General features: G+C 54.5%; 10 protein-coding genes across 19 annotated transcripts; 4 read left to right on the top strand and 6 right to left on the bottom strand.

The window, feature by feature from the left end:
* Positions 1-7471: 7471 nt before the first annotated feature.
* PRODH2 (proline dehydrogenase 2) lies at positions 7472-17394 on the top strand. 2 transcript variants are annotated; one of them, XM_004601015.2, is made up of 10 exons: positions 7472-7707; positions 7814-8010; positions 8250-8388; positions 8477-8563; positions 13984-14064; positions 14324-14479; positions 14556-14722; positions 16084-16194; positions 16567-16652; positions 17201-17394. In XM_004601015.2, exons 1-10 carry the CDS (start codon positions 7534-7536, stop codon positions 17368-17370), a joined length of 1368 nt encoding a protein of 455 aa, XP_004601072.2. In that variant the 5' UTR covers positions 7472-7533; the 3' UTR covers positions 17371-17394. The 2 variants fall into 2 exon arrangements, with proteins under 2 accessions (XP_004601072.2, XP_055002511.1); XM_055146536.1 differs by lacking the exon at positions 14324-14479.
* Positions 17395-20158: 2764 nt separating this feature from the next.
* Positions 20159-33996, bottom strand: ARHGAP33 (Rho GTPase activating protein 33). Of its 5 annotated transcripts, XM_055146527.1 has the most exons (21): positions 33840-33996; positions 31549-31646; positions 31386-31470; positions 30946-31026; positions 30703-30840; positions 30153-30245; positions 29350-29472; positions 29193-29270; positions 29043-29109; positions 28904-28963; positions 28652-28804; positions 28464-28566; positions 27282-27426; positions 27119-27201; positions 26927-27034; positions 25518-25663; positions 24749-24902; positions 24520-24665; positions 24368-24442; positions 21893-22567; positions 20159-21805 (listed from the first exon to the last, which is right to left on the bottom strand). In XM_055146527.1, the coding sequence occupies exons 1-21, from the start codon at positions 33843-33845 to the stop codon at positions 20553-20555; spliced, it is 3870 nt and encodes a 1289-aa protein (XP_055002502.1). In that variant the 5' UTR covers positions 33846-33996; the 3' UTR covers positions 20159-20552. The 5 variants fall into 5 exon arrangements, with proteins under 5 accessions (XP_055002502.1, XP_055002505.1, XP_055002504.1 ...); XM_055146530.1 differs by lacking the exon at positions 31549-31646 and having other exon boundaries at positions 33840-33994; XM_055146529.1 differs by lacking the exons at positions 30153-30245; positions 30703-30840; positions 30946-31026; ... (1 more) ...; positions 31549-31646; positions 33840-33996 and adding an exon at positions 29849-29872.
* A 4058-nt stretch (positions 33997-38054) lies between these two features.
* On the bottom strand, positions 38055-50659 carry PROSER3 (proline and serine rich 3). Of its 4 annotated transcripts, none has more exons than XM_055145905.1 (11): positions 50220-50659; positions 48924-49020; positions 48479-48687; positions 46267-46394; positions 46055-46164; positions 44190-44272; positions 43967-44106; positions 39552-39763; positions 38531-39455; positions 38349-38430; positions 38055-38190 (listed from the first exon to the last, which is right to left on the bottom strand). In XM_055145905.1, exons 1-11 carry the CDS (start codon positions 50228-50230, stop codon positions 38133-38135), a joined length of 2055 nt encoding a protein of 684 aa, XP_055001880.1. In that variant the 5' UTR covers positions 50231-50659; the 3' UTR covers positions 38055-38132. The 4 variants fall into 4 exon arrangements, with proteins under 4 accessions (XP_055001880.1, XP_055001881.1, XP_055001882.1 ...); XM_055145906.1 differs by having other exon boundaries at positions 46055-46161; XM_055145907.1 differs by lacking the exon at positions 48924-49020.
* Positions 50660-51120: 461 nt separating this feature from the next.
* On the top strand, positions 51121-53685 carry HSPB6 (heat shock protein family B (small) member 6). Its single transcript, XM_004601013.2, has 3 exons — positions 51121-51590; positions 52480-52602; positions 52688-53685. Exons 1-3 carry the CDS (start codon positions 51387-51389, stop codon positions 52859-52861), a joined length of 501 nt encoding a protein of 166 aa, XP_004601070.1. The 5' UTR covers positions 51121-51386; the 3' UTR covers positions 52862-53685.
* A 25-nt stretch (positions 53686-53710) lies between these two features.
* Positions 53711-59815, bottom strand: LIN37 (lin-37 DREAM MuvB core complex component). Its single transcript, XM_004600731.2, has 9 exons — positions 59585-59815; positions 55766-55841; positions 55563-55613; positions 55330-55359; positions 55170-55255; positions 54913-55079; positions 54240-54371; positions 54076-54149; positions 53711-53858 (listed from the first exon to the last, which is right to left on the bottom strand). The coding sequence occupies exons 1-9, from the start codon at positions 59616-59618 to the stop codon at positions 53777-53779; spliced, it is 732 nt and encodes a 243-aa protein (XP_004600788.1). The 5' UTR covers positions 59619-59815; the 3' UTR covers positions 53711-53776.
* A 1333-nt stretch (positions 59816-61148) lies between these two features.
* Positions 61149-62494, bottom strand: PSENEN (presenilin enhancer, gamma-secretase subunit). Of its 2 annotated transcripts, none has more exons than XM_055146020.1 (4): positions 62355-62494; positions 62067-62220; positions 61583-61687; positions 61149-61429 (listed from the first exon to the last, which is right to left on the bottom strand). In XM_055146020.1, the coding sequence occupies exons 2-4, from the start codon at positions 62125-62127 to the stop codon at positions 61290-61292; spliced, it is 306 nt and encodes a 101-aa protein (XP_055001995.1). In that variant the 5' UTR covers positions 62128-62220; positions 62355-62494; the 3' UTR covers positions 61149-61289. The 2 variants fall into 2 exon arrangements, with proteins under 2 accessions (XP_055001995.1, XP_004600789.1); XM_004600732.2 differs by having other exon boundaries at positions 62350-62485.
* Positions 62495-62546: 52 nt separating this feature from the next.
* On the top strand, positions 62547-65114 carry U2AF1L4 (U2 small nuclear RNA auxiliary factor 1 like 4). The gene is made up of 8 exons (XM_055145219.1): positions 62547-62681; positions 62829-62916; positions 63278-63344; positions 63434-63483; positions 63559-63657; positions 63819-63952; positions 64082-64177; positions 64840-65114. The coding sequence occupies exons 1-8, from the start codon at positions 62638-62640 to the stop codon at positions 64922-64924; spliced, it is 663 nt and encodes a 220-aa protein (XP_055001194.1). The 5' UTR covers positions 62547-62637; the 3' UTR covers positions 64925-65114.
* A 130-nt stretch (positions 65115-65244) lies between these two features.
* IGFLR1 (IGF like family receptor 1) lies at positions 65245-67735 on the top strand. Its single transcript, XM_055145218.1, has 5 exons — positions 65245-65378; positions 66035-66251; positions 66557-66744; positions 66915-67239; positions 67317-67735. The coding sequence occupies exons 2-5, from the start codon at positions 66098-66100 to the stop codon at positions 67673-67675; spliced, it is 1026 nt and encodes a 341-aa protein (XP_055001193.1). The 5' UTR covers positions 65245-65378; positions 66035-66097; the 3' UTR covers positions 67676-67735.
* A 198-nt stretch (positions 67736-67933) lies between these two features.
* KMT2B (lysine methyltransferase 2B) lies at positions 67934-88202 on the bottom strand. Its single transcript, XM_055145217.1, has 36 exons — positions 87649-88202; positions 86505-86577; positions 84241-86258; positions 83921-84034; positions 83676-83826; positions 82975-83254; positions 82760-82815; positions 82280-82558; positions 81901-81995; positions 81323-81421; positions 81082-81195; positions 80801-80947; positions 80618-80713; positions 79519-79636; positions 78961-79074; positions 78629-78813; positions 78452-78541; positions 78259-78363; positions 78061-78134; positions 77479-77600; positions 77297-77388; positions 77083-77220; positions 76334-76492; positions 75968-76088; positions 75815-75893; positions 75557-75717; positions 74369-74599; positions 72999-74289; positions 72623-72732; positions 70027-70164; positions 69878-69952; positions 69623-69800; positions 69048-69155; positions 68851-68934; positions 68601-68730; positions 67934-68517 (listed from the first exon to the last, which is right to left on the bottom strand). Exons 1-36 carry the CDS (start codon positions 88009-88011, stop codon positions 68242-68244), a joined length of 8064 nt encoding a protein of 2687 aa, XP_055001192.1. The 5' UTR covers positions 88012-88202; the 3' UTR covers positions 67934-68241.
* Positions 88203-89070: 868 nt separating this feature from the next.
* ZBTB32 (zinc finger and BTB domain containing 32) lies at positions 89071-91398 on the bottom strand. The gene is made up of 5 exons (XM_004600734.2): positions 90503-91398; positions 90180-90253; positions 90008-90076; positions 89722-89886; positions 89071-89532 (listed from the first exon to the last, which is right to left on the bottom strand). The coding sequence occupies exons 1-5, from the start codon at positions 91396-91398 to the stop codon at positions 89258-89260; spliced, it is 1479 nt and encodes a 492-aa protein (XP_004600791.1). The 3' UTR covers positions 89071-89257.
* Between the last annotated feature and the right edge of the window lie 21053 nt (positions 91399-112451).

Here is a 112451-nt window from a genome sequence, read left to right as displayed (position 1 = left end):
CTGACTGGCATTCCACAAACGCAGCAGCTAGAGGGCCTCATTAAAAATTTAATTAAAGTTTTTTTTAGCCTTCATGATATACTACAATACTGCTCATGACGGGTGTCATGCAGACAGGGTCCCAACACCCTCCACCATTGTCTCAGGTAACCCCACCTCCTCCATGCCTGCTGTGGTAAGCTCAGTTCTATAGACTGAATCTGAGGTTCTATTGTCTTTAGCTATTTGCTATGCCCTTCTTATGTTTTTTTATACCCCCCAGAGGACCTCTTTGACAGTAGTTTTGGGTTTTTTTTTAGCTTTTTGGGTCACACCCGGCGATGCACAGGGGTTACTCCTGGCTCTGCACTCAGGAATTACTCCTGGCGGTGCTCAGGGGACCATATGGGATGCTGGGATTTGAGCCCGGGTTGGCCGAGTGCAAGGCAAACATCCTACCTACTGTGCTATCGCTCCAGCTCCTCTTTTTTTTTTTTTTTTTAGCTTTTTAGGTCACACTTGGCGATTCACAGGGGTTACTCCTGGCTCTGCACTCAGGAATTATCGCTCCAGCCCCTCTTTTGACAATAGTTTTCATCAATCTTGGCACAGTCTTTCATCAGTCCCACTTGGCTTTTATGCCCTGAGCCAATAACTGTGACCAGGGAACAAATTATCCATTGATAATCTGTTTTTCCTTTTTTTTTTTTTGACAGGGGCCACACCTGGCAGTGCTCAGGGGTTACTCCTGGTTGTGCCAAGGATCATGCCTGGCCGGCTCTGGGGGCCATGGGGATACTGGGGATCTAACCCGGGTCGGCTTCATGCTAGGCAATGAAACACTACCCTCTGTATTATCTCTCCGGTTCCTCCTTTGACAATTTAATAACCCTCACACTGAGTTATTCAGCACCACATGACCCACAGGGCGAGGATCTCCAGAGGAACTCACTCACTCTGGGATAGGGCCTCCTCATTGACTTCCAACTTCTTCCTTGCTACTGTCTGAGTAAATGTAGTGGAGATATACTGCTTCTGTCTAGTCGTCATCCAGCTCCTCATACATGACACATATGGATACAGAATGAGATCAGTTCCTGCTGACTTCAAATCCTGCATCAGAGTTGCATCAGAGTGTCTCCTGGACTATAAATTTCCCTTTCTCCTGACCTCAGTCAGAGCGCTACCCTCACTTGGTTGAGATCATAATCAATCCTCTCCATTAATTGAATGTAAAGGGTCCTTTAATTAATTGGCACTGAAATATATAGCTCGCTAGGGAGTAGAAACTCAAACTAGTAGAGCTAAAAAAAAAATCACAATCTAAATTTTAATGCATATGTCTATATTAATCACTGTATCACTGCCCTCCCCTATATTAATAATTAGTATAATTATTCACTTTTTAAAAAAATCACGTGAATGTTTTCAAGGACATTTTTAATTGCTCAGCACACAGACAATGTCCAGTATTCCTGGTCCCTGACCCTGTTTCTTAAGTGGCAGCTATTCCTAAGTAATCATGGAATTTTCCATGTGCCCGCCAGGGGGCGCTACCACTCTATGTGAGAAGAACAGACCCTGCCTGTAATGTGAATGTGGCTGAATGTGGCTGTGTACTGGGGTCTATGGCTCAAGCGACAGGTCGGTCTGTGCCAGAGGTGTGTGTGGTGGGGAGGGAGGTGAAGAGAGAGAGTGCAAGTGTTAAGTCCCTCGCCTGCCAGGCTGCTAACCCCTTACTTGGGCCTTAGCACCGCATATAGTCCCCTGAGCACCACCAGGAGTGGCCCTAGAGCTTCAAGGCACAGGAGCACACAGTGGGGAGGGATTTTCTCAGACCTTCAGGTGAGTTAACCGTCATGGCTGGAGTGCTAGAAATTCTGGATAATGAGTTGGCTAAGGAGAAATTTTGTGGTGTTTATATGTCATAAGAAGTCTTTGAAGGGGGGCTGGAGTAATAGCACAGCGGGTAGGGCGTTTGCCTTGCACTCGGCTGACCTGGGTTCGATTCCCAGCATCCCATATGGTCCCCTGAGCACAGCCAGGGGTGGTTCCTGAGTGCAGAGCCAGGAGTAACCCCTGAGCATCGCCGGGTGTGACCCAAAAAGCAAAAAAAAAAAAAAAAAAAGAAGCCTTTGAGGGCTGGGGATATACTCAAATGTGAGAATAAGGCTTGCATATATGAGCCCTGGGTACAATCTCTGCTGCTACCCCCAGCCCCCCTGCCAGTACCTCCTACCCCATCACTTGAGAGAGCATCCTGATGCTGGGTGTGTCTCGCACAATAATATTTTACTATTATATTTTCTTGGTTTGGGAGCCACACCCAGCAGTGCTCAGGGCTCACTCCCAGCTCTGTCATCAGGGATCACTGCTGATGGGGATTGGGGGAGGGGCATATATGATGTCAGGCATAGAGCCTGGGTCAGTTGTGTGCAAAGTAAGTACTTTACCTGCTGCACTCTCTCTCCAGCCCTTGCACACCATTTTTTTTTCCTTTTTGGGTTACACCCAGTGATGCTCAGGGGTTACTCCTGGCTTTGCACTCAGGAACTACTCCTGGCGGTGCTTGGGGGATCATATGGGATGCCAGGGATCAAACCCAGGTTGGCCAGAAGCAAGGCAAATGCCCTACCCGCTGTGCTATCGCTCCGGCCCCTGCACACCATTTTTTGAAAGTCATTGGATAGATGAGACAACAGCAGACTGACAGTATTTATGAACTATTTCTACAAACTAACCCCAATTCTAAGGTTTTCATGGTGTGTGTGTGTGTGTGTGTGTGTGTGTGTGTGTCCTTTCCTGGGTCAGCACATGATGTTGATCTGCATCAACCTAGTGTGATGGCAATGTCTTGCAATTTTGCTTTGTTTTTATTTTGGTCACTGTGATTTACAATAGGATTCCATGCAAACATTCTAATCCCATACTCTCTACCAGAGTAACCACTTCCCTCCACCATTATCTCAGGGGCCCCTTTTTCAGCCCCCAGGAAGGATGCTCCTTATCTCCACCCCACCCCCACCCCATCTCCCTGCCACAGTAAGCTCAGTTTCATAGTTCAGTCCTCAGCTTCTGTTGCCTTTGGCCATTTGTTATTCCCCTAATATGTTCCCCCTACCTTTGTGTTTTGGGCCACATTCCCCGGTGCTCAGGGTTTACTCCTGGCTCTGCACTCAAGGATCACTCCCGATGGGACTCAGGGGACCATATGTGATGCCTGGGATCAGGGTGGCTGTGTGCAGGGCAAGTGCCCTACCTGCTGTACTATCACCCTGGCCACACCTATTATATATCTTTATATCCCACAGATAAGAGGTCATTCTGCCTCTGTCCTTCTCATTATGGCTGACTTCACTTAACGTGACACCCTTCAGGTCTGTCCATGTAGTGGAAAATTGCATGATTTTGTATTTCTTACAGCCAGGTAACATTCCATTGTGTATATGTGTTCCATAGTTTCTTTATCCAGTCATCTGTTCTTAGATACTTGGGCTGTTTCCAGATTTCTGCTTATCATGAATAGTGCTACAATGAACATAGGAATGCAAATGTCTTTTTCAAAATAGAGTTTTTGGTGCTCAGAAGTGGAAGTGCTGGGTCATAGGGAAGCACAATTCTTAGTTTTTGAGACATGTCCATAATGTTCTCTAAAAAGGTTGAACCATGGGCCAGAGTGATAGTTCAGTGAATAGGGTGCTTGCCTTGCATGTAGCCAACCTGGGTTTGATCCCTGGCATCCATATGGTCATCTGAGCACCACCAGAAATTATTCCTGAGTGCAGACCTCAGAATAACACTTGAGCGTAGTCAGGTATGGCCCCAAAACAAAACAAAAAATATTGAATCAGTTGACATTCCTACCAGCAATGGATGAGGGTTCTTTTTCCCCATATTCATGCCAACACTGGTTGTGTTTGCTCTATGTGATGTATGCCTGTCTCACTAGCGTGAGATGATATCTTATTTTGATTTGGTAAGTGGTAAAAGAGCATTTCAAAAATATACTTATTGGCTATCTGCATATCTTCTTTGAGAAAGTATCTGTTCGTGTCTTCTCCCCATTTTTTGATGGAGTTACTTGTTCTTGTGAAAGTTTGTAAGTGCTTTATTGGATATTAATTTTTTTGTCAGATGAGTGGTGGGCAAATATTCTCTCCCAATGTGGGGTGGAGGGTGTCTTTTCGTTCCGGTTATCATTTATTTTGTGTACGTTTGCTTTTTTTTTTTTTTCTTTTTGGGTCACACCCAGCGATGCTCAGGGGTTACTCCTGGCTTTGCACTCAGGAATTACTCCTGGCGGTGCTTGGGGGACCATATGGGATGCCGGGGATCGAACCCGGGTCGGCCGCGTGCAAGGCAAACGCCCTACCCGCTGTGCTATCGCTCCGGCCCCACGTTTGCTTTTTAATGTGTTATCTCCTGAAACCATCAGATTCACGCATAAATCCACGTGCCCTGTCACCCCGTGTCCACTCTTTTCCTGGTGACCTGCAGCCTTCTTTGGGAAGCAGCATCCAGCCCCCATTTCAGCGAAGGTTCCTGCATTTGGGTGTAGCCCACTCTATTCAGGGCTCCATGAATAGCTGCGTCATCAGCGGTGGCCAATCAGAGCAGAGTGCTTATAGCTCAGCTCCAGTGATTGGCTTAAGAGTGATCAGTGACCCCGTCGAACCAATGAGAGGCTCTGACCTTGTAATGAGTCTCTTGCTAAGAACTACGCCATTGTGGTAAAATTAGAGCCTCTTTCCCCCCACACAAGCAAAACTGACTATCGCCCACGAAAGGACCATCTGGGAGCTTCCTTCAGGAACCTTCCATGGCTACTGTCAAGCAGCTCAGGGTGCTCTGCCTGATTTGCTAGGTTCTCAAGATTTCTTACTTAGCTCCACCTGGCCCAGGTATAACACTCCTTCCCTCCATCCCTTCTTCCCTCCCTCCCTCCCTCCATCCCTTCTTCCCTCCCTCCCTCCCTCCATCCCTTCTTCCCTCCCTCCCTCCCTCCCTCCTTCCCTCCCTCCCTCCTTCCTTCCTTCCTTCCTTCCTTCCTTCCTTCCTTCCTTCCTTCCTTCCTTCCTTCCTTCCTTCCTTCCTTCCTTCCTTCCTTCCTTCCTCCCTCCCTTCCTTCCCTCCTTCCCTCAGAACTTACCCCTGCCTTTGTGCTCAGTGCTCAGGGATCACTCCTGTTGGGTCTCAGGGGACCATATTCACTGCCATGGATAGACGCGGAATTGATAGCGTCCAAGGCACACACAAGTGTACCCTTTGCTACTCTTTAGCCCTAGAAAACACTTTCACTTTTTCAACTGTTTTTCCCCCAGTCTATGAAAAAAGCCTTTTTTCCTTTTTTTCCCTTTTTGGGACACAACTCACGGTGCTCAGGGCTTACTCCTGGCTTTGCACTCAGGGATCACTCCTGGTAGTGCTCAGGGAACCATATGGGATGCTGGGAATCTAACCTGGATCCACTGCATATAAAGCAAGTGCCCTATCCACTGTATTATTGCCCCAGCCCCTCCAGCTTTCATTAAAATCTTCTGGCTTTAAACTGTATGTATTTATAAACAATTTTAATAAAAAATAAGTCACTGTCACTGTCATCCCGTTGTTCGTCCATTTACTCAAGCGGGCACCAGTAATGTCTCTATTACACTCAGCCCTGAGATTTTAGCAGCTTCTTTTTACTCGTCTTTCCCAACGATTGGAGGCTCTTTCAGGGTCAGGGGATGAGACCTATCATTACTGTTTTTGGCATATCGAATACACCACGGGTAGTTTGCCAGGCTCTGCCGTGTGGGTGGGATACTCTCAGTAGCTTGCCAGGCTCTCCAAGCGGTATGTATATATCTTTTAAAATACTTAAAAAATAAGTGAAGGGCCAGAGCGATAGCACAGCGGGTAGGGCGTTTGCCTTGCACGCGGCTGACCCGGGTTCGATCCCCGGCATCCCATATGGTCCCCCAAGCACCGCCAGGAGTAATTCCTGAGTGCAAAGCCAGGAGTAACCCCTGAGCATCGCTGGGTGTGACCCCCCCCCAAAAAAAGCAAAAAAAAAAATAAGTGAAGATCAAAAATATTAAGTGTATGTATTTAGCTGACGATGCTGCTGACACTGCTGGCACTGCGGTTCCTGGCTGTGGACCTCTCGAGGCTGCAGCCCTTTAGCTGTGGTGCCTACACATGTGCTCATGCTTTGAATTAAAGCCCGAAAAGAGTGGGGGGAGTCCCTGCAGTGCTCACACATATTTCCTGGAGGCTGTACTTCCTGGTGGTGATACTTCTGCAACCTTTAGGGTTCCCCTTGGGTTGCACCTATTTCTGTGGTGCTCAAACATCCCTGACTGGGGTTTAGTTGGAAATCACTTGCAGCAACGGGGTAACAGACATCAGTGTTGCCCAGGCTGGACTGTGTTGCCCAGTATTGACCAGTGTTGCCCAGCAGGACTGCCAGGATATCCTGGTGCAGGGCATATGTGGGACACCTGGGATTTGAACTCATGACCACACATTTTTGAGGCCCTTAAGCCCTTGTGCTATTTCAGTAGGTTGTTTTATTTTTTAATCTATGAGTCATAAGCATTTCTAATTAATTGCATTAAATTAGTCTGTGATAGACTTTTGTTTGTTTGTTTGTTTGTTTGAGTGGGGGTTGAGGGCCACACCTAGCAGTGATCAAGGCTTACTTATACTCTTCACTCAGGGATCACTCCTGGAAGGCTTGGGGTCAAATTTGGCTTGGCTGCATGCAAGGCAAATGCCCAAGCACCCTAGCTGGGGTGCTTTTTCTCCAGCCCCTTGACCTGCTTTTTTTTTTTTTTTTTTGCTTTGTGGGTCACTCCTGTTGATGCACAAGGGTTACTCCTGGCTCTGAACTCAGGAATTAGCCCTGGCGGTGCTCAGGGGACCGTATGGGATGCTGGGACTTGAACCCAGTCGGCTGCGTGCAAGGCAAACGCACTACCCGCTGTGCTATCGCTCCAGCCCCATTATACAAACTTGACAGCCATGTTCAAGTCCTCTAAGACAGTGGCTTTCAGTTCATTGTCACCTGCAGGTGATGACACTATTTGCAGACCAGCAGCTGGAAGCCAAGTGCTAAAGTGTGGGTTTAGCACAGGACGGCTGGATTATAGGTTCCGGATGTTTTCAGATGTGATCAATAGCACTTACGTTCTTACCCGTGTTAAGATAAAACAATTCCAGTGAGGGATTAGGGAACCCTCCCCACGTTATGGAACCACAGTGCCTTGAACCCAGCCCACACGCTCAATTTGCATTTAGTGGCACCTAATCCTTGGGAGCTCCTGGGCTGAGCGGGGGCTGGGGCTGCTACTGGGGGGTTCTTCTCCAGCCCCCTACTTTGAACTCTGTTCCCATCAGTTAATCATTAATGCCCCCGCTCACCCCCAAGAGCCTGCGATCCTGAAGATTTGCCTCTCCCTGGCTACTGCCTGGTTAATCAGTCACACTGGGTAACGGGGCCGACTGCCCCAGAGGTGGATCACCCACCTCCGAAGCCCCTTTGCTGAGTGTGGAAGGGCCGAGGGATTCAGGATGTTCCGAGCATGGCGAGTTTTGTGCTCCCGGGCGGGCCCCTCCGCGGGGCGCTGGCAGCCCCTGCGCTTTGACGGCGGAGCCTTCCACCTCAAGGGCACAGGCGAGCTGGCGCGGGCGCTGCTGGTGCTGCGGCTGTGTGCTTGGCCCCCTCTGGTCACCCATGGCCTGGCGGTGAGCAGAGACTCCGAGTCCTGATCTCAGGACACCTTCTCTCCTCACACCCCCCCCCCCCCACCCACAGAGCCTAGTTCTGAACCCCTGTGCCTTGTCGCCTCAGCTCCAGGCCTGGTGCCAGCGACTCTTGGGTGCGGGACTCTCGCGCGTGCTTCTCAGAGCCTCCATCTACGGCCAGTTCGTGGCTGGCGAGACACCAGCCGAGGTGAGGGGCTGTGTCCAACAGCTCCAGACCCTGGGCCTCCGGCCCCTGCTGGCAGTGCCCACTGAAGAAGAGCCAGACTCAACTGTCAAGACCGGGTGAGTAGGGGGCCGGAGCGATAGTACAGTGGGTAGGGGTCTGCCTTGCACGCAGCCGATCCAGGTTCAATCCCCGGCACCCCACATGGTCCCCCAAGCACTGCCAGGAGTAATTCCTGAGTGCAGAACCTGGAGTAACCCCTGAGCACCGCCGGGTGTGACCCAAAAAGAAGAGGTGGGGTGGGACAGCAGGAAGAGCTTTAGGGGACTTCAGGCCCTGACTGCTACTGGCTGGGCAGTGAGGCCTGGTACGAGGGGAACCTCAATGCGATGCTGAAGTGTGTGGACCTTTCACGAGACCTCCTGGAGACCCCAAGCCCAACGGGAGAGATACTCATGCAGCTGAAGGTGACAGCACTGGCCAGCACCCGGCTCTGTGTAAGGAACCGATGGGCAGGAAGGGGGGACAGAGCGTGGCTGTCCTCAGATTGACGCCCCCTCACTGTCCCACGGGTCACTGTTTCAGAAGGAGCTCACCTCATGGATCGGAAGGCCAGGGGCGCCCGCAGAGCTGAGCCCCGAAAGGCTGGCAGAAGCCATGGACTCTGGGCAGGTGAGGACCTCAGGTCTCAGGCGAGGAGACAGGGAATGGTTGGGTGGGGAAAGCGAGGGACACAGAGTCCCCTAGACTGTGGGGGCGAAGGGGGATGTTTAAACCATCAAACTATGGTTATTTCTGTCAGACTTAGGACAATTGGGATAAAAGTGACTTGGGTTGGAAGGAATAGGACATGGGTCATGTGGGGGCCTGGAGCTCTGGAGTCACATCGCAGTCACCCTGTCCCAATAGAAGACAGTGGGTCACATTCTAACTGGTCAACTCGAGGATGCCAGTGTGTACTGGTTGGCTGAAAGGATCATGGAATTGGTGGGTTGGGGCTCATTCATTCATTCATTAGTTCCTTTCTCTTTCTGCCTTCTTTTGTTCATTTTGTTTGGAGGCCCACCCAGCAGTGCTTAGGGCTTATTCCTAGCTCTTTGCTCAGGGATCACTCCTGGGTGCGGTGAGAAAAATCGAACCTGGGAAGTGCCCTACCCATTGTACTATCTCTCCTGCCCTTTGCATTAGTTCCTTTTTCTTTTATTATTATTATTGCTTTAGGGTCACACCTGGAGATGCACAGGGGTTATTCCTGGCTCTGCACTCAGGAATTACTCCTGGCAGTGCTCAGAGGACCATATAGGATGCTGGGAGTCGAACCCGGCCGCGTGCAAGGCAAATGCCCTACCCGCTGTGCTATCACTCCAGCCCATTTTATTATTGTTATTATTATTATTTGGTTGTTGTGCCATAAGTGATACTCAGGAGTTACTCCTGGCTCTGCCTCAGGACTTAGTCCCAGCAGTGCTTGGGGATCATATGGGATGCTGGGGATTAACCCTAGATCACCCACATGGAAGGCAAATACCCTACTGCCAGTACTATCACTCTGACCCATCATATTTCTGTCTATAATCCATCTCTCTCTTTTTAAAAACTTAATAAAAATCCTTAATTCTGCTAAGTGAAAATTGAGACTATGAAAAGCAAATTTTCCAATTAGATCATTCTATTTAATACCTGCAGAATCAGTGCAAATACTAATAAAAAAATAAACTAATAAAACTACTTCATTTACCCAGTTCAAGAATACTTTGAAAATACTCAGTATGCTAAATTTTGTTTGAAGTCCATATTAGACAAACAGTAGCACAGTATCAGGCACTGCCATTGTCTACCGCTGCCTGCTACCTAATTTATTTCATCTCGAGCAGCTAAACCTCCCAGTGCTGTTCTTTAAAGTGTATTCAAGCAGTGTGTTTACCTCTTCCAGAACCTATTTCTACACTCCCTCCCCTGCTTCAGTCAATCGCTTCATTCTCCGTAATGTGGGTCTCTTTATTTTGATTTTATTTTACCAAATATACGTTTCAGGATAGCAAACAGTGGGTCGGGCGTTTGCCTTGCATGTGGCCAACCCGGGTTCAATTCTTCCATCCCTCTCGGAGAGCCTGGCAAGCTACCGAGAGTATCCCACCCGCACAGCAGAGCCTGGCAAGCTACTCATGATGTATTCGATATGCCAAAAACAGTAACAACAAGTCTCACAATGGAGACATTACTGGTGCCCACTCAAGCAAATCGATGGACAACGGGACGACAGTGCTATGGTGCTACTGTTTCAGGGTGCATTTCCCCCAATATTTTATTGCAAAACATTTTAAACATAAACATATAGAAAAATTGAAAGGGTTTTACAGTGAATACCCATCTACCTGCCACCTATGAAACTGCTTAAAATTGGGGCTGGAGTGATAGCACAGCGGGTAGGGCGTTTGCCTTGCATGCGGCCGACCCGGGTTCGAATCCCAGCATCCCATATGGTCCCCTGAGCACCGCCAGGGGTGATTCCTGAGTGCATGAGCCAGGAGTGACCCCTGTGCATCGCCGGGTGTGACCCAAAAAGCAAAAAAAAAAAAAAAAAAAAAAAAAAAAGAAACTGCTTAAAATCATCCCAGTCCCTCTAGGCACCCCTCAGTCCACCCATCAATCTGTCTGATTGACAGTTTTTCAAGGAAGTTGTGAACCCCACCTCCCCCGACCCCCCTCTCGACCCCAAGGCCTCAGGATGCCAACCATCACCACTAGGATTTTAGTGCCTTATGGTAGGTCATTTGCCTTGCATGCAGCCAACCCAGGTTCGATTCCTCCACCCCTCTCGGAGAGCCCGGCAAGCTACGGAGAGTATATAGCCCTCACGGCAGAGCCTGGCAAGCTCCCCGTGGTATATTCGATATGCCAAAAACAATAACAACAAGTTTCACAATGGAGACATTACTAGAGCCCGCTCAAGCAAATCAATGAGCAATGGGATGACAGTGACAGTGACAGTGATTTCTTTCCAGGCAAAATGTATGCACATCATCGAACTGGGTAGAGTGAAATACACCCTTTGATGAGCACTGACAAGCACACACATCTGAGCAATTCAAATCGCTCTCAGGATGTAGCATCACCCACGTGGCACAGTGTTCCTTCCTCGTGCTTTCTTTATCTGGGGGCAACTGGGCAGCCACACTTTGGTGGGTCGGTTTGCAGTGCTGGGGTTTAAACTTCGAGCCCAATACGGGATAATCGCTTTATGGCAGAACAATGGACCCCTGGCTGTGGGCATAAATTTTTCAGTGGACACTGCTGGATGTTAGCCAGTCTCATTCTGCTGCTTCCTTCTCTACTAGGCCCTCTGTTTTTTTTTTTTTTTCTTTTTGGGTCACATCTGGCAATGCACAGGGGTTACTCCTGGCTCTGCACTCAGGAATCACTCCTGGCAGTGCTCAGAGGACCATATGGGATGCTGGGAATTGAACCCGGGTCAGCCGCGTGCAAGGCAAATGCCCTACCTGCTATGCTATCGCTCTATCCCCCGCCCCCCTTGGTGCTTCTGACTGTGTGACTTATCTCTCCCGGAAGAGACACGCCAGAGTTGCCACTGTCCCCAGACAATGCTATGAGGGGTGAAGCAATAGTACAGCAGTGCTCAGGGGACCATATGGGATGCCGCAGATCAAACCTGGGTTGGCTGCGTGCAAGGCCAGCACCCTACCTGCTGTGCTATCTCTCCAGCCCCGGCTGTATCACTCTGGACAAGAGCGTTCTCTGCTCTGAACCTCAGTTTCCCCTTCTGTAAGGTAGGGATATAATAGTAGTGTAAGTGAGGCTGGAGACATGAAACAGCAGGTAGGCCGCTTTCCTTGCACGCAGCCGACCCAGGCTCAATCCCCAGCATCCCATATGGTGCCCCGAGCATTGCCAGGAGTAACTCCTGAGCCTGAGCCAGAGCCAGGAATTACTAAACCTTGAGCATTACTGGGTGTGACCCAAACCATAACCCCCCAAAAAGAAGCTGGCGTAAATATTGGGCAAGTGTCTGGAACGGAACCTGGCACCCACCCTCTGGGAGGGTGACTGTCATAGATAGGGAGCTCCACCGTCAGCCCACAGCACCACCCGAGGACGCCCCAAGCCAGGAGACAGTTCTAGAATTGGAGAAAAAGTACTTGGGAAGATGGCTCAGCCTCCCTGCTCCCTGCTTCTGCTCCCCAAGACGGGAGGCAACTGTGCTCACGTCAGCCTGACCCGAGGAGAGGTTACTGAGTGGGGCCGGCCCTCTCCCATTTCCTAGTGGACAGACCAGAACTCAAGTCCCTAGCCCTCATTCTTCAACTCCCCAGCTCCTCTGGAATGGCCAGAGTCGCCCCTAGATCACTTTTGCTCTTTTATTGCCCCACAGAAGTGAGATAATGGGGGTGAAGAGATAATGCAGAGAGAAAAGTACTCACCTTACAGGCAGTCGACCTGGGTTTGAATCCCAGCACTACATATGATCCCGGAGCACGGCCAGGGTCACTCCTGAGCACAGAGCCAGGAACAGCCCCTGAGTACTGCTGTGTGTGGTCCCCAAAGAGAAACAGAAAACAAACAAAAAACAACCAGTGTTGGGGGTGGAGAGATAGTACAGCAGGTAAGGCACTTGCCTTGCATGCAGCTGACCCGGGTTCGATTCCTAGCACCCCCATTCGGTCCCCCGAGCCTGCCCGAGTGATCCCTGAGCACAGCCGGGTATGGCTCCAAAACAAAAACCAAAATCAAAACCAACCAGGAAGTTAGGACAATTATTTCCATGTTACAAACGAACTTGTTTCCTGACTGTTGATTAAAGCCTTAAGCAAGGACTCTAAACCATGCCCCTAGCCCACCCCTCTGAGGATCTGCTGAACCCCTGCCATGCCCCAGGTGCCGAGGGGACAAGGACCAGATGCGTCTCCCTCTGATACCACCTTGCTCCTTAGAACAAAATCTGAGCAAGTGTGGCACCAGTGAAGCATCTAGAAGCAGGGGAGAGTGATGGTACAGTGGGGAGGGCGTTTGCCTTTGGCATGGCTGACCTGGGTTCAATCCCAGCATTCCACATGGTCCCCTGAGTACTACCCTGAGTGATCTCTGAGCACAGAGTCAGGAGTAAGCCCTGAGCACTGCCAGCTGTGGTCCAAACTACACCTTAGCCCCGCCCCCCCACCGCAAAAAAAAGTGTCTATAAGCATCCAGGAAAAGGAGGCTGAGGAGGCAAGTTCAGATGAAGCTGTGAGGCAAAGCCGGCAGCACTGGAGCAAAGGCTGGAGAGCGGGGAGTGAAGCTGAAGGATGTGCTAGGCAGAAGGAACGGGCCGAACAAAGGCCCTAAGCGGGGCCTGGGCTGTACCTCCAGGGCCAAGCAGGAAGGCCTGTGCGGCTGCAGGTGAGAGCTGAGCCAATCGGGGGCTGCAGTGAGGCCTCTGCGGTCTCTGGAGCGGTGCTAGTGATGAGCCGACCACTGTCCAGGCACCTTCATTTTTTTTTTTTCTTTTTGGGTCACACCCAGCGATGCTCAGGGGTTACTCCTGGCTCTGCACTTAGGAATTACTCCTGGCGGTGCTCGGGCGACCACATGGGATGCTGGGAATCGAACCTGGATCGGCCGCGTGCAAGGCAAACGCCCTACCCGCTGTGCTATCGCTCTAGCCCCTGTCCTGGCACCTTCTACATGTTGATTCTCGGTCACTTCACTCTGACCTTTGGACTCCCGAAAGGAACACAGAACTAATCCTTGCCCCAGGACTCAATGGGCCCAGTCCCCTCTCACCTGTGAACTCATTTTTATCCACACAGCGAACTCCGTGGGGGTAGAGGATATTCATTTTACAGAGAAGGACCTGGAGGCCCAGAGAGGTTGTCTGACTTGCTCAAGGCCACACAGTAAATGGCGGGACCAGGATCCCAACCCAGTTTCTAGGCTCTTCAATCCTACAGAAGCCTCATGTGTTTCTGTACTGCCAGCGGCTTCTGAGCCGTTAACATTCCTCAACCTTCTCCTTCCAGGGGAGAGAGAGACAGGGGCCGAGGCCCTCAGGGGCTCTGGCAGCACTTGAGCCTCATTTCTCCTCCCCATGCCCCCAGGAACTTCAGGTTTCCTGCCTCAACTCGGAGCAAAACCGGCATCTACAGGCCTCTCTGAGCCGCCTGCACAGGGTGGTACAGGTAAGTCCCTGCTGGGACCCCCCCCCACCTGGCGCCCCTAATCCCGCAGACCAAGGCCCCCCTCACCCCTGCCCCCCCACCCCCGCAAGGCCCAGGCCCACCTCTGCCTGACGCTCCCCTGCCCCCAGCAGGCCCAGGACACCCCCCACCCCCCACCTGACACCTCTGCCCCCAGCAAGCCCAGGCCCCCCTCTGCCTGCCGCTCCCCTGCCCCCCGCAGGCCCAGGGTCCCCCCCACCTGACACTCCCTGGCCCCCAGCAGGCCCGAGGCCGGCGCGTGCGGCTCCTGGTGGACGCTGAGTACACGTCGCTGAACCCCGCGCTCACGCGGCTGGTGGAGGCGCTGGCCCTGCGCTGGAACAGCCCGGCGGAGGGCGGGCCCTGGGTGTGGAACACCTACCAGGCTTATCTGAAGGTGCCCGCTGGAGCCTGGGGTGCGGGTGGGGGGTCACACCAGGCGGGATCCCCTCCTCACCCAGCTCGCCCTGCAGGACACCCCCGAGCGCCTCAAGCAGGCCGCGGAGGTCGCGGAGCGCGCGGGCCTGGCCTTCGGGGTGAAGCTGGTGCGCGGCGCCTACCTGGAGCAGGAGCGAGCGGGGGCCCGGCTGCGAGGGACGGAGGACCCCACGCAGCCCCACTACGAGGCCACCTGCCAGAGGTAGGGCTGAGAGGTGGACAAAATAAGGGGCCACGAAAGCTCTCTGGTGGCTCAGGACCCCAAGCCCCAGGGCGCGCGGGTGTACCCCGGGGTGCCGCCCCTCTCTCTGGCCTGGGACGCCCAGAGAGGCAACCCCAAGCTGTCTGTTCCCACCCGCCTCCCGGAGGGCCCCTGGGCTCTGCAGGACCCATTTCCACGGACAGTGAAATAGGGGCTCAACTCCCCCAGCTCTGCTCTTCTTGCTGCTTTCTCAGGCCCCCTCAAAAACTAGAACAGCCTCTGCCCACTCCCTCCCAGATGCATTCTTCTCCCTAACACCGACCGATTCCTCCACCGCCGTCCCTCCCACGGGAACGTGGGCCCAGGAGCGCTGATTCGTGCGGCTGCGGAACTCCGCGCTTAAACTCTTGCCTGCTCCACGGTGACTGCTCAGAGCAGATCTGCCAAATGCAAGAAACAAGCCCGCGTGGGCGACCTGCTATTATCACCCCCATTTCGCAGGGGAAGAAACTGAGGCCCAGAGAGAAGGAATCCTTTACCCACAGTCCCGGAAGGTTTGCGCCTGCGCAGAAAGAAAGGCTCTCGAGCTCACATTTTTTGGTTAATGTTGTTGATTTGGGGGCCACACGCAGCAGTGCTCGGGGCTTACTCCAGGCTCTGCGCTCCGAGATCACTCCTGGAGGGCTCGGAGGACCAGATGGGATGTTGGGGATCCACCCCGAGTCAGCCATGTGCAAGGCAGGCAGCCCTCCCCGCTATCATCCAACCCTATCCGTTTCATTTCGGTAGCTGCGCCCAGCCCAGAGCTTCCTCATTCATTTTCACTCCCCATGGAGGGGGGAGGCCCAAGTTCAATCCCCAGCACTCCCAGCAGTGACCTCCCCCCCACCCAGCACCCCCAAGCCAGGAGTAGTTCCTAAGTACCACTGGGAGTGGCCAAGAAACAAAGAAAAGCTCATTTTCACCACTGGGTGGAGCCCCACTGTTCTCTGAGGCCCCCTTCATTCTCTCGGGGATCCCTGCTGATTGCAGGTAGGGTGGGGATCTCACCCGGGTCTCCTGCAGGGAAGGTAAGGCGGGTGCTCTCCTGTCAGTTCCCCGATGATGGGAGCAGGCAGCGCTGCTCAGAATTCTGTGCTACACAGACAATGTCACCTGCACTTGGACTTCTTTGCAGTGAGGGGCCCTTGTGCCCCCAGACCCGTCCGTCTCCCAACAGCACCTCCCAGCAGGTGAACCCACAGGTGCTGGTGCCGGGAGAGGAGACACCGAGAATATGACCTTGGGGCTGGTGCTGCTGGAAGGAAGGTGGGGTGTCCCTGTCTTCGGGGCCCCGCTGGCAGCCACTGCTCTCTTCTCAGTTATAGCCGCTGCCTGGAACTGATGCTGAGCCATGTGGCCCGCCGTGGCCCCCTGTGTCATCTCATGGTGGCATCCCACAATGAGGAGTCCGTGCACCAGGCAACCCAGCGGTACGAGATGGGGCACAGCAACGGGCCTCAGGAATGCCGAGCCCTTCCTCTTCCCTGTGCCAGGGATGGGCAGAGAGGGGAGGGGTGATACTGGCAGGGGTGGGAATAGGTGGGGCTGGTAGGTCCTTGAGGGGGTTGGAGGAGGATTTGCACAATGTTTACCCCCTGGCACCCCTCTAGATGCCAGCTGGGCAGGTCCTGGGGAGGCATGAGCAGTCCAGGAGGAGGCACGTACTCCCGGGCTGTAGTTGATGGGGGCTTGGGGGGGGCGGGGTGCTCAGAGCAGCAGCACATGATGCAGGACCCTAGAGCTGAGACAGCCAGGCGGTGTGGAGGGCTACGCTCAGATCTGACAGGTGGCCTTCTCCGCAGCATGTGGGAGCTGGGAATCCCTTCGGATGGGCCTGTCTGTTTCGGGCAACTTCTGGGGATGTGTGACCATGTCTCCCTGGCCCTGGGTATGTAACTGTGCGCACCCCAGCCCCCACCCCCACCCCGGGCCCTGATCCCTCCCAGCCTCATCCCTCTCCTCCTTCCCAAGCCTCACCGGGAAATTGCAGCAGGAAGTTTCTTAAGCCCCAGGGGTTAAGAAATTTAACAGATGCAAATTTGTGAGATTAACCCCTGGCTAAAGCCTCCACCACCAGATTGCTGTTTCTTCCCCAGTAATGCTCAATCCTCAATGGTGTCGAGTTGGGGGGTTTTCCTTTATTTTGATTCTGGGGGGACGCCTGGCGGTGCTCAGGGCTTACTCCTGGCTCAGGGATCTCTCGTGACAGGCCTCAGGGTATTATATGGGGGTGCTCAGGTTGGCCTCGTGCGAGGCAAATACTCTGCCTGCTGCACTATCGCTCCAGCCCTGCAGTGGAGAGAGTTTCTGTTCAACTATCCGCCAGTTTCTGGGAAATGGAAGTCTATACTCTAGATGGGGGGCTGGGGCGAGCCTCTCCCCAAACAGGAACCCAGCCCCTGCCAACATTCTCCCCCACACACCCCGCGCCCCCAGGGCAGGCTGGCTACGCTGTGTATAAGTCCATCCCCTACGGCTCCCTGGAGGAGGTGATCCCCTACCTGATCCGGAGGGCCCAGGAGAACCGGGGTGTGCTGCGAGGTGCTCGCCGGGAACGGGAGCTGCTCGGCCAAGAACTTCGGAGGCGGCTGCGGAGGGGTGCATAAGAGTCCTCCATCTGCACCACCTGGGTTCAGGGGGTCAATAAAGTTTCTCAGCAGTTCCGTCCTGCCCTGAAGCCACCTCCTTCCTGGGGGGAAGGGTTGTGCCTGGACCCCAGCCAGCCCACGCATGGGGGGCTCCGTAGCACATGAGGGGCTCCGCAGCTCGAGAGTTCTTTAGCTGCCATGCTATAGTTTAGCCAGGACATCAATCAAAGACAAAAGAGGCCTCCTCACCCCTGGGGCAATCCATCCGTGGGCCTGGGCGGGGCCTGCACTGTCTCCAGGCCAAGGGGTGCCTGGAAGAAGAGCAGACACAGAGGTCTTGCAGTCAGTCTACAGGCTGGGCTCAGGCCACAGATCCCCGGAGACACAGGAAGAGTCAGACCACTTAAGAAGCACTGTCTGGGGCCAGAGCAATAGTACAGTGGGTTGAGCACTTGCCTTGCTTGCAGCCAACCTGGGTTGGATCCCAGACATCCCATATGGTCCCCCAAGCACACCATGAGTGATTCCTGAATGCAGGCCAGGAGTAAACCCTGGGCACTGCCAGGTGTGGCCCCAAAACTAAAGTGCTGAGTGGGGTGTAGGTCTCTCCTCTAAAAAAGGAGATTATCGTCCATCCCTGCCCATCCCCTCCACCTCCCGATTTGCATACACCATTGTCTCCCTCTGTTTGGCTGGTTATTCTATTTATAACTTTTTTTCCTTTGGTTTGGGGATTACTCCTGGCTCTACACTCAGTAGTCTCTCCTGATGGCGCTTGCAGGACCATAAGGGATGCTGGGATCTAACCTGGGTAGGCTGCATGCAAGAAAAGCACCTTATCCTCTGTACCATCTCTCCAGCCTCCCCACTCAGTATTTTGGGGTTTATCCTGGAACAGAGCTCAAGAAACACAGCACTAGGGAGTAATCTGGTTTTTCGTAAACAAAACACATGCTCCAAGGGCTGGAGCGATAGCACAGCGGGTAGGGCTTTTGCCTTGCACGCGGCTGACCCGGGTTTGATTCTCAGCATCCTATATGATCCCCTGAGCACCACCAGGAGTAATTTCTGAGTGCAGAGCCAGGAATAATCCCTGTGCATCACCAGGTGTGACCCCCAAAAAAGCAAAAAAATCCAGCTGTTGAACTTGGATTCTGTTCCCAAGCACTGGAGGGTCAAGGAGGTTCTGAACTGGGGGGTTGGATGCACAGTCCAGTTAACTCCACTGAAGGCGTGGGAGGTGAGGACATGCAGGGACAGACTCGTCAGGCCCCATGGCTGCCACAGCCACCACAGGGTCACTTCTGGGGAGCCCGGGGCCTGCATTGCCAGAGTCTTCTAAATTGTGTCTGTGGCAGGTGCTTGAGCTCGTGCACCGGGACGTGCCTGCCACCACCTCAGCCTGCAGCGTCTGCTTCCTGGTCAGTGTGTGAGCCAACACCTGCCTCGTTGGGGTCCCTTACCTATTCGGATCCCCCAATCCTGCTTCCTTGCAGGAGAGCTGTCCTGGGCAGGGTGAGAGGGGCCTGAGGTGAAGGGGAAATGGGAGGCTAGTGAGAGCCAAGCCCTGGTCCTTCTCTTCCCCCTCCCGTGCTGGCCCCCTGCTGCCAAGGCCCAGGTGAGGGCAGGCAGCAGAGTGGGTGGCAGCTGGGAGCCTCAGGTAGGACCTGGTCCTCACGCACAGACTGTCCACAGGACTCGGTTTGAGATGAGCTCCTCTGCAGACTGGCCCACACAGCTCTGCACCCCAGGGCCCCCCACCAGGTTGAAGGGCAAGGTGATAGCCAGTGTTTGCACAACTGGACTGTGGCTCTTCTAGTCCCCCAGACCTGTCTCCATTTCTGGGGCCTCTTCTGGTCCCCCAGAGACACTGTGCTGTAGTTCCTAGAGCCAAGACTGTACCCCAGGCCATGCCCCACCCGATTGTGCCTGGGCTCCCCGCATCACAGATCAGAATCAGAGAAATGATGCTTATGGGGGCCAAGGGAGCTTGGGGGTAACTGGGCAGCCCTGTCCTCATTCTCTGCTGTCCCCCGGGTACTGTTGAGTGATGACTCCTGGGTTTAGGTAGCAGCTTAACTGAGCCTGCGTCTGCCAGTATGGCTCCCTGGGCACTTCCATCCCTGATACCCTCTTTTTTTTTTTTTTTGGCTTTTTGGATCATACCCAGCAATGCTCAGGGGTTACTCCTGGCTCTGCACTCAGGAATTACTCCTGGCGGTGCTTGAGGGATCATATGGGATGCCAGGGACTGAACCCAGGTCAGCCACATGCAAGGCAAACGCCCTACCCGCTGTGCTATTGCTCCAGCCCCCTCAGACACCCGCTTAGTTGGCCCCAACCCCTACTTCTCTGCTTCTCCTCTGGCCAGTCTCCCAACGGCCTCCCAACCATCACTGAGTCTGACCCCTGTCTCATCTGGGCCCTTGGACCATGGGAGGAAGTTCTCAGCTGAGGTGCCCTACTGTGTGGGGGCTGTTGTGGCACCCACAGGGAAAGCCGCCAGGGCAAGGGGAGCACTTCTGAGCACTCCCCAGGCCATGGGGGTGGGAGTGGAAGGCAGACTCGGCCTTGTCGGGGGCCGGCACTGAGGGTGCTGGTGTGGGCAGGAGGGGGCATCCATCTCCCCTGGCCCCACTGCTCCCCAGGATGGAGCTGCTGGAGGAGATTCTCAGAGCCTAGAACAGCCCTGCACTGCCCACTCTCCTGAGTTGGCGTCTTGGGACACCCACAGTCCCCTGTATGGCATGGGCCCCTGGCCTCTAGCACCCACTGCACTGCGTGAAGAAATGAGAAGCAGCCCGAGTCTGTCTCTCAGCCTTTATTCACGGAGCCTGGCCTAGCACAATGCTAGCAGCCACCTTGTCACCATTTTTATTAATTTTGTCAGATGGTTAGCGGGGCAGGGGAAGGGAGTGGGGTAAAAACTGTCCCCTGACCCACCCGCGTGCATGTGCCTGGGGCTCCTGGAGGGAGAGGGAGGGCGGGGTGTCATCCAAGCCCTCGGATATGGGCGCAAGCCCCAGGATGAAGAGGGCAGGGAGGGGGGCAGTGTGGAACAGGTTAGGGGCCGTATCAGAAGCAAGTTACAAAGTTAGAAACTGGAATAGGGGTTCGGAGCTCAAGAAAATATGGGCGGCACCAAGGAAGGGGGCGCCGCACCAGAAAAGGGGGGATGGGAGGCTGTGCCCACCTTGGGCTCAGCAGTAGCTTCGGGTCTGGCCCTCGGAGCGAAGAGACCAGTTGGGAGTAGGGTAGGGAGGTGGGGGACCAGCCCCCTCCCTTCCTGGCCCCCCATTTCTGTACAAGGAACCTCGGTGGTGCTCGCCCCCCCTGCCATAGGCTGGGGGGGATGCCCTGTAGAGCAGGAGAGGTTCGGGAGGGCCCCAAGGCCCAGGGACCCTGTGAGGGGTGTGGGGGCCCCAGGGGGCCCGCTGTTTCTGTGGGAGGCGGGGGGCGGGGGGCCCAGGATCTGAACGGCTTCGGGGGTGAGCAGGAGGAGAGGAGGAGGAGCAGGAAGAAGAGGGTGAGGGGCCTCTGGGCCCAAGGGCCAGGTTGACATAGAGGGGCTCGGGCCGGGGGGGTCGCCGCACAGAGTGCTGGGGTGCCGAGTAGACCAAATGGTCATGGGGAAAGCAGGAGGGGGGTGGGGGGTAGTTGAGCAGGAAGTCGGGGGAGCTATGGAGTGGGGGTGACTGGCCAAGCATGCCATAGGAGGCGTTGAGCCGATCGGGGGGCATGGAGCGAAAGGGACTCCAGGATCGGGGGGGACCAGAGTAGGGGGACCCCTCACCTGCCTCAATTTCATAGTACAGGTTCTCTCCCCGGTCAAAAGCTGGAGGGCCCAGGGGGTTCCTCCAGACCGGGGCTGGGGAGCTGGGCTGGAAGGAGGGAGAGCCCAGGGAATATAAGCCTGGCTTGGGCACCCCCAGGAAGGGTGGCAGGCACTCCCGAGGGGCTGAGAAGCTGGGCGTGGGAGCCTGGGAGGGGACAGAACACGAGAATGGGGCTGCCGTCTCTGCGACATCTCTGCCCCCACCTCCCCTAAGCTGGGCACTGACCTGGGCAGCGCCTCTGAGTCCCCTCCTGGAGGTCCCGGGAGGCCTCTGGCTCCTCACCAGGCTCCCATCACTCTGCTGCCTTGGAAGGGAGGGTGGGGGACCTGGAGCCCAGGCGCCGGGGTGGGCTAGGGAGTGGGGGGGCAGCCCATTCCCTGAGGGCCCTGGGGGCTCACTGCCCACCTCCAAGGACAGTGAGCGGCGGAAAGGGGAGCGGGAAGCAGACGGGGTGCTCCTGTGCTCCTGTCGGCTCTGTCTCTGGGCCACCTGCTGAGCCCGCTCAGCCAGGGCCAGGGCCATGAGGCGCGCTGGGTTCTTGGGGGGTGGGGGTGGGGCCCCCCCAGGGCGCAGAAGGGAGAGAGGCGGGGCCAGTCGTGGGGAATCCTGCTCGGGACCTGCAGGGAGAAAAGGGAAGGGAGTCAGCCGGGCCATGGATATTGGCCGGGCCGGGAGGGGCCCTGGGCTGAGTGGGGCTCCCTCACCTGGCTGGCCCTGGGCTCCCCGGGGGCCGGGCAGTGCCAGCTTGCTGCAGATCTCCTGTTGGCAGTTGTCGCTCAGCTGGGCTTCTGCACCACGCAGTAGCAGGGGGATGAGACGGGGACGCAGGCCTGGGCTGGGGCTGAGGGCCGGTGTTGGGGTGACTGAGGAAGGTGCTCCCCCTGCCCCCAACAGCTCCAGGACGGCAGGTGGCACTGAGACAGCCAGAGGCTCCGAGATGTCCAGGGCTGCTGGGGAAGCAGGGCTGGTGGGTCCTCGGGGGGACAGGGCCTTGGGGGTGGCCCTGGGTGGGAAGGCAGAGGCAGAGGCAGGGGGCGCTGGGCTGGCCGGAGGAGCAGGGTCCCCGGGGGTGGGGCTGCTGCAGCGGAAGGTGAGGGGGTCAAAGTCCAGGCCCCGGAGCCCCTCCAGGCAGCGGGGCGGGCTGAAGTCCAGCTCATCACCATCATCCAGCCAGGCGGAGGTGCGGTGTGACGGGGAGCCGGAGAGAGCCCCCAGCCCGGCTGCTGAGGACTCCGAGGAGGATCCGGAGGAGGAAGAGGAGGAATCCGAGGAGGAGGAGGAGGAGGACAGGCTCTCGCAGGAGCCTGCGGGAGCTGGGCCCACCGGGAATGCATCGCTGCTGGAGTGCGGTCGCCGCAGCCTGTGCAGCCTCTGGAGGCCTGGGAGGGCAGATGGGGGTCAGGCAGCCACTCCACACACCCAGGTATCACCGAGCACCTGGCACACATCAGTGTGGGTGGGGGTATCTGTGAACGGGCGTCTCCACTTGGGTGCCCAGGGCTACGGATGCAGGGAGAGGCACTGAGACTCGGAGGATGAAGGCACAAGTGGCAAGGCCAGGAAGGGAGCCTGTCTGGACAAGGCAATGATGCAGACCGGGGCCGAAGAGGCAATCCAGTGGTTAGGGCACTTGCCTCGCATACAGCTGAACCAAATTTGATCCCCCAGTATCCCATATGGTCCCCTGAGCACCGCCAGGAGTAATCTCTGAGCGAAGAGCCAGGAGCAACCTCTAAGCATCACGGGGTGTGCCACTCTGCCCCCCACCCAAATGGGGCGGGAACAATTGTGGCTAACAATTTACCTAGCATGCAGATGACCCCCCCCCACCACCACCACCACATATAGTCCCCTGAGCACCACCAGGAGTGATCCCTGAGCACAGAGTTAAGAGTAAGCCCTGAACACAAAAACTAAGTGTTACCCTAAAACCCCAAAACCAACCAAACAAAAAGTGCAGATGGGGGCTGGAGTGATAGCACAGCGGGTAGAGCGTTTGCCTTGCACGCGGCCGACCCGGGTTCGAATCCCAGCATCCCATATGGTCCCTGAGCACCGCCAGGAGTAATTCCTGAGTGCATGAGCCAGGAATGACCCCTGTGCATTGCCGGGTGTGACTCAAAAAGCAAAAAAAAAAAAGTGCAGATGGGCACGGGAGATGGTACAGCAGGTAGGGCAGCTCTGTTTGCACTGGGCTGACTGGGTCCTATCCTGGCATGTGCAAATGGCCCCCAAGCCCTACCAGGAGCGATCCTGGAGCCTGGAACCAGGAACCTGTAAGTATACCCACTGCAAAGAACTGGGGCCGGTGTATCTGACCCTGAGCTGCCCTCCAAACACACCCCTTCCTGCAAGTGTGGGGCATGAACCAGGAGTATGAGCACCAGCACTGCAGGGATGAAGGGCGGAGCTGTCGGGGGGGGGTTGGAGTAGGGGGGGCTGCAGCTGCTCACATGCACACGTGCTGGGCAAGCCAGGGAGGGAAGGCGTGGAGTGGGTGCTGCTGCCAGCCAGCACCGGGGGAAGATGCACACAGGGCGAGGAAGGCCCACCCACATGCCTTTGTTTATTTTATTTTATTATTTTTGCTTTTTTTTCGTGGGGGGGTCACACCTGGCGATGCACAGAGGTCACTCCTGGCTCTGCACTCAGGAATTACTCCTGGCGGTGCTCAGGGGACCATATGGGATGCTGGGAATCGAACCCGGGTCGGCCGCGTGCAAGGCAAACGCCCTAACCGCTGTGCTATCGCTCCAGCCCCCCACATGCCTTTGGTGAGCTCTCCTGGGAGCTTCACAGCAGTGTGTGGCATGCTGGCTGTGTGCATTCCTGAATATGAGGAAGGCATGACAGCCACGAAATCCAGAGGAGCGTCAGTGGGGTCAGGAAGTGCAGGTGGGAGAGGGGAGGGGCCTGCAGGTTGGGCAGTGGCTCTCTGAGCTCTGGCCAGTGGGTTCCGGGATGTCTGTCATATTGTTTACACTTTCTTTCTAAAGTGAAGAACCACTGGGAAAGGTGGCCCTGTGTCCTGTTGGTCTTGGTGCGGTACCAGCCAGAGATGCTTTATGTCCCTCACTGTGCAGATTAAAGACTTGACAATAGACACACCCAAGCCCCTTGCTCTGCAGCCCACGTGTGGAGGCCGAGGCTTCTCCCTCCACCCCGTTCCCCGTGCTCACCAGCCCCGCTGGCTTGTGATGACAATGACTCCTCACTCTTGGCAGACCGCAGTGTGACTGTGTCGGGGCGGCTACCTGCAAGGAGGAGGAGATAGGGGAGTCGTGGGCACAATCCACTGCTTCTTGGGCCCCTCAACTGCCCAGCCTCTGACCTGAAGGCTGTGCTGGGGTGCGGGTGCCCCCCAGCCAGGGCAGAGGCTTCTTCCGGGGGATGCTGGGGCCCCGGCCCAGGGCAAAGAAGGTCTTCCAGCTGCTGCCCCCGGGTTTCCGCTGCTTCTCTCCTCTCTCCCCCTTCCTCCTGGGTTGAAAGGGGAGATACAAGCAGTATGAGGAACTGGGGGAGCCTTCAGGATCCCTCCCCTCGCTTTGGCATCCCCTCACCTTTCAGCGGGAGAAGCTGGGGCCTTGGGAACGACGGGTTCTGTGGGTGTCCCCAGCCGGCCCTGGGTGCGTGCCTGGGCTTCCTCCAGTGTCAGTAGGCGGGTGGAGGGGCCGCTGCCCGCGAGGGACTTGGGCCTGGGGAGGAGGCAGCGGCCTGGAGAGTTGGGAAAGGAGAAACTCATCAGTCCGGGGGGGCCAGTCAAGGCCACGGGCAAAGCCAAGCTTGACAGCCCAAGCCCCGGCCCGACAGCGTGCCCACCCGGGCTGGCAAGGCAGGGGGCCAAGGTGGATCAGGCGGGAATGGGTGGGCAGCAGGCAGGCGAGGAAGGAGTGAGGCAGAACGAGCTGATGAGGAGGCAGCTCCCGGCAGCCAGCGAGGGCGGCGGCTCTGGCTTCAGTTACCTCGGGCCTGGGGGCCCTCCGACGAGCTGAATCCTGACTGGGCTGGGGTCCGGGGCGGGGTGGGGAGTCTGGGTGGGGCTGGGGGGGGTCAATCTGGGGACCTCCCACCTCCTCCCAGGTGGGACCACGGCCCCAAGAGCCCCCAGAAGCTACAAGGGGTGAAGGAAGAACGATGTCCGGGCCAAGAAGTGGGGATCCTGAGCGTAGGAGCTGAAATGAGAAGTGGGGGGCAGGGAGAGGCCGGGGCGGGGTCCTCAAGGGGCCAGGAGGGGGGTCCAGCTTCAGTGGGGTAAGGGCTGAGAGCCCCCCTGCCCTCCCGAGGCAACAGGGGCTACTAATCAGGCCATCCGGGCTAGGCCGGGTTCACCTGCAGGGTCCAGGCCAGCAGAGGTGAAGGTGTCGCTGAACAGGACATCCACGTGCGTGAGCAGGAATTCCACCACCACCGACTGCACCCGAACCTCCCGGAAAGCAGCCGCCCCGCCCAGCCCCACCGACTCCAGCTCCATAGACCTGGGGGTAGGGGACAGGTTCTGTGAGCCAAACGGATGGGGGGTTCGGCTAGGCAAGGTCAGGGCACAGCGGAAATGACGCCTCATGCAACACCCCTGACTTATCAAATTGATCACAGCTGGAACTGGGAACTGGAACTTTCCCGTCAGCTCTCTCCCCTCATGTGCTTGTTCTTCCTGTGGTTCAGGCCAAACACCCAGGACCGCCCTGGATTCCTCTGACCTGAGTATCACCTAGAGGTGACTCCTACCTCCAATCTATCCCCCAACCCCTAGCCCCTGACCCCAAATCATTCCAAAATTGAAATTTCCCCTATGCTGTCTGCATCCTGGTCTCCCTGCTTGTCCCCTCAACCTGCTCCCCATGCTCAGCCAGGGAAGCCTCTGAGACTGGGAGGGTTCTGCTGGCTGCCCCCTCCATAGTGCTGGTAAAAGTCAGTCTGCCATGGCTGCCCACCCCCTAGCACACCTCAGGGGACCCTGCATGACCTCTCTACCCCATCGCCTTCTCTCCAGGCCTTCTCTCCCTCCCTTCCTCAGATCCCTGAAGCTCCACCACCTCCACCAACTGACCCAGCCCCTGGCCCTTTGCCTTTGCTGTTTCCTACACTGACTAGCTCCTCCCCAGAGAGCCACATGCCTCTCCTGCCACCTGCAACAATTTATACAAATGCTACCCCCCAAATAGAATTTTTCTTAGCTAACTGTTTAGTTATGTGTATACTTAATTTTTGGGGTGCTGGGGCAAACCCAGGGCTTCACACGAGTAGCAGGTGCTTTCCCACTGAGCCACATCCCCGGCCCCCATCCACGGGGTGAAGAGATAATACAGTGAGTAGGCCACTTGCCTTGCATGTGTCTGACCTGGGTTCGGTCCCCAGCACCTCATATGGTCCCCTGAACCTGCCAGGAGTAATTCCTGAGCACAGAGCCAGGAGTAAGCTCTGAGCGATGCCAAGTGTGGCCCAAAATGAAAAATAATAATTTCTTTAAAATGCCACAGCACTGCGCACCTCCTTTTCCTGCTTCATGTCTTTCTCTTGCACCCCTCTCCCTCTGACGGCACCCTGAGTATCCCAGTGAGGGCCACTGTCCGATTCCCCCACAGAAACGTGAACCCCAGATCTTGCTCAAGTGGCCCCGGGGCTGAGAAGAGGGCCTGCCCGTGGGGAGTATGAACAAGGGTGTCCAAGCTGGGAGGGGAGATGGCAGGGTGGCTAGCCTGCGGGAGCGGAAGGGGCAGGCTGGTGAGCTGCCAAGTTACCGTAGCAGGTTGGGTGCCCAGACAATGGCCAGGTTGCGGGCATGCATGCTGGTGTTGGCGCTGTGTTTTGCCATACGTGCCAGGTGTCTCAGCAGGTATTCCAGGGTCCTGGAGGGGTGGGGATACAGAGGGACACTGAGCCCCAGCCCACCTCGGGCCCCACCGCAGCCCTCCTGTCCTCTCCTGACTCACCGGTAATGTGGCGGGGGCAGCTGCTGGATGACGTCATGGACCCGCACGAGGCGTTCCTCCTCCCCAGGCACGGACATGGCTTCCTGAGATTGAGGACGGGCATGCTGGGCACTGGGCCAGGGGCAGCCCAGCACCCACCAACCATGCCAGCTCCCTCACTCACACTGAACTTCCCATAGAGCTGGTAGGTGAGCAAGGGATTGGGCAGCTCCCGGAAGTAGAGTTTGCAGAGTGAGGACACGCTGTGGATGTCCTGCAGGAAGGCGGGACCCGACAGCTCGGGGATCCTCTCGCTGTCAAACTCATGTCTATGGCCACCAGGCCCAAGAGGAGGGAGAGTCAGGTCAGAACTGGCCCACTGGGCCATGGCCTTCGCCTACCCCCCAGGTGCCCACAAAGGGATGTTGCCCTTTTCCTCTGCGGGGCTCTTCAGTGGCAGAACCTAAGCAAACCCTGCAGCAACCCCAAAGCCAAATGAAGACGCCGCGTTTACAGAGATCACCCGATTTATAGAGGTTACGGGGCCAGTGGGACTTGGCCCTGCTTGTAGCCGCGCAGAGCTGCCTAACTCCGTAGTGTGTCCTGGTCCTTTCCGGGGGCCCAGCTGTCCTGGTTTAGAAAGGCCCAGGTGTGGGCACTCAGGACTCTACCCCCAGCTCTCAGTGGAGGCCACTGTCACAGTGGAAGCTCCTCATAGTGACCTCGGCCTGGTTTCTCACTGTCCCCAGGCTCCGGCTCTCATCTCCTGGCCACCCCCACAACCTGTGCTCTCTCTGCCCACCCTCTTGGTTCTGCCCAGAACCCTCTGGCTGTTCCCCATTGAGTCATGGCCAAAATCCTTGCCCCAGAGACCTCAAAGCTCTGTGTCTCAGGCCTCCTGACGCCATCTAAGGCTCTGCCCTTACGCGCCCCAATGGTTCTCCCTGTCTCCTCCGGAGCAAGTTCCCCTGTGGGGTGCCCCCATCCCCATTGTAACCGCAGCACCCTTCCTGATTATCATGCACAAGAAAATCCTCCTTCATCTCCCCTCCAGCATGTGAGACCCAGTAAGGGGCTTGTCTGCTCATCATCCTCATCACTGTGGTCCCTGCACCAAGTACTTGGCATGTGACAGGTGCTCAATAAAAGCTGACCCCTCCGCTTTGAATATGAATTCTTCTCTCTCCCCTCTCAGGCCTCAGATAGACTGCCACTTCCTCCAGAAAGCCCTCCTGGAAGCCCCTCATGAGCCCAGTTCCACTCTTCAACTTCCTAAATCCCAATAATTCTGTGTCCCCAGACAGGGCCTGGACTAGAGATGCTGCTCGGTGAGTCTGTGGAAGGAAGGGAAGGTGGCAACTCTCACCGTAGTCTCTGGATATTGGACGACACACCGGAGAGTCGGTAGATTCCGTCCACCACCCCGTGGGCCTCAATGAACTCGGAGCAGCAGCGAAGCACCTGGGGCACTGGGAGAGAGCAGCGGGTGTGAGGGCTGAGTGGCACAGACTGGGTGGGAGGGCTGGGCTGGGTGGGCAGGTGGGTCGGGCGCACCGTCCTGGCCGGAGTTGCTGAGGTGCTCCCCGAGGTCACAGCCGAACACTCGCTGACGCAGAATGCCGCGTTGCCGCAACCGCTGCCTCGAGGGCCGGGAGCGCATGAAGGTGCGAAGCAGGCCAGCCAGTTTCCCGCGCGGCCGGGGCACAGCTGTGGGGCAGAGGCCAGTCACAGGCTCAGTGCAGTGGCCAGCGGGTGGGGCAGGAGTGGGGACACACGGGGCAGGGCCTGGCCCCTAGTTCCCATTACCTGAGGTCAGGGAGGACATGCCCTGGGCAGCTGGGACACCACTCAGGGGACTGTCAGCGTCTGTGGGGGTGAACCGTGGGGAAGGGCTCAGCAGGCTGCCAAAAGGGCAGGAGGGCCCCTCCCTGCCTGTGACACTTACCCCCTTTGAGGCCCGGACCTGGCCGTTCAGTGAAGAGCTCCACACACTCGCTGGGGAAGAAACCAACCTGTGGGGGGGCAGATCAGTGACGAGGCCACCCCAGCTGGCCTGGGGCCCCCGCCCCACCTGCCCATCCCCAGCCAGGGTCACCTGGAAGCCTCGCTTGCCCCGCCACCAACTCCGATCTTCCGTGGGCGGCATGTCAATCACTGAGACAATGTCCCCCACCTGGCCGAAGGCAAGGAAGGAGGGTCAGAAGAAGCCGGGGCAAGGCAGCCCAGTCAGGTCTGCTCCCCGCCAGCCTTACCTCGAAGGACAGCTCGTCAGGGGCCTGCGCTGTGTAGCGCTTGACCACGTGGGCCGCGGCCACCGCTGGGACATTGAGGGAGGCCTCCTCGCTGAGGAGCAGGCGCCGGCCATGGTTGTCCAGCTGGGATGGACGGCGAGCAGCGTGCAGGGAGAGGCCAGAAGAAGGCAACAATAAATACCTTGGAGAAGGTTCCTCCGTGCCCATGGGGGTGACTGCCTGACGCCCCTCTGAGTGACACCCAGAGTGGCTGGTCACACACCTCAATTCCTGCCCCTTCACCCCCCTGCGTGTCCTGCAGCCCCGTACCCTCATCCTCTACCATGGTCTCGGCGCATTCTCTTTCTAAACCTGCTCCGAGCCACTCTAGCCAGGCATTCAGAGTTCAGCCAAATCCAACTATCTTAAACTAATATACCTTGAAATCTTTACAGACCCACAGCCTGATGCCTGCTCACACATATGCACACAACGCTTGCACAGATGCATATATACTCACACACATAACACGAGTGCACACATGCTCTTCTCTCTCTCTCTCTCTCTCTCTCTCTCTCTCTCTCTCTCTCTCTCTCTCACACACACACACACACACACACACACACACACAGAGACGGTTCCCTCCAGTCCTGCAGCCCAATGCCTGCTCACACACGTGCACGCACACGGTTCCCTCCCTGGCAGGCACCCACACAGACACTGAAATGCCAGCGCCGCCTCCGTTCCTGCTCGTTTCTTTCCTGTGCCCACACACTCCCAGCCTGCTCTGGCTCCCTCCCTGCCCCTCCCACACTCCCACACACCTCCATCCAGGTGAGCACAGGCCCACAGTTGAGGTTACTGTCCACCAGTCCCGACAGTGTCTCCAGGTACTGCAGCAGCAGCGGCACCAGCATCTGGGGGCAGGTTGGGAGGGAGGGCTCTTGAGGGGGGCGGCCCATGGAGAGCACACTGCCCTCCTCTAGTGCCTTAACTCACCTCTGGGTGCTGCAATTCAACCCTGAGTGCCGAGGTGGCGGGGGGGGGGGGGGAATCTGGTGTTCAGTAATGATGTACTGTCCTATCACTCGGGAAAGAGGTGGCATCTAGCTCTTCTGTGTCCCCCCTGGTCTGGTCTGGTGATGCTGACCCCCTCAAAAAGGATGCCCTGGAGTTTCCCCATGGTCCTTAAACTAAAGGCAGCTTCCAGAACTCTGCTGCTGTTCTTGGCCTCTCCACACAAGTTTCTGTAGAGCTGGTAGGAGTCCAGGCACCCCTGTGTTGGAATGTTTACCTATCCCTGACTTGGTGACTTCACACACGGCTGGTGCTGGGGTCAGGGGGAAGGCAAGGACGGGGGAACAAATGGATTACCTGGGCAGCCCTGGAACCTTCTGGGGGAGGGGGCAGCTCTGGAAGGCAGGAAAACCTCCTGTCAAATATGCATCGGTGGAGGTGGGCATCCAGGGAACGGAAGTCATCATAACTGCGGAGAACTGGCCAGGAGCGACCCTGTGTGATTGAGGGATAGAAGGGAGCCGTGTGCTTCTTAAAGTGAGTGGGGGGGACCATGGGTTCCAGTCCACGGGGTGACACAAGAAGCAAAGGTGCTCTCACCTGACAGGTCACCTGTACCCCAAACACCAGCTCATTCTCTCCAGAGAAGCTGGGGCCTTCACGCTCTGGAGACAGCAGGAGCTGCAGAGGGAAGCAAGGGCCCGGGTGAGGGCCTCCGGTGAGGGCCTCCTCCTGTTTCAGCCCTGAAACTCCGGTTCCAAATTAGCCCTGCCTAGGAATGATCTGTGTCCCCCTCTGGCACCTCCCCCAGGGCAGGCCCTGTTAAGATACAGGGTTCTGGCACAGAGCATACAACTAAGGAGAGGGAAAAAAAAAAAGTTGCTGAATGAATAAAGGAACGAATGAATTGCACTCGGATTTCTCCAACGGTCTATGCATACCACTGGAGCGTCTAGTCCCCAGGATAGGTTTCAGGGGGGCAGGGGCTGACACGGTTGCATGGGATCTCACCAGCCCATTAGCATGCTAAGCCCCCATACCTGAATGTGGCCGAAGTCTACGTTCTCGTAGTGGAAATGGGCACAGTCGGCCAGCCGGGGGAAGGGGCCTCGAGGAGCCGAGAGCCTGCAGGACAAGTGACACGTCACGAGCGCTCCTGCGCGTGGCCCCCCACCTAATCTGAGCCTCGCCCTCACCTCTCACCTCTTCCCAGGCTTCCCCTTCACACTGGGCCCCCCAGTGGGGGGCAGGGGCTGTACTGAGCCCTCCCCTGGGCCATCCAGGCTGTCAGTGCTGCGAGCCTTTGGAGCAGAAAGAAGAATCAGAGGCCCCCAGAGATGGGAGCAGAGATACAACGGGGGCATTGTTATCTGCCAGGCTGGGCAGAGGCCCGGATCGCGCCACACACTGCCCTCAGCGTGAAGGGTAGGTGGTGTGTGTGTGTGAGAGAGAGAGAGTGGGGGTCTGCCTCTTCATGTGTGGTCTATAGGCGGGGGGTTGGGAGCTTAAGAGCTAGGGCTGAAGGAGAGAGCACGATGGTGTCACAGTGCCCAGTTTAAAATCCTTAGGGTAGGGGGTGGGGGGTAGCTTAGTGGATCGTGAGCCACAATCAACTCACCCAGCCCCATCTGGAACACCTCCTCCATAGGAGGTCCTGTCAATCCCTTGTGTCCCTGTCTGGACATTCACAGCTTCCCTCTTATCAGTTTGTTCTGGGGCCACACCCAATAATGCTCTGGATTTGCACCTGGCTCTGCATTCAAGGATCACTCCTGGCAGACTCTGGGAACCATATGGGGTGCTGGGGTCAGGAGAGTAAAAGGCAAAAGCCCTCCCCACAGTGTTGTGGCTCTGTCCCTTCCCTCTTATGTTTTACGGTCCTGAGCTCCCCCCTTCTGCCAGGGGATTCAGATTTTCCCAAGTCACGACTCTGCCTCAATTGCCACTGATTTAGGGGCTTCCTAAAGTGTCCAAGGGAAGCTCTTAATTCCCTGGTGTCTGTTTGCCTCTCGGTCAGCCCCTTCTCCCCACTGCCACTCTAAGGTCTCAAAGCTTGAAGATTCCAGAGCTGGAGAGAGTGCACAGAGGGTAAGGTGCTTGCCTTGCACACAGCCAACCCGGGCTGGATCCCTGGATCCCATATGGTCCTCCTAGCACTATTAGTAGTAGTTCCTGAGTGCAGAGCCAGGAGAAACTCCTGAGCATCACCAGGTGTGACTCAAAAACTTAAAGATTCCAACAAAAGCACCATCTCTCATTTTTGTCTTTTTACAAAGGTGGTTCCCTCTGTTGGCACACGCTTCCCTATCCTTCCGACAGGCTCACTTTCCTGTGAGCTGTGGCAGGCCCCTTTTCAGGAATCCTGTAGGATCCTTGACCCCTGGGCTCTGTGAGGCTGAATGAGATGTCACTCTGATAAGACCCTTCCCCCCACACTGGAGCAGAACCTCCCCTGGAGCAGGCTCTGGGGCCAAGACCCCCGTTTCCCAGCACAAAGCTGAGCACAGAAGTGGTCTTCTCCTCGCATCAATCTTGACCCATCGTCTTGGGCTTAGTTTATCTTTCCTGAGCTCAGTGGGATAAAATCTGATGCATGAGCTGCTGGCTAGGGGGATTCCCCTGCCTGGACTTTTCGCTTCTGTCTCATGTCCCTGCAACCCTGAGCTCATCCTTGGGTCTCACGCCTCCTTCTGTCTGTCCCCTCCTGCCCTGGCGAGTCGTGCTCCGGTGCCGTCTGCAGGGGTCTGCACAGAGGTCTCAGTGAATGTCTGTGAAGCCAGCCAGGGAGGGAGGGAATGAATGGATGAATGAGCAGGAGCCGCTGGGTGGTGGAGGGAGATGGTGGGGGAGGGAGGAGGAGGACAAGAAGATGGAGAGGACCCAGCCTCCAAGTGGAGGCACTGGCGCTGGCCTGGAGTTGGGGTGGAGTGAGGAGAGGGGAGCAGCTGGCCGGCTGGGGGCACGGATTCAGGCTGATGGAGGGGTGGCTGGGATGGGGTGGGAATGACTCAAAGAAGAAAAGAGGCTGATGGAGCCGGTGGGGGTGGGGCTCAAAAAAAACGAGGGGCTGGAGGGGAGGAGGGGGCCAAGCCGGGTGGGCGAAGGCTGGGAGCGGTCGCTGAGGAGGGCTCTGGGATGGGGCTGGCGAAGGACCCACGGAGCTTCAGGGGGCCCCCGCCGCGGTGGGGGGGGCACATGGGGGCTGCGGGTCCTTCCCTGGTCCAGCCCCTCCTCCCCAAGCTCGAAGTCTCGGGCCACTGTCACCTCCCGGGAGTGAAAGGGGATGCGCGCTGAGGGGGCGGGGCCGGGGTGAGGGCAGGGGTCCGAGACCCAGCCGGGGGAGGAAAGGAGGGGGGGTCCGAGCGACCCCGATGCGGGGTGAGGGGCGGCGCAGGCCGCGGGCTCGGGCGGGGCCGGAGGCGGGGCGCGCGGGGCGGGGCGGCGGGCGGACAGACTGACACGCGGACGGACTGACGGCCGCGTGGGCCCCTCACCACCATGGTCGCGTAGCCTCCTCAGGCGCCGGCCGCGCTCGACCCCTCACTCGTCGTCCTCGCCTTCGCCGCCGCCGCCGCCATGGCGACACAAAGGGGAGGGAGCGAGCTGCGCGCGGGCGGCTGCAGGCTCCGCCCCTAACGGCTTCCCGTTGCCCAGGCGCGCGCTTCTTGGGGGCGGAGGCGGTGGGGAAGCGGCGCAGCTTCTCATTGGCTTCATCCTGGGTGTAGGGATAAGCCCCGCCCACCTGCTGGCTTTTCATTGGCTTCAGCTTGCCCAGACTGTGTCTCCCCGGCCCCGCCCCCGAAGTTTGACAGCGCCACGCCCATGGCCAGAGCCCATTGGCTGTCATTCACCTCCTCAGGCACACACCCCCCGGTCCTTTATGCTTCGCTTCCCTGGCCTCTAAGGCTAAGCGATCAGACCCTCTTCAGTCCGGCCAGAATGCGGCTCCTCAGTTATTCTTAATTGGATTCTCCCAGGGCCTCAGGACTTCTCGCCGCCCCCCAAGCAGCTTTTCAAAATCTTAATCCTTTATCTCCACTGTGTCAAACCTAATCCTGACCGCGCCCACAGAACATAGGGCGGTTTGCCTTGACTTGGATGCCCTATGGGACAGAACTCCGGAACTCCCCGCACTCCGGACTTGACCTCGCCCTAGCCCAGCTGGGCAGTTTCCTGGCCTCTTTCGCTACTTCTTGTTACAGGCCGACCTCCAGCCTTGACTCCCATTTTCTAGAAATGTGGTGGCTCCTCGGGCAAAGCCAATTTCAGTTTTCTGACTGCTGCCGACAGAGCCAGGCCCAGAAGACACTCTGTAACGATGTCTTTCCTAAGTGACTCTTTCCTTTCATTTCATTTCCGCAGTCATTTCAGCAGTCGAGTCTCGCCTCAGAAGGTACATCCTTAATCCAGTCATTCACTGGGGCAACAATTTGTTGACATGTCAGTAACTGAAAAAAGGCGAAACATTCTCTTTCTACATGGAGTTCAAAAGCTAGTGGGAGAGGACCATTTTCATATTTATTTTATTTTTTTTAATTTAATTTTTTTTTTTTTTTTTTGCTTTTTGGGTCACACCCAGCGATGCTCAGGGGTTACTCCTGGCTTTGCACTCAGGAATTACTCCTGGCGGTTCTTGGGGGACCATATGGGATGCCGGGGATCGAACCCGGGTCAGCCGAGTGCAAGGCAAACGCCTTACCCGCTGTGCTATCGCTCCGGCCCCCCATTTTCATATTTAAAAGAAACAAATGCCAAATATTAGGTGGGAAATTGTACGAAAGAAAGAAAAGAGGGCTTGAAGAAAGAAAACGCTGATGGGGAGGCATTTTTTTTTTGTTTGCTTTTTGGGTCACACCTGGCGATGCACAGGGGTTACTCCTGGCTCTGCACTCAGGAACCACCACTGGTGATGCTCAGGGGACCATATGGGATGCTGGGAATCGAACCCGGGTCGGCCGTGTCCAAGGCAAACGCCCTACCCGCTGTGCTATTGCTCCAGCCCTAGGGAGGCAATTTTTTTGAGGGGGAGTGCACACCCAGTGGTGCTCAGGGAGTAGTAATGGTGCTTTGGGGACTATGGTGTGCCAGAGATGAAACCTCAGCTTTCTATGGTAGTGTCTTTAATTCTGATACTTTGGGTGTTGGGTTTAACCTTTTTTTTTTCATAATATGCCAGAAAAATCTATACTAACTCCAATAAAGCAAGCCCTTTGACTTTGAATTAAAAAACAAACAAAAACCCTAAGGGTGGAGCAATAGTACAGTCTTGTTTGTCAAACAACCGACCCAGGTTCGATTTCTATCATTCCATTTGGTCCTCTGAACACCTCCAGAGCCAGGAATAATCCCTAAGCATAGCCGGTGTGGCTCCCAAAAACCCAAAAACAAAACCCTCAGCTTTCTGCATGCAAAACACGTACTCCATCTTCATATACCATTAATATTTTACTTTGGGGGCAAGGAGGGAGGATTGGTTTTTTAGCCACACCAGCTGTACTCAGGGGTCACTCCTGTCTGGCTCAGGGGACCATATGGGGATTAAACAAATCAGTCGAGTGCAAGGCAAGCACCTTATCTACTATACTATCTCCCTGGCCCCTATTATTATTTCATTTCATATGTATTATTACTGTGAACTCATTAACCTAATTTTAATGCATTTCAAGATAGATGTTAGTATTAAATATCTCAGCATGCACAGCTTTCAGAGTTTTGCTTCTGATGCAAATTCACGCACAATGTAATTTTAAAATTTCACTGAATTTGGACAAGTTCAGGCATCTGTGTAACCAATCTTCTACCCAGCATGGCAATTGAACATTTAAATGGCAACTCAGAGATTCAAGGCTAGTGTTGGGGGGAGAAGAGAAGGAGATGGAAATTGTAGCATCTTTTCTAGTTATTTAATAAATTAAAGTAGGATTGTTTCCTCTGCATGCCATTGCAAGTTCTTTTCCATTTCAAGGAGAAGTGACGCAGACTATGTTGCATTAGAAGTCAAGATGAAACAGGCTTTTCAATTGTCCAGACTGTTGGTAATGGTCTAAAACCCATGAAGGCAGGGGCAGGGGGATAAAGGGTTATATTCTGGATAGATTATTCTTTATTCTCCTCTCTCCCTCCCCTTCATTGCTGTTGCTGTGATGACTTGGTTGCACATGTGTCTCGCTGTAGCACTTTTTAAATTTCCTTTTGCTCACTGAGGATTCCCATCAGATGCCCCCCTAGTTTTATACTCCTTCAGTTGCAGTGTTTGCATACATGCTGGCCTGGGCAAACATTCTTAACCAAGGCTCACAGGCGTGGTGCATTGCAGGGGTTGCTATGGTACTCACTCAGAAGTTAGGTTCCTCGCCAGAGGTTGCACTTCCAGGCTTTGGTGCTCACCCATTTTAATTTTGTTAGTGCTTGCCAGGGCTCTCATCTGGGCTTACTCCTGGATCTACACTCAGGAATGACTCTGGTGGTGCTCAGGGGACTACATGGGGTGCCAGGGATCAAACCCAAGTCAGCTGTGTGCTAGGCAAGTGCCCCACCTGCTGTACAGTCTCTTCAGCCCAGGCCTCAGCCCTTTTAGTGGAGTTTACACGTATCTCACTGTAGTGTGAACAGAAAGTACTTGCAGTCCCTGGCTTGATAGACAGTAGCCTACCACCAGAAGCCTCAAACAGCAGTTGTCAGTATCATGCTCATCACCTATGGGACATGTGGGATTTGACCTCATAACTATATGCTTGTAGAACAGGAGCTCTGATCCACTGTGCTACTCCTCCAGGCCCACTGGATAGATGTCATTTTATTGCAGGGGCAAAGGGGGAGGAGGGGAGGCTTGGGACCATCCCTGGCAGTGTTCTGAATCTATTTCTGTTTCTGGGCTCAGGGTCACCACTCCTGAGTGGGTCACTAGATGGGGGGGCCATGGGCAGTGCTGAGAATTAAATCATGATTGCCACACAAGTGTCTTAACCTCTGTACAATCTCTCCAATTCCCACTGGATAGATTTTTAAAAAGAGATAGTAGTGACTGCTAATTAACCAATTGCAGATATCAGGGGAGAGAATTCAGAGGGATGCCTTTTGGCCAGCAGCTCTGTCGAGGCTTCAAAGAGCACAGGAGGAGGAAACTTAGGGGGAAGAATGGGATTTTGTTCAAGACCTGCAGAGTTCCAGATCTAGGTTCCAGTCTCTAAGATGTCTAGGTGGAGGTGAGCAGGTAGCGGGATAAATAGGCCTAGGGTTCTTTGAGGCCAGGCCCAGGTTGAAGGCAGAGACTAGGAGAAGGGGACTATCAGAATTAGAGATGGGGTTTAGAGCTATGAGCTAAATTAGTAGCACCTGGAAACGAGTGTAGAAAGACTTGGGCAAGCACTGGGGGTGACGAGAGGGCATAAGCAAAGATGTGAGCGGAAGGTGGGGTGTTGGCGGCCAGGACAGGAAATGCTAGGAGGGAATCAGTGCATCTAACGCTGAGTGTGTGGACAGAGGAGCATTCACTGTGTGACACTCTGATGGCCCCATCAGCTCCACAGTCCCTTTGGTCTCATGAGACAGGAAGATACACACTCCTTAACTCAGGTACACACTCACTCAGACAAGGTGAGTCCCAAGCTTGCCTGTCTCCCAGAAACCCCTTCCCTCAGGGAAATTGGCATGACCCTTGCCCTTTCCAGAACATCCCCTTTCTTAGACAGTAACCTGAAATTTCAGTAACCTGTGAAAATATTTTATTGGAAAAAAGTAGAATGTGTACAGTTTGAAGCCATCTCCTGGGCGCTAGGCTGGAGAGATCAGCATCCTGGTTCTTCAGCGTTGCTCAGTAGGCGAGACAATTGGGCTTCCACTTGCCTGGAATAAAAAATGTTGCAAAGAGTAGAGGCTCAGGTATGTGCCCAGCACGGGGGCTGGGGCTGTGGGCAGTTCTAGGAGAGGAGCTCAGGATGGCCACCCAAAGGCTGCCTCTGAGGACGTGGGGGTCGGGCGTCAGAGATTCTGGTGGTGGTCACCTTTTCTGGCGCCGCAGCTCTGCTCTCTGAACCCTCAGCACTCGCAACACAGGGTCGTCCCGGAACTCACTGCCGTCGGAGTCTGGAGGGAAAAGGGCGAAGTCTAGGGGCCCGACCTGGCTAGGTGCTACGGGGCCGGGGGGGGGGGGGGGGGGGGGGGGGACCCTTTGAAACAAGCTCACCTTCCGCTGCCTCCAGAATCCTAGCCGCTTGGGAGAGGAGGTCCTCCGAGGGGGCGTGGCCAATAGCGGACGAGGGCGTGGCCACGGTCTCCAGGGAACCCGCGCGGTCCGGAGAGGGAGGGGTTTGAGGTGGAGTGGGCGGGGCTTTGGGGCGAGTGGGCGGGGTTTGGGCGCGAGCCGACTCCTTCCCAACTGCAGTAGGAGGGATCTGGGCGGGTGGGTCGGACGCTCCCGCCAAGCGGGGCTTTCCGTCCAGCCCCACGTGGAGAGTCGTGGCCCTGGCCTTCCGAGCCCTAGATGACCCCTTTGGCGATTCGGAGAGAGAGAGCATCGCCTGGGTAGACGGGGGAGTGGCACAGGCTTCGAGAGACTGAGAGGGCGGAGGCGGCGGGGCCTCGGGACGAGGGGGCGTGTCCTCCAGACAGTCAGCGAACAGGCGGGCAGACACTACCTGACCCAGCGCTCCCCGAAGCTGGGGCGCAGGCCCCTCATCAGCAGCTCTGGCAGGCCCAGCTGACTCCCGACGCGGAGCTCTGCCCCTATGAGGCTTGCGGCCCTCCCCCTGAGCCTGGGGGCCGCTGCTTGGAGCAGGGGTCGAGGGTCCGTGGGGGGCGGCTGGAGGCGCCGGAGTGGAGGCTGAAGGAGCAGGGATAGTGGGGGCAGGCACTGGAGGAATAGGAGGAATGGCCCCGAGAGAGACCCAGGGTCCAGACTGGGGGCCCCAGAAAAACCCAGGAGGGCTAGGGCCCCAGAAGATCTGTGGCGAGAATGCTGGGGGAAAAGGAGGTCTACCCACGAAGAAAGGCTCTTGGGGGCACTGCGGGGGCACGCTGCCCCACAGTGGGACACAGGGAGGCTGGCTTCCAGGGGCAGCAAGGGTCGGCGCAGGTGCAGGCGCAGGCTGTGGGCAGATGGGGACAGCAACCTGAGAGAGAGACAAAGGGCCAAGTTGTCAGTTCCCTGCAGGCTTCTCTACCCTCCAACTGTCATTAGGCCTATGTCTCTTCTGTCCCCATCTCACTGGAGGGGGCACGGTGAGGGCCTGAGGCCACGTGCAGGCTCTGTCTTCTTGGCTTCCAGGAGCCTGTTGAGACTTTGGAGCCGGCTGGAGCTTCTGAGCCTGTTCAAGTTTTCGCCGCTGCCGCCACTGGTACAAAATGTCATCCTCTGGCCTCAGGGGTGTCTGGGAGGGGACTGGGGCTGGAGCAGGGATGGGGTCCGATGCTGGGGTGGCTGTGGGGTGAGCAGAGAGGAAAAGGGTCAGGAAGGGAAAGGAGATGAATAATCAAGGTTATTCAGATGGGCTCTGCAGACCCCGCCTTGACTGATGAGAAGTGGGGAATGGGGAAAGACACAGAGCCAGAGAAACTCAGGTTCATCTGCTCTCATTCATCACAACACTGAGTCTTCCTGTGTGTCGTGCAGGGTTCTGGAGGTTGTGGCTGTAGCCGGGAACAGATTCTGCACTTCTCCCACTTCTCTGCTGCCCAGGTTCCCACCCATAGCAGCCTCCTTCTGGTCCCCCCCTCCCCACTCCCCCCCTCCCCGTCTCAGGACCCCAGCTGCTCCCCACCTTCAGCAGAGGGAGAATGAACACATGCATCAGGCCAGGGTGCTCCTGCTGCACTCCCCAGGCTGCACCAGATAAGCAAAAGGCCGTGGCTGGTAAGCTCAGGGAGCTGCGTGCACACCTTACATGCAGAAAGCTCTGTCGGCTGGACCCCAGCACTGTGCTGGTGCCCTGAGCATCTCCAGAAATGACTTTTGAGCACTGAGCTGGGAGAAGCCCCCGGTACTGTTTGGTGTGGCTCCAAAATTAAACAAAATCCAAGCAAAGGCTTTTTGGTCACACCAGGTGATGCACAGGGGTTATTCCTGGCTCATGCACTCAGGAATTACTCCTGGCCGTGCTCAGGGGACCATATGGGATGCTGGGAATCGAACCCGGGTCGGCCACATGCAAGGAAAGTGCCCTACCCGCTGTGCTATCACTCCAGGCCCAAAATTCAAGCAAAGGTTTTTGTATTTGTGTTCCCTCTCCCTAGAATGCACTTCCCTTGCGCCCACAGGGCTCATTCCCTCAAAGTATCAGCTTTTCAGAGTGGACTTCCCAGCTTAGCCCATTCAAATGTGTAACACTCCCAATCCTACCATTCTCTGTCCTCTTTTGAGGTTCATTTTCTTCCCCTTAGCACTTACAACCATATACACTAAATACGTGCTTTGCTCTGTAGTTCATGTCTCCCTAAGACCAGCCTCACAAGGAGGCTGGTTTGGTTTGGTTTTGGTTTGGGGGCCATACCCAGAGGGGCTCAGAGCTTATTCCTGGCTCTGAACTCAGGTGGGCTGAGCTCATCATCACTCCTGGTGGGCTCGGGGGACCATATGGGTTGTTGAGGATCAAACCCAATTCAGACATGTGCAAAGCAAATTCCCTATGTGCTGTACACAGCCCTTCTGTCTTGTCAACCACGTTTATATCCTCCAATGCCAAGAGCAGGACTGGGAGTGATCAGTATTGGGGGCATAAGTATGAAATATAATCTTCATTGGACTTCAGCCCTTTGTACCTAGCACTGACCTCGAGCAGGGCCACTGGCTGTCCTCAATCCAGCAGGGCAAAGGGACATCATTCCCCTCCTGCAAAGCACCGTGTCTTCAAACATGATGACTAAGGCACTTTCATTCTCTCTAAAAAGCTGGCCATTCTGACCCAGCACAGAGGACAGGGTATCACCCCAGATCGTTCTATATCCTGTGACGCTGCTTCCAAATCAGAATGCTTCCTTCCACTCTGCTCCAACCTCCAATGAGGTGCCCATGGCAGTGATGGTCCATGAGTTTGTTAGTGCCCAGGGAGGACCTGGTCCCACACACTCAGAAATCTTCCAGGCTCTTCAGCACTCATCACAACCAGATGTGATGGACTCTTCCATGCTCACGGGGCCCCTGCCCCTCTAACTCCCAGAGCCTGCTATGCCTAACCCTACTGTTCACATCATGCTCTCCACCCCAGCTCTTATGGACATGTCAGAGGGCTGCTCCACTTACACCTCACATCTCCTTATGGTAACCGGTTAGGGAGTTGTTCTCTGCCCCACACTCTCTGTGCTCTGAGGGTCCCAGAAACGGGATGACATGAGCTCAGCTCATTGTAGAACCCCCAATCCTTCTCACAAGACCTTGTAAATAGTATGAACATGTGAATTAGGGTCAGAGCAGTGGGTAGGGCGTTTGCCTCACAGACAATCAAACTAGGTTCAATCTCTGGCATTCCATATGGTTTCCAGAGCACCACTCGGCATGCAGAGCCAGGAGTAACCCCTAGCATCACTGGATGTGACCCCAAAAGAAAAAAAGTGAGAAGATAGTTAAACCGGGAAACCTGGGCCAGAGCAATAGTACAGTCGGTTGGGTATTTGCCTTGCATGTGGTGATCCCCAGCACCCTAGATAGTCCTGAGTTCGCTAGGAGTGATGCCTGAGTGTAGAGACAGGAGTAACCCCTAAGCACCGCTGGGTGTAGCCCCAAAACAAACAAAACCAAACCCTGAGGAGTCTGATGAAGTGGTATCCACTTTATAGATGGGAAAAAGGAGACTCAGAAAGGTGAGATGAAAAGGTGAAGAAAAGGTGAAGAATGAAACAGTGAATGCCTGGGCAGGATCACATAGCACCTCTCTCTAGTTGTGCTTGTCTGTCCCCATTCATGGCCCCTGTGAAACATGGGGCACCTATCCTATGTGTATCACTGCACCCCAAGACTTGCTAGGTATTGGGTAACAGTAACAACATTGGTGGCAATAATAGTAATTAGGGTCCCTATTGCCCTGTCTACTTTTTTAGTTTTTGGGGACACATCTGGAGGTACCTAGGGATTACTCCGGGCCCTGTGCTCAGGGAATCCCAGGTGGTACTGGGGGACTAAATCCAACATTCAGCATGCAAAGCCTGGGCTCCAGCCTATGTGCTGACTCTCAGCCTTCTCTGAAACTTCAGAAACAGGCAGAAATTCGAAAGTTTGACAGTTTGTCTGCATATTTAACAAAGTTCTGTAGCACACACAGTTTAGAAAGGGGTTTAAGTTGTACACCACTCTCTAATATACTAGTATTTGGTTAAAAAAAATGAGGTTGTAGGGGGGCTGGAGTGATAGCACAGCGGGTAGGGCGTTTGCCTTGCACTTGGCCGACCCAGGTTCTAATCCCAGCATCCCATATGGTCCCCTGAGCGCCGCCAGGAGTAATTCCTGAGTGTAAAACCAGGAGTAACCCCTGTGTATCGCCAGGTGTGACCCAAAAAAAGCAAAAAAAAAAAAAAATGAAGTTGTATGATCTACTGAGCACTGTCAGGAAAGATCCCTGGGCAGAGAGGGGAGTGAACCTGAGCAGCACTGAGTGTGGCCCCAAAACACCTCTGCAACATGGGAAAATATGAAATTATCAATATTTCCTTTTTTTTTTTTTTGGTCACACTCAGCGATACTCAGGGGTTACTCCTGGCTCATGCACTCAGGAATTACCCCTGGTGGTGCTCAGGGGACCATATGGGATGCTGAGAATCGAACCTGGCACAGCTGCGGGCAAGGCAAATGCCCTACCCGCTGTGCTATCGCCCCAGTCCCTAAACCATTTTTAAATCACACACGAAGACAAACATTTCATACGATTCAATATTATATAGCCAAAGATATGCATATTCACTGTTATATATCTATATTAATTAAACTATACAATTTATGTTATGCTATATATATGACATATACATAGTTTATAGTTTATAAATAGTTTCATGTTCTTGGGTTTGTTTTATTTTTCCTTCGGTTTTTAGGCCACTCCTGGCTCTGTGCTCAGAGGTCATTCCTGGTGTCCCTTGAGGAACCATATGAAGTGCCAGGGATCAAACAAGGGTTGACTGCGTGCACGGCAAGCACCTTACCCACTGTACTCTAACTAGCCGCTAGTTCCATAGCCTTTAGGGTCAGATTTTGCTGGCAAATCAGGTATGGTACAAAAATTGCAAATTGTCTTCTGATTTTGGAGCTTCATGTTCAGAGAGGAAGCAAAGAATCTGTCATGTTGGGGCTGGAGCGATAGTACAGCAGGTAGGGCATTTGCCTAGCACATGGCTGACCCAGGTTCGATCCCCAGCATCGCATATGGCCTCCTGAGCACCACCAGGAGTAATTCCTGAGTGCAAAGCCAGGAGTAACCCCTGTGCATTGCTGGGTGTGACCCAAAAAAGAATCTGTCATATTAATGCTGGGAACAGAGCTGGGCCAGTTCCCCACATACTCCCCAACTCCAGGAATTGTCCCAAGACTGGAATGTAAGTTTTAGTCCCATTGTCCAAATTATGGGAACTAGACCCCAATAGTTGTAGGGCAGAGTTGGCATCCACACCCACACTACCTTCAATCCTTGCTTCCCAGACCTACCAGATACCCGGGGGGTGCAGTCCTTGCTGAAGTCAGTGGTGAAGGCCATGGAGAAGGGAGAAAGGCCATCAGAGCTAACGGGCAGTGAGGAGACGCTGGCATCACTAGGGCTGAGGGAGGAGGAGGAGACCGAGGCCTTGCTGGAGGGAGAAGGTAGAGTGAGACGGTGGGGTCTCCATGATGGGCGGTGGCGGGGGGACTCTGGTGCTGCTGAGCGAGGTACCTGCGTTTGAGAAGCGTGTCAGCTCTGCTTTGAAGGCTCAGTGTCTCCAGGTCCAGCAGGGATGAGTTCCAAGTGTGGAGGCTCTATGGGCAAGAGGGGTCAGAGGTCAACCCTCACCCCCAAGCTTGGGAGAAAGGGGCTCTGGTGTGGCCAGCAGCAAGATTCTATCCTCTGGTTCACAATGATTGGCTCCAGGATGAGTGAATGAGAGTAAACCTCGGGGGGCTATATAGGGCCACGGAGAGAGCCTTCTCTTTCACTGGTAAGATGGAAAGTCTAGAGTTTGTGGGCATCTTAGCTAGTTCAGGGCAAAGCCTGCAGGATTGAGCCTGACAGAGAATATAGGTAAGGAGGACAGTTACCAGCACCATATCAACACGTAGGTCCATGGGGCTGGAGAGATAGTACAGGGTTGAAGGTGCTTGTTTTGCATATAAATGGTCCCAGTTTGATCCCCAGCACTGCATATGGTCCCCCAAGTACTACCAGCAGAATAGTCTAAGCACAGAGCTAAAAGTCGCCCCTGAGCACCATTTACTATGGCTCCAAATAAAAAATTTAAAGTACTTATAAAAAAAAAAAAAGGGGGTGGCTGGGGCTAGTACATGGGGAGGGGGCTTGCCTTGCATTCAGCAAACCCTTCTTCAACCCCTGGAATCCCTTATGGTCCCTGAGCACTGCCAGGAGTAATTCCTGAGTGTATAGCCAGTAACTCCCTAAACATTGTCAGGTGTGGCCCAAAAACAAAACACCAAAAAAATCCCCCAAACACAAAAGCACCTGGGTGCAGTCATTCTGTAAAGCCAATACTTTTAGATTTCTTTTTTTTTTTTTCCGCTTTTTGGGTCACACCTGGCTCTGCACAGGGGTTACTCCTGGCTCTGCACTCAGGAATTATCCCTGGCGGTGCTCAGGGGACCATATGGGATGCTGGGAATCGAACCCGGGTCGGCCATGTGTAAGGCAAACGCCCTACCCGCTGTGCTATTGCTCCAGCCCCACTTTTAGATTTCTTGATTGTATTAACTTAAAACAACAACTACTACAAAACCTTTTTCCAATTGCTTGTCTTACACAGCCTAAGCTGAAACACGTGTCATTGGAGCTGGAGTGGATGGACTGTTTCATCTAGCATTGCATTCTTGAACATAGAGATTAAGCCCATGAACTGGAGAGGACTGTTAAGCCCCAGTTTTCTTTTCTCTCTCTCTCTCTTTCTCTCTCTCTTTCTTTCTTTCTTTCTTTCTTTCTTTCTTTCTTTCTTTCTTTCTTTCTTTCTTTCTTTCTTTCTTTCTTTCTTTCTTTCTTTCTTTCTTTCTTTCTTTCTCTTTCTCTCTTTATTTCTTTCTTTCCTTCCCTCCCTCCCTCCCTCCCCCTCTCTCTTTCTTTCTTTCTTTCTTTCTTTCTTTCTTTCTTTCTTTCTTTCTTTCTTTCTTTCTTTCTTTCTTTCTTTCTTTCTTTCTTTCTTTCTTTCTGCTTTTTGGGTCACACCCAGCTATGCTCAGGGGTTACTTAGTACTTGCTCTGCAGTCAGGAATTATTCCTGGTGATGCTTGGGGGACCATATGGGATGCCAGGGATCGGGTTGGCTACGTACAAGGCAAATGCCCTACTCACTGTACTATTGCTTCGGCCCCAAGCCCAAATTTTCTTTCTGCCAGCTCTACCTCTTCCCTCTGATGGAGTAAAGAATCACAGAAACTCTTTTCTTGATCTTTTCTAGAGATCCCTTGAAATTACAGCTTGAAGCAAAACCATACGCTCTGAGAGCAGGTCCTGAATCTTCCTTGACCTGAGGACAGACTTTCATGTCAGGCAGGGCTGGGACTGTCAGTACAGAGGTAAGGGAGGAGACTGGGACTTACCTGCTTTATCTCTTGAAGAGGAACCATGGCCTTGGCCTGGGCTGCACTGTCCACCTTGGCAATAGCTGGAGCTGCTATGTTGGGTCTTCCTTCTGGTTCACTGGTTCCTGCTAAGAAGCCCCAACTTGAGTTAGGGAGACCACGAGGAATGACTGTGCAGGCACAGACCAGGGCAGGTTTTAGGCGAGAAGCGGGTGGAACAGAAGCAGCACCTGCCACAGGTTGGCTGCTGGCCTCCAGAGAGTCAGGCTGAAGCCACCAAAAGTCAGCTAGAGTTGGACCTGCAGGCTGGCGCTCCTCTCGGCTTGTTGGTTGAGCCTGGCGGAATCTGTTAATGTATCTATGAAGGAAGATGGGCAGAAGGGGCAAATAAGAATCTAATACCAAGCCCAGTCATGTTCCATTTAACACTGAAAAGAAAATAGAACTTATTTGCTCTTGGTTTTATTTATTTGTTTATTTTTTTTTCTTTTTGGGTCACACCCAGTGATGCACAGGGGTTACTCCTGGCTCTGCACTCAGGAATTACTCTTGGTGGTGCTCGGGGGACCATATGGGATGCTGGGATGGCCGTGTGTAAGGCAAACGCCCTACCCACTGTGCTATTGCTCCAGCCCCTGCTCTTGGTTTTAAAAGAATCTAGTTTTATTTGTTTTTTGTTTATTTGGGGGCCCCCTGTGGTGGTGCTTACTCCTAGCTCTGCATTCAGGAATCAATCATGGTGGGTTTGGGGATCACATGGTGTGCCCAGGATCAACCCTGGGTTGGCTGTATATAAGGCAGACACCCTCTCGGCTGTACTATTTCTCCAGCCCCCAAATCTAGTCTTTTTGTTGTTGTTGCTGAGGGTTGTAAGGCACACCTAGCTGTGCTCGAGGCTTACTCCTGGCTGTGTGCTCAGGGATCACTCCGGGGGGGGGGGGCCTGAGGGACCATATGGGGTACAAGGGATTGAACCAAGGTTGGCAGTGTGCAAGGCAAGTGCCCTATCCAATGTACCTGAGCAAAGATTCAAGAGTAAGTCCTGGGGTGTGGACCCAAACCCAAACCAAAAAAAAATATTAATAATCAGAACAGGTAGAGCTTGTTGAGTACTATGGCTGTGCCAGTAGTTGTCTTCCACAGCTACTCTCCTTTAGGATATGATAATGCAATTTTTTTTTTGTCACACCCAACAATGTTCAGGACTTACTCCTGGCTCTGCACTCTGGGATTACTACTGGCAGGGCTCAGGGGATCATTTGGGATACTGGAGATCAAACCCAAATCAGCCACGTGCAAAGAAAATGCTCCACCTGCTGTGCTATCCTCCAACTCCAAGGCAAGTTTTAGCTGGGCACATGACCAATCATTTGTAGTTATGTTTTCCAGGTATTCTTGTAGCCTTATGGCTGGATAGCTAGGTTCTTGACCAACCAAATATGAAGAGATGTGATTCTGGAAAGTGGACATGGTTGGAAGCCATTCTGCTCCAGGAATGTACAGGGCAGTGGCCTAGGAATGAGGAGCAACATGACAAGAGGATACGCCGCAGGAAGGGCTGCCATATTGATGCTGGTTACTTCTGCTGAACTTGTTGGGGAAAGGAGAAATCAATGCTATTTTGTTTCAGCCACAATGAGTTTGGGCCTTCTGCTACAGCAGTTAAGTTGTGGCCTACAAATCCGATTTTTCACTATGTGATGCCCACTGTTAGCAATGCTTTACAGTAGTTAAACACTGATAGCTTAAAACGAGCCCTAGGGGATAAGTGCTATTAATCTTCCCAATTTGCAGATGAAGAAACTGAGGCCAAGATTCCACTGAGAGTGATAGAGCTGGGATCTGATCCCAGGCTCATAGTAACACTACAAAGTACAGATGCTGTAAGAGGAGCCAGAGCGATAGTACAGCAGCTGGTAGGGCATCTGCCTTGCATGCAGCTGACCCGGGTTCGATCCCTGGCATCTCATATGGTCCCCTGAGCACCGGCAGGAGTAATTTCTGAGTGCAGAGCCAGGAGTCACCCTTAAACATCACCACGGTTGGGATCCAAAAAAAGACAAAAAATAACGGTTGCAAGAAGGACAGGGGAGAGTACTCAAAGGTCTGGCAAGGCATGCATTAGGCCTCAAGTTCGAGCCCTGGCACCATGTGTCAAGCTCTCTGCCAACTGTCCCCAGCACTTGGTGCCTCCTGAGCATTGCCTGTGTAACCCTGGTGGTCCCCAGCACAGCATAGTTGGGCCATGTGCCAAACTGTCAGGCCTGCACTGCAAGGCTGAGGTCCACTGGCAGTGGTCCCAAGCACCACAGGGGAAATACCATCCCCCCCAACAATAACAAAGCACTGTGTAAATACCTACACCTATTGATGATTATGGGGTGCCTGCCCATCCCCCCCAGCCCTAATGCTTCTCCAGCCCTTTTATCTGATGGCTCTTACTTGGCTACAACAGAGTCGTCCCCACTGTCAGTCAGGATGGGTGGTGGAGAGGCTCCCATCTTTCCTTCTGGGGTGCTGGGTGGGGAAGATGTCCCTGAACTGGATGGCCAGGACTCCTCAGTCAGCTCAGATATCCCGGGACCTGTGGTGGCCAGAGCCTCAGAAGCTTTTGGGAGCCTCGATTTTGAGGATCTGGATGAACTTGGGGGCTACAATAAGGGAGGAGGGAGAAGGAAAAAGTTAAGCCTGAGGATCATCCCTGAGGGTAACAGAAGTCAAGAAATCTCAGTTCAGAAGCAACACATATGATGGGAACAGTCAAGTGACAGGGGCACAATGGAGAGGGCATCCAGAAGATGGGGTGGCAGTTTTCATCATTCTTCCTTCTGCTTGCTCACTCCTTGCTACCAGGCAAGCCCACAGCATTCTCTGGGGATGTCCTCACCTTGGGGTGTCCGGTCTGGCTTCTGGATGGCCAGCAGTGGCTTTGATGAAGGGAAGTATCCCCAAAGGGGTGGTCTAGGAAGGAGGAAGCTGGCAGGCTGCAAAGGGAGAGAGAATCTGGCAGCAGAGCACCTTCCTGCAGCCCTGGGCTGGGAGCAGGGTGGAGATGGGGGCAGAACTGGACCATGATCATTCTCGTAAATTTTCAGAACGAATGGACTATGCAGTAGACCTACACAGTTAAGGTGATGATGTTACAGACATGATTCCCAGCAGCCCCTGAAGTCGTCCTGAAGAATCCAGGAATTGCCAGCAGGTGATCTCAACCCAAGAGTCTTTTTTTTTTTTTTTTTTGCTTTTTGGGTCACACCTGGCTCTGCACGGGGGTTACTCCTGGCTCTGCACTCAGGAATTATCCCTGGCGGTGCTCAGGGGACCATATGGGATGCTGGGAATCGAACCCGGGTAGGTCGCGTGCAAGGCAAACGCCCTACCTGCTGTGCTATCGCTCCAGCCCCCCAAGAGTCTTTTAAAAATACAGAAGCGCTGTTTGCGCCCCAGACCCAAATATCAAGCTTTTTTTTTTCTTTTTGGGTCACACCCGGCGATGCTCAGGGGTTATTCCTGGTTCTGCACTCAGGAATTACTCCTGGAGGTGCTCGGGAGCATATGGGATGCTGGGAATCGAACCCGGGTCCGCCGCATGCAAGGCAAACGCCCTACCCGCTGTGCTATCACTCCAGCCCCTATCAAGCTATTAAGTGGGTCTAGGCAGTAACTTTTTCGCAGTATCCATGTGATTTTGAAACGGCCCTCCGATTAAAATGCTTGGCTAGGGGCTGATGAGATAGGAACCTCGGCCAGCCCACAGCGCCGGACATTTCCAATCGGTCATTGGACACGAGGCCCCAAAGAGCAAATGAACTACAAACCCCATCTGTCACTGGTGTCCGCTTAAGCCAGAGTTCAAAAGCAACACCCCAGGAATCTGGGAACAATATCAAAATTAAGAAATGGACCCCATAGTTGCTAGAGGGAACAGAGGGGGTAGGGGAGAAAGCAAAGAAAAAGAAAATTCCACCAAGTCCTGGGCGACTTAAGAGACTGGAACATGGACACGACGGGACCCTTTTGAGAAGGTGAAAGCTGAAGGCTGAGCGGCCGAGGGCCGCGGAGCGTCTTGGGAGTTGTAGTTCAATGCCGCTGAGACCGCGGTAATCCACACCTAGGCTGTACGTCTCTCATCCCTCGCCTTCCCCAGGGTCCTGTGGCTCCCGGAACGTGAGCTCGGCCTCACCTGCAGTCCATCCCGCAGCGACCTCAGACGTCTGCCCGCTCGGTGCGTGCATCTCCGTCGCTTAGCAATGTCCAGTTGGCCGCTCCTCCGGGCGTGTCCGAGCGAGAAGCGCGCGGCCTCCAAGTCGACCAATGACAGAAAGGAAAAGAAAAGTGATGGGAAATGGTCAAAGGAACCTGTCTCACGACTGGCTGTAACGTCGGCCTGCCTGAGTGCACGTGTCTGATTGGATAGCCATAGTGGGCGGTGATAATTGTCATGTTTGTGGTCCAATGGAAAGGGCGTAAATTTGGCCTTGCGGTTAGAAGGAAACCGAGACTACGCTCGTTTTCCTGCACGCTCGGCGTACTACCACGCCCCCTCCTTCAGAAACTGTCTTCTGACTCCAAGTCTAACTACCGTTTTTTCCCGTAGAGAAACAGTCTGACAGCCTGTCCCCTTTCTGATCGCTGTCCTTCCCTGCGTGGGACCCGGCGGCCGGTTCCGCCCAATCGTCCCGCCGCTTTCTGGTTGCAGCAGGAGCAGCTGGTTGCACCGAGTGCCAAGCCTGGGCTCCCGGCCCAGGTGGCGGGATCAAAATGAGCTATTTCAGGAAGTCGGCGCAGGGCCCCCTTGGGGCCAGCCTGCACCCCTGGCTGCTGCTCACCTGGCCGACTCCGCTGTCCTACGCACCCTAGCTGAGTCAGAGGCACAGAATTAGGTCTGGCTTGCGTGGGGGCTGGGCGCGGGGCCCTGCTGAGACAAGAGCAGAGTCTGTTCTGTGTCCTGTGACAGCCTGGCCCCCACGCATTTCCTTTACCCGGGAATCTGCTCTTAAAACGGCCATTTGCGTCATACCCAGGACTGAGTGCGGGGCGGGAGTGGGTTAGAGGGACTGGAAACTCTGCGATGGGTTGTGGGCCCCCCTCTGGCAAGACGACTCCTCCCCAGCCTTAGCTTCCCCTTCGGGAGACTGAGCTCTTAATGACATCTCTCGAGCATTCAGCAGGAGCTTAGTAAACGGTCAAGTCATTATTGGGCTTTCTAAATAAGGCTCTATGAATGGCCGAGTCTGGCCAAGGTCCCGGTGTCCCCGGGCGGCCCGCCGAAGGACGGACACGGGACGTACTATAAAGGGGACGGCGGCGCACGCAGGGGCACTTAGAGCCCAGGACAGCGAGGAGCAGGATGGAGATCCCCGTGCCTGTGCAGCCGTCGTGGCTGCGCCGCCCCTCGGCGCCGATGCCCGGGATGATGCCCGGGATGCCCGGTCGCCTCTTCGACCAGCGCTTCGGAGAGGGGCTGCTGGAGGCTGAGCTGGCCTCGCTCTGCCCTGCTGCGCTGGCTCCTTACTACCTGCGTGCGCCCAGCGTGGCGCTGCCTGCTGCCCAGGTGCCCGCCTGGGGGAGGGGCGGTAACTAGCTTCCCAGAGCGAGGGGTCCTGGCCATCCTCAGCATGACGGCGGGGGTGCAGGGGTGCATGAAGGTCGCGAGGAAGAGAGCCCCGTTCCTCAGAGTTTCGGGACCTCTTAGTATAGGGAATCTCAGAAGCCAGGTGCTTAGTGAAGTGGGTGGGAGTCTCTGGACCTATGGAGGAGACTGATGGAGAGGGGGCAGTCGCTTGGATGGGTGGCTTGGTGACTGGTAAGTCACCAAAAGTCCCTGGATTGTTGGGGATTCAAGAGCTCTGGAGGAAGGGCCCCCCCCCAGGCCTCCGGAGGGGCAGAAACAGTGTTACTCTTCGATTATCCGAGGATGGACTAGTGACTGCTTCCTGGGGAGGTGGAAGGAAGGGTCCCATGACTTGAGAAAGGGGGCCCTCAAAAGGAGTGGGGTGGAGCATAGCGAGAACTGCCAAGGACATTAAGTGCTCTTGTGGCTGGCATGGAGGGTAAGAGGACTCTGGAGACAAGGCCTGACATCTGGAATGTGGGCCTTTGCTGATTTGGGGCCTAAGGGCTTTGGAGGGGAAAGTGGGGACTGGGGAGTCAGAGGCCAAGAGGGAAAGTGACATATAGTCATCAGTCCTGCCAGAGGGGACACCTCTGTGAGGGCAGAGGCCTGGGGAAGAGTCCTCATCCCTACAGCAGAGAGGAATCTAATAATTCCAGGGAGAGGGGTGATGGCAGCCATTCTGGGCCAAGAGGTCCTGGGTTGGGGGTGTGATGGATACAAAGGGATTCCTTGGTTCTGGAGTCAGCCACAGAACCTCTAAGGGTGAGTGGGCCTTACTAGGTCCCAGAGGCCTCTCCACACCCCATGACCAGCCAATCCTCCATAGGGCCCCACCGAACCCGGCCATTTTTCTGTGCTGCTGGACGTGAAGCATTTCTCTCCTGAGGAAATCGCTGTCAAGGTGGTTGGTGACCATGTGGAGGTGCATGCGCGCCACGAGGAGCGCCCGGTGAGCCCGCTGATGGGGACTGACAGGAGTGGGGTGCCTGCGGGGAACAGGGGGGGCCCGGACACTCAAGCCTTTCCTCTTTCAGGACGAGCACGGCTATGTGGCACGGGAGTTCCATCGCCGCTACCGCTTGCCACCTGGCGTGGACCCTGCGGCCGTGACCTCGGCGCTGTCCCCAGAGGGTGTTCTGTCCATCCAGGCTGCACCAGCACCAGCCCAGGCCCCCCTGCCGGCGCCACCAGCAGCGGCTGCCAAATAGGGGTCTGGGCATGTCTGAACTTCGGGGACCCTCTCAGGTCCCCTCTTTTAAAGCCGACCTGACTCCACCCAGCCAGAAGTCCGGAGTGTGCCAAGACCACCCTCCCATCCAACCTGGAACCCTGCCCTGACCCTTCCAACCTAGACCTTTCCGGGACAAGCCCCCTCCAGCTTTCAACACCCCAACACTCCGCCCCCTCCCCCAGCACGGCGCCCAGAGTCTGCAAACACTAGTCCTCAGCTTGGGATGTCTCACTGCCGTGAAATCCACTTTCTTGGCATATGACCTCATTCGAGAGTCCCTCCACTCACTTCTGAATCGCGTATAAATCCTCCTCAGAGACAGTCCCCACCTCCTCCCTCTGACACACAGTCCCCACCCGCTCGGGCCCCAGCTCTCATGGACTCTGTGCAGGCCTCCCCTCCGGATCACCCAGGCTGGGTCCCTGAGATCCAGCCCCTCATTCTTGCACCCTCCACTACCATCTCGCCTGAGACCCCAGTCACCCCCACTCCTTTCTTCTGACCCTTACCCCTCTCTCACCCACACAAGGCCACCCGGCACTCTTAAGCTCACAATGTACAATATCACCCCGTCTCCCCAGTCCCGCAGCTATCCCGGGTCCCTCACCCCGACTCTAACCAGAAACACCCCAGTCATTCTGTCTTCACCCCTCAGCCCTGGCAATCCATCATCCATACTAGTTCCCTGAGCCTACACGACCCAACCAGCCCCCTCTGATTCCGCACCTTTCTCCTGAGTCCCCCGCCCCTCCATCCCCGCACCCCTACTTATGCCCACCCCCAATAAATGTATGAAGCTGTGCCAACTGCTTTATGTCTGGGAGCGAAGGTTGGGCTGAAGCAAGTAGAAGCCAGGTGGAGGCAGGGAGGTTTATTGGGGGGTGGGGGACCATCACTGTCGCTCATACATCTCCCGGAGAATCTTCATGCTTTCTGAGTACCGCAGCTGGTTCCGATGAGACGCCTCCTTCCACCTGGGGGGTGGGAAGGGAAGGGAAGACTTAGCGGGGCTGTCTTTGAGGGGAAGCACGCTGGGGGACTCTCACCTCTGCCGGATGTTCTCTGGGGGGTAGAGGGGCAGGCTGCGGGACCCTCACCTCTGCTAGATGTTCTGGGGGGCAGGCTGTGGGACCCTCACCTCTGCCGGATGTTCTCTGGGGGGGGGTGGGGGGCAGGCTGGGGGACCCTCACCTCTGCCGGATGCGCTTCCAACGCTGCATGTTGCGGTAGATGAGTGAGGAAGCTGAGGGCTCGGGCTCGGAGGGCTGTGGGGATACGAAAACCAGGCTGGGTGACAAGGCCCGAGCTCTACCACGTATGCCCACCCCAGAGCCCTGGCCAGCCTGCACACCCACCTCATCCTCGGGGGTGCCCTGGGTCTCGGGCTGCAGCGGGGATGGGATGCGGGACCTGCAAGCTTCTCCAGGGGCTGTGGGCGGAGGCAGCTTGTACACATCCCGATTCTTGCTGGTGGTGACCTCTGAACCCTGCGGACATGAGCACCCAAACCAGGGCCAAGAGAGTCAGAGCAGAGGTCTGAGGTGCTTCACTTGCCTGTTCTAATACAAGAGCTGGGAAGTCTCACAAGAGGACTGTGTTTCTCTGTTTTTGTTTTGGTGCCACACCAGGCGGAGCTCAGGGGACCGTATGGGGTGCCGAGGGTAGAACCCGGGTTGGCTGTATGCAAGGCAAAAGCGATGTCTGAAGGGGGCACGTTAGACAGTTGGGGGGTCAGTTCTGTCTCTGGACTCCCTGTTCTCTTCTATCTCAAGTCACAGACCCCCTATTCCCCACACTCTAGCCAGGTGCCCCCCATTATTTCTTCCCCGCCCAGTTCAAGGAATTCCCATGAGTTCCCCTAGGCAAGAGGGTCACTATATTGGCATGAAGGTCCCTATCCTGCCCCCCAGTTCTTGGAGGTGATACCAACCACCCCAGGGAACTCTGGCCCCTCTCCCTCCTAGACCCGAGAGCCAGCTTTACCCCCTGGCAGGGGGCTGCTGGGGGGGGGGTCGCCTCCCATCCCACCTCCTCGTCCTCAGGCAGTGGCGGCAGCGGGGAGCCAGGGGAGCGCTCCTGCTCACGCACGGTGGGGCTGTTGCGCATCCAGGCACGGCAGATGGGGTACAGGGGGGTGTTCTCGCTGAACTGGGCCAAGTCCACACTCCGGTCAAACAGCTTGATCACGTATGTGTCTGGGGGAAGAGGGTGGGGGAGAAGGGGCGGAGGTGAACCCCTGCCTGTGGCCTCTGTGCTCTGTGCGCCCCCAGTCTCCCCCGACTCACTGGATCGCTGGGGTCCTCCCTCAGCCAGCCCGTCGTCCATCTCCCTCCTCTTCTTCCTCCGCTGGTGGGGGAAGCGAGCTGATGGCCTGTGTGGAAGCAGAAGGTGAGGCCCGGGGACCCAAGTCCCTCGCAGCTGCCAGCTGGGCCCGCGCTGCCTTACCGTTTGCCGGTGGCTGCAATGGAGCAATCCCTGTGGGGAGAGACGTGGGATCAGCAGGTGAGACCTGACACGCCTTCACGGACCCCCCTCCCCGAGCCCCCAGGGAATACCAAGGAATCAGGTCAGACACACTCACAGGGACCCCCCCACCCCGTCAGCCTTCCAGTCCCCCTGCTCTCTGGACACGGAGCGGAAGAGACACCCTCAGAAACACAGCTTGCTGTAGAACTTACTTGTTGTGGGGGTCTGTGGGGGTCTTCCCGGCTTCCTCATCCAAACGCTCCCTAGAAGCAAGAGAGAACTATGGGCTCACGGTTCCAAAGGCTCAGAATGCTGCACTGCCAAGGGGTCTCCCTCTGGGGCACCTGCTTCCCCCCAGCTAGCATCTCGGGTCCCACTCAGGACTAGAGGGTCCAGGGCGGGGCCAGCTCCCCACCTGTCCATATGACTCTTCTCCAGCAGACACTGAAGAACCGCATCCAGCTGGTTCCGGGCCTTCGCCATCTCCAACTCTGGCAAAGATGGGACAATACAGGAGTCAAGCCCCAGGGCCCCAACAAGTGGGCAGTGGACTGGGTGGGAACACGCTTGCATGTCCATCCCCAGCCCCCTCGGGCCAGCCCTATAACTGTAAGCCAAAGTACTGACTCCTGGGGCTGGAGCGATAGCACAGCCGGTAGGGCGCTTGCCTTGCACCATGGTCAACCTGGGTTCAATTCCCAGCATCCCATATGGTCCCCTGAGCACTGCCAGGGGTAATTTCTGAGTGCAGAGCCAGGAATTACCCCTGTGCATCGCCAGGTGTGACCCAAAAAGCAAAAAACAAAAAAACAAACAAAACAAAGTACTGGCTCCCACATATTCAAGCACGATGGGAGGCCGGGCCTCCCTTGTAGAGTCTGTTCCATCTTCATGAATATGGGTCTCAAAATACTCACCAGCCAGGGTGGTTTGGAGGTTTCAATAAACTTCTGATATATACAAATCTCTTGGAGGGATGCAATGACAATAAGTAATATGTACAGAAATTATGAAGCGCTGAGTAATAAGTAATATTACAGAAATTATGTTCACTGTTCTGTGAACATCAGACACACAACTCTGGGTGTAGGGGCCATACCAAGTGGCATGCAGGGGACTATGATCAAAACCCGGGTTTGCACGTGCAAAGTGTACACTTCAGTTCTTTGAGCCACTTCCCAGGCCACATTGCACATAGGAACCTGGGCTACTTGTCTCAAGGCGCAGGGTGACTGCCGGACTGAGAATTTGGATGCAGGTCACTGAATGGGGCAGCGGCTCAAATTAGGTAGAGAACCCATCCCCCAGGGGTGCTCTGTGTGTCGAAGAAGGGGTGTGATCTCATATCTGAATTAAATATGAACGAGCTGACAATATACAGTAACTGGGAGAACTTTACTAAAATAACCATTTTTTTTTTTTTTTTTTTTTGCTTTTTGGGTCACACCCAGCGATGCACAGGGCTTACTCCTGGCTCTACACTCAGGAATTACTCCTGGTGGTGCTCGGGGGACCATATGGGATGCTGGGAATCGAATCCAGGTTGGCCGCGTGCAAGGCAAATGCCCTACCCACTGTGCTATTGCTCCAGCCCCTAAAATAACCATTTTAAATCTCTCCCCACCCAAGCCTCCCCAAACAGGATCTGGGCTTACCGTCCCAGCCTGTGTCTGCTGCCCTCTGTTATAGAACCGAAGGAGGTGATTCGCTTCTCACCTCTTCCAACTAGTGCAAGTCTGGCCCTGCACAGGAGGATATTCGCCTGGCAGGGTCACTGGGGACAGGTTTGGTCAATCCTGAGGCATTCTAAGGAAACCTGGACACACAGATCACTCAGAGGAGCTGGGTGGGGAACTGAAAAAGGGATTCCCTGTTTTTTTGTTTTTGTTTTTTGCTTTGGGGTCACATTCGACAGTGCTCAGGGTTACTCCTGGCTCTGCACTCATGGATCACTCAGTGCCCTATCCGCTGTGTTATTGCAGACTGGCCCCAGGATGCTCCAGCTTTGAAGATTACAGCAAAGAGCCTTGGGCTGGAGCCCCAGGTCTGAGCTGTACCCACGTCCCTTTGCCTAGTCTCTGCTTCTACCAGGACCTCGGACTCAGGGTCCATGGGTATCAGAACACACTTCCCCTGGCTGCCCCCCAAGATCCTTTTATCTACTGACCCTGCACTGGACTCAGTGTCTGAGTCTGCCCCTCTGGCACTCCCCAGGCCTGGCCAGGGACACCTCTGGAAGGTGTCACAGCCTTCATGGTGCTTTCTCTTTTCCAGCTAGCACAGAGGTGGCCAAAATTATTTGCTACCTTTTAAGAAAAAAAATTATTTCGCATAGCCATGAAAATCAACCTTCTTTAGGGAACAAGCAAAAGTACCCCCTAATTTCATCCAAGGCTACTAATCCCCTGGCTTGTATTCTACCCTCAAGGATGGGGGCTGGTGCCCAGGTGCCATATGGGCCACCCTGAGAAACACTGACAGGTGCTCCTATTCTGCCCCATCGACCCCAAGACCTGCCCACTTGGAATCTCCACCCAACCTACCCCTTCCCTGCTCCGCCCATCTGGGCCCTTTCCTTCCCTCCCCCTGGCTCCCAGCTTCAATCTCCCATCCTGATTCATCTTCCACAAGGTGATCAGAAAAACCTTAAAATCAAAGTTAAGGGCTGTAGAATAGTGGCTAGTGCACTTGCCTGGCTCACGCACGGCCGACCTGGGTTTTATCCCTAACCCCAGCATGGTCCCCAGAACACACTAGGAGTGATCCCTAAGAGCAGAGTGGGGAATAAGCCAAACACCCCTGGGTGTGGGCAAATGTGTCCTTCGCCCCACATCAAAATTGACCCTGAATCCTCCCTGTCACTGCTGCACAATGAGCTTCTGGCCTGGTGTTTGTCAGCACCATCCCTCTGTCCACCTTCTTCAGTCTCCCCATCTCTGCTGCTCAGGCCCCCCTCATTTTCTTTTTTTGCTTTTTGTGTCACATCTGGCGATGCACAGGGGTTCCTCCTGGCTCTGCACTCAGGAATTATCCCTGGCGGTGCTCAGGGGACCATATGGGATGCTGGGAATCGAACCTGGGTCGGCCGCGTGCAAGGCAAACGCCCTACCCGCTGTACTATTGCTCCAGCCCCAGGCCCCCCTCATTTTCACATGCATAATTTTTGTTTCTATTTGGAGAGGCACCCTTTTCATTCATTCCTTGGTTCAGACCCTCCCGTGGCTCCCCATTTCCCTTAAAGCAAAAAGCAAAGTCCATGACCATCGCCCACCCTTCTCTCTCCCCAGGCACGCTGCCGTTCCTTGACTCAGAATCTCTCACAGATCACGGGCACTGTGTCTCATTCATCTCCTGACCCCGTTTTACTGTTTCACCACTTATCCCCTTTAAGACGCTCCCATGTTTGTTCACTTTTATTTATGTGTGTGTGTGTGAGGGAAGGGAATGAATTCTGTGCCCCTCCCACGCTCCTTATCACATCAGTTGTGGCGTTCCCATCAGTCTGCCCCACCCAAGGACCAGAGCGATAGTAAGTCAGATAAGAAATTGGCCTTGCAGGAGGATGACCTTGGGTTGTATCCCTGGCATCCCATATGTTTTCCCCCTGAGTTTGGCCAGGAGTGATCTCTGAGTGCAGAGTCAGGAGTAACCTCTGAGCACCACCGGGTGTGGCCCCAAAATAAAACAAAACATCTGCTCCGTTCAGGTGACGTCTTGAGCTTCAGTTCCTGGTACATTCCAATTTCTACTCCCCAGGATGGATAAGACATGGGCTGGAGCGATAGCACAGCGGGTAGGGGGTAGGGCGTTTGCCTTGCACGCGGTCAACCCGGGTTCGATTCCTAGCATCACATATGGTCCCCCAGCACCGCCAGGACTAATTCCTGAGTGCAGAGCCAGGAGTAAGCCCTGTGCACCGCTGGGTGTGACCAAAAGAAAAAAAAAAAGCAGGATGGATGAGACAGGCTAAACTGAAGGTAGGGAAACCTAGCACAGCCAAGACTCCTCATGCACTCGGGATCCCCCTGCTTTACCGTATCACACTGCCAAGTCACTCCCACCCATCTCAGCTGTCCTGGACACACACAGACCCGGAAGGTACCCAAGTGGGAGGAGTGGCTCGCGCGCGACACCGCGATTGTCAGGGGGCTGCAAGGAAAAGGCACCAGTCCACCCCATTACAGGCCTGTCACTCCGGGGCTCCCCGAAAGGCCCCCGACCTCGGGGTCCTCACCTGATTTCTCCACTTTCACCTTCACCGGGAACATGGTTTGGGTCTGGGGTCCGGCTCGCCGAATCCCAGGCGCGCTAAAGAGCCTAGAGTCACAAGTCAAGGAAGATCGGGGTCAGACAGCGAGAGGTCAAAGGTAAGCTTCGAAACGCGGCCAGTTCTCAGCAGAGATCACGACCGGCCGCCACCGCCACTGCCACCGCCGCCTTCTTTAGTTCCCCTTCTATGGGCGGGCCCTTTCGGCAAATCTTTTTTCCCATTAGTCACTGAGCTGTCGATCTCCTGCTCTGCCCAATGGACTGCAGCTACCGTCTGCTGTCCAGCTTTAAGTCCCACCTCTTTGGGTTCGGCTTCCGAAACAAACCAACGATATCCGGCAGTGACTTCTGGGAGGTGTAGTTCTAGTTGGCTGGAGAAACGGTTGCGCCTGCGTCGCGCGAGGCACGGTGGGAGTCGTAGGAGCTGAGCGTCGCATAGCCTCCTGGGATTTGTAGTGTTCGAAGCTTAGAGGGGCTGGTGCCCTTTTTATGCAGACTTAACCGGAGTCCTCTTGCCCCTAAAACGACGATGAAATCTGTAGGTAAACTGGGTTCTTCCTATAAACACTCATTAGGTACCAGTTACCTGCCAATTTATTTTCAAAGACGACCATAAATTTTATTAGTGTGCCATTCTACTTATTGAGGATATCGCTCCAGTCTGTAAGTTTGTATTTTAAAGGGTAGATGAAAGATAAATAAAACTTTTAGAATAAAATGTAATGACAAGCCAGAGAAGCAGGTAAGGTCTTTGTCTTGCACATGACTGACACAGGTTCAATTCCTGACAACCTGTAGGGTCCCTGGCACTGCCAGGACTGATCCCTGAGCACAGAGTCAGGAGTAAGCCCTGAGCACAGCCAGGTATGGCCCCCAAATCAAAACCAGACAAAAGAATATAATCTATTAAGAGAAAGAACACAGACTGATAAGGATATGGAGTGGCCCAATATGGGGAATTCCAATTTTAAATAGGATGGTGAAGGGAGCTCTTCTCTGCTAAACCACCCAGGCTGGCGAACTTCCGTTATTAAGTACGCTGTGGCCCAGTGAAATTCTAAGAGGTAGCACTGTGATCCTCATGTCAGATGAATGGGAAAATATTTCAAAATTCACACATTGCGAGTACCGGGAAAATGGCCCCTGGTAATGAAAGTACTTACTATTCCTTTCTGGGTCCTCTTGTAGAAAAAGCACTTTTTAGTAGTGAAGTTCCTATTTCAGAGGTCTATGAGTTTTCCGTGAAAACGTGCATGCTATGTGTGATCTAAGCCTAGCACAAAGTTTTTTAAACATTAATATTCAGGGCTGGAGTGATAGCACAGCGGGTAGGGTGTTTGCCTTGCACGCGGCCGTCCCGGGTTCAATTCCCAGCATCTCATATGGTCCCCCGAGCACCACCAGGAATAATTCCTGAGTGCAGAGCCAGGAGTAACCACTGAGCATTGCCAGGTGTGAACCAAAAAGCTTAAAAAAATTAATATTCAGTGTATGTTTTTAACCTCCAAAAGATCCCAGAAAAATCAATGTAGGAGAATTAGAGTCCTTTATTAAGGGAGGTCAGCAGAGTACACAGGGAGGGGAAAAGTCTTTAGGGGCTGAGACTGGGTTTAGAACATCGGAGCCCATTCTGGGAGAATGAGCAGGTCCTCAGGATTGTACAGAAGCTGTCAAGGGGTGCCCAGGGGTATGGTGAAGGAGAGGTAGTCCCCAAGGGCACCCCAACGGGGCCGGTAGATCTGGAAGATGGTGATCCAGGTAGTGAGTACAATCACCCAGAAGAGGAACCCCACAGCTGAGCGACAGACATCTGGAAAAGAGGACAGGCGTGGGGAAGTTGGCCTCTGCCAGCTCGAATCTCCCACCTCTCCACCACTGTGCCCCGGAACCCCCATCACCCCTCCCTCTGGGAGTCCCCCGTTTCTCCCCGCACAACCGATGATTTCCTTTGCTCTGGACTCACAGCCTTTGATTTGGCTCTGTTCGGTGTATGCGGGGACAATGAAGGCCTCTCGAAAGAACCAGAAGATATTTACCAACCAGAGAAAAGGTAGGAAAGCAAAGCCACCTGAAGGCGAAAAAAAAAAAAAAAATCAAAGGGGAGCATAAGGCAATGAAGAGCTCTCCCACATCCCAACTCCAGCACTCTCGGAGAACCTATCTGGAAGGTCCTTTTCCCACAGTCACGTTCAAACAGATCTGTTATCAGGGACCCAGAAATCCAGAACACTCCCCTCCCTCCGCCCCTCCCCCGCCCCGCACCAGCCAACTACCCTGCACTGAGGTCTCAACGGGCTCTTTCTGCAGGACCCAGATCCTTTTCTCGGAAGCCCAGTGCCCAGCCCCTTCTACCATTAGACCCAAGCCTCCTGGTCCCTGCTCCCTCGACTCAGTTTTAGTCCAGCAGGGCCTCTCTCTTTTTCTGAGACCCTGAGACCGGCCCTTACCCAGATAGTACTTCCGGCACAGATTCAACTTCTCCTCGTTGGATACCCGCTCCAAATTCATCGTTGCGCGGGGCTAGGTGGTCCGAGGGGCTGGCTGGGCCAGACCCAACCTCGATCCCAAGTGACAGACGCAAGGCTCGCGAACAACCACGCCCTATTACGACAAAACGGAGCCAGAGAGAAGGATGGGTTGGTTGGAAGCGGGGTCCCCCGCCCCTCCCGCAACAGGACTGGCCTGAGAAGCTCTGTGCCGGCTGTGGTGCGCTCAAGGACCCCCCCACACCTTACCTCGGCAGCCACTTCCTCCGGCTTGGCTGCCCCGGCCACAGCCAGCTGCAGACGTTTGCGTGAGATGCCGCAAGACGCTCTGGGCTTTGTAGTCTTGGTGGCGCGGCGGCGGTGCGCGCATGCGCCCTCCGACCCAGCGCGGGGCGGGCGCGGGCTCCCCGCACGCACGCGCATTGCGGGGTCCGTGCGCGCCCGCGGCCCAGACGCGACGAACTACACTTCCCAGAGGGCTCAGGACACAGACGTGACGCAAGGCGCAGGCAGTTGGAGGGTTCGGATAAAAATGGCTGAATATTTAGCTTCGATATTCGGGACTGAGAAGGACAAGTGAGAACGGGTGCAGGGAGTGGCCCCCTCGGGGATCCAGGAATGGGGCATCTGGTGCCCGCGGCGGCCGGGCGGCTTGGGGCGATGTTTCTGGGGTTTCCGGCCTCCCCAGCTCTCGATTCACCTCTGTCTTTGCACCTCTTCCAGGGTTAACTGCTCTTTTTACTTTAAGATCGGGGCCTGCCGGCACGGGGACCGGTGCTCCCGGCTTCACAACAAACCGACTTTCAGCCAGGTGAGAGCCTGCACGGAGCCTGGGGGGTTAACGCCTCCCAGCCCTTCCCCTTCTGTTGTCGATCATCACGAGGCCCCGCCTTTTCCGGCTGCCTAACGCCCGCCCCAGGCCGCCCCTTTCATTCTGGGACCACCCAGGAGCTTGGCCACGCCCCCGTCTGTCCTAGCCCCCTTCGGGGCTGGTCCTCACGGTTAGGTCCCCCTTCCTTCTGGTTTCCTTAGGCACAAGCGTCGCCGATGCACCCACGAGGTTTAGGCTGCATCGGAGGTGCTGGGTCCCGCCCCCAATCTTCATACCCCGTCCCCTTTGCATGCAGCCCCGCTCTTTGAACTCAGGCCCCGCTCCCTGACCTTCTGTTCAGACCATAGTGCTGCTCAACCTGTACCGGAATCCACAGAACACCGCCCAAACCGCAGACGGATCGCATTGTGAGTTGGGGACGGGGTATGCGGGCAGGGAAAACGGCGCATTGGAGGCCACTCCCTGACCCTCCCCCACCTCATCCCCTTTCCTCCAGGTCACGTGAGCGATGTGGAAGTGCAGGAGCACTATGATAACTTCTTCGAGGTGAGGGGCTGGCCGGGGTGAGTTGCGTTCCCGGTGGGCCTGGAGCTTGGCTGAGTTCCGCCTGGTCTTCCGCAGGAGGTCTTCACGGAACTGCAGGAGAAGTACGGGGAGATTGAAGAGATGAATGTGTGCGACAACCTGGGGGACCACCTTGTGGGCAATGTCTATGTCAAGGTGCCTGTGCTCCCCCATTAGCGCCCAGAGGCCAAGGCATCGCTGAAGCCTCACAGCTTGCCGGCCATCAGTAAAGCCAGTCCAGCCCCCTGCCCGGAGCGACTGACTAGTCCCCTGAAGATTTCTGAGTTTGGCTGCTGACCCTGCTAACTTTCCCCTAGTTCCGGCGAGAGGAGGATGCGGAACGGGCAGTAGCTGAGCTCAATAACCGCTGGTTCAATGGGCAGGCTGTGCATGCGGAGCTGTCCCCGGTCACCGACTTCCGGGAGTCATGCTGTCGGCAGTATGAGATGGGGTATGGCTACTGGGGTATGGCCGTGCAGTTGGGAAAACGACAGGGGGTTAGGCTTCTGGGACTCTGGGCCAGAGTGTCTGTGGACTGTCAGAGACCCTGGCTGCTTCCATCTGTCCGTCTTCTGCCTAGGGAATGTACCCGAGGCGGCTTCTGCAACTTCATGCACCTGCGCCCCATCTCCCGGAACCTCCGCCGGCAGCTTTATGGGCGGGGACCCAGGCGTAGGTACGTGAGGGTACCAGCACCTCACCCACCCTGAGCCCTTGTGCTCTGAGATGAACCTGATTTGACATGCCATTGACCTTGTCTCAGGCCTTTGTGTTTTAAAAGTATCCCAAAGAACCATTTCAACCCTAAAGCTAGCTCAAACCCAGTCTTTTAATGTTTTTGGCTTTTGGGCCATACCTGGAGGTGCTTGGGGCTTACTCCTGATTCTGTGCTCAGGGATCATGCTTACAGGGCTCAGGGTACCCTACATGGTACAGGAGGTTGCAGCTGAGTCAGCTGTGTGCAAGGCAAGCCCTCTGCCTACTGTATTAATAATGCTCTGGCCCTTGAACCCTGAATTCTTTTATTTATTTATTTTTTGCTTTATGGGTCACACCTGGCAATGCACAGGGGTTACTCCTGGCTCTGCACTCAGGAATCACCCCTGGCAGTGTTCAGAGGACCGTATGGGATGCTGGGAATCGAATCCGGGTTGGCCGCATGCAAGGCAAATGGCCTGCCCGCTGTGCTATTGCTCCAGCCCCGAACCCTGAATTCTTAATCCTAAAGCCAGACTGCCTTCCCAATTCTTGTTGTCCCGCCCTGCCCCATTCTAGAGTAGAGACTCTCCTCTAGAATGAGGGGTCTGTACTAATCTTCCTCTTTCCACTTGTCTGCAGGTCACCCCCAAGGTCCCATACCAGCCACCGCCCCCGGGAAAGGAACCGGCGGCATTCACCAGACCACCGGCATGGACGCTTTTGAATCCCTCATCCCCTCGCCCTCCACCCAACAGGCACAGAAGTTCTGGCCAGGACCCTTCCTCCTCCGAGTTCCTGTACACCCCCCAGGGCCAGTTTTTCCCCAGGCACTGGGGCTCGTGATGTAACCTGTTAAACACAGGGACTTCTGCCACTCCCCTAATAAAGTTCTGTATTAAGGGTTGTTAGCCTTGCCTAGTTGTGGGCTGGAGTTTCCTTTCAAGCCCACATTTCCTGACAGAAGCAGGGCTGGGCTCTGACCACAACATTGGTTGAGGCACTTCAAACAGTAGATCGGAAAGTAGTGGGACCAAGAATCTAAAAGCTTGTGGGGCATTTGGGAGGGCACCATTGTGCTAGAAACATCATCCTTTCCACTTGAGGCTTCTCAAGGGGGAGGCCTGCTTGTGGCAGGTTGGAGGACTCCAGCTCAGAGGAGATTGGGCTTAGGAACAAAGGTAAGATATCTGGGACCCAAGTGGGCACCCCTAGTGGGGTGGGTCAGGGGCCTCTTGCTGGCAATGCCTAAGATTTGTGAAGTTAAAATAATAACAGTTCCTGTGCTTTCTAGTAATTTTGTTTGTTTGGGCCACACCCAGCATTCCTCAGGGCTCACCCCTGGCTTTGTGCTGAGGGAATCGCTACCAGTGGTGCTGCCGGTGCTGCTGGGCACCATATGTACCATATGTATCATATGTGACCTGGGATGGAACAATTTTCTTACTTGGTTTTGGGGCCACACCCCGCGGTGCTCAGGGGTTACTTCTAGCTCTGTGATCGGGGATCACTCCTGCGGGTATTTCGAAGGTCGGGGTGGGGAGAGGTCATACGGGATGCCTGGGACCGAACCTGGGTGGGCCACATGCAAGGCAAGTGCCCTTACCCACTGAACTATGTGGCCCCAGATCCAAGTTTTAATTCTGTACAATAAGGCTCTGAGATAAATGCTATCACCTGTTTTAGCTGTGGGAAAGAGGCCGGAAGATGGCAGAGGTGGGCCTCTCCGAATAATGAATGGCCTAGGAGCTGAACTGGTTGGGGTCCTATCCCCCTCCTCCATACCTACTTCTGTCTCCTTCTGCCCTGTTTCCTCGTGCGTACATGCGTGTGATAGTGCGACAGAAGTAGGCTGGCTGCAAGTCCGTGTTCACGACCACCCCCTGGCAGGCTTTTTCCAATGAGTCCCCGATTCCTCCTGAAGGCCTTGCTGCTCCTGGCCGGGCCGGCGTCGCTGGAGTCCTCCCAGCACTGCGGCCGCCTGGAGTACTGGAACCCGGACAACTTGTGCTGCGGCAGTTGCCTGCAGCGCTTCGGGCCGCCCCCCTGCTCTGGTGAGGGGCTGAGCACGCGTCCATGCTCAGGCGTTGCTGCGGGGGCGCAGGGTACTGGGGAAAGGGCGAGACTGGGGGAGGGTCGAGGCGATGGCACTGTCCTAGCGGAGGGGTGCGGTCTGAGAAGAGGGATCTGCCGGAAGGCGTGGGTGGCGGGTGGTGAAACCCGGCGCGGGCGGAGAGGCAGCGCGGGAGGGGCGGGGTCTGGTCAGCCGTGCTGGGGACTGGAGGGGGAGCAGGGAGGCTGGAGGAAGGGGCGGGGGCGGCGCGCTCCGAGCTGCGTGTGAGCCCGCGTCTCCCACCAGGCTATGAGTTCTCGGAGAACTGCGGCCTCAATGACTTGGGCGATCACGTGGCGCATCCCTTCCAAGAGTGCCCTCCTGGGCAGTGCAACCCCTACGGTGCCGAGCTGTGCAGCCCCTGTGGTAGCGGAGCCGTGGGCCCCGTGCCCACCGAGAGTGCAGGGAGAACCGGGTCCCCTCGCTGCAGAGAGGTGCAGACTGGGGTTGGGGCAAGGATGCAGCTTGTGGGAGGTGGGCAGCACGCTGGGGTGCGGGGTCTGCGTGATGCCCAGCTAAAGATGGGGTGGTGCTATAGCGGGAGGGGGGGCAGAAAGTGGGCCTTGTCTCAACTTTACTCCACCCTGCCTCCCCCAATTTCCAGAAGCCGGTCCCCTCCAAGGAGCTCTGCCCTTTCTCATCTTCCAGTCTCCCGGTCACAGCTGGGCCTGTACCAAGTGTGCCCTTGCCAAGCTTTGTCCTGCCCATGGTGCTGGTTCTGCTGCCCGCTGGGGTAGTGGGCCTTCTGTTCATCCTGCAGAGACACCACCTTTCCAGAAGGAAAGGTGTTTCCTACCCCTGTCCAGGTTTTGCTTGCAAGGACCTTGACACCCCTGTCACCCAGTACTGGTCCACTCCAGGCTCCCTGGACATATCAGAGGCTGGAGATTCAAGGAAGGAGGTGTCCCCACTTACACAACTGGACGGAGGTTAGTCGGGTACATGCCAACGGGGGAGGTGGATTCAAGTTCCCCTTCCTCCCCTTAAGCCTCCCTTTGTCTCCCAGAGCTGCCGTGTCTGACCTCAGAGCCCCTGTCTCGGCTTCTGGATGAGTTGGAAGTGTTGGAAGAGCTGATTGTGCTGCTGGACCCGGAGCCGGGGCCTGGTGGGGGGATTGCCCGTGGCACCACTCGACACCTGGCTTCTAGATACGGCCTGCCTGCTGTCTGGTCCAACTATGCCTACTCGCTGAGACCCAGCCACTCACCTCTCCGTGCCCTGATTGAAGTGGTGGTGGCAAGGGAGCCCTCTGCCTCTCTGGGTCAGCTCAGCACACACCTGGCCCAGCTGGGACGGAGAGATGCCCTGCAGGTGCTGTCCCGACTTGGCAGATCTGGGCTTGTCTGGCCTGACACTCAAAATTAAGTTCCGCTGACCTGAGTGCCCACTGACTCCGGGTCTCCGTAAGAGGAGGACCCCACAGACCTCTCATTCTCTTTGGCCCCAGCTGCCACAGGGTGACCCTCTCAGATATAGCCCTGTTACCCCAGAAACGCTCCCAAGGCCCTAGTTGGATTATGAGGTTGGAAAATATAGTTCCACATTCAGTTCGAAAAAGCGGCCTCTTCCTTGGCTTCCCCCAGCACCATACAAACAGGAGGACCACTTTTCCAAACATTGACAGACTTTATTGTGGGGGGGTTTCCCACCTGGGATCCCACCCTCTTAAATAAAAAAGTGCATAGAAAAGAAGGGATTTAGAAACCTTTGTACAGTATCTACATCTTGGGCCCCCAGAGTAGGTAGAGGGCGATTGCTGGGTGGACTGGAGGGTTGGGGGCAGCATCAAAGAGAGGCTGCCACCAGTACGCCCACATCCACCCTGGACACGAGTTGGGGTGAGATGCTCTGGAAGGAACAAGGGAGCCCCTGGGCTAGGAGCAAGATGGCAGCAGGGATTCTGGGGTGTGCCCTGGCGGCAAACCACGGCTTCAGTTCAGGAAGCGACGACAGCGCTTGGCGCCACAGTTGCAGGGCAACTTGTTGCTGGCATCCTCGATGGGGAACTTGTAGTCATAGGTGAGCTCCTCCCCACGCAGGATGCGACGCAGGGCGAAGATGACAATGTGCTTCTGGCCCTCCACGTGGATGACCCGAGAAAAGCAGTTGGGCTCACACGAGTGGTTGATGAAGCGGGCGGCATTGCCATGCATTGTGGCATCTACCACATCAAAGTCATCCATGCGGAACATATAGCACCCAATTCCCTGTGGGGACAGTACAGGAGTGGTTAGGCACTGTGCCCCAGAAGGGCCCTGCTTCCACCTCATCCCATGACACGACAGCCTACCTTCCCGTCATAGAACTTCTCCCGTTTGTCAGTCAGCACAGAGCGAATGACAATACCAGAGTATTCAATGACCATCTCGCCTGCGTCGATGTTGCGCTTGCAGAACAGGCCCCGCCCATGGATGGCAGATCTGTAGGGTAGGATGGGCAAAGGGGTGCTCAGGGATAGGGGGACAAAGCCAAAAAGAACTCCTAAATAGGGTATCTATTCCTCCACCTAAGGGGTGTCCTCTCCCACGTGCCCCACTAACCTGTAGACACCCACTGCCTCTTTGGATGTCTTCTTGAGGTGACGAAAGCGCATGGCCATGGGCAGCTCCAGGCTGGTGGCACGTCTGATGGGGGACCGCAGTGTCATAGGCTCAGCAGGAGTGAGCTCCATGCCTAGTCCCACTCTAGGACCCTTCCAGCAGACAAGCCCGGGACCCTGACCAGCTGCCCTCCGTACCTGGTTGACCTGAGCTGCACCTCATCTTCTTCTTCATCACAGGTGGCTCCCTCAGGTAGTACTCGGTGCTGAGAGGCCAGAAAATTGAACATGTCGAAGGTGCACTTCCTGCAGGGAAGGAAGGAAATGAAGGGGGTCAGAGCTACATCTGCCGAGAGATGCTGTTCCGATAAGCTTTAGGGTCTGGGCCAGCAGCCTTCTGTGGGGAAGGAAGAATCAAAGCACTGCAGTGAATGCAGTGAATGTTCCTCTCATTCAAGACTACAGAGCTGGGGATTTTTCTTTTGGGTGGGAGTGGGGCGGCACATCCAGCAGGGCTCAAGTTAGCACTCAGGGGCAATTCCTGGCAAGTTTGGGGGATCATATGGGGTGCAGGGGATTGAACCTGTGTTGTCCATAGGCAAAGTAAGCTCCCCACACACTGTACTATCGCTCCAGCCCAGTCCGGGATTATAGGTAATTCAAGTAACTCTTGGTCTAGTGTCTTCTCAGGCCTCAGTTTCCAATCTAATAGCTAATTCCCACCCTTAAAAACTCCCACTGGGCTCCCTAGGCATCACCCCAAAATATCTCACCGGAGATAGACCTCAGCACGGGCTGCCCCATGGGGATTCAGGGGTGGTTCCTCCTGGCCCTCTCCCTGCTGGTGGTAGCGGAACTTATAGTGCTGGCAACGCTGAGCCCCAGGCAGTTGCTCTGCCAGGAAGATGACAGCGTCGTGGTGGATGCCCAGGAGCCTTGCCCCACTCATTCCTGGAGAGAGTGACAGGTTAGGACACACACCCAGTCATGCTCAAGTCCCAGCTTGCAGCCCCCTGCGGGACACTTACCACTAAAGGAGAGGTGTCTGAGGCGGGCATGCCCTCGGGCCTCCTGCACTTTCTCAATCAGAGTCCTCCACGCCCCTGGGGAGGATCCGGGAAGTCAGACTACTGTTCTCTGGACACCTTCCCACCCATTGGTGTTACTCCCCACTCACCCTCCAAGCTCTCCGCCTCCACACTGAATCCGTCTTCACTGCTGATCTCGAAACGCAGGTGTGGGCCAGCCCGTTTGGGGGCCTGGTTTTCTTTGTCTTCTGGAGATTGAGGCTCTTCCTCAGAGCTCGAAGCTTCACCTGGACCCAGAAAGCAGGTCAAAGCAGGTGAGAAATGTCCTTTTCTGGCTCATGCACAGGCACTGAGTCTCATGACCCCTTACTTGCATGGATCCTTCCCTCTACTGCCCCCTCCCAGTAGTCCCTTCGCTGCAGAAATGGCTAGGTGAGCAGTTGCAGTCATGCAGGACACTGAATTCATTCAAAACCAATGGACCATAAATACCCATCTACCCCTCATTCTTCTCACACAAAATATAAGAAACTGGAGAGCTTTATTTTGCTATTTTGTGTTTTTGTTTTTGGCCATGCTAGGTGGTGCTCAGGGGCTGCTCCTAAATCAGTCAGTGCTCCAGGGTCACTCCTGCCTTAGAGACTATGCAGTGCCAGGCACCAAAGCCAAAAATGCTCCTGCATGCCAAACACATGCTCCAGTCCACTGGAGCCACCTCCTCGGTCCTACACATGTACTTCTTCTCACAGGCAGCAGTTTCTGTAACATTTCTACACATATAAGCCCAGACATCCAAAATCAAGTATACAGACACGGTAAGATGTTTAATGGGTTTCTCAGTGTCTAAAGATTTTAAAGAGGGACATGAGAGGAAAAGGGCTTCATGGAGAACTGCGGCTTGAACAATCAGGAAGATAATTCTGCCACTACCGAATGGTAAAGGTAAGAGAAGGCCAAGTTTGGTGTGAATGGCATGAATCTGGCTGGTAGAGATGGGGAGAAGACAGCAGGGCACAGGAACCTGGCCAGCAATTTGAGGGCTATCAGAACAGAGATGGAGTTTAGAGCCCGGAAGCAAGATGAAGCTGTGCGAGTGAGAGGAGAGAAAGAAGCCAAGGGCAGGGTCCTGAGACAGGTCAAACTGGACAGGCTGGAACAATGAGAAGACAACCAGAGAAGTGAGGACAGGTCAGGGTTCTGGGAGCCAGGGAAGAGGGGTTCCAAGGAAGGAGGAAAAGCACCTGAAGGTTGCTACTGGCACCAAACGGGACGTGGCCCAACGGCCTGAAGTCTGGGCGCACACTCGCGGTGCGTTGCGGGGAAGTGTCTGAGTGGACCCTCCTTTAGGAGACCGGGCGGCCATTCCCCCACATCTCCAAACCCAACAGCGGGTGACCAGCATCTTCTTTAGGCCTCGGTCTCCATCTGGGTCCACCTGGGTCCACCTGACTTCTACTTTTTCTCAGCCTTCTCTTCACTCTGGTCTATGTCTGTACCTAGCACACTTCTCTCAGTCCTCACTCTAAGTTGCAAGTCTCCCTGATCTGTGTGTCTGCTCAGGGCTGTCACACTCATCTGCCACACTCACTGCCACACTCCTGCCATCTCAGATCCCCAGGCCTTTAAGCACTCCTGCTCTACCTCATTCCATTTCCACACTCTGCAGCTGAGCAGTCCCGAAAAATTCAAATGTCTGGACAAGAAATTCCTCAAAAGATTGTTTTATTCTTTTCTGGGGGGGGGGGTTGGAGAGTGGGGGCACACGTGGTGGTACTCAGGGCTTATTCCTGGCTCTGGGCTCAGGATCACTCCTGGCTGGCTCTGGGGATCATACGGGATGCCAGGGATCAAAGCGGGATCTGCTGCATGTGAGGCAAGTGTCCTGCCCGCTGTACTATTACTCGACCCAAACAATCAAGAAATTCTCAATGCTTGACTGTTGGCTTGTTTAAATGCAACCCATTGGCCTCATGACCAACAGTTTCACTTTCCTTGGGGTGTTGCACACCAAGGGCCCCATCCTGTGTATCCATGTCCTACAGTTAAACCTACCCCATTGCTCTGCCTCCTCTCAGGTCTCCTATTCACACCCAATGGCCATGCCTCCTCCCACCCTTTTTCCAATCTCTTTGTCCTCATACGTGGCTTTGCTGTCTCACCCTTCATACAAAACGTTTCTAAGCTGCTGCTACATCTCCTCCGCCCAGATGCTTAGCTGAGCTTTTGGCAAGGTGCCTGGGTATTGCAGTTCTGGACTCTGACACATATTCCCTACCCTGTGCCACCTGTCCATTCTGCACATCAAATCTAGGCCCCCAGAGGTTACGGGCCACTGCACCTGCTCACTAACTCTCTTCCCTAGCCCTCTGGCACCCCATTATGATCTTCTTACCATGCCCGCCCTATTCCTGGGTCCTAGGAGAGTCCCACTGTCTCTGGAGAAGTCCCAGAGCTTCATCTTCAGCTGATGAGGCACCGAAGCCTCTGACCTGGCACAGCCCAGGCTGAAGCCTGCCCTGGCCCACTGAATAGACAAAACACTTTCAGAGGCCTTCTTGCATCAAGTGCAGATTCTGCTCTATTGGGTTTTTGCGAGGGATGAAGGGCACCCACGGATAACTCTATGACTGGAGCACTCAACTTCAGGATCGGGGGATAGGGGGTGGCACACGACTCCAAAGGATGATACCCAGGTGTTTTCCAAATGGTTCAATTCTGTCTGTCAGGGAGGAAATGGCTCCTTACCTGAGTAGTGGTGCCACTGGGACTCAAGCAGCAAGTCCGGGGGGCCATCAGAGGCAATGGGAGGCCCACCTTCTGGAAGTGGCAGCAGAGGGGAATGGTCCTGAAGGGGCCTGTGAGAAGAGGCCTGTCAGAAGGGGGAGAGCCGAGGTCCCAGACACTCCAGGAAAAGGTCGATTGTTCACCTTGGGCTTTCCTCCCCACTGGGCTACCCAGGCTCCTCCAGGTCTAGAATTCCATGCACTGTAGGTGTTTTCATATAAACTCGGCTAAACCTGGGTGGGTAGGTGTGTGGGTGGATAGATGGAGCCCTATGAAGGTGAGTTCCCTCCTCTTGCCCACCCTCTGCCCAGTCTGCAGGCTCAGCAAACCAACCTACCTGCTGCTACTAAGCCCTGGATCTGGGGGGCTATCCTCCAAGGACTCCCCATCTTCCTCCAGTCGAGGGGTCTTGTTTGGAGGAGGCGCTGGTGGGGAACGGCCAGAGAAGGTAGACACCCTCTTGACACGGATGGCCTGACGGGGAGGGCTGGGGGGCCCACTGCTCAATACCAGTGTCAGTGGAGAGGGTGGGGGCGGTGGGGCAGGGCGGACCACCCCTACAACTGGCAATACACCCAGCAGGGGTGCTGAGGGCAGAGTCCAGGGAGTAGGGGCAGTGGGAGGGGTGGGAGGGGGCAGAGGGGGTGGCTTCACTGGAGGAGAGACGGGTTCACCCTCCCCAGCCATTTTCACAAACACTTGCCCCAGCTTATTCACAAGGATGATTTTAGATGTGGCAGGTTTGGGGGGCTCAGGAGTAGGGCCCAGGCTCAATACGCGGACCCCTGGGGCTCCTGGGAGCCAGGCAAATGTCCGGGTGGGATCCGCTGGGCTAGGGGACAGCCCTTGGGGGGCCTGGCTACCATTGGCCATGGGAGGTGCTGGGGGGAGTGGTTCCTCTCTGGGCCCAGCACCCCCTTCTCCAGGACCCCCTAGGTTCTTCAACACAAAATCCACTATTTCTGATGGCAAGTCCTCGGGCGGTCGGACCCTGTCACCCGAGGCCCCAATGACCCCGGCCCGGCCTACTGCTGGCCCTGAAGGAGGTGTCCCCTGGCCCCGAGGCTGCTGGACGGCCTCAGCTTCACTGTCTGTGCCATCATCCACTCCGTCCAGCTGTTCAATGCGGGGTGCTCCAGGGAGGGGGCCCGGAGCCAAGGCTGGGCCAGATACCACAGTCACAGGGAAGTGGACATAGCGGGGAGTGGAACTGGCCTCTTCCTCTGAGCTGTCTCCTGTGCCCCCATGGCTGCTCCCCACTGCCCCTGCAGACACAATCTCTTCCTGGAAGGGCTCAGTCCCCAGCAGGCTGGCTGCAAAGTCCAGGTCAGCAGCACTCAGTCCTGATACCACCTCCATGTCCTCAAAGTCTGGGCCCAGGTCTTCAGGGGGTGGAGGAGACGGGGCTGTGCCAGGGGGAGCCAGCTCCCCTGAGGTAGGTGTGAGGGCTCTAACTGAGGTAGGAGGGGGCACCCTGAGCTGAGGGGAGGTTCTGAGTGGTGGGGAGGCCCGCCGGGATGGTGGTAGCCTGGGAGCGAGGGGGCTAGGACGACGAGAGCGTCTGGGAGGAGCTGGGAAGTCCGGGTCTCCCACTGTTGGGATGTGATGGGTCAGAGAAGATGGACTTCCTGTGGGTGGAAGGGGAGTGTCAGTCAGTGCTGCTGCCTCACGGCGCACTGCCCTGCCCAGACTCGCCCAGATACTCACCAGGGGAGGGCAGGGGTCCAAAGGAGACGCCCCCCAAGGGCCTCCGGGATGGTGAGTAGTTGGGCACTTTGATTCGAGCCCCCGAGAAGGAGCGGGGGGCTAGAGGAGGGACACTGCCTGGATCTGGCCGAAGCGGGGGGTCCAGGTTCTGAATGGGTGAGTGGTGCTCAGGAACTCCTCCAGCGATAAGGACATCTGGATCTGGTAGGGGGTCCACATGATCTGGGGTCTCTAAAGAGGCATCAGAACCGCATCAGGGATGGAAGGGGCTGTCTGTCCAAGTCTCCAAACAAATGCCCGATTATGCTGCCTCCACTTGGGCCCCATCTCTAGTCACAACCAGGTCGGTTCCCAGCCACTGCTCAGGCCCACCTTCCTCTGTGACTCTGCACCACCTCTGCGCACCCTGCAGGCCACTCCCTTTGTGCTCCGTGCACCTCCATCTCACTCCTCCTCGGCAGCCCAGGTGCCATAGGGGCACTGTCCTCTCCAGCATGGCCAATCTGACCACCCTCCTTGCTCTGCATCTCCTGGCCACATGCAATGCGGCAGCCACCACACTCTGGTGTGCTGCCACTTCCTAACCCTGGCTCTGCCCAGCCGAGGTAAGTTCATCTCTGCCTCCTGCTCCTAGTCCTCCCAGTTCCCAGCCACAGGACAAATGCACCCTCTGTTCCTTTCCACTTTGTGTAATGCTCCACCTAGAACCCAAATCTCTTCCATCTCCATGCAAGCTCCAAGCTCTTGGTTCCTACAGGGTCATCCAAGGCTCGGCTGCATCTCTTGGTGCCAGCACAGGCGCCAGGTGGAAGCCAAGCTGACCACGCTCACAGCCTAGGCCCCCCAGGTGACAGGTGGAGAGTGAGTGTCCAAGGAAGCCTCACGACCACAGGACTTCCGCTTCCTCAGAGGGCTGTGGAGCATTGCTCGAGCACAGAGCCCAAGTCAAGGGGCCAAAATGCTCTCAGCGTGTCCAGAACTTGTCACTCCACAATAAGCTGGTACCGTGGTGCTCTCCCCTCACCTCCCATGAAACGAAATGAAGGGCACAGCCCCTGGCACCTAATGCAAAGCCTGGAAATCACTTGCTGTTGTGATTCACCACAAGGGAAAGACCAGCAAGAAACTTGGAGGTTTCTAGGAAAGGGAAGAAGGAGATGGGTGATTCATTTCAGAACGACACTGTACCTGAGGAAGGGGAGGGGCTGTGCACAATCGTCTGGTTCTCCTCTGCCGCCTCCAGGTGAACCGGCTCTTCCCTGGGCCCCCAAGGCCGATACTCCAGGATCCGGCACCGATACCAGCAGCGCCGCCGAGCATCCACAGTGCTCCAGTATAAGCGGGAGCACCTGCCAGGTGACATGGGGTGAGAGGGTCAGGAAGCCCTGGGGAGATGGATTCAGTTCTGGAGGTGCTAACCCCACCAAGGCCCCCAGGAGAGCTCACTGGTAGCCAATGGGGAAGAGCCGTCCCTCGCAGTCCGAGAGGTCCGACAGAGTACCCAAGGAATCGATTCGGATGGAGCCTAGGTTAAAGGGAGGTGCGGTCAGGACAGGCCAACAGCGTCACAAAGATAGAGGTGAAGGGCATGCAGCTTACCAATGAGCACATTGATGGCATCAGGCTCAAGCCCCGTCAAAAACTTGCGCTTGAAGTTGATGCCCTCAAAGTCCACGTAGACTCGGCGGAGAACATCAAACCCATCAGGGGTCACGATCTCCTGGGAGGTGGGTGGCGAATGGGGTTGCTGGATTGGTGGGTGGTGAGGGGGATGCGAGGGAAGGTTCTGGAGGCAGGGACTGGACAGTCGGGGGCTTGGCTAAAGGACACTGGGAGAACAAGGAGGAAACACTGAGAGGCAGCAGGGACCAGGCCTGAGGGGCCATGGGGGTGGGGTGGGGGTCCCTGAGTAGGCAGGCAGTGAGAGAGCAAGGAGGTGCTGTCTCCCTCACGGGGCAGGCCCACCTTGCCATCCAGCAGGTCTGTGTGTTTCTGGCAGAAAACTTTCTTGTCGTCCTGGAAGATGCAGTAGCTGGCCCGGGCACACATGAAGTGGAAGTTGCTGAGGCAGGATGACAGGCAGCATCCCACCGTGGCTCCAGGCTTCAGGCAGAGTTCACAGCGCTAGGGACAGAAGCAGCAGCTAAGGGGGAGCAGCTGTGTCCCTGGACATGTAGTCAAGGCACGCACCAAACAGAGCTTCTCCCCCAGCTGGTCCCAAGGCCCAGATACAGTAAACCTTCACCCAGGTTTTGGGAAGCAGAAAAAGACAGACAGCACCTAACCTCAGGTGACCTCTCCACCCTGACCACGCTGCTCTGATGTGAAACCCTCACTCTTCCATTCACCCCTCCTTTCTGCCCTGGGCTGCCACCTCTACCATCCCAGGTGCGGGCTACTGAGGACTTCTCCAGCCCCACAGCTCGGGGCACCAGCCCAGACCACGCCTCACCTCACAGGCACACAGAAGACCTAATGCCACACTGGATGGAAAGTGTCTAGCACAGGTTCAGGACACAAGTCTAACACTTAGTCCCCTGTGCTTCAAACTAAAGAAAAGAAAGCAGCTACTACTTAGCACCCAGGCCTTGGGACAGTAAAAAAAAGGAGGGGGGGAAAGAGAAACCCAGAACCAGCACTGAAAGACACAGGGAAGAGAAGGTGAAACAAGAACCGCCTCTTCCTCCTCTACCCTCTCTAGCCCTCGCCCTCACCATCTGCCTCCCTCGAGCCACAGCAGCGTGCACATTCTTGAGGGAGCCGTCGTTTTCCTCGAACACCTCAGCTGACCAAATGGCACAGTTGACATGTGTCCACTCGTTCTGCCCGATATACAGGAGCCGTCCTGCCTCCTGAGGACAGGAGTCGTGGTGAGACAGGAGGTCCCAGGGGCCTGAGGGACTCGGGGTCTCCCAATGTAGCCCTCACCTTAGAGTCCGCATCTCCGTACTTGAGGCAGAGCGCACACTGTCGGGGATCCTCTGGGTGTGAGAAAGCAGCAGGATCTTTGCCCTGGAAAGCTGGAAGGGGTGTGGGAAGGAAGAACTAAGAAGCAGAATCCAGGGCCTAGCCCACTGATGAGGGGGCACTGGCTACTCACCACCACTTACCATTCGTGGCTGACGGGTCCCCTGGGGGCTGCCCCGATTCTGGGGTCTCTGGTTCCTGCTGTCTCCACTGAGCATAGACATGGTCCAGGGATGGGGGCAAAACGGCATTGGGAAGGACTCCGCTGTGGACAAGCAGGGTCAGCTGCACTGGAGCCCACCCCAGGGTTAGCCTAAACATATGCCACACAGCCTCGACCCTCCCCACACGGACGGGTCTGTCTCCCAGTACGTGGGCTCCGGTAGAATACGGACCCACGAAACACTGTTCCCCATGCTTGCAATTTTCTTCCTCTAGATTTCTTCTGGCTCCAGCAGGCAGACCAGTCTGTGATCCCATGGGTCCCCGGATCCCCCAACATGGTCACAAAGCCCAGAGCAGCCGCCCTGCCCTGATCCCCTCATACAAAAGAAAATGGAAGTGAGCGCAAATGCCACAATCTGAGGTTCTGCTGCTCTGAACTAGTAGGGACCATCCCGGGTCAACCCCCCTTCTATGTCCTCATCCCTCCCCAGTCCATTGAGCCCTGGATTCCCAGGTGCCCACACCCTGGCCCTCAGTCCCTGCTACCCAGTCTTGCTCACTTTGGCAGCCGGGTACTCCGTCGCCAGTACTTGGGGTCGTGGGCGTCGAACCAGCCGAACGCAGACTCTAGCAGCTGAGAAGTAGGTTAACAAGATGAGGCCTGGCTGCCCCGGGAGCCCTGGCAGGGGCAGGCTCCGGAGGGGCGGCTGCGCCCCACCACCACTCAGCCACCCTCCAGGCATCCCCAAGGTGTGCACCTTCAGTAGGAGCCCCTTCGTCTGGCTTCCTGCCCGGCGCTCTGGGGTCTCTCCTTCTTCTGTGTGCCTCATCAGAATGCCCACCACGTCCTCCATGAAGCTGTGCTGTAAGGGGGCCTGTCAGGATGGGCGCCCTCATCTCCACCCAGCCTCTCCCCCTGGCTCCCACCTTCCTGCCCACAGACCCACTCACCACGGATTTGTAGTGGCCTTCCTCGAAGCGCTGACTCACAGCTTGCAGGTCACAGGGCCCTGGATGCAGCTGCTTTCCATCCTGCACACACTGCAAGGCGCCCTGCAGTCAGCAGAGCTAGAGCAGGGCCGTGGCCAACCCTGCCCCCTGCCCATCGTCCCCCGCAGCCCCCCAGACCTGAGAGCACAGCAGCAGCGGGCCCACCACCTTGGAACTCAGCAGGCCCTGGAGCACCTGGCGCAGGCCACCCTGCAGGGCCCCACTCAGGGCCTCTCGCCAGCGTGGGTGTGTGGCTCCAGCACACGGTCCGCAGGTATACAGCACCGAGTCCGGCAGCCCCGAAAGGATCTCATAGTCTTCATCTACATCGTCCCGGGTGAAGGAAATAAGGGCATGGGAGAACGTGAGAGCTCTGAACAGCCCCTCCACTGTGAGGGCCACTTAGTCCCCATGGCCTCTGGATGTCTGGGCGATTCAGGCAACACCCCAGGCACTCGGCCCACACACACCTGAGAGCCCTTCGCATTTTGCATGCACCCAGTGGTCACACTGCGCACACTGCATCATCTTGCTTTCGTAGTCGTTGTCTTCATAGCAGCGGGTGCAGATTGGGCAGTAGTTTCCTGCAGGGAAGGGGAAAGAGCAAGTCAGAGGGGATGAGGCCATGGTCCACTTGCTGAGCTGTGCCCAGAAGACCATTCTGGGTTCCCCACAGATTCCAGAAAGCCAGTCCAGGGAAAAGCCTTTGCAGCACCAATGCCTCACCAAGAGGAGGACCTGGTTATAGGCTTTGGGCAGCCCGGGTCTGCAAACTGCTCAGTGGGGACTGCAGGTTCTAGGAGGTTCTAAGGCTTAGGAACCGCAAGTTCTAAGTTCTGGGTTCCCCCAACCCATTCATTCCCACTGCCCTTTAAAGACACTCTCTGCCATGTGCCCTTAATGGCAGAAAAGGTTCTATGACTAGGAGATACTGAGTAGCATGAAGAGAATCAGTCTGACTCCCTGTCTAGGGGTGTGGCCCACTGCCCAGTGGCCCCCCAGGACCCAGTGCCCTGCCAGGTCCCCACCTTTCTCAAAGAGCTGGGTGCACCTGGGGCAAAGGCTGTAATCTCCGGACCACTCGACGTCCCAGTTCTTGCCTGGAGTGGCGCCACAGCTCCTACAGCGCACACAGGCTGAGCAGATCTGGAGGGCAAGGTGGTGTTAAGGGAGACTCACAGGGGCACAGAGGGGAAGTAGGCAGGAAACACCCAAGGACATGGGAAAGAAAAAATGCGTAGAAGAGGCGAGGAAAGGAAGAAAAGGAGAGAAAGAGGAGTCAGGCCAGAGGGGAGGGCTAGGAAAGGGCTGAAGGGAACACTGGCTGGAGAAGAGCGGAATAGAGGAAAGAAAAAGTGGGGGTTCTGAGCCCAGAGCTGTGGAATCCAGGAGCCTCTGAGACCATTTCATACAAATTCTCGGGGGGTGGGTAGGTAGAAGGGAACCTGGGACTTTGGTGGCGGGAAGAAGACACTGGTGGTGAAACTGGCTGAAACATAGTATGTCTAAAACTCAGCTGTAGGGGCTGGAGCGATAGCACAGCGGGTAGGGCGTTTGCCTTGCACGCGGCCGACCCGGGTTCGAATCCCAGCATCCCATATGGTCCCCTGAGCACGGCCAGGGGTGATTCCTGAGTGCAGAGCCAGGAGTAACCCCTGTGCATCGCCAGGTGTGACCCAAAAAGCAAAAAAAAAAAAAAATAAAAAAAAAAATAAAACTCAGCTGTAAATAAATTTGTAAATCACAGTGCTTTAACAAAATGTTTTACAAATTCTGCACATAAATCTTATCTGGGTAGTTTTTGTTTTTTGTGTTTGGGTCATACCAGGCAATGCTCAGAGCTTACTCCTGACTCTGCACTCAGGAATCACTCCTGTGGTGCTTGGGGGACTTAATGGGGTGCCGGGGATCCACCACAGTTGGCTGTGTGCAAGGCAAGCACCCTACCCACTATCTCTCTAGCCCTGGGTGAAGTTTTTGCAGAGAAAAAGTTCCACTTATCAAGTTCTCAAAAGGTCTCCAACCTTCCTCTTGTGAGTGCCCTGGCCTTGAGCTTTCGTGAGAAGCTCCAGTAGGTGGGTGACTGGGCATTAAGGAGAAAGCCGAAGTAAGGGTCTCATCTCTCACCCAGTGGCGTCGTTTGCGGGCAGCCCGGGTTGGGTAGCTGGGCCCTAGGCAGGCGGGGTGGTAAGCATGGCGGCAGCGCTCACACTCCAGGAGGTGCTATTGGATTTGGAGAGAGACAGCAATAGCAGAACCTACTGGCAGGACACCCCTAAACACCCACCCCAAGCTCCCCTGAGTTCCAACCTTGGATCCTCGGCCTTTGCGCCCACAGACATGGCAGAACTTGCAGCGGCGGCAGCACCAGGCATCGTGATGTTGGGGCTGGGGTCGCTCTGCTTCCTCCAGGCAGAAAGGGTGGAAAGGGTCACAGCAGACTTGGCAGAACACCAGCTGGGGAACAATGAACACGAGCACACGGTGAGGCCAAGAAACTGAGCAACAAGACCCTCCTAAGAGGTTACAAAAAATCAGCCAGTAAGAGCCAATGGAGACCTGGGGTCTGTGCAAAGTGTCAGAGATCCCACCTCATGCAGGCCTTTGCTGGCACATAGCAAGCACACCATCGGAGGGCCTCCTGGCACGGAAGTAAGGACACTCAAGCCACCCATCAGCCACACGTTCTCCAGGTCACAGTCCTCCTGAGGGACAAGGCCACAGATCAGAGAGCAGGCAGGAATACAGGACATTGTTAAAGCCCTGGTTCCTTGCACATTCTCTCCAAGTTTCTCTTACAGCACTTACAAATCTTGCTACTTGGCACTATACCTTAAAATCCACACGGACCCGGTGCACACCATCGGGGGACTTCTGTTTTCCCGTCCAACCATTAGGAAAAGCAGCAAAGGGGCCCGGGGCCAGAGCATCCTAGGAAGAACGAAGGTGATCAGAAAGCCACCAATCCCATCCTTAGCAGGTCTCGCTTCACTGCCCTCTCGCTCCACCTGCCTAACCCTGTCTTTTGCTCAATTCCTTCTAGAAGGACAGGTTAGCATCACCCCTCAGGGCGTCATCTGTTTGGACACATAGCATTCAGGTTAGTCCACGAGTGACTTCTCAAGAAGCTTCTTCTTTTTTTTTTTTTTTGGGTCACACCCGGCGATGCACAGGGGTTACTCCTGGCTCTTTCACTCAGGACTTACCCCTGGCGGTGCTCAGGGGACCATATGGGATGCTGGGATTAGAACCTGGGTCGGCCGCATGCAAGGCAAACGCCCTACCCGCTGTGCTATCGCTCCAGCCCCTCAAGAAGCTTCTGGAGGGTGAGCACCAGGCCTCTCTCATAGGGCTTGTGGTTGGAGTGTATGTGTATGTGGGGGGAGGGGCGCGGGGGAGGGCTGTGCTACCTTGTCCAGACGTCTTCGGGCCTTTAGCTGTAACACGGGCTGCAAGGTAGGTTTCCGGGGCCGGCTCTGCTCCTCAGGTTCAGGCACTGGAAACTCTAGGCAAGACACATCAGGGTAAGGTTCTCCCTCTTCCCTGACCCCACACAACACCCTCGCGTATTACCTGGATCCCCAAGCTTCCTTCTACTAATCAAGACCCACAGGGATGGCTGGAGAAGCTACTGGAAAACTTCACAAACCAGTTCTCCCTGTCTATCTCAAACTACCTCCCTATATTTAGCCACTTTCTCTAACAGACTCATAAAGTCCTGGGTCTGGGAGCCCAACCTTCCACACAGAAAATCCAGGACTGACAGAAGGAGCAACAAGTAATTCGCACCATTGTCTCGGGGGGTCCGACGCCGGGGAGCAGGGGGACCCCCGGGATCTGAGTCATCCGAGTCCTCAAATATATCATAGGAGGGTCGCTGTTTGACACAGCGTCGAGCCGACTTGCGCTGCAGTAGGAGGGAGTCCGGCTCCTCGGATCCTGGGGGGGCTGCCACGTCCTCCCGGGGGCCCCCAGCTCCTGCCCCACGGCGTGGGCCTGGAGGACCAGGAGAGGCCTCAGGAGATTCATCAGAATCCCAGGGCAGCAGCGTCTTCACCATGGTCCGGCCTGCGGGAACAGGGGATTTTGTAAAGTTTGAACTCAACCAGGGCCAAGGACAGTGAGATGGAGGAAACCAGAAACTGGGGCAGAAGAGAAATAAAAATCACACGGCAGCCAAGACAACATAGGCAGTTTGCAAAGGAACAAGGAGAAAAGTAAAGAAAATGAGGTCTTCCTCCACCCCAAGAACCTGAAACAGACTTTTACCTTTTTTAGCCAGCCGTTCCATCTTTCGGGCCTCTATCTTGTCGCACTTCCGGTATCTGGGGAGGGGAGCAGCAGGTCACCAGGGTAGGGGACTGTGGTCTGGGGGAAGAGAGGAAGCTCTCCACCAGGATGCCAACCCCTCTGCTCTGGTGGGGCAGGAGGCTGGGGTGACCGACAATCATAGTGAGAGTGGAAGCTGCACCCCAGCTACTCACACGCAGCACTGCTTCTTGGTGTTGGGACCCCCAAACTTGGGCTTATCCAGGCAGTTGACACAGGACCCGCAGTCCTGCACGCGCAGGCAGCCCCGACAGTGGCCACACCGTGCCATCCGCATCTTCTTGCCGTGGTGGGAAGGCAATGAGCGCCGAGGCGTATGAGCCAGGGTGGCTGCAGACCCCGCAGGCTCGGACTCTGCCCCAGGCCCTGCCAACTCCACCTTTTCCCGCTGGGAGCGTGAGGGGACACTCTCGGTCTCGGAAGCTGACGAAGTATCTAGAGCAGCAGAGAGGAGGTTATGAAGTAGCCATTCAGCCACCAAGCAGTGTAATTCTATTTTTTTTTTCCCTGTTTTTAGGCCACACCTGGCGAGGCTCAAGGGTAACTCCTGGTTCTGTGCTCAGGAGTCACTCCTGCTGAGGCTTGGAGAACCGAGAATTAAACCCAGGTGGGTAATTTGCAAGAGAAACACCCTCCCCACTGTACTAGCTCTCCAATCCCCATACCGCCTTTTCTTATTCTCACACTACATAGAACAGGTGCCCCTAGACCTGCTTCTCTAAGGCCTGACCTCCAGCTCATTTCTAATTAGCCCCAAGCACCCAACTAATCTCTCACTTTCCTAAGCTCCTAGTGCATTTCCTCACCCCCAAACGTCAGAACCATCAAATCTCCCCACAAATATATCTGCCCCTACCCTCAGTGGCGAGGTCCTGCCGATCCCGGAGAGGGAGAGCACTGAGGCGGGGAACATCCTCAGGCACCATAGCCCGGGCCTGACCCAGTGCCACAGCAGCATGACGACACACATGCTTGATGCGAGGGCCTTGCACAGGGGACTCGGGGCCCTGGGAAAGAGAAAGGAGGGGTACGTGCAGGGACTTGGCCCTGGGTTCCTGCAGCCAGCTGCCTCCAAAAGGAACCCTTCCTCCCACTCCGTACCGATGGTCTCTCTCTCTTAGCTTCCAACGCGTCATCTTCACACCTGACAGAACCTCGGTCTGGCATCTGTTTGACAGTCCCCATGCCCTCCTCCATCTGCCCGCTAGGGCTTGGCTGGGGAGGGAAGAAACAGGGTCAGAGGCCAGAAAGGGCAGAAAGAAGGAACCAGGGAACCAGCATGAGGACGGGATGGGTCAGGAGAAAGACAGGCTCTGAGAGTGCCTTAGGATGCTGGAGGATACCGAGGAGGAGGACAGGGGGTGCAGAGAATCTCGGCGAGATAACTGGGGGCAGGTGCCCCACCCAAACCCCACACTCACCGGCATCGAAGCTGCCACTCGCTGCTGCTGCTGCTGCTGGTCGATCTTGAACAGCTGCACTTTGGCTCTCTTGAGAAGGCTGAACATCTTCTCCTCTACACCAGACAGTGGTACGGGACCCTGGTTTGCAATCCGGGCTTTTTCCAGAGGTGTTGGCGGCTGTGGCAGCAGCGGTGGTAACTGCAGCTGGACCTGTGGCTGCTGTGGTGGCAGTGCCTGAGGCAGCAGCTGCGTCTGCAAGGCTTGGAGGGGTTGCTGTAGCTGAGCCTGCTGCCCATTGCTCAGGGCAGGAGCCCCGGGAGGGGGCACCTCGGCCTTAGCAGGAGTGGCGACCACAGGGGCAAATCGAGGCAGGCTGAGGTGGTTGGTGCGGCCCATCGCCCGTGGCTCAGGCTCAGCTGGAGAGTCATCGGCAGGGGGAGGCTCTGGCTCGGGGGCTTCTGGGGCCCCAAGAGGAGTAGTAAGCACCGATTCGTAGATCTTCAAGTGGGCTTCACTTGGGGTAAACTGAGGGGCCCGAAGGAGCAGGGGCCTCCGGGGTGGAGTGACAGGGGCAGGTGGTGGGGGTGGAGCGGGTGGAGGGGCAGGGGGAGGTGGAGGCAGTTCCCGGGTGAGTGAGGTCCAGCGAAAAGTGGGTTCCCTTAGAATAGACCTTCTCTTCTCAGGAAGTGGGACAGGTGTAGACGGGGGAGTTGGGGCACGAGGTGGGGAGGGAGCTGGTGCTGGTTCCTGGGGGGCAAGTGGGGAGAAGGCAACGGGAAGCTTCTGAGTTGGGGAGATCTCCACCTTCAGGGGCTTGGGGGGGTCTTCATCCATAAATCTCCGGGGTGTCTTGATGACACGGGAGGAGCGGGCACTCACCACAGGCATAATAAACTGCCGGATGTTCTTCAGGAAGGTGGTACTTTTGGGGACCACAGTGGGGCTATCTTCCAGAAGGCTGCCTGTGGTGGTGCTGGGGGCTGGAGCAGGAGGAGAGGTGCCCTCCGGGCCTGCCCGAGCAGCTTCCCGCTCTGCCCGCTGGCTGGGAGTCAGGGGCGGCCGGCCCCTCCTCCTAGAGCAAGTGGCTGGGATCGCGGGAGAAGGGGGTTCTTCCGGCTCCTCCAGGGCAGGAGTCGGGAGAGGGGACGGTAAGGGTGGGGGGGACACTGAGGGGGGCGGAGGGCAAAGCGGGGGTGGAGATGTTGAGGGGGGAGGTGGAGGTGGAGGTGGAGGTGGCGGAGGGACTGGAGGAGTCAGGGGTGGAGCGAGCAGCTTTGCCTCTTCTTTCTCCTCAGCGAGCATTATCTCTTTCTCAGCTACAGCTTTCTCTTCCTTCTCTTCCCCTTCCTCCTTATCTTTCTTTTCTTCTCTCTCCTCCTCACCCTCCTCTTCGTCCAGGTTCTGTGCCTTCCTCCAGGAGGGATTCTCTCCCTGTTCAGATCCAACTCTTCCTGGAGGGGCATCCTGCCAGCTTTCCTCATGATGCTCTTGACCCTGACCTGATTCAAGTCCCAAGGACAATCGTCCCATCTTCACTTTTTTGGCCTTTGAAACAAACTTGATCACAAGGGGCAGCCCACCTCGGCCTCGGCCCCTGCCTCCTCGGCCTCCTCGCCCAGACTGTCCTCCACGCTTGGGGGTCCCAGGGCCTGGGCCTGGGCCCTCCTTGCACTTCCAGCTGCCAGTTCGGTGTTTCACGGGAACCACGGGAGGTGGGGGCTCAGGTTTGGGGATTGTCACAGCTGCTTCTGCCACCACTACTGCTTGCTGCTTCTTCCTGCAAGGGCCTGCAGGCCGTCCTGGAGGCCGTCCCCGAGAACGACGAGGGGTAGAGGGCTCACATGCCCGGTTCCGGGGGGCTGGGGGTGCCTGGGCCCGCCGGAGAAGTTCAGTCAGTGCCTGCACCATCCGTTCTGTGCCCTCCTCGCCCCGTTTCCGGGCAGGAGTCTTTGTGGGGGTAGGAGCCACATCTGTTAGACTCGGAGGCTGAAGGGGGGTCGTCTTATGCTTGCGACCCCGACCTCGGGGGGCTCGACCTAAAAGGAAAATAGGTGTGGGGAGATGGGTCAAGCTGGCCCTGCGGACTGAGGAAAGTGCTCCAGGAGGGCAGGGACTACGTCTTACTTATCTCTCTCCCCCACAGCCCAGCCTAGATTGGTCTCGGAACACAGAACACACTTGGTAACTGATGGGAGACTCTAGTGGAACAGGGAGGAGCTGACACAAGAGCGAGAATAACATTCCTGTAAAGCTATAGAGGTAGAGTTTTCCCCGTCACTCACCTCGCTGGGATCGGAGCGCAGAGCGCAGGGAACTGGGGGCCACATCTTCATCTGAATGAAAACCCTGAAACTCCTGATTTAGGGGACCAGGGGTGGAGGGGAGAAACAGCAGTCAGTGCCAAAGCCCTTGTTCCACCTCAGACTCAGGTCTCGAGGAATACTCCCCGCGTCCCCCTTCACCTAACCTGTCTGCTTACGAAAACACTAAGACCCCTAGACCGTGAGGGGAGGAGACAGTCGGGCCTCTCCTGAGGTAGCGGGTGCGCGGGGGCAAGGGGCTACGTTCAACTCGCAAGCCTGGGGCCGGACCAGCACCAGCACCGGTGGTTGCTGGCCCAGCAGGGAACACAGCAAGGTCTCCTCAGGTCAGGCGGCCAGACGCTACCCTCAGATTCTCTTCTGCGCCTCTAGGAGAACGCGGGGACCTGTCCCTGCACCCTCCGGCCAGAGGGTCTCCCAGACGGAGGCTGGGAGGCTGGGATCGGGCGCGGCGTATGCGCGTCCGGCCATCGGCTCCACTCCAGGGGGGGCCCCCGGGAACGGCCGTGCTGCCTGAGACAGGTCGCCCCAACCCTTCCTGCCTCCTCTGCGGCGGGGAGAGAAAGCCTGAGCAGAAGCCCGCGCCGCGCTCGGCCCCTTTCTCTTCCACCTGGGGGCCGGGGCCTCGGGGAAGCGGCTGCCGGCCGGCCGGGCGGTGCGGGCGGCTGCGAGGCCAGGCGGGGCGGGCGGCAGGGCAGGGCAGGGCAGGGCGCGCGCACAGTCCCAGCCCGGCTCCACTGACCACGCTGCCGCTGTCAACCACCAGCGCGGCTCGGGCGGGCGGGCCCCGGCGCCGGGTCGCCCCAACCTCCACTGCCCCGGCGCTGCCAACTTCCAAGACGGGGGAGCCCGGGCACGCTCAGGCGGGAGCTGCCCCGGGCCCCAGCGGCCGGCTGCAGCCAGGGCTGCCCCGGCCACTTTCCGAGGCCCCTTCCACCGACAGCGCCGCGCAGCCCCCCTCCGCCCAGGCCCCTTTGCCAAGGCTCCTGCCGCGACCCCGAGGACCCCCCGTTTCCCCACGCCACCCCCCGGGGACCCCCCCAGCGCCCTGGAAGCCCCTGGCCTCCGCCCCGCCCGGCGCCGGGGACGCCGCCGACTGCCTCACCTCATCGTCGGATTCCCCGTCACTGCTCTCCTCCTCCGGCACGCTGGCCCGGTTCGGGCCCCAGCCCCGGCCCCGGCCCCGGCCCCGGCCCCGCTGGACGCGCGGGCCGGCCCACAGGCGGCGGAGCCGGCGCAGGCCCCGGCGGAGCCCCAGCAAACGGAGCAGGGCCGTGTCCTCCCCCGGCTCGGCTCCGCCCGGCCCCGCCGCGCCGCCGCCCCGCCGCAGAGCTACCCGCACTCGCTCGGCCCCGCTGCCCCGTCCGCCGCGGCCCCCGCCCCCGCCGGAGCCCCGCGGCCGGCCCGGGAAGCGGCCCCGCGCGGAGCCAGGCCCGGGGCAACTGCCGCCGCCCGCCGCCGCCGCCATCTTGGCACCGTGAGAGGGGCCGGGGAGGCGGGGGGAGGGGCGGCCCGTGCGCAAGGCCGGGGGGAGGGGAGCGAGAGCAGGGGCGGGGCGGCTGCGGGGCACGACAACAAGCAGCGCCGCCGCGGGGCCGGCGGGAGCCGGGGGCTGCGCCCGCCGCGCGCGGGGCACCACGGGAGCGGGAGTCCCAGGCCGCGGGGCCGTCACCCCGGGACTGCGCCTCAGGGGCGCAGACCCCGCAGCGCGGCCTCTGGGCGGCGGAGACGCAGGGGCCTCCGGGAAATGTAGTCCAGGCGCCCGGCTCCGCGAGAGCCGGGACTCCGGGGGCCCGGCCGGACCCGGGAGAGCCAACTTCGGGGCCGCCGGGAGGTGTGGTTCTCGCCCCCGACGCCGCCCATTGTTCTTGCCGAGCCCAGTGACCCTCGTGAACTACCGCTCCCAGGGTGCCGTGGGCTCAGGTCCCTGGGAACCCGGGAGAGTGGGGAACTGAAGTTGGCGACCGCCGGCGGCGTGCGTTGGGGAAAGGCCGGCGGCAAAGGGGCAGTGGTCTCAGTGCGAGGCGCGACCTGCTGGCAGTTGCGCACAGCGTTGAGGGAAGTTGCAGGAGAGGCCCCTGTGCTCCAGGAGGGGAGGCGGGCGGCCGAAAGCCGGGTGGAGTTGGCTTTCCTCCCGAGCCCCAAGTCGGGGCTCCGCGCAGCGTTGCCTGCCGTGAGAGGGGCGAGTGCCTGGGTTCTCACCACCTTTCGCCACCGGGGCAGGCCACTAAGATTGTCCGGACGCCAAGCCCTCCGGAGTCCGACCGGGAGCCCGGATAGCGCAGGGGCTGCTGCACAGAGCCGAGGACGCAGGGCCACCAGGGGCCGCTGCAGGACCGCGAACGGACCGGGCCGAGCGCCCGCCCCCCCTCCCCCTCCCTCCCCGCACCGACTCAAGTCTGGACTCCGCTTTCTGCTCCTGAAAGGAGGCACGGGAAACTTTATTGTGGTGATGCGATCGCCAGACCCCTCGCAGTTACCCTCCCCCCAAACCCCCCTCGTGCAGACTTCCCAGCCCTCGGCCGGCCCTGCCTCCCGCTCCAGGCTCCCTGCGGGGCGTCTGCGGCCCGCGGTCATCTGGGAGAGGACTCGGGGCGGCGCTTCTGGGAGCCGGACGGCTCGGCGGCGGCAGGCGCGCGCGGCCCGAGCCGCGGACTGTCCTTCCTTTTGCAATCCTACTCTTGGCTGTGGCCCGGGAAGCTCCCGATCGCCCGTCAGGTGGTGGAGGAAGGGGCGCTACAGGGAGAAGGCGAGGCCCTGGCCGGTCTGGAGGAGGAGTAGAGGAAGGTGGAGCGGATGGTCCATCCGGGCGGGAGCTGGCTGGGCGAGTGGCCGCGCATGTGCGCCTGCATGGAGGCCAGGCTGGGGCAGCCGGCCTGGCACAGAGGGCAGCGGTAGGGTGCAGCCCCGTGCGTCCGCAGGTGCTTGGTCATGGCCGAGAAGTCCCGGGAGCGTTGGGGACAGAGGCTACAGGAAAAAGGCTTCTCTCCTAGCAGGGGCGAGGAGAAAGCGGGGAAGAAAAGGAAAAAAATGGAAAGGTGGTGTAAGCTGACCTAAGGGTCCGTAGTGCCTTGGGCAAGGGGTCTGCAGGGGGCCGGGCTTGCACACGGAGCGGGGGGCAGAGGGGAGGGGGGCTCACGCTGGCCCACTGAGATTTGAAAGGGCAGGGCGCCCATACCTGTGTGGACGCGGTAGTGTGTCTCCATCTGATGCTTGAGTGAAAATCGCTTGCCACAGACAGAACAAGAATAGGGCCGGGATGTAGTACGAGGGGGCAAGAGAGGCTGTTGGCGAGACGGGTGGCCTGCTGTGCCCACATGACCCACACAGGTCGCAAAAACTTCTGGGAGGATAGAGAAGGCATAGGGCGAGGCTGTGACTCCCAAAATCAGGTCACTGGGTACCCAGGCAAGACCTCAGGGATTACTATGAGGCAGGGACCAAACCGCCCTATCCCTACTCACCTCTGCGCCTCCGATCACACTCATCCATCTCCCCAAGGCTGAGCTGGGTGGGGCCCTGGGGGAGGGAACCTGGAGGAAGCAGGGACCTCTTTGCTCAGGCTGGAGTTTTAAGTCCCAGCCCCAGAAAAAAGCACCATACTGTAAGGTTTGTCAGGAGCAAAGAGGGGCTTACCTGGGGTGGGGCTGGAAGAGGCCAACTGGTTCTGGCCCCAGAACCCTTTGTGGGGATGCTGGGGAGGTGGGATCCTGGGGGTGGGGTGGGAAAGTGTTACAACTTTGGTAAAACCTAGGGGGTGTCTGACCAACCCCTTCCTGGGGAGGGAGGTAGCATGGGTGGGCCCAGGAGCTGCGCTTTGGCTTTCCCAGGGGAGTGAACGGCATGTTCAATGTCCAGCTCAGAAAGTGCCGTCAGGGTGAGAAATAGGGCGTCCTGCCACCCAGCACCACTGCCTCTTCGGAGCCACTCCCTCCCCAGCCAGAGAGATCTTCACTCACCTCTGGTCCCAAGGCCAGAACTGCCAGGCTCCAGTGATGGGGGTGCTAGAGGAGAAGGGATTGCCACATCTGGGTGGCAACAGTAGGATGCTCCACAGGGCAGGCTGGCCCTCCCCCAGCCACGGGGCTTCCCCTCGCCAGGGCCTAGGGGTGCTAATGGTTTGAATGGAACCTGGTGGGGGCAGGGGGCCAGGGAACTCCCCAAGACTTTCCTCAGTACCTCCTGCATTTTCCCTCCTCCACATGATAGCTTCTGGCTTCCCATCTGCCTCCCTGTGGCCTAAGGAGGGCCAGTTGAGCGTCTCTGATGTCACTTGCTCTCCCTTACCCGCCTGCGTTGCCGCTGCCGGCTCTGGGCTCTCTCCTGCTGGCACGTGCTCCCGCTGTGTCTCCTGCTCTCTCCCACCAATGCCAACAAACTTCGTTGATCTTGTTTTCTCTTCAAGACCCCCTTCAAGACCCCCTGGTCCGCTCTCAGAATTCTGTGCAAGTTTTTCTGGCTCCCCCTGATATACTACCTTCATCCCAGGACCCATTTCTTCTCTAGCCTGGTCCCTTCGAGCCCTCCTGCATTCTTCTTCCAGGGACGGAACTTCCAAGACCCTGGCTGCCTCCTCGAGGGACTCCAGTTCCCCTGGCTGCAGCTCGACACTCTCCCCATAAACAAAGTGGAGCACCTGGGCAAAGGTGGAAGGGCTGATGCCTTTCACCAGAGCCCAGTGGCCCCTGCGGCCCAGCTGCTGGCTCACACCCGCAAGCACCAGGCTGTGGGCAGGGAACTCTTGGCTCTCCACCGTGATCAGGGTGTCGCATAGTGCTGGTCGGAGTCTGGCTGCCAGGCGCACTAGCCGGTCAGAGCCATAGGGACTAGACAGTATTATTGGAGGCCAGGGCATTGCTGGGTAACAGTCTCAGAAGTTTTGAGTAAAAGGCCACAGTGTGGGGTCCATGGTAAAAAAGGGCGTGAGGAACAGCAAATTCTCAAGCCTGTGGAGGTGAGGGGAGAAACAGTGAGTGGCTGGTTCTGAATCAGGCTCTTTGTACTGAATGGAATAAATGAACCACGAGATGCTGACTGGGTCCAGAATCATAATGTGCCAAGAGTGGGGTGCTGCTGAGAGAAGTCTGGAAATCACACCAAATTCAGGATTGAGAGAAAGCAAGGATTAGAGTGAGGTTAATGCTAGTAGAAATAGGACTGCCATCTGATAGTCTCTGGCTTTTTTAAAAGCATGGCTGATGGTGGTAATTCTCTCCAAGGCCCTCTGAAGGGAAAGACCTGTTAACTAGGCCTGGCTTTCCTGATTACAGTTAGACAGATAGAGAAGTCCACTCAGCAGAGATGTAGAAAACCCAGCATCAGGGACAGTTTAGAAAGCTGTGTCTACCCTCACCCTTCCCATATACCCACACACCGAACCCATCTCAGAGCTGAAAGTCCTGACAGGCTAAAAGAGCATCAAGACGGGGAGAAGCTATAGGCTCTGCACCAACATCTCCCTGAAGCTGAAGCTTTAGAGAAAGAACTGGAGACTCCAAAGACGCTCCTTCTGTGACTTTAGAGAGGAGGCACAGAAGCCATAGGGAGGAAGGCTTCTCACCCAAGGGTGGAGAGAAGTTTCGGAGAAGGCTTTGGCCCTGTAGAGGAAGCCTTAGATAGAGAGGCTATTTCAAGATCAGCGTAAGTGCATGGCTTAATTTTGCTTTTCAAAAGTCAAAAGAAGTGGAAGGAAAACCGAACAAGGCAGAAGTATATCACACATCAAAACCACCATATTGACTTTTAAGAAAGGAACCAGGAGCCCAGAGAGGAGACAGGCTTCAATGTCTCATTACTACCTGGACATCTCAGAGATGGAACCACAGGTGGGCAGGAAGTAGACAGAAAGGGGTGCAATGAGAGGAAAGTCTCATCTGGGGAGAAGCAACCACTCACCAGTTGTTGCTTCCTCCAGGACACCGCATGCTCTGAACTGCTGTTGGGGTTCCTGGGTGACCCCCTCCTCCCGCTGGCCCCGCCCCTAACCTCACTGTCTTCCATTGGATGTCCCAAGTACTAGCCTGCTTCAGCCCCTGATAAGGGTGTGATTTTATAGCGCTGTCTTTGCTTTACCTTTCCGAAAGACTATTCCCTCTACTTCCAGAACCCGGGCATTCTCCCTTCTATCTCCCGACTCAGTTCATTTTGGAACTTCTAGAATCAAAGAAGTGTAGCTGAGGCAACAGGAACTTTGTAATAATCAGACCTGCATTTGAAACTTGTCTCTGTGCCATTGAGCCACCTCAGGCAAGTCACCTTTCAGCCCCATTATCTCCTCGTCCTTGGAATAGGGATAACCTCTGCTTAACTCATTTGAAGGTGAGAGTGAATATGAAATAACTTTCATATGAAAGTGGCCTGTTAATACGTAGCACAAGTCAAATAATACTGTTTCCTAGAAGTATCAGAAGAGCTCTAACAGCTGGATGTTATTTCTACTATTTCAAAAGTAAAAAGGATGGAAATCATTGGGTCTAAAGAGTGAAGGAAGATCCAGAGCATGCCTCCTCCTCCTCCTCCCTGAATCGATACTGGGAAGCTTAGGTACTCTGTGGGAATGACCCCTGTCATCAAGGCCACCACGAGGGACTTGGTTGTATGGGGTGACTCAGATCCTCCCAGCAAGCTGTGGAGGGGCAACCCCAGGAAGGGCTTGTGGTGGTCTTCGAAGAGAAAAACTCTTTTTCTTGGGCTGATGACAAATGATATTTCTCTGAAATCAGGACTCCGGGGTTTGTCTCATTTCCTGCCCGAGGGGCCTGGTTCTCAGGTTTCCCTCTTTTCATATTTTAGCACTCTTCAACCTGGGCAAAGGATGAGTCTGAAAGATTTATTTTTGTTGTTGTTTTTTGGGTTACAACCGAATGGTGCTTATGGATCACTCCTGGCAGGGCTTGGCAGACCGTATGGGTTCTGGGGATCAAACCTACGTTAACCACTTGCAAGGCAAGTGCTCTGCTCCCCCATACTAACTCTCCAGCCCTCTTATTTTTCTCTTCCTATTTCTCATTATTATATTAATCCCTCGTTGAGGGGAAAATTTTCATACATCCAGTAATATTGATGTCACTATGTGCCTAAATGCCTAACAACTCCCAGTTGCTCAGAACAGCTTTCTACTTTCCTCTTCAGATCTTACATTCCTTCCTTCTACCTCTCATTCTGGCTTCAGGTATAGGAAGATGTTAACCCTTCCTAGATCAGACAGGGTGTGCCAATGGGTGGTGCTGGTGGAGGGGCAAACTAGGGTGCAGAGAGGGGAAGATGAGTCAGAGTGAAAGGGAAAATGCAAATGGGCAAGCAGTATTCATTTGCTACTATGAACGTTAAATATTTTCCATTTCTGAGCTTTCTAACTCCTCACAACCACACCCGGGGACTCTGTTAAAGGCACTCACTTGGCTTGCACACAAAAGTACTAAGACCTGAAACATACTGTATAAGGAGGGAAACTTCCTACCTATAATGTGGAATAGTCCCTGAAGATGTGGAATATGTGGGGAAAGCCATTAAAACAGTATTTTAAGTGTAAAAATTAAGTGTCCATACGTCTGTCAGGGTACAGACATATGGTGTCCCCTCCCAGTCCTACATTATGTGCCATGACTCAGGTTACCCACTCATGTGGCTTGTCTATTGATGAGCAAGAGAGTTTTGTTTTTGTTTTTGGGTCACACCCAGCGTTACTCAGGGGTTACTCCTGGCTCTGTGCTTAGGAATTATTCCTGGCAGCGCTTAGGGGACCATATGGAATGCTGGGGAGCAAACCCCAGTCACCCACATGCAAGGCAAGCACCCTCCTCACTGTACTGTCTCTCCAACTCCTGATAATCTTGAGAATTAAAGCCTGTGCTCAAAGGACAATATCCTGTGTAAGAAAATGCAGTTGACACGCTGTGAGTGGGCTTTCAGGGAACCCAAAAGGGAGGAGAAAGGGCAAGGGGGACTCCCCACTCAGTGAGCAAAATCCCCCAAGACAGGGAAACCCCATCTTGCTTTTCACGTGGTGTCTACCCCATCTGAGGATATCCCTCTAGAGACTGGTTCCTGAGAGCTATCCCAAGGGCCCTCTTCTTCACCCCAGTCCCTTAGGCTGGTACCGTGTAAGACCGTTCTCTTCCTTCATTCTAGACTGCATAGTCTTAATTTGTTCTGCACTATGCAGTGTCAAGAGAAGCAAACAGCTCTTTGACTAGGAAGAGACTGCTGACTTGCTATAATTGGAAGATCTCCACCCTAGTGGAGTACTTGCTTTACACATGGCCAGCCTGTGCTCAATCCCTGGCATCCTATATGGTCCCCCGGTACCACCAGGTATGATTCCTGAGTGCTCAGCCAGGGGTAACCCCTGAGCACTGCTGAGTGTGGCCCAAAAACCAAAAAGAAAACCGAAGAAAAGCAAGATGTTTCCTCTCCAGTTTCAGAAACTGCTTATTTTTCACTTCCAAGGATAAGGAGGAATCCCCGGGAATCATGTCCCAGAGGTGGAGTCAGGAAACTATAGGTATGTCCCAGCATTCTGGAGGAAAGGGGAGAGTAGGTAGGAGAGATGAGTTAAGAAATCACTAGTAGAGGGGGCCGGAGCGATAGCACAGCGGGTAGGGCGTTTGCCTTGCACGCGGCCGACCTGGGTTCGATCCCCGGCATTCCATATGGTCCCCCAAGCACTGCCAGGAGCAATTCCTGAGTGCAAAGCCAGGAGTAACCCCTGAGCATCGCTGGGTGTGACCCAAAAAGCAAAAAAAAAAAAAAAAAGCAAAAAAAAAAAAAGAAATCACTAGTAGAGAAATGTGAGAGCAAGAGTATGAATTTTTTTAACTTCTCAGACTTTTTAAATATTCATATTACTAAATAAAACTTATTCTGGGGTCACACCCAGCAGTGCTCAGGGGTTAGTCCGGACTTTATACTCAGAATTTACTCCTAAGGTTGTTCAGGGACCATATGGGATGCCAGTGATTGAACCTGGGTCAGCTGTGTGTAAGGCAAATGTCCTATCCACTGTACTATTGATCCAGCCCCACTAAATAAGTTTCATATCTGATATTTTAAATTACTGATTGACTTGACCAATGAGACAGTTGGGAGAAATATGAGAGAGAGATACTCAGCACACAGCTTGGCTGAAAAAACAGAGCAGAGCTTCCTGGAAATCATGTCCCAAGGCCCTTTGGGTACAACCCAGCGTGATATAAGAATATCAATACAACAATACAAGTAAGGATTTTCTTTAGATATTATCACTAAAACAGAAAAGGCAAATCATCATAAAAGGCCAATTATAGACATGCTTGTTTCATGAAAATGTTTTTCCTTAATCTCTTATAGAACATTCAAAGTCAGGTTAAACAAGATTTAATTTACAAAAGTTCAATGAACTTTTTACACTCCTCAGTAATACATATCTTTCCACAAATTAAGTCAAGCTCCCAGAGCATTTCATATAAAGACCATTTACCTAAATCTTTAACTTTAAAGTTCATTAAATACAAACCAGAGAAGAAACACCAGAGTGAAGTAATTTCTTCATTTAAATCTGTGTTTTAGGAGCTGGCCTCGCATGCCGTGGGAAAAGGCAGCTCAGAGAGAGAAGGGACCACCAAGTCAAGGGTGCTAGGAGGGCCCTTCGGGATGGGAGATGGGGGCTGAAAGTAGACTATAAACTGAACATGATGGCCACTTAATACCTCTAATGCAAACCACAACATCCAAAAGGAGAGAGAGAGAGCAAAAGGGAATGCCCTGCCACAGAGGTGGGGTGAGGTGGGGGGAGGACTGGGTGGGGGTGGTAGGAGGGATGCTGGGACCATTGGTGGTGGAAAACGGGGACTGGTGGAGGGATGGGTACTCGACCATTATATGAGTGAAATGCAAGCACGAAAGTTTGTAAGTCTGTAACTGTACCTCCGGTGATTCACTAATAAAAAATTTTTTAAAAAAAGAGGTAAAAAAAAATCTGTGTTCTAGGATTGGAGAGATAGCACAATGGGTAGGTTGATTACCTTGTATGCAGCTGACCGGGATTGGATCCCTGGCATAGAATATATAAATAGAGTTCCCTGAGTACCACAAGGGGTGCTCCCTGATCACAAAGCAAGAAGTAATCCCTTAGCATCTCCAAGTGTGACTCAAAAACTAAATAAATAAATCTATCTCCTACATGACCCAAGGACCAAATGTAGTCATGGAAAGTAAGCTGAAATGTAGTAACAGATACCCAATTAGAGCACACCTTTTGTGGATTAAGTGGAAAAAAAGAAAAAAAGATATACTGGAACTGAAAACCTAGGTTCCACTGCATTCTCACAATGTATTGAGATAATGCCTTTGAGACCGACAACTTCCTCAGCAGGGCATTTTCAAAACCAGAATTGAATACCAGTATTGGTTTAAACCCAGATGGACATTCCCACTCTGACCCCCTCTAGTCCCTCACTGTGAATTGAGAGTCCAAGGGTGTCTAGGCATTATCCGCCTATAACCTGTGGCCTACAATTTGAGATTAATTCTCTGGTAGTTTGGAAACATGCATCCCCTAACCCAGAAGGTTTTGAGCCACTTTCAGGGCCTACACATGCCTCAAACCCTGGTTATAGACACAAGACAGGACTATATACAGATGCACACTATATAACTATATAGCTGATGTGTATCACACTCATGTTCTACATGACCCAAGGGCCAAATGTAGTTTAAAGCAAGTAAGCTGAAATGTAGTAAGAGAGACCCAATCATAGCACACCCTTTCTGGATTAAGTGGGGGGGGGGCGGGGAAAGGAATTAGATTCTAGTCTCTAATTCTTTGTAAGTGATATGTAGACTGACCTCAGATGTGAGACACCTTAAGGTGTGTACCTACAGCAGGTAAGAGAAGAAAAGAGGAAATCTATTTATAGCCTTCTCAGGCCCTGTGAATAATATAGGTGTCTGTTTATTCCAATGACTCTTTTGTTTGTTTTGGAGCACAACAATTGGTGCTCAGGGATGACTCCTGGCAGGACTCAAGGACCATATTGGGTGCTAGGGATTGAATCCAGGACAACCGCATGCAAGGCAAGCAATCTACCCTCTGTATTCCAATGATTCTTAACCTCTTGCTAAGGGTGCTGGGGAAAAACAATGGTATCACTATCCCTTTGAAAATAGAAATCATGTATTGTAGATCAAAGAACCTCAATTTAGAAACAGTTTGTGAAAAAGAATCCACAAAATCAACTATATCAGAAAATGGTACAATTTTAAAATGCTTACACTATTTTGTATATGAATGACAAAGGAGTCACCGGTTTCTCTGAGTAGCTTTTCTTATGATTTCCAAAAGCTCATCACTCTTGAAATGCACTTATGGGGGGTATGGTGCCGCCAACGGGTTAACCTGTACCTGTGGGGCAAGCACATCAGCAGCCTGATGGTGCCTTCAAGCTTCCTGACACCCCAAAATTGCCACTGTGCCTCTGGCCAGACCCTAACAACTTGGGACCAAGTTTACCCAGAAATTAAATTGTCAAAAGTTAGGTATGTGGGAGCCAGCCCACAAACCACCTCCGGCTCAGCTATAGAAGTTCATTTATTTGCCTTATTTCAGAGGTCCATAGATAAATCTCTAAAGATATCAAAAACCACAGTTAATCTCGGACCCGCACATGGCTGAACAGACTGGGGGTAAATCGGAGGGGGCGCCGCCCAAGCAGAGCCTCCAGAATCCACAATCCAAAATCATTACCATACCCCCAGCCTGGGCTGGAGTGATAGCACAGCGGTAGGGCATTTGCCCTGCACACGGCTGACCCGGGTTCGATTCCTCTGTCCCTCTTGGAGAGCCTGGCAAGCTACCGAGAGTATCTCGCCCACAGAGCAGAGCCTGGCAAGCTACCCATGGCATATTGGATATGCCAAAAACAGTAACAACAAGTCTCACGATGGAGATGTTACTGATGTCCACTCAAGCAAATCAATGAGCGACGGGATGACAGTGACACTGACAGTGGCCCCCAGCCTAACTCCACCGTCTCAGGATTGACCTCACCAAGATACAACCTGCTGAAAATTCTGGTATGTAGGTTTTGTGACTGAAATCTCCAGGCTTTCTCAGAGTTGGGGTGAGCTACCTCCCCCCCCACTTCCCAATACACATGGAAGCACTGGAAATCACCCCCATGAACCAACTCCAGCACCACCTTGAAAGCTCTACTACTGGCCTTGCTTCAGAAACCCATAAATATCAAAAGAGATCAAAAACAGCAGTTAAGCTCGAACCCACGCACGGCTGAATAGACCAGGGTAAATCAGAGGGGTGCGGGCTGGCCTGTGCCCACCCAAGCAGAGCCCCCAGCAGCCACTTGCTTCCATAATCCAAAGTCGCCACCATCCCCCCCGGCTTTACCCCACCATCTCAGGATGGACCTCACCAAGATATAATCTGCTGAAAATTCTGATATGCGGGTTTTGTGAATGAAATCTCCAGGCTTTCTCAGGATTGGGATGGGCTACCTCCCCACACCTCCCTGTACTTCTGGAAGCCTCAACAGTCACATCCACATCCCAAAGCTGCCACCCAATTGAAAAGCTACTTCAGCCTTATCGTCTTGATAAAAATACCTACCGAATGCCCTGAACAAACACCATATATCTTAGTACCTGTATTGCAAATTATAATGCATAAAAGGGGAAAGAGAGAGAGAACAAGAAGGAAAGTGCCTCCTATAGAGGGAGGATGAGGGTAGGGGGGTGGGAGATTGCGGGATGGTGGTGGGGAAACGGGGGACATTGGTGGTGGGAAATGTACACTGGTGGAGGGATGGGTGCTGGATCATTGTATGACTGAAACCCAATTCTGAACAGCTTTGTAATGGTCTATCTCATGGATATACAATTAAAAAAAATTAAAAAGTAATGTGGATTTCTTGTCCAATTCAATCAGATTAATCAATGGCTGAATAAACAGCAATACTCCTACATTACATTAAAAAAAGAAAGAGAAAAAGAGAGAAAGAAAGAAAGAGAAAGAGAGAAAGAGAAAGAAAGAAAGAAAGAAAGAAAGAAAGAAAGAAAGAAAGAAAGAAAGAAAGAAAGAAATGCACTTATGGACTCCTGCCCCTATTTAAGGACTCTGGCTTACATGAAAGCTCTCTGGAAGCTTTACTACCATGGAAAGCTTGAATAGATGAGTAAAACTAGACATAACCATATTATTTTCCCATAAATAGAAAATTAGGTGGGTTGGAGAGATAGTGGGCAAGGGACTTCCTGGCATGCAGCTGACCAAGGTTCAATCTCAGGCACCACACAGAGTCCCAAGTCCTGTCAGAATACCTGAGCATGGAGCAAAGAGGAAGCCCTGAGCACTGCTGGATGAGGCCCAACCCCTCTCCCAAATATCTCTATATAATCTTTGATAAGACTGTCTGAGTGGCTTTCCAAAGAGCAGGAGGTCTTCCACACCTCATGCACTACTACATTACTACACTGTACATTGTATATTACTCCATTACTCCAGCCGTCTTCCCCAAGATTGCTATTCCCCTGGATCTGGGAAAGACCAGAAAGGGTTTGGGAAAAATTGGGCTAAGGGATGCAAGACCCCAGGCATGACTCGAATATAGTAACTTACACTGGATGGTAAATAGATTGTAATTCTCAGAGGCCAACAGCTGGGACTCAGAGACCCCTCCCCCCCAAAAAAAACACTCCAGAACAGTGGGTTGTTCTGCCTATGTGGTCCAACCTGCACCCAGCACTAGAAACACAACTGAAACCGTCTCAACTAGGGGTCCTGAGACCTTCCCCAAGGGGAAAAAAAAATCTTCACTTGCCAGAAAATATCTCCAGAAAATATCCCAAATACACTTGAGCTTCATTTCCTGGTTGACTACACCTAGGAGCCCTGGAGCGTCACAAACCGCTCCTCTCAGCTGCCACATTCAAACAAGTCCAGAGACCCCCGACAAACCTCTCAACTCAGGCCCTAGGCAGGGCCGGGGGCCCCACACAAATCTCCAATTACCCCACAACCCGCTTCCCAGTCGGGCCAACCCCAGGGGTCACAGACCCACAATCGGGACTCTGACTTGGCCTCTGCCCAGGAGGCCCCATCCCCATTCTTTCTAGGGGGGGGTGTCCCGCGACCCTAAAGCCGTCAGCTGTCACTTCTCCCCACAGTCACCACGAGGACGCAAACCTGAAGAAGAGTTTTTAAAAAAAAAAAAAATCCATGGCACTCACCGCGTCCGTCTCTGGGCCTCTCCCCATTCGGCCTCACATCCACTCGTGGCGGCGCAACCCGAGTGACCAGTGACCGTTGGGATGTGGACTGCGGTGCGAGGCCTAAGAGCGGAGCGAGGCCCGGCCACGTGCACAGCTCGCGGGTCGCGCAGGATCCCATAGAAGACGCTGATTGGCTGCAGCGCTGCCCACATCCTGTCTCCCCTAATCTCTGGGCTCCCGCCCTCGACGCGCGCACGACTGCACTGGAGGCACCAAGGACAGCGTCACTTCCTGGTGCTCGCTCTTGATTGGTTGCCGAGTCCGAGGCTGCCCAGGGGCACTGCGGAGGGTTAAGGTCTGGGGGCTGATTAGCCTCCCCCCCCCCATCAGCCCCCAGACTTAGCTGATTGGCTGTGGAGTTTGCTCTTTCCCCTCTCTGTGAAGAGATGGGAACCTTGAAACAGCTCCGTCTCTCGAAGGCAATTCTTCCTCAAGGATCTCCCCACTACCGTGTTCCCGTTTTCCAATCCAGAGTACCTCTCATTGCACACCCTTTAACGTTTCTTCCCAATCCTGCCAGGTTTTTGCCAGGCTTTGGGCAGCTCCTCTTTCCTGCCTCTTGCCCTGCCTTACAACTGATTGCTTGCAGAACCCACAAAACGGGGCGTCTGTGAATTCAGGGGAGACACAAAAAATGGGGGAGGGAGCATTTTGATCCACAATTAGCCTAACTGCTCGCGTTTCTAATTCTCACTGAAAGAAATGTCCTGTTAAGCAAAATTAAGGGCGTTGACCAGCCTGTCACCACCTTTACTTGGCGGTCGACAAGGTGACGCGTTGCCCTCGCCCACCATTAATTGGCCTGGGCTTGGAACCCAGTCACGAGGGTTTCTGCGTCGGGAGAACTTCAGTGCTGACAGGCGCGAGCTCGCACCTCGTCAGCTTGTGGCTAGCGGATCTTCTCGGTTCTCTCACCCACGGCGGTTGCATCGCTGATTGGCTGGTCCCCTCTCTTCTAAATGGCTCGTGCTGGGACCCAGTCAATGAAGCGCGAGCACAACTTTGAGGAGGCGGGCATTGTTCTACCGCTTTCACTTCTGATTGGTTCCGAGGCTTGCCGAGAGGCGCGAGCCCCGCCCAACGGTTTTAGGAGACGGTTGGGATTCTGTTCCAGTGGTTTCAGTTCCGCTCCCGGTCTCCCGTGGCTAGCTGAGATGCTGGGGGGACCGAGTGGACAGGATCCGGAACAGTAGCCAGAACTGAAAGTCGGAATCGACGTCGATCGCTTAAGGAGAGGGCTCCGCCTACTGGAGTAAAGCCCGCTCAAAAAAAAAAAAAAAAGTAGGAGAAAGACAAGAGCTGTGGTGGTAGTAAAAACAGCTCCAGTTTACCGAGCCCTTCCTGAGTAGCGGGCATTGTGCGTCGTCTCCTTGACTCTTTAAGTAGCCTTGCGAAGGAGACGATTACTGATATCGGATTAACCTCTGGGTCACGATGAAGTCACTGCGAGTGCCCCGCCGCGGGTCTGACGTTCTGGAGAGCCACGGGCTTTGGAACTGGATTAAGGAGGGTTGCTCTGGGGTCGCGAGTGTGACTCGGCTATAGAACAGTTGCCTTGCTTGTGAGCCTCTGGGTCCGATTCCCATCCCGATCCACAGCCCGCCTTTGAGAAGCAGAGAATCTTGTAGTTCAGAAACTGAACTCTGATTTCAAATCCTGAATTTTGGCATGTTCCTTAAGCTCCCTTGGCTTCAATTTCCTCCTATTCAGAAACTTCATTGGATGATGGTGAAGATAAAAAAACAAATAAACAAAACAAAAAAAAAGGACCATATTGAACAATAACTACCTCCTCTCTTCCCCTATGACCTAAATTCAACTTTACTCCTTGTGGTCAACATTACCTGCCAGGACTCTGAGGAAGACAATTCTTGGGGAAATGTTCCCAGCGGAAAGGAGGTAGCAATGTCCTGAGGCAGGAGTGAACTCACTATGTCTGAGATACAGCAGAGCCAGGCAGATAACTGAGGCAGGAACTGTGTTCCGAAGAGAGATAAAATGGCCCCATATGTTCATAGCACAAAGGATTTTCTTATTTGGTCTCTGCAGAAACCTGTGACCATGATTTTAAGACTCTGTGTCCAAGGTCACAGGGCTTTAGAGATAAAGTTTAGAATTCAGGGCTTCTTTTCCCCAAGGCTCAGGCGTTCACAAAGTTACCAAATTGACAGCTTGTGCGATCTCTGCAGCCCTGAAATCACAAAAGCTTCATTTTTTGTTTATTTGCTTTTGGGTGAGGCAAGATAGTCTTTATTGAAACTTAGAAGATGTGAGGGTAGGGAAAGAAAGTATGAATTCAAGAGAGAACACAGACTTCTCCAGAGTGGAAAAAAAGCAAAGATACATAGAGACAAGCAAGCAAGATACCTGTACAAGGGCTCGAAGAGGAAGCAAGAAAATGTTAAGGTGTTAATTGAACTTTGTGTGAAGGAGACTCAGGTTTGATCTGTATCACATCATCCCCGGTGTACCACCAGAATGATCGATTTCTGAGCACTGAGTCTAGAGTAGCCCCAGAACAACTGAAGCCCAGAAAGGACACTTAGGACAGAGATGGGGACCAGAGTGGGGGAGAAAAGATTTTTCAGAGGAAAGTATACCTGAATATGTATCTTTGAAAACTCTTGTGTGTCAGGCACAGTGATTTGTATATATACAAACTATATCATGGCAAGCACCAAGAAATTGATTGTTTTAGACTAATAAGACTTCCAGCACAAAATGTCATAGGCTGGGCCTGAGTGAGATAGTGCAGCAGGTAGGGCATTTGCCTTCAACAAGGCCAACCTGGGCTCAATCACTGGCATGCCATATGATCCCCTGAGCACCGCCAAGAATAATCCCTGAGTGCAGAGTCAGCGGTAATCCCTGACCATCACTGGGTATAGCCAAACAAAATGGCAAAACAAAGCAAAAATCCCAAAAATCAAAATGTCATCAACAGAGAGGCTTAAACAGTAAATTTAGGGGCTGGAACAATAGTACAATGTGTAAGGCACTTGGTTTGCATGCTGCCAACCAAGGTTCAATCCCTGGCATCCTATATGGTCCTAGGAACCCCACCAGGAGTGATCTCAGAGTCAGGAGGAAGGTTGGAGCACCTCTGGGTGTGGCTAAAACAAAATAATTGCAATTTTTTTTCTTTTTGCTTTTTGGATTACACCTGGCGAGGCACAGGGGTTACTCCTGGCTCTGCACTCAGGAATTACTCCTGGTGGTGCTCAGGGGACCATATGGGATACTGGGAATTGAACTTGGGTTGGCTGCGTGCAAGGCAAACGCCCTACCCACTGTACTATCGCTCCAGCCCAAATAATTGCAAATTTATTTCACAATAGTGGGATAGACAAATTTGCTGCTGGATTTGGTTCTCCTAAGGCCTCTGTCCTTGGTTTGCAGCAGTCTGCCTTCTGACTATGTCCTCACATGGTAAGGTCTTCTGTGCATGCTCACTTCTGGTGTCTCTAAAACTGAGATAGAAAAGAGTCGATAGTGGAACCAGAATGATAAAATAGCAGGTAGGGTGTTCTCCATACACGGGACCAACCCAGGTTCAATTCTCAGCATCCTGTATGGTTCAATCTCCAAACACAACAGAAGTGATCCCTGAGTTCAGAGCCAGGAGTAACTCCTGAGTACTGCCGGGTGTGGCAAAAAAAAAAAAAAAAAAGAATTGATAGCAGTTTCAGGTGTACAGAAAAATAATTTTATATGTGTACAGATAGCGAAATGCCCTCCATGCATAACAATTCACATCCACCACCACACTCGGTTACATCTTTTTTTGTTTGTTTGTTTTGCTTTTTGGGTCACACCTGGCAGTGAATAGGGGTTACTCCTGGCTCTACACTCAGGAATCACCCCTGGCGGTGCTCAGAGGACCATATGGGATGCTGGGAATCGAACCCGGGTTGGCCTTGTGCAAGGCAAACGCCCCACCCGCTGTACTATTGCTCCAGCCCTACTTGGTTACATCTTTTTCTCCTCTCTGCCACTCCTCCTCCTTTTAGGGTGCCATATATTAGGGGTTTGTGTATATTTCAAAATTCAGTTGCTGAAACAATCCCCAAAGAGATGATGTTTGGAGATGATTTGGGGGAGGTGGTTAGGTAATAAGAGCAAGCTTCATGAATGGGATTAGTACTCTTGAAAAAAGATCACAGAGAATGTGCTGGCCCCTTATGCCAGGGAGAAGACTGCCATATATACAGCAGAAATCAGATTCTCATCAGTTACCAAGTCTGCTAGTAACATGATCTCAGACTTCCTAGCTTCAAGAATGGTGAACAATAAATGTCTGTTATTTATAAGCTACCCCTTCTGAGTTTTGGTACAGAAGCTCAAGTAGGTGAACATAAAACTCCATTCTGTTGTATTAGGGAACCACACTGATGATGTCACTTAACCCTAATTGTCTTCTTCAAGGCCCTATCACCAACCATAGCCACACTGAGGTTGTCTTTTTTTTTCGGGGGGGGGGGCGGATACACTCAGCAATGCTTAGGGGTTACTCCTGCCTCTGCACTCAGGGATCATTCCTGGTGGAGTTTTCAGGGGACCATATGGGATGCCAAGGAATTGAGCCCAGGTTGGCTGCATGCAAGGCAAGTGCCCTATCTGCTGTATTATCTCTCCAGCCCCGAGGTTAAATCTTTAACGTAGGAATTTGGAAAGCCACAATATTCAGTTCATAATACAGAATTTAACTTTTACCACTGAAGATCTATTAGTCTGGTAGGTGAGATGCATATTATTTCCTTCAGAGGAAGGGCACCAACTGAATTGCTAATATGTCAGCCCTGAGGGCTAGAGCAACTGAGTTTGATCTTCGGCATCCTACTCGGTCCCCTGAGCATTGCCAGGAGTGATTCCTGAGTGCAGAGCCAGGAGTAACTCTTGAGCATCACCAGGTGTGGCCCAAAGGCCCCTCCCCCACAAAAAATATTTTAACTCTGGAACCAGATTGGCAATTTGGATTCTGCCTGACATTTACCAACTGTGTGAACTTGAGTTAATCTCTTTCACATGCTGCTCCTTGAGAGAACCGAATGAGCAGGCATCCGTAACATTCTTAGAATAGAGCCTTGCACAGAGTAAGTATCCATTAAATACTGGCTATTGTTATTAGTTATAAGTAAAACTAAAACTCTAAGTGGTCTGAAGTAAAACCACACTTTCACTTGAAAGTAAAAGAGGACTCTAATCTGGCCAGGTTTTCAAGAAAGACTTCCTGGAGGAAGTGATGCTGGCACTACAATCTATAGGTAACTCACTAACCTGACTAGGGAGAGGGGAAGAGTCTTCCAAACAGGAGCAAATGGGTTCCAGAACTCTGGGTCAGGAGGAAGAGTGGTCCAGAATTCAATGATGCTAGACTGAAAAGCAATGAAAATTGGGACGTAAGGGAAGATGGAGGTGATTGGCAGAATGTGTGTCACTAGGCATGCACAAGAGTACTGGTTTCGAAGCCAGAGAGATAGTATAGCAGATAAGGAACTTGCCTGGCATGCAACTGACCTAGGTTTAATCCCTGGCATCCCACATGGTCCCCTGAGCACTGCCAGGAATGATTCCTGAGTACAGAGCCAGGAGTTACCCCTGGGCAGTGCAGGGTGTGGCTCCCCCAACAAAAAAAACAAAGAGTACTGGTATTATTCTAAGAGTTATAGAAAGCCCCAGAAGGAAATCATTTTTTTTTTCATTTTTTTGTTTTTGTCACACCTGGCAGTGTTCAGGGTTTACTCCTGACTCTGTGTTCAAGGATCACTCCTGTTGGAGTGCAGGGTACCACATGGGGTACCAGGGATAGAACCAGAGTCAGCTGCATGCAAGACAAGCGCCCTACCTGCTGTACTATCTCTCTGGCCCCAGGAAGTATTTGTGTTTGCAGAAAAGAGTTTAATAAATGCCCATGCATACCCGAACATTCATGTGCAAAAATTATCAATGTTTTTTGGGGGGAGAGCACACCTGGCGATGTGTGGGCTTTACTTTGGTTCTGAATTTAGGAATCACTCCTGGTGTCAATCTAGGGGATCATATGGGATGCCAGGGATCAAATCCAGGTTGGTCATATGCAAGGCAAGTATCTTCCCTGATGTACGATCTCTGTGGCTCCGAGTTTTGTCAACATTCTCCCTCATATTTAGCAATACCCTCAATTTAAAAACACACTACATCATTTTTTTTTCTTTTTGGGTCATACCCGGTGATGCACAGATTTCACTCCTGGCTCTGCACTCAGGAATTACTCCTGGCGGTGCTCAAGGGACCATATAGGATGCTGGGAATCGAACCTTGGTCGACTGGGTGCAAGGCAAATGCCCTACCCGCTATACTATCACTCCAGCCCCACATTGCATCATTTTGAAAACACATTCTAGTTAAGCTATTGGGACAAAAATTTATTGAGAAAAGGAAGCATAACAAACATACTTGACTATTATTAAGCACTGATGTATTATGAGACACCAATAGGTGCATGGTTGGGTAGTGGTTTCACCTTTTATCCTGCAACCTTGTATTCTCCTGGTTCTGTGCTCAGGGATTACTCCTGGCAGTGCTCAGGGGACCTTATGTGGTGCTGGGGATCAAACATGGGTTGTATACGTGAAGAAAAATGCCTTACCAGCTATACTGTCTCTACAGCCCAATTGTTAGAATTATCTCAATAATTTTCCACCCTTTTAATTTTTCCCACTAACTCTGGTTCTAGCCATTGACTTGCTTTGATGAATGGGACTAAAACTGGCATGACAACACTGGTGGGGGGATGGGTGTTTGATCATTGTATGACTGAAGCTCAATCATAAAAGTTTTGTAACTATATCACAGTGAATCAATAAAAGATAATTAAAATAAAAAAACAGAAACAGGTGTGACAAAAGAAATTTGTAAATTCCCTGGTACTTTGGGAGGACTTTGCCTCCCTTGCTGTTCTTGGGAACTCCACAGGCACCCCTATGTATAAGTTTGGGCTAGTTTGCTATAGACCTAGGCCCGGAGGAAGCCTTAGCCTCAGCAACATACACCAACTGCCAACCTAGTAAATGGGAACACCCTAGACCAATCAGCCTCCAGCCACCCCACTAGCTGATTACAACTGCATGAGTAAATCCAGAAGTAGTGCCACTGAGTTTAGCCCTAAATGGTCCCACAAAACCAGAAGTTAGGGCCTAGAGTGATAGCACAGCAGGTAAGGCATTTGCCTTGCATGCAGCTGACCGGGGTTCGATTCCCAGCATCCCATATGGTCCCCTGAGCACCACCAGGGGTAATTCTTGAGTACAGAGCCAGGAGTGACCCTTGTGCATTGCCGGGTGGTACCCCCCCCAAAAAAAAAGCAAAAAAAATACAGAAGTTAAAAACATATTCATGGGGTGGAGGGAGTTGGGGGACACTGGAGGGTAGGGTGTTTTCATGCAACTGACCTAGGCTCAATCCCCGACCTCCCCATACAGTTCCTCCAAGTGAGGCCAGGAGTAATCCCTGAGCATTGCTGGGTATGGCCATCCTACAAAAAGATTCAGAGTAAGAGAAAGCTTGTTTTGCATGTGAGAAGCCAAGATTCAGAATGCTAAGTGTTACAGGATCCACCCAGCATCACTGGGTGTGGACCTAAAACCAAAACCGTTTGAACCCATTATGTCTGGGTATTTGTGTGTGTGTGTGTGTGTGTTGGGAGTGTCAAAAATAAAGATACCCCTAGACCAGAGTAAATTTTTTGTTTGTTTCTCTGGGGATCAAAACTGGGTTGGCAGCATGCAAGGCAGAAGCCCTATCCACAGAACTATTGCTCCAGCCCCTGATCAGAGAAATTTTTAGGCAAAACTATCACTTGTCATGACTTTAGCTATACATCTTTTTTTTTCTTTTTGGGTCACACCCAACAGTGCACAGGGGTTACTCCTGGCTCTGCACTCAGGAATTATTCCTGGCGGTGCTGGGGGACCATATGGAATGCTGGGAATCGAACCTGTGTCGGCCTTGTGCAAGGCAAACACCCTACCCGCTGTGCTATCGCTCCAGCCCCTAGCTATAGATCTTTAAAGCGGAAAAAAGTCCTTCAGTTTTCCTCAGTTTACTGAATGGTACTCACCGCCCCCCAGCATCCACCTGTAGTGCTGGAGATGGAATCCAGGCAAGACAAGTGTTCCACTGCTAAGCTCTACCCCCGGCTCTAAATGGATTCTTAGGAAACGAATTTGAATACCAAGAATCTCTTCCCCCTTCCCTTCTCTTTGTTGCTGGGATGACTAGGTAGTCACACATACCTAGCTATGGCACTATAATTACCTAGCTGACACAGTTGTGATGTGCTGGAGATCACACATTTTTGTCGCAGTGTTGCTCTGGAGATCCCAAACACCGGGCATGTGGGCAACACCAGAGACACAATTAACAGTCTCACATATGTAAGGCGGGCCTAACCACTGAGCCGGTCCCCAGGCCTTCGAGGATCTTCTCTTTTAATCATTCCCCCCCAATCAGGATTGGAAATGGCTCTGCGAAAAGACCTTTTCCTCTGTTCCATGTTTTGTTATTTCCATTAGCAGAACATCTGAGAAGACAGCCAGCTTTACTCCGGGAAGGATCATGACTCCAGTCTTCGACCCAGCTCATACTTGGCTGGTGTGCCCCTTGCTGGGCTCTGAGAGGTGTTGGAAGATGAAGGTCACAGTGTAGATAGAGCACAGTGACAGACACAGCCACCTGCTGGTCACCACCCTGTAAAATCAGTAACAAAGACCTTGCAACCTGAGAGGCCCCTAAGGCCGGCAATGTGCCTCCAGCACCCTCTACGGGGCAGGCCTAACCTAGTGATTGCTAAACTAAGAGGCAGTAGATTGTGAGTGAGGGGTCACTCCTTACTCGGTCCCCTGCGAGGAAGGAGAACGACAGGCAGTGAGGACACTCTTCTTGGATTTTCAGTAATTTCTGTGCCATTTATTTCTGAGGTGTCAGAAGGAAGGTTGATAGGCGAAGGGGATCATAGTCCTTCCCGTCCCCAGGGTCTGTGTACTTGTATAAATCTGTGATTGATCAAATTTGGTATGAAGATCACAATATGTATATTTTTGGTAGGAGGAGTACACCCAGCAAAGCTCAGGGGTGTGCTCCTGGCTCTGCACTCAGGAATTGCTTCAGGAATTGCTTCTGGTGGTGCCCAGGGAACCATAAAGGATACCACGGGTCGAACCCGGGTCGACCACATGCAAGGCAAACACCTTACTCACTGTACTATCTCTCTGACCCTCACAGATCAGGATCACTGTATCACTGTATCACTGTTATCCTGTTGTTAGTTGATTTACTCGAGTGGGCACCAGTAACGTCTCTATTCCTCGGCGCCCTGAGATTTTAGCAGCCTCTCCTTACTCGTCTTTCCCAATGATTGGAGGCTCTTTCAGGGTCAGGGGAATTAGACCTATCGTTACTGTTTCTGGCATATCGAAATACGCCACAGGTAGCTTGCCAGGCTCTACCTGTGCGGGCGGGATACTCTCGGTAGCTTGCCGGGCTCTAAGAGAAGTATGTGTATATATATATATACATATATATATAGTACATATATGTATATGTATTATATAGATATATATATACAGTCTAGAGCGTGGCAGCGGTTGGGTAGTGGAGGTCGAATGCAGGGGGCTAGGTCCCTTGGGGCGGGGAGGTTCTCCCCTGCCCCCTTCTGGGGCGCCCTGAGTGAAAACAGCCTGGTGCAGAGTCCAGTGGCAGGACTATAGGGGCCTCATTTTATACTCCCATTTGGAAGGAGCAGCCATCTGGAGGGTGGCCAATGAGGAGGCAGGGTGTGGCAGGGTGTGGCTTATGGGTGTGTTCCCTGAGTCACTGGAGATTGGGGGATAGCAGGCAGAGGATTTCTGCTTCCCGTCCTGTTGAGTCCAGAGTCCAAGGTCACACAAAGTTCTGCATTATCAGGATAGTCTTAATAAAATACTTGATGTTTGATTATTAATGTATTTGTATTTTATTTTGGTTTTGTTTTATTTTGGGGCCACACCCAGCGGTGCTCAAGTCTTACTCGTGGCTCTGAACTCAGGGATCACTTTTGGCAGGGCTCAGCATATATGATGCTGGGGATCAAATCCAGCTCAGTTAGTTCAAGGCAAGCGCTCTACTCATTGTACTATCGATTTGGTGAATCTTATTTCAGTTGTTTAACACTTCAGTTTCAAATGTTTATATAAAAAATGTACGTAATCTCAATAATTTTAAGATACATTCTATTATTTGCCTAGAATTTGCTGTTTTTAATAAAGGTGATTTTTTTTTTCTTTTTGGGTCACACCCAGCGATGCTCAGGAGTTACTCCTGGCTCTGCACTAAGGAATTACTCCTCTGGGTCTTGGGGGACCATTTGGGATGTTGGGGATTGAACCTGGGTTAGCCACATGCAGGGATAATGCCCTACCCACTGTACTATTGTTCTGGCTCCAATAAAGGTAAATTTTTTAAAGTGGTGTTTCTTTTTTCTTTTTTTTCTTTTTTTTGCTTTTTGGGTCATACCCGGCGATGCTCAGGGGTCACTCCTGGCTCTGCAGTCAGGAATTACCCCTGGCGGTGCTCAGGGGACCATGTGGGATGTTGGAAATCGAACCCGGGTCGGCCGCGTATAAGGCAAACTCCCTACCCGCTGTGCTATCGCTCCAGCCCCAATAAAGATAAATTTTTAAAGTAAAATTTCTGTTTCCCAAACCAAAAAAAATAGCCTGCTCTGGGGAATGGACTCCTCCCTCCTGTGCCTGTGTACTGACCAGGCCCATGGGCTGGAGCTGGCTCTAAGCCCTAGAAAAACAGGCACCCCAGAAAGGGGCCATCAGAGACTTTGCACACATGGTGACAGGAAGAGAGCGTTTGTCCAGGGTCATGTGAAACCACCTCAAGGGGGCACTACTGCTAAGCACGCATACACTGGTCAGGATGCAAAGGTGCTGCTGAAACTGCTCTCTGTTCCCAGGACAGAAGGTAAGTGTTATAAAGGGAGAGATTAAAATCTGATTTCCTTTCTGCTAAGCCTCCTGTGCATATCATAGTCAAGGAATGAATGCTTGAATGCTTGAAGTTTAGACACTATTATTATTATTGCTATCATTATGGGGGTACAGGAATCATCATCATCATCCAGTAATATCTGCAATTTTACCACAAAGAGATGCACAATTTTGCCAGGGAGACAGCAATAGAAGACCTTGTCTTATAGAAAGATTGCACTCATCTGTGGAATATAAAATAACAGAGTGGGAGACTAACACCCAAGAGTTGTAGAGATAAGGACCAGGAGGTCTGCCCCACAGCTTGGAAACTGGCCTCACATGCTGGGGGAAAAGGCAGCTCAGATAGAGAAGGGAACACCAAGTAGAGGATGTTTGGAGGACCCATTCAGGTTGGAAGATGCGAACTAAAAGTAAACTATAGACCGAACATAAAGGCCACTCAATACATCTATTGCAAACTACAACACCCAAAAGGAGAGAGAACAAAGGGGAATGCCCTGCCGCAGAGGCAGGGTGGGTGGGGGAGATGGGGTGGGGTGGTGAGAGGGATACTGGGATCATTGATGGAGGTGAATGGGCACTGGTGGAGGGATGGGTAAACGATCACTGTATGAGTGAAATGCAAACA

This window comes from Sorex araneus, chromosome 8 (assembly GCF_027595985.1).
Source record: "Sorex araneus isolate mSorAra2 chromosome 8, mSorAra2.pri, whole genome shotgun sequence".
Taxonomy (NCBI): Eukaryota; Metazoa; Chordata; class Mammalia; order Eulipotyphla; family Soricidae; genus Sorex; species Sorex araneus.
The sequence above is the reverse complement of the archived record's forward strand: the minus strand, read 5'-3'. Positions and strand labels throughout refer to the sequence as shown.

What these genes read in the sequence shown, in the direction of transcription:
- PRODH2 (XM_004601015.2), top strand. Translation starts at nt 7,534, where the DNA reads ATGTTCCGAGCATGGCGAGTTTTGTGCTCCCGGGCGGGCCCCTCCGCG. An exon ending in GTGCACCAGGCAACCCAGCG is followed by an intron (nt 16,195 to 16,566) that starts GTACGAGATGGG and finishes CCTTCTCCGCAG; the next exon opens with CATGTGGGAGCTGGGAATCC. An exon ending in CCATGTCTCCCTGGCCCTGG is followed by an intron (nt 16,653 to 17,200) that starts GTATGTAACTGT and finishes CCGCGCCCCCAG; the next exon opens with GGCAGGCTGGCTACGCTGTG.
- ARHGAP33 (XM_055146527.1), bottom strand. An exon ending in AAGGGGAAGCCTGGGAAGAG is followed by an intron (nt 31,471 to 31,548) that starts GTGAGAGGTGAG and finishes CTTGTCCTGCAG; the next exon opens with GCTCTCGGCTCCTCGAGGCC. An exon ending in AGGTCCGGGCCTCAAAGGGG is followed by an intron (nt 28,964 to 29,042) that starts GTAAGTGTCACA and finishes TCACCCCCACAG; the next exon opens with ACGCTGACAGTCCCCTGAGT.
- PROSER3 (XM_055145905.1), bottom strand. An exon ending in GACACGCTTCTCAAACGCAG is followed by an intron (nt 44,107 to 44,189) that starts GTACCTCGCTCA and finishes TTCTCCCTCCAG; the next exon opens with CAAGGCCTCGGTCTCCTCCT. An exon ending in CTGCACCCCCCGGGTATCTG is followed by an intron (nt 39,764 to 43,966) that starts GTAGGTCTGGGA and finishes CTCACCCCACAG; the next exon opens with CCACCCCAGCATCGGACCCC.
- HSPB6 (XM_004601013.2), top strand. Translation starts at nt 51,387, where the DNA reads ATGGAGATCCCCGTGCCTGTGCAGCCGTCGTGGCTGCGCCGCCCCTCG. An exon ending in TGGCGCTGCCTGCTGCCCAG is followed by an intron (nt 51,591 to 52,479) that starts GTGCCCGCCTGG and finishes AATCCTCCATAG; the next exon opens with GGCCCCACCGAACCCGGCCA. An exon ending in CGCGCCACGAGGAGCGCCCG is followed by an intron (nt 52,603 to 52,687) that starts GTGAGCCCGCTG and finishes TTCCTCTTTCAG; the next exon opens with GACGAGCACGGCTATGTGGC.
- LIN37 (XM_004600731.2), bottom strand. Translation starts at nt 59,618, where the DNA reads ATGTTCCCGGTGAAGGTGAAAGTGGAGAAATCAG. An exon ending in CCCACAGACCCCCACAACAA is followed by an intron (nt 55,360 to 55,562) that starts GTAAGTTCTACA and finishes CTCTCCCCACAG; the next exon opens with GGATTGCTCCATTGCAGCCA. An exon ending in TGGAAGCGCATCCGGCAGAG is followed by an intron (nt 53,859 to 54,075) that starts GTGAGGGTCCCC and finishes CCCACCCCCCAG; the next exon opens with GTGGAAGGAGGCGTCTCATC.
- PSENEN (XM_055146020.1), bottom strand. Translation starts at nt 62,127, where the DNA reads ATGAATTTGGAGCGGGTATCCAACGAGGAGAAGTTGAATCTGTGCCGG. An exon ending in GTGCCGGAAGTACTATCTGG is followed by an intron (nt 61,688 to 62,066) that starts GTAAGGGCCGGT and finishes TTTCGCCTTCAG; the next exon opens with GTGGCTTTGCTTTCCTACCT. An exon ending in ACAGAGCCAAATCAAAGGCT is followed by an intron (nt 61,430 to 61,582) that starts GTGAGTCCAGAG and finishes CCTCTTTTCCAG; the next exon opens with ATGTCTGTCGCTCAGCTGTG.
- U2AF1L4 (XM_055145219.1), top strand. Translation starts at nt 62,638, where the DNA reads ATGGCTGAATATTTAGCTTCGATATTCGGGACTGAGAAGGACAA. An exon ending in TTCGGGACTGAGAAGGACAA is followed by an intron (nt 62,682 to 62,828) that starts GTGAGAACGGGT and finishes CACCTCTTCCAG; the next exon opens with GGTTAACTGCTCTTTTTACT. An exon ending in TGGGCAATGTCTATGTCAAG is followed by an intron (nt 63,658 to 63,818) that starts GTGCCTGTGCTC and finishes ACTTTCCCCTAG; the next exon opens with TTCCGGCGAGAGGAGGATGC.
- IGFLR1 (XM_055145218.1), top strand. Translation starts at nt 66,098, where the DNA reads ATGAGTCCCCGATTCCTCCTGAAGGCCTTGCTGCTCCTGGCCGGGCCG. An exon ending in CGGGCCGCCCCCCTGCTCTG is followed by an intron (nt 66,252 to 66,556) that starts GTGAGGGGCTGA and finishes GTCTCCCACCAG; the next exon opens with GCTATGAGTTCTCGGAGAAC. An exon ending in ACTTACACAACTGGACGGAG is followed by an intron (nt 67,240 to 67,316) that starts GTTAGTCGGGTA and finishes TTTGTCTCCCAG; the next exon opens with AGCTGCCGTGTCTGACCTCA.
- KMT2B (XM_055145217.1), bottom strand. Translation starts at nt 88,011, where the DNA reads ATGGCGGCGGCGGCGGGCGGCGGCAGTTGCCCCGGGCCTGGCTCCGCG. An exon ending in GAGTGGCAGCTTCGATGCCG is followed by an intron (nt 84,035 to 84,240) that starts GTGAGTGTGGGG and finishes TTCCCTCCCCAG; the next exon opens with CCAAGCCCTAGCGGGCAGAT. An exon ending in GGGTCCGTGTGGATTTTAAG is followed by an intron (nt 81,196 to 81,322) that starts GTATAGTGCCAA and finishes CTTGTCCCTCAG; the next exon opens with GAGGACTGTGACCTGGAGAA.
- ZBTB32 (XM_004600734.2), bottom strand. Translation starts at nt 91,398, where the DNA reads ATGCCCTGGCCTCCAATAATACTGTCTAGTCCCTATGGCTCTGACCGG. An exon ending in GTGTGATCGGAGGCGCAGAG is followed by an intron (nt 89,887 to 90,007) that starts GTGAGTAGGGAT and finishes CTATCCTCCCAG; the next exon opens with AAGTTTTTGCGACCTGTGTG. An exon ending in ACACTACCGCGTCCACACAG is followed by an intron (nt 89,533 to 89,721) that starts GTATGGGCGCCC and finishes CGCCCCTGCTAG; the next exon opens with GAGAGAAGCCTTTTTCCTGT.